Genomic DNA, 144,179 nt, shown 5'->3' with positions numbered 1-144,179 from the left:
AAAATCATGATGAGCTATATATGTCGCCAGTGTAAGGTAGCCCTAGTGAACCTCTTTGGTAGGGTGAATGTGATTGGGTTATGAACTACACATGGAACCTCTTCATGTGATTCTTTATTGTCAGAGACTCTATGAGAAAAAAGGCTAACACTGAGTGATTATGTTTAAATAAGTAGATCAAATTGAAAAGGAGAATAGAGTACAATGTAACTCTACTTGAGAATAAGACTAGTGTGACTAAAATCCCTTCATATTCCTTTATTATGTGCCTACATCAGATGTGTCCTAGTTTTACCCTTGGCAAGTAGAACACCCTCATCTGAGTAGGTTAGCACTCCAGTTTCCATGTCTAGCTATCATGGTCTATGTCGTTTATTGCCTATTCTCAACATATGGCATACCTACTAGCATTAGAGAAGTCCTATGAAGTTTACGTGGTGGTATGAGACGCTATCTAGCGATTGCACAATAGTCTTTGAAGGTGTTAGTTAGAGTCCCTAGGTCTTTTCCAAGACCATAGTTGACTAACCTTATGTGATGAATGAGTCTTATATGAACTGATGAATGTAATGACTTAAGTTAAGAAAGCATGTTAATGAATAAGTACTTATATAGAGTAGTTAAGGGTTGTCTAGTTAAGGTGTGAAGGGGGCATAGAAATGGTCACTTCCTATCTTACCTATATAATTTTTAAGAACGACTCTAGTTAGTGAAGATGGTTGATTATGTAGATATGATCTAAGCCTTAGGTAGTCTTTAGGATTATTTAAATATATTGAAGAGTTCAATCATGGACTTTATCTTCTTGATATATTTAAGTAAGTCGTTTGATAGCCTTTGGAAGGAGAATGTCATATCATCTATATGTTGTTGTATTAAGTTAGAAAGATTCTATCTTAGGTAGTCTATAGGATCTTTTATGTGTGTAAGGGATTGTATGTGCGGTCGCTTCACAAGTAAATTAAGTGAGACTTAGAATCACCTTTGGTAGGAGGATCTAATGTTTATGAGCTTTGTGTGTATCTCATTAAGGTGGTCTTTAGAATCATTAGATGTTTCTATAAAGGGTGTATGGGCGGTCTCTCATTTTCTTACTTAATTGAGTCTTAGGATAGCTTTTAGTGAGAGAATTTCATGCTAGGAAGAGCTCTATGTGAAGTTGATCGGATTCATTGTAACAGTGAAGGAGTTCACTATAAAGTGAACTTGCTTACTGTGAAGTTGTTCTAAAATGTTAATAACTGCTTAAACGATTTCTTATTTGTTCATAAGATGTTTAATGATGTTTTTATGCTTATAGTATTATGTTTTAATCAAAAATTCATGAAAAACACGTTATTTACTAAATGTCCCTTTTTCATGGTTTTTGCATGGCTTCCATACTTATGTGCTAACCCATTCTTTTCCCTTTTTTACTAAAGGGTAGGGAATTGGAAGTCATGATATGCCATGGAGGATGGATAGGTTTCTAAGGGTTGAAGATGAAGTATTAGTGAGTCAACATCAATTCGAGGAAAATATCCACATGTTCCTTTATATCTTAGTCATTATTTTATGTCTTGTATGGTCTTAGTCCAAAGTGTTGTCTACTCCAAAGATTAGATGGTTCAATGAGATGTTATAAAGGTTTAATGTTTTAAATAAAAGTCTTCTTCTTGCGTATTGATTATTGAAAGAGTTCTTCTTGTGTGAAAAAAGTTTTTTATTCTTACTCATTTTAGAATGTTTATTATGCAATGAATGATACGAGTTTCTTTGATGGGATTTCTTGAAGTCTCATTTTCCATGTGGAAAAATAAGGATTCTCTAACATCGAGGGTTTACTCGCGTTCAATATATATAACCTTATCTTAGGTAGTCTAATGGATCTCTTAGGTGTGTGTGAAGGGATTATATGGGTGGTCGCTTCGTAACTCACTCAACTGAGCCTTAGAGTCACCTTAGGTTAGAGGATCTCGTGTTTATCTGTTTCATTCATTCATAATGCTATATTGTGATATGTGAGTTATATATAAAGTTACTGTGAAGTTTATTGTAATGTTATAGTATGTTCCTATAAATTTAGTATAACTTGAAATATATCTTAATTGTGATGTTTGGTGTTTAAATATGATTCTTATACTTTTAACATGATGTTTTTAATCAAAAAGAGCATGTTTCTCATAAATGTTTGTTTCTCATGATTTTATGGATTATGCCATACTCGGTACATGCATTGTACTAATTCCATATATTTTGTCTATATTTAAAGGTGTAGGTGGAAGGTGAAAGACGTCTCGAAGCGAAGCATAGAAACTAGCAATCTTTCAAGAGAAGTTGAGGTATCTCCTCACTTGATTTGAAGACATTACTATATTTAGAGATCTTTTATTCAAAGTATTGTAATAGGCATTAGATTTCTATATTTCATATTGTATCGGCCGTGTCCCGGGTAATCGTGTACGTCGTGTTGCAATCCGAGAACATCATATCTTCTAAGGTGTACTCTTGAGGTGTAAACAAACTTTGTATCAGAGCATAGGTTATGAAAGTGATATTACGAATCAAAAAGTAATTTAAAGACATGTCTAGTAGAGTCTTGTTCATCGGTGTGAGTAGCAACACATCTATGGGCAAGAAACTATAAGACAATAGAGTTTCCTTTTTTTTCTCTACTCTTGTGAATGTCATATTAAATATATGTTATTGTATGAAGTGAGAATGATCTTATCCTAGGTACTGTAAAGGATCTCTTAGGTGTGTGTGAAGGGATTACATGGGCAGCCGCTTCATAAACCACTCAAGTGAGCATTTGAATCATCTTTGGTAGGAGGATATCAGCTTTCTTTTCTTTATAGGTGTTATTGATGCAATATTGTAAGGTGTGAGTTTTGTTGGGAGTTAAAGTGAAGTTCACTGTAAGTTCACTTCAAAGTTTACTAAATTATATAAGTTGGATATGACTTATATTGTGTTCTAATTGAGATGTTTGGTGCTAAAATGTGATTCTTATACTTTAATGTGATGTTTTAATCAAAAAGAGCATATTTCTCATAAATGTTTGTATCTCATGATTTTATTCATTAAGCCATACTTAGTACATGTGTTTATACTAATTTCATACTTTTGGTATATCTCTAAAGGTGTGATAAAAAGGTGAGAGGTATCTTGGAGCAAAGCTTGGGATATACTAATCGTTCATGCAAAGTTTAAGTATGTTCTCACTTGAATCGAGGGAATAACTATCTTTATATTTCATTTATTCAAGTGTTGTAATAGACTAAGTAATTCTATATTTCCCATTTATGGGTCGTGTCCCAATTTTTGTTGAGTCTAATATTGGCATATGTTGAGACTTAGTGTTTTTTATGATTTTAATATGAAAGATGTTTTAAGATATTTAATGTAAAAAGTTTTAATTCCACTATAGTGTTCATACATGTTATACAATGAATTATGTCAACGACTTGTACAAGACCTCCGAGATGTCAAGTACGCTACGCCACACTCCAAGAGTGCCATATCTTCTAGGGTGTGGTCTTGGCGTGTGACAATGTTTGTATGAGAGCATAGGTTATGAAAGTAGTTTTACAAATTTAAAAGTCTCATAAATCCACGTTTAGTAGAGTCTTGTTCATTGTTTCAGTCACGACACTTTATGGGCCAGAGGATATAGGACGATAGAGTTTCTTCTTTCTCTACTCTTGTGTATTGTCGTAGAGTAAAATGTTATGAGTGTCTTTATTTATTCTTTTCTTTGTGTTTTTAGGATGATGGCTACTAGAAGGATGGCCACTAGTAGGTTGGAAGAGGGAAGGGTGCAAGAGGAAGTTCCTCAAGGTGGATCCACAAGGAGTTCATATTTATCAAGATGCTCAAATCATTAATAAGGTGTTCAAGTCCCTATTAAATGTGAAGGTAATGAGGTTTCTGTGGTGCGCCTTGAGATGACAAATGGGGATTTTAGAGAGGATCTACTTGTTATAGCCCGAGCTATGACTACTCATGTGAATAGAGGCATTAAACCTAGAGTGAATATTATGGAGAGTACAATGACCATTATATTGAGAGACTTTCTGAGGATGAATCCTCCTATCTTTCTTTGCTCTAAGGTGGGAGATTATCCTCAAGAGTACCTAGATGGTGTGTAAAAGATGTTAAGTGACATGGGTGACTTCCAGTGAGAAGGAGGAGTTAGCTTCATACCAATTAAGGGAGGTTGATCAAGTGTGGTAAACTTAATGAAAAGATAATAGTCTTGTTGAGTGGGGTCCTATATAGTGGGAAGAATTCAAGGAGGCATTCTTAGGAATATACTTACCCCATGAGAGGAGGGAGGTGAAGGTTGAGGAGTTAATTAACCTCAACCAGAGGAATATAAGTGTTGAGGAGTATTCCTTGATGTTCACTATGTTGTCTAGGTATGCTCCATTCTTGGTGTATAACCCTAGGGATGAGATAAGTAAGTTTGTAACCGGTGTTGCCGACCTTGTGAAAGAAGAGTGTCATGCTCCATGGTGACATGTACCTGCCTAGGGTTATGTTAGATGCTCAATCCAGTGAGGATTCCAAGCTTAGTAGGATTTCTAGAAATTTGAAGAGGAGTGGAACAAGTGAGAAAAACCAACCAAGGTTCAAGAAAAAGTCTCCAATTCAAGATGAACCTAGTGATGCTAAGGTAAAACTTGAGAAGGGTAGTGGTTCTCAAGGTGATCGTCGTACTTATGTTATTCATGGGAAGAAGCACTATGGGAAATGTCTAGTTGGTACCAGGAATTTCTTTGGTTGTGGTAAGGATGGACATAAGGTGAGTTATTGTCCTAATATTATGGCTAGAGGAAAAAATGGCAAGCAACTTCCTCTAAGATTTCCGGGTGATGATGTACCAACGAAGAATCAATTCTATGCACTTCGGGATAAGGTATCAAAGTTGGATGAAGATGATGGTTGTAAGTTATAACTTCTACCTTTAGTTGTTATGATTTGATTCTAACTGGGAGAGTATGGTGATTAGTGGAGTTTTGATTTACTGTCTCTTCTATTCTATTATATTCAAGCTTTAGAGTTACAAAATCATAGTAGCATATTGGATGTTGCATTGTTCTTAGGAGTCTTTTTGAAATCGAATTTCATTGATTCTTTGTATTGTAAATTTCATGAAGTCATGATTATGTTGTAAATTAATTTTATATGGTTTTATATCTCATATTGTCATGCTTTCATCATAAATTTCTTAAGAATTGCATTTCTTAAAATTTTAGTACGTTTTACTGTAAGTTAGAAGTTCACTGTAAACAGATTCAAATTTTTGACTAAATTGTTTTTTTGTTGAAATTTGTTGTAATGTGTGTAGAATTGAGTTATATGATAATGGTAATGTGTAAATAAGGAGTTTGCTCTATTTGAAATAAAGAATGTGAGCCTTATTTACGTAATGAGTTGTAGATTGGTTTCTATCTTCTTTTTGTGTTTGAAGTCTCTTGAATATGTGAAATTGGTGTTCCGTGTAAATTTTGTATTGAGTATGGAGTAGTATGGTTATGTACTGCTAGTATTGAGTTAATTATTTGAAAGTGCCTAAAATGAAGCAAGTGATATTAGAGGATGAATGTTTCCCAAGTGGGGAAGAATGTAACACCTCTAAAATGACATAGGTATAACTAGATCCTCACACTTGTTTCTTTATGTTTTGAAGTATTAAAGTGGGTTATAATGATGTTAGGAGGCAGTGTCTAAACATTTGTGAAGTTTGGAGGTCAAACGTCCATGACATTCCAAAGGTTTGCCTTGTAACGTGCTTATGTGTCTTAATGTGTTTCATCAAGTTTTACGTATTTGTTATAAATGAAATTAATGTGAGAGGTCCTAAACATTTGTACTACTATATTTGGGATGGAAAAGTATGGGAAAAACTCCCCAAGAACCAATCAAGGGGTCCTTGAGGAGGATCCAACTTCTAGATAAAAGCTTTCAAAACCAGCCTTACCTACGGATGGAAACCGACACCCAGTAGGCTGGTCGATGCCCTGTAGGTGAAGGCGCTAATCAATACATAGGCTACGGAGATTAACTTCCCCTTTTTCTATCCTCTTATCCAAACTACAGACCAACGGGACGGTCCGTTTGTTGTGCTACATGGCGTAGGTGCTGGTTAATCGATGGCACCTATAATTTCTGCAAGTCTCGGCAAGCCCAAGGGTGTTTTGGGGTTTTCATCTAGCCTTCCTAAAATTATTTGGACGGTTTATTAAGGTTATTTTAGGTATTTAAATGGTTTCTTAAGTCTTAAACACTTAGATGAATACATTAAACAATTAGATAAAATCAAAGCATAAGTCCTTCTAGTTGATGTGTGTCTCTAGTAGGCTATAGTGAAGTCATTATGTGTACTATTTTATGTTGAAGTATGATCATTCTTAATGGACCATATGAGACTTGTTGGAACTTATATTGATGATACTATAGTAGTGAATAGGGTGACCTACATGAATGATATGCTATATCTAGCATAGTGGAAAATTAGTGTGTCTTGTTTTGGTAGACTTGTGTCCCTTACTTGATACATATACAATGTGAATATGACTTCTTGACTTAGTATGCTAAAGCTTTTTAGTATTGTATGTTAGATTGACATGTTACCTTGAACATAGTTAAGAAAGTCCTTTATATGGAACCTTCATCTTAGATGGAAGGTTATGATATCCTTGAAGTTGAAAGCCATAACGGTATCCTTCTTATGTGAATGGTGGACTTAGGGTTGTTTGGATGGAACGACATGAATCATCCTTAGGAAAATCATTGAGCTATACTCTTGACCATTGTAGGTAGCCTTAGTGGACCCTCTTTGGTAAGGTGTAATGTGATTGGGTTGTGAACTGGATATGGAACCTCTTCATATGCTCCTTTTTTGAAATACTGTTTGAGAACAAAGTCTAAAACTAACTGAGTATGCTTCAGAAGTTTCTCTAGTTCAGATGACATTAGAGAACAAAGAAACCCTCAATATTCTTTAACCGTGTGCCTACATGGGATATGTCCTACTTCTACCACTGGCAAGCAGAACACTCTCCATCGGAGTAGACTTATCACTCTGTATTCCATGCATAACTAGTATGGTCTATGTCAATTATTGTCTATTCTCATCATATGAGATACCTAATAGTGTTGGATAAGTTCTATAAAGTTTAGGTAGTGGTATGGAAAGGTATCTAGACATTGCACGATTAAACTTTGAAGATGTTAGTGCGTGAGTCCCTAGGTATTACCAAGACCATTACTTGAATGTCCTTAACTGTTGAATGTCTCCTAATTAACTAATGACGATAATGACTTAAGTTAAAAACATGTTAATGAATAAGTACTTATCTAGAGTAGCTTTAAGGATTTCCTAGTTAAGGTGAGGAGGGGGCATAGGAATGGTCTCTTCATGTCTTACCTGGGGAAGTCTTAAGAATAACTCTAGATAGGAAAAGTTGTTCAATGAAATGGGAATAACCTTATCTTAGATAGTCTAAAGGATCTCTTAGGGGTGTGTGAGGGAATCTATAGGCGGTCTCTTCAAAACTCACTCAAAGTGATCCTTATAATCACCTTTAGTAGAGGTATATCATGTTTATGTGTTTCGGTGTATTATTGTTGCTATATTATGATACATGAGTTATATGTAAAGTATTGTGAAGTTCACTGTAATGTTATTGTAAGTTCCTATAAATTTAGTATAACTTGGAAACCGTCTTAATTAAGATGTTTGGTGTTTAAGTGTTATTCTTATACTTTTAATATGAAGTTTTAATCAAAAAGAGCATGTTTCTCATAATTGTCCATTTCTCATTATTTTATGATTTATGCCATAATTAGTACATGCATTGTACTAATTCCTTACATTTTGTCAATAACTAAAGGTGTAGGTGGAAGGTGAAAGACGTCTTCAAGAAAAGCTTTGAAACTAGAACTTTTTCAAGAAAAGTTGGGGTATGTCCTCACTTGATTTGAGGGCATTAATATCTTTAGAATTCTTTTATTCAAGGTATTGTAATAGACATTATATTTCTATATTTCGAATTGTATTGGTCGTGTCCCAAGTATCTTGATTCTAAGATTGGCATATGTTGAGACTTACTATTTCCTATGGTTTCATATGAAAGATGTTTAAGATATTATTCGTGTGAAAAAGTTTTAATTCTTCACTACTTTCATACATGTATGCAATGAATGATGTCTAAGTACTTGTACAAAAACTCTAAGAGGTCAAGTACGTCATGTTGCAATCCAAGAACATTATATCTTCTATGGTGTAATCTCAGGGTGTGATAGTTAGTGAAAAATATGTCAATTTGTTTCCTTCTCTTAATATGTATTCCACCTACACCTAGCAACTGTTGATAATAATTAGTACATGTCTAATATCTAGTGATATTGACCACAAAACTTCCTATACTCTATTTATCACCGTTTCTACTATGATGGAATTTGTGTCTACACTTAGTATGAGTAGATTATGTTGTTGGCAATATACAAGCCCTATTTTAATAGACTTAATATCAGCTTTAATAAAAATATACCTTTCTAGTATCCTTGACTCAACAAACACCAAATCTCCAAACTCATTTTTAACAAAAACTACCATAGAACGAGGTCCAGGATTTCCTCTACAAGATCCATCGGTGTTACATTTATAACTTTTGGACGGTGACTCCACTAAACCTTCTTATGCCTTACAAGAGGTAGTTACTCCTCCGTGTAATCAGGGGTCAATTGTTAAGGACACCCTTCAACCACGCATATTTACACTTGGTATACAAGTATAGAATTCTATTAGTTTGTGCCATCATGGATTGCCTGCTCATCTTTCACCCATGTATAAAAACATTTCTTCTCTTCCTAATTTTAAATATAATAAAGGGAACTGTTTTTAAAAATGGGTTTTAGTTTAGCAACAAAATCAACACTCAATCATTCTTCATGTCCTTGATTAATTTGTATTTCATTAATATGTAATCTTGTAGCTTCTAGGAAATATTCTTATATTGCCTTAGTATCTATGTATTCAGTGAGTAAGTAATTAAAAGTTTAATGTACCTCAGCATGGCAGCAACAACATTAACAAAATCCGCATTTTTCTTTCTGATGAGGACTTCTCCAATAGGAATACTACCATCCCACAAAACTACCATACCACATCTTCTGCAATAGAAAAGACACCTTTAAAGGCAATCCTTTCTCCTAAATGTTCATTATATTGATTAAAGGATTTTTTCTGTATGTACATAACTACCACGTTGATCGTATTTTAATCCTTCCGAGATATTGTCCATCTACCAAGCTTTATCATTTTCTCTAGTAGTTATTATATTCCTTATTATAGTATGTGATTTCAAACTTCTTCATTAAGATTCCCATTTAAACCTCAGTATTCCACCCGTTCTCATTGAGTTGTTGTTGCACTAATTCAATCTGATGTTGTTCATGAAAAATAGATATTTATAAGTGATTGTCCCTAAGTTTCATCAAATTGTCAACCAAACACTAGAGTTTCCTCTTTTAATCTCCTAAAGATCAGCTGATCAATGAAGTCTCTAGCCTACAACATAACCTTCCATAGGTGTGAGCCTCACTTCCATTGAACGGTTACATCAGGGGAGAACCCCCTAGAAGTAATATGGAGTAATTGACCTCTCAAAGGTTTTATACAAGCCCATAATTCTCATTCATCGCATTATCATAAGTAATTTTAGCGGAAAATTTAAAAGTTTCTTAGCACATCATATGCTAGAACATTACTTCATATACATATACATATATATATATATATATATATATATATATACAAACACACACACACACACACATACTAAATATCATCATACATAGTTAAAGACTCTAGTCTCTTTTTGCCATCCTAAAATCAACATCATAAGAGTATATTTGGTACACGACCCTTCAACATATTACATAAGTATAATATTAAAGAACTTTGCAGTAAAGACATGACTTAGGAATCTTTGGACTTAAGAATTCCTTTCCTTGATCTAGGAAATACTCTATCAAGCTCTTCACCATTAAAGACATCCTTTAATAATCCATAATCTACACTTTGTGTAAAAAGTAGAGAAGAATGGAGGTAGTACAAGAATGCACTATGGCAACCATGCAAAAACATGGGTTTAAAAGGGACATTTTCTTGAAATAATAATGCATGCCTTTTTGAGAAAATCTTCATAAAATATTGATACAATAGCATCTATATCGTTCACATACTTCATGTAGACATATTTAAAGGCAAAACATGATATATAATTACACATAGAATGTAAATCACATTTGGGTTCACTTTACCGTAAGTTATTCCCACTTTATAGTATTTTTCCTCCCTTTTTTTGTTTCTTAACATCCATAGTACCCCTCTAGTGATACTTAGTTCAATGCATACCCTTAAGTCCACAAAGAAAGCATTCATACAACCTACATAATCCCACACATACCATCATAGAAGTATAGTACATCATAGACACATTTAGGTCAAGATTATAATGATTTTACAGTAAACTACACCAACTTGCACATCTATTCACTTCACTACAGATAAAGAATTATAAACTTTACTCATAATCCCAATCTAAGTCCACTAGTTCAATGTACATATGAATCCCCATAACCTCATACATACTTAGTAAGCCTATCATGAGACGACAAGCCTTAAAACTCTATTTCATACATCAACAAGGCTATAGAGACAATTTCATTTATGCCAACAAGACCTTCATTATATATTCATTAAGACCCACTCATGCACATAAGGATAAGACCACATCATATAGACTCATACGATGAACATTTTCATAAAAAGTAGACAAACTACAAAGTCTTGCATAAGGAACATATATATAGACATATGCATTAGAACACCTTCCTAGAACTCCCTAAGAAGATACTTATACAATGTCTAAGTGGCTTCATTACTTCCACCTATCCTAAATAACCTCTCTTAGGTAATCCTAGTTATGGTCCTAGTCATTTACTTCCATTATATATTTTACTTTAGGGAAACTATAGACTTAACCAGCACTAAGACCATGGGTGCTACATAGAATTTGGTGTTTTAGAGCCTTACTCCAATGAAGGTTTTCTTACCTAGCCAAGATGGAACGTTAACATAGGCTAGCATACTAGTGAATTTACTTACTAGATCCTACGTGGCAAGCATAGTTTACGAGATAAGAGATACACATGATCCTCTACATGCTCATCGGCATTGGAGCCTCATCTCATGAGAAACCATGGGTGAATCTTCCTGTGAGAAGGAACTTTCTCTATCCTATGCCCTTATCACTAACCATTCTCTATTTTCGTTGCCCCCTTTAAGCGTATGTGATATAATCATTCTTATCTCAGAAGAGAGGTATGGAAATTCAACACCTCATGTGGAACCATACGTGAATATTCATCTCAGGGAAGTTAAACCTTATGGGAACCCAATGGTGAATCTTCGTTCAAGGGAAGGCCACACTCATTGAGAAACCAACGGTGAATCTTCCTCCATGGAAGCCAACACCCTCTCATTGTCAAGTTCACTCGGTGCTAATCTAAGTTCACTTTTTATTAAAAAAACCATTATTACATTATTTCATAAAACATAGGCTTAGGATATCGACTCCTTATATGCTTATAGAATATTTAAGCACCTATCTAGTTTTTGGGTACACATGAGCACACCTTTAAGGGCCACTCTGTTGACTAGATATTCATACATGTGTGTGTCTGTACATGTATGTGAGCAAACCTTTCACAGAATACATAAATGTCACACATGTTCATATATCAATGCACAAGTCCATAGGTATAACTATATGAGCAATCCTTTTATATAAACACCCAAAGACACTATGTATATTCATATTTCCTCATATCATATACTTAACCTCATAGCATGTAAGTCATGTTCATAACATGTTCATACAATCCTATGCATATATTTGGAAGACCAACCTAGGAACTATACTATCAAGGCATACATGTGCAACGCATAGAAAAGGTTCCATACCCTTGCCCATACTAGTACACATATAAAGTCATCCTAGTGAATGATACATCACACAACATCATAAAATGGTTAGAATAGCATAAGACTCATTTATTCAAGACATACAACATTCTTACAATAAGCTCTAGTCTTGATTCATTTACTGTAGCTTTACTTTCCATATAGCATTATAGGACCTCATCATAGGCAGCAAAAATACATAAACATAACATAACCATTTACATGTTCATGACATTAGCAACACAACCTAGATCATACTTAGAATAGGAAATTAGTCATAGGCTTCACATAGGGTGATACGTCACCAACACATACTCATAGTATAATTGCCTTCAAGGCCAGGTTCACATCAAATATATGTGTTGTCAATAAAGTAAACACCGCCGCCATAAGTGTACCATACCACACAATGCCATACAAGGACAATTCTAATAACAATACTTTAGGGAAGTAGAGAAGTAGAGAAGTAGAGCAATTCTTACCCATCCTTTAGCCTTTGATCATTATTGACTATTACTACTCTTTCATCAACAATTCAAGTATAAGGTAGTAGATAAATTACAATAATCATGTATGAAGTCATGCATAAGATATTATAAGGTCATGCTACAAAGTAGTACAACACATCATTAACTTACTAGAAGGTACAAGAACATAGACCATTAACCAATTTCACTTGCATGGATCATCGATCATATTTCATCAATAGTATAAATCTAGGGAAGTATATAAATATACATTAAAATGAAAGAAATCATACTTAATTACCTAAAAGATCAAGATACCAACATAGGAACTAAACTATCAATTCAATAAAGAGTAGATGTAAACAATCTTACTAATTCCCTAAAGCCTTGATCATCAATCGTATTTTATTAATAATGCACATATTAGTCAGTATATAAAGAGATCATTATTAAAAGTAATCATGCTTCATCTATTGTAGCATTGAGATCACATCACATACATTACATTATCAACCTATAGGCTAGAAAAACCTAGATAATTTATACCAAGCCTTCTTTACTTTGATTATGCAATATTCATACCCACAATTCTTCCATAATATCAATCTAAGTCAGTAGCTACAATGATTTTTTCATAATAGAAATCCTACCACAAGTTTCACAAAGTCGAGATTACAGTGAGCATGCTATATTAGGAATCCATGGAAGATAGAAGAACATAGAACAATCAAACCTTTATACGTACGAATCACTTAGCAACAATTAATCAATACATCCAAGTAAGGAAGTATATACAATTATCCAACACAATTGAATCCAACATTCATACATGATACGGGCAAGGTTACAGTGAACACATAGAGATATAGGCTAGACTTATTCAAATCTTCATATATTAATCCACATGGATCATTAATCAACAACTAACCATAAATATACATAATAAATTGTATACATAAGCAATTCAACATAATAGAATAAAAAATCCACCAATAACAAACCACGATCACAATGCCCATGCATAGGCTAAATCAAGTTTGGGAAGGGACATGGGTTCACAATGCAATTGGATTGGAATTCGTGTTAAAGACGATACATTATCATCAATTCATCATGATTAATCCTTTGAAAATGTTTTGAGAAAGAACCCATGGCTAGACTGAAGAAGAAGAATTTTGATCATGAAATCTCTTTGAAAACTTTGAGATTAACTCTCTAGATGGAAGGATACTAGAGATAAACGATCAGCATACCTTTATTAGAATAAAAGCTATAAAAATTTATGAAAAAATCCATAATAATACAAGCTCCAAGTTGTTCTTGAGATTCACCTTCAATGGAGGTTTTTTAGAGAGAATTGGTTTTGGAGGGAAAGTCTAATTTGTGTAGAAGGGATTGGGAATGGGTTTATCACGTTTTTTATCACTTAAATACACCCAAAAATAATCAAATAAACCAAGTATGGTAATTATAGAATGTGGGGCGAATTTCTCATCCACCCCTTAAATAAGTCAATAGCTAGGCAGCCTGTTGCAGCTTGCACTAACGACCACTATCCACGCCTAGTATGTCAATCGATGGACCGTATGTGGCTTCCATTGATTGGGTCTTGGGATGATCTTTGGTTGAGACTTCCCACGATAAGGTTTGATCGATGAATTCACCACCAATGCGCTGTTTTTTAACAAACGGGGCATCATTTTGTTCAGTCGATTGATATTACCAGGGCAGTGTCTCGTACAGTCTTTGGGTCCTTCTTTGAGGGCCTCTTAAGGGGCCCTTGGGGATTCGTACCTGGGTGTTTCCAACATAAATATAGACCTTAACATGTTGAATACCTTCCATGCAATTTTCATTCAAATTTAATACGTAATACACATCCAAATATGCAAGGTACACTCAAGACACACATGAACGTTTCAAGGGCTAACTTTCGAACGTCTTAGACGTTCTTGGACATTTGACCTCCATACTTCATGAAACTCCATACACTGCTTATAAACATCATTATTACTCATTTTAAGACTTAATATGCTCATGACACACATATAAGCACATCAAAACACATAAGTCTCCTTAGGTGACTAGTCGTCAAACGTCTTGGTCGCCCCTTGACATTTGACTTCAAAAATGACATCAAATCACCCAATCATACTTTACAACACTTACTCAAAATTTTAACAAGACAATAGGAACAAGTGAGTCTCTATAAACCCTAACTCATTTCGGGGTTTTACATGTGGAATGTATTTTTCACAATATTTATTCCATAGAAGCTGAGAACATAGAGAATTAGTAGTTCAAAAGTTCCACCACTGAATAAAAAATAAGGCATTTGTAACATCATCAATATAAGGCAAATAAATATATTTCCAAGGTATCTAGTGAGTCGCTCTTCCTTCTTTTTTTCCATTCCACAAAAATTACGAAAACACACTTGTGTATGTAATGTATCACACAATAAGAAGGATTAATATCATAAAGGAGGTCATACATGATTAATCAACACAACTTTCCCCCCAAAAGATAAAAGCTTCCCTTTCCACATTTGAATCTTATTAAAAATCTTTTGAATAATGTCAAAGAAATGAAATTTCTTCATCATTGCATGAGCATAAACACCGAAAAACCCTTTTCAACTCTAGTTACCTCTTTCACCACCTGAAAGAGGTCTGACTTGCCATGTTTTATAAGTAAAAAAAACTTTTCTCTTTATTAATCAGTCTTTCTGATTATTTTTCATAATATGAATAGTTTACATAATAAGTTCCGAGGATATTTTCTCAAGTGTAGTAAAAATAATTGTATCATCTGCATAAGAAAAAAATTTAATTGTTCACTCCACTTATGGATTCCATTAACCATAAATTCATAGTTGTAGAGCAACTGATTCGAAGCACTAGTCAAGACTTCAATATATATCATAAATAAAGCAGAGGATGATGATCTCTATGTTTCACACCCTCTATAGACCGAAAGAATCCATAGTCTTGGCCATTAACCAAAATAGAGTACCACTTATTTGTAATAATCCTCCAAATCATATCCAAGAATACCTCATCAAATCCCATTTTTCCTAGGACCTTAATTAGGAACCTCCAATCACTCTATCATATGCCTTAGCAATATCTAGTTTAATGACCACATTATCTCGTTTTCCTCTTTTTATTATGTCAAACAAAGTTTCTTGAACAAGTAGCACATTATCAATAATGTCTATGTCCTTAAAAACTATTTTAATTCCGAGTAATCTTGACAGGAATCTTTCTTATCCATCATGAACGATTCTTGAAATAATTTCGAAAATTAACCAGACTAATTTGTCTAAGATCAAAAAAGTTTTGTATCACTACCTTTTTTGGTTTTAGGACCAGATTAGTATCCATAGTAAGATTTGGTAAGGTAGACCTCATTAAAAAAGCATGAATGCCTAAATGGCGTACTATATCCCAGCAAGTTTGGAAAAAACTATCTGTCAAGTCATTTGGTCAACAAGAACGATCATGATTAAACTCAAACACCACCTTTCTAATCTCCTCTTCATTTGGCAAAACCTTCACAAAAGCATTCTCTTCTTGAGTAATCTTACGTTGAATGTACTGCAACAAGGTCATAACTTCAGAATTACAACTTCAAGAGATTTATATTTTTATATAAAAAAAACCTTTCATTATCTATTTCATCATAGTTTCAGCCCAAGTTCCATCAACCTTCTTAAATCGGGTAAGTTTCAGCATACTCTTTCTACCCTTCACAAGGAAATACAATTTTTTTGTGCTTCTATCCCCTTCATTGAACCATTGAACACTAGTTTTCTGACTGCATAACTCCTCATCATGATGCAAATATAGTTTCAAGTCACCATGATCCTATTGAATAATATCTTTGTTGCTAGGATTAGGATCTTGTCCGAATATATCTACTTCAATTTTTACAATGTCTTCCGTAATAGCCAATTGTTTAAAAATATGTCCAAAATTTTATTTACTCTATATATATAGAGCCACCTTAGTTCTATTATGTTTGTCATTTAATTGGATAAAGATATAACCTTTAACTTCAATCCAGTTTTGACAACCCGCTTCCCTGCAATCTTCTCTTTCAGTCCAGATTTTTAGGAAATTCAATGGTTTTATAACATGTATAATACTAAACTCACAAAATAGTGGTAATGGATGATGATCATATCCATTCCAAGATAAGTGTTATAAGCCAATATGACCACATACATCTAGAAACGCTTCATTCACAATCACTATGTCTAGTCTTTTGAAAATGCATTTCTCATTGTCCCTACCATTCCACCATGTGAATGGGTTCCCTATAATCACAAGATCCTATACAACATGCAAAATCCTCGTACTTTTTGTGGTAAACATGATACCCTCCAATATATTCTTTAACATCTCAATATAATATTGAAATCGCCTCCCACCATATATGAAACTAAGAAGTTAGGATTTAGTGAGCATAGATCATCTGATAGAATTAATCTTCCTATATCATAGTGGAATGAATCTTTTTATATCAGAGTATTTTCCATACACCACAGTTGACAACACTTTCATGTCACCTTATAATGTTAATAATAGGGTTGATTATTGGTCTAAATCTGAGATAACACCAACTTGAATATGATGGTTCACAAAAATTTATATTTGCCCATTTGTATTAAAATTCAATATTGCATCTCCAACCTCCTTTTGAATTTTTGAATATTCCTAGTATCTTGAAAAGGTTCGATTAAAAAATGAGGACGAATTTATGGTGTCTATGTAACATTTTGAACTTTATGAAAGTTCTTAGATTTAAATAGACCTAATCGAAAAAAGGATTTGTACTCATTTAGATCCTACTTTGGCCAACGTCTTACCCTAAACCCTTCTTGATACAACACTAATGTTGTCTCCTCTTAATTTGATCGTTCTGTTCTTTGAAATCACCTTGGGAGATATAAAAACCACTTTACCAACAAGTTATAGATTTCTATCTCTTTCCCCTCCCTCTTTACCTTCTCGTACCTCTTCTTATGCTATGCTTATTTCCATATTCTCTATAGTGTACCTATTGATGTTCTTATAAGTAACCAAAGCATAAAATTCTTACATTGTTCTAGAACTTTCATGCATGATATGTATGAGTTCTGCAATATCTTGTGAAACCCTTTTTCCATCTTGTTCTGATGAGTAATCAAAGCATATAATTCTTACATTGGGCTAGAAATTCAATGCATGGTATGTATGAGTTCTCCTGCATTATATTGTGAAACCATTTTTCCATTTGTTGGTATTTATGTTGTTTATGAATGGACACTTCTTCAACATGATAGACTACTTGTAGTGGCATTTGATAAATAACATTACATAAAACCTTTGTAACATAAGAACCTTATTTTTCTGCATAGGGTCCTTAGGTCATATTGTTAGTTTTTTATTCAATGGACTCTGCTGTTCATGTTTAATATTCACTCAATTATCTACATTTATCTTTTTAAATTTGAATGATTGAATTTGATCGTTGTGAAATTTCTTGGTTGTTATTGAATTGTTGCACTTGTGTACCTGCACAATTAATAGCATATTTAGTGAAAAGATATGTCAATTGGTTGCCTTCTCTGAATATGTGCATCACCTCCTCCTGGGAACTATGGATACTCTCTTGTACATGTCTAATATCTATTGATATTGAACATGGAACCTCTAATATCCATTTATCACCATTCTACTATTAGGGAATTTGTTTATTCAATTAGTGGGAGTAGATTGTGTTGTTGGCAGTGTGAATCCCTATTCTAATAGCCTTAGTATCAGCTTCAATAATAATACATATATTCTAGTAGCCTTGACTCAGAAAACACCAAGCCTCAAAACTCATCTCTAGCACAAAAGACAATCGAATGAGGTCCACGATTTCCTCCACCATATAAATCAGTGTTAATTAAAACTTTCACTTGGAGGGTGACTCCACTCAACCATATTATGTCTTACAAGAGTTACACATTCCTCCATATATTTTAAAATCATGGGTTAATTATTAAGGATATCTTTCAACCATGGATATATACACGTGGTAAAACAAGTATAGATTTTTGTTAATTTCTGCCATCGTGGATTGCCTACTCATCTTTCCCCACTTCTAAGAACGTTTCTTGTATTCAAATATTTTCAAATAATAAAGGCATGATTTGTTTTTAAAATGGGTTTAGTTTAGAAACACAATCAACTCTCTACCATTCTTTTAGTTCTTCATCAATCTGCATTACATTAATATCTAATCATGCATCTTCTTAGAAAAATTCCTACATATCCTTAGAATCTCGGAATTCAATGAGTAAGTGATTAAAAATTTCTTTACCTTATCATAATAGCAACAACATTCAACAGAATCCTGATTTTTCCTTCTGCCGGGATTTCTTTGATAGGAATTCTACAAAACCACTTCCTTTCACAGTAGAAAAAGACACCTTAAAAGATAATTATTTTTCCCAAATGTTCATTATATTGATTAAAGGGATTTTTCCTATATCTACATAAATCCAAGGCAAATACTATTGTAATCCTTCTGAGACGTTTTCCATCACGTAGCTTTATCTTTTTTTTCAGTAGTTGTTACATACCCTAGTAAAGTATGTATGTGATTGCACACTTCTTCATTAAGATTCTCATTTAACTACTCCGTATTTCACCCATTCTCACTGAGAAGTTTCTTCAATGATTCAATGAAATTTTTTTCATCAGAAAATAAAAACTTTGTAAGTGAAGGCCCCAAGTTGGGTCCAATTGTAAAACAAAATACTAGAGTAACATCCTTTAATTTCCCATGAGATTTGTTGATCCAATGAGTCTCTAGCCTACAATGTTACCTTTCATACTTGTGAGCCTTCATTCCATTAAATAACGTGTGGCATGTATATTTTATATATTTATTCCCTAGGAACTGAGATCAAAAAGAATTATCTGTTATGAAGTTCCACCAAAACTTAAAAATAATGCATTTGTAACGTCAAATAGAGATTTGAAACCAAGACCTCCCTCCATCTTAGGCAAACAAATATCTTTCCTAGGTATCCATTGAGTGCATTTTCCTTATTCTTTATCATTCCAGAAGAATTTAGAAAAATATTATATGTATATTATGGATCATACATTTAGGAGGATTAATAGCAAAAAGAATATAGATTGGAATACTTTGTCATACATGATTAATCAACACAATTGTCCCCCAAAAAGATAAAAGCTTCTTTTCTAAATTTGAAGATTGTCAAGAATCTTTTGAATCGATTCAGAGAAATAAAATTTATTCCTCATTATATCGCCTATAGACACCTCAAATCCCTTTTCAACTCTAGTTACCTCTTGCACCACCTAGATAGGGGTGTGATCACCTTGTTGCATAAGTAGAAAAAACTCTTATCATTATTAATCAGTTGCCCTAATTGTTCTTCATACATATGAATAGTTTCCATAATAATTTACAATGATATTTATTCAGTTGTAGGAAAAATAATTGTATCATCTACATAAGTAAAGTGATTATGTTGCTCACTCCACTTATGCATTCCATAACCCTTAAATTCATAGTTGTAGAACAACTGATTCAAGCCCTAGTCAAGACTTCAAAGGATATGATAAATAAAGTAGAGGATAATGGATCACCGTGTATCGGTAAACTGAAATAATCCATGAGTTTTACCATTAATTATCAAAGAGTTTTGATTATTAGTAATAATCCTCCAGATCATATCCAAGAATACCTCATAAAATCCCATTTTTCATACGACCTTAATTAGGAATATCTGGTCCACTCTATCATATGCCTTAGTCATATCCAGTTTAATGACAACATTATTTAGTTTGCCTCTTTTTCTGATTTCAGTTACAATTTCTTGAGAAAGTAGCACATTCTCAATTATGTTTTTTCCTTACAAAAACAAGTTTGAGTAATCTTAGAAGGAACCTTTCTAAAATATCATGAACATTTCTTGAAATAATTTAGAGAAGTACCCAGACTAATTGGTCTAAGATCAAAAAGGTTTGTATCACTACCTTTTTTTGTATTAGGACCAGATTTGTATGTGTGATAGACTTTGGTAAAGTAGCCCCCAATAAAGAAGCATGAACTGCCTTAATTTTATCAGGACTAGTATATCGCAATAAGTTTGGAAAAAACAACATGTCAAGCCATTACGTCCACAAGAATCATCAAGATTAATCTCAAACACCACATTCTTAATCTTCTCCTCATTTGGCAAAATCTTTGCAAAAGCATTCTCTTCTTGAATAATTTTAGATTGAATGTACTGCAACAACGTCATATCTTCATAATTTCACCTTTAGAGAATTGTTTTAAAAAAATACCTTTTCATTGGCTTTTTTACCAATAATTTCATCCCAAATACCATCAACCTTCTAAATTTTCGTAAGTTTTCTGCTTCTTCTTTCAACCCTTCACAAGGCAGTGAAATTTTTTTGTGTTTCTATCCCCTTCATTGAACCATTCAACACTAGCTTTCTGTCTCTAAAACTCCTCTTTGATGCAGATATAGTTTCCATTCTGCAATAACCTACTACACAATAACATTGTTGCTAGGATTACAATCCTGTCAGAATATATCTAGTCTTCTGAAGATGCATTCCTCATTCACCCTACCATTCTACCATGTGAATGGGTTCCCTATAAACTATATATCACAATAATCAATACAACATGCAAAATCCTCATATTTTTGTGGTAAATATGCTAACCTTGTATCTTTTCTTCCCCGCTCAATATAACATTTAAATCGCCTCCCACCATACATAGAATTGAGAAGTTAAGGCTAAGTGAGTATAAAACATCCCATTGACTTAATCTTTCTGTATCAGAGCATTTAGCACATACCACATTTGACAGCACTTTCGTTCCATCTTCTAATGTTAATAATAGGGTTAACTGTTGGTATGAATATGAGACAACAACCGCTTCAATATGATGATTCACAAAACTCATATCTACCCTGTTGTATTAAAATTCACTTATGGCATCCCCAATCTCCTTTTGAATTTTTGAATATTCCTAGTATCTTGGAAAGGTTCCATAAAAAATCAGGAAAAATTTGTGGTGTCTATGTAATATCTACACTCTATGAAATGCCTGCTCAAATTTAATAGACCTAATATTTCATAACAAGGCTTTGTAACTCCTTTATATCTTGCTTTGACCAACCTCTTACCATAAAACCTCGTTGGTACACGACTATTATAATCCCATTTTGATTTGATGTTTCTTTTCTTTGAAATCACCTTGGTAGATATACTAACCTCTTTACAAACAATTTGCATATGGCTATCTCTTTCCCCTTTCTTTTTACTTCTTCTAATGCTAAGCCTATTTGCAATTCTCTAAAGTGTCCTGATTAATGTTCTGATGATTAACCAAAGCATGTAATGTTTATATTGGACTAAAATTTCCATGCATGGTGTGTATGAGGGATCCCGCAGTATCCCTTAAAACTATTTTCCTATCTGTTGGTATTCATTTTGTATATGAAGGAATCTTCGTTCAATTTGATGGACTACTTATAGTGGCATATGATAAATAACATTAGATAAACCATTTATAACATCATACCCTTATTTTGCTGCATAGGGTCCTCAGGAAATATTGTTAGTGCCTTATTCATTGGACTCAACTTATCATGTTCAATATTCCATTCATTCGGTAAACTTATATTTTTCTCAGCTACTTACTTCGCAATCTCTTCATTATTTGTGGCATATATTCCTTTAATGACAGGAACCTCAATCACATTTTGTTGCTTATCAGCCCCCACAACTATTGGTCCTATTTCCTTCTTCTCCCCATCTTGCTTTGTCAAGCTACTGGTCAACATTTGAGATCCATCAATAATAATGACTTTGTTCATGTCCTACTCATCATTTATGTTTAGTTCCGGTGCTATATTTTCTTGTCGTTCTTTGTCCATCCTTTTTCTATTAATTAGTATTCATAATATTTATTCGTACCTTTCTAAATGTGCTATATGCATGTAAATCTGCATTTTCTTCTTTGTTTATCAGTAGCTATAAATCTGCTGGTAGGTTGTCATATCTTGATATGTCGTCTAATCCTTATTAAATAAGCTTCCAGTTGAGAAACATTCACTTCTACTCCTTCAGAACCATCACCATCCTTAGGACCAACTGCTTCGTCAATAATTGGATTCACTTTACTAAGTTCAGGGTGAAGAACCCAACAAGTAGCTTCAATGTGTACCTACAGTTTGCATTGTTTGCAATATTTTGAGAGCATATCATACAAAAATTTTCTCCTTTCCACCTTATAGATCTTTGTAATTTCATTCGCCAGTTCCAATTCCACAAACATATGTAGTGCAGCAAGCAATTCCACTTGTACCTTGACCCTCACACAACTAGGTCGAGTTTTGTTTATAGTAGCGATATGAAGATGTAGTGATTTCCCAACTGCTCAAGTTAGAGAATATAGATTCCTTAATAAAGTATGTTGGTTTTAAATCCAGAAAGGAAATTTATGCCATCACCTATGGCTGGCATGGTACCAAAATCGGGCACCACAAGCTGGTATTGTACCGGTACTAGTAGTCGTATAAAGGAAGGAGTACCCATCCCAGTCCGCTAATGAGTCAGGATCGGACCGGACCAATTTAGCAGGACTCCAGCGGCTACTGTTTTAAAAAATATATATTAAAAAACAATTAACTATTAAAACTAAAAACAGGCTAATTTTTTTCTAAAAAAAATTATTACTCAATTAATATTAAAACTTTAATAATTTTAAAGTTAAAAATTATACATTTCAAACTTTCAAAATGTGAAATTTAATATTTTATAATTATAGTTTGAAAGTTTGAATTTAAGTTTCAAAATTTTATATTTATAGTTTTAAAGTTTGAATTGAAATTCAAAATTATATATTTATAGTTTGAAAGTTTGAATTTTACAAACTTTCAAACTTTAAACATTAATGTTTTACAATCTTTTAAACTTTAGGGTGTGTTTGGTATGAAGGAAAACATTTTTCAATTTTCTCATGTTTGGTTGGGACAAAAGTTTTGTAAAATGTTTTCCAAATGAACTCATTTTCATCAAAATTAAGTTAAATGACTTCCCTTCAAAAGTTAAGAAAAAAGTGCTCCAAAACTCTCATCCAAATTCAAATTACATTTTTTTAAAAAAAAAAAAACATACATTTCTAAAAAATATTTTCAATTTCAAAAATTTGTAATTTCACTCCCCCCCCCCCAATCCCGATCATCCCCCAACCCCAATTCCAAATGAAAAATTGTTTTTTAAAAAATATTTTCAATTTCAAAATTTTATTTTTTCACCCCGATCCCGGACCACCCAACCCCCGCACTACCCACCCCGGCAACCCCCCCCCCTAAATAAAATAGCTTTTTCTTTTAAAAAATATTTTCAACTTCAATATTTCATTTTTTCACTCCCACCCACCCACCCCCTACGACCCAACCCCCCACCAAAAAAAGTTTGTATTTTTTTTAAAAAAAAAAAAATTCAAATTCAAAAATTCATATTTCACCCCTACCTCTCGACCTCCCACCAAACACAACCCAACCCACCTCCTTAAAAAAATTATTTTTTAAAAAAAAAATATTTTCGAGTTCCAATTTTTTTTTCACCTCTACTCGACCCCCAACACCCACCACCCAAAATAAATTTACATTTTTTAAAAAAACTATTTTCAACTTCAAATTTTTGTTATTTCACACCTACCCTGTCACGACCCAAATCCGGGCCGCGACTGGAACCCACACTTACCCTCCTATGTGAGCGAACCAACCAATCTAAACCTTAACATTTCAAGGTAATATCAACATAAAGTAATGCGGAAGACTTAAACTCATTAATAAAATCAATAACTATTATTATCCCCAAAATCTGGAAGGCATCATCACAAGAACATCTACGATCAAATGACTAAACTAAGAGTATTCTAAAAGCTAAAAATACATAAGAAGCTAGTCCATCCCGGAAGTTCAAGGCATCAAGACATGAAGGAGAAGATCCAGTCCAAGCTAGAAGCATTAGCTCACCCTGAATTTCCGATATGACGAAGACTGGCTAGAGTCACTGCTGAGTTGAAGATGACGGAACGTTTGCTGCACTCCACAAATAACAAGAAGAAAACATAAAAGTAGGGGTCAGTACAAAACACGGGTACTGAGTAGATATCATCGGCCAACTCAAAATAGGGAACAGTATATATCAAATATTATCGTAAATCAACTATAAAACTCAACATGTAGCAACAACAAGTACTATAATCATCAATAAGTACCATCAAGTTCATCCATGAGGGCTCAAGCGCCAATGCCATACTCATTTGGGAATTAAGTTTATTAAGTTGAGTATATTATCATCTTTCAAGATTCATTATCTTTCTTCCTCTTGTGTCGGTACGTGACACTCCGATCCCCTAATTCTATGTGTCGGAACGTGACACTCCGATCCCCTACATGTGTCGGTACGTGACACTCCGATCCCCTAATTTTATGTGTCGGAACGTGACACTCCGATCCCCTACATGTGTCGGAACGTGACACTCCGATCCCCTACATGTGTCGGTACGTGACACTCTGATCCCCTAATTCTATGTGTCGGAACATGACACTCCGATCCACTAATACAATGTGTCGGAACGTGACACTCCGATCCACTAATACTATGTGTCGGAACGTGACACTCTGATCCACTAATATCATTCTGTAAATCATCAAGCCTTCTCTATTCCAAGGCATCATCAATCCCATTACTTTAATTCATCAAGCCTTCTTCTATACCAAGGCATCATCATTAATAATGTATATTAAAGTTTCTTTTCAAGATTTGGGATTCAATATTTTCATCATGCTTATCTTATCACAATCACATAATCATATTCATGCAAACATACCATTAAGCATATAGTAGGGTTTACAATACTACCAATACATATCATTCACTATTAAGAGTTTACTTATGAAGCATGAAAACCATAACCTACCTCCACCGAAGAATTGAAATCAAGCAAGTTAATCCTCAAAGCTTGGTGTTTTCCTCTTCTTCTCGATCGTTTCTCTCTCTCCCTTCTTGTTCTTTCTATTTTCTTTATTCAAACCCTCTTTCTTTTACCCTAATTAGTATATAATTAAGAATAAAAGATGGCAATAATACCCCACTAATTAACTTAGGGTTACCTCTTTTAACCCCCAAGAATTTGAGTTAATAATATAACCCCACGAAATCTATAATTAAGGAAAGAATAGTCCCAAAACGTCCCTCAAAACGTGTAAGGAAATCCGATTCTGCCTGGGATTTGCGCAACCTGTGACGGGCCGTCGTGCCTGCGACGGTCCGTCCTGCAGGTCGTCGCAAGGGTCAGAGAGTCAATTTCCACTGAACAATCTATGACGGTCCATCACGCCTGTGACGGTCCGTCCTGCCATTCCGTCACGAAGTTCAGAGAGTCGATTTTTAGTACCCAATTTCAGATTTTCTAAGTGTTTTGAAACGAGACCCTGCGACGGTCCGTCGTGCCCATGACGGTCCGTCGTGGGGTCCGTCGCTTCTGCCAGTTTTTCTAGAATTAGAGTCTGTTGCTCCAAACGACTAAACAGGTCGTTACATACCCCCTTGGCCAGCCCCCCAACCCCACCCAGAAAATAATTTTATTTTTAAAAAATATATTTAAACTTTAAATTTTTAATTTTCATCCCTAACCCTCCCCCCCCTACACACACACACACACACACAACCCCCTACCACCACCACCACCCCCTAAAAACTAATTTTTTAAAAAAGGACTTTTAATTTCAGAAATTATTTTCTACTCTAGTAAAAATAAAAGATATTTCTCAAAAATATTTTTCATTCATAAATCAGACATAAAATCATTTCCTAACAATATTTTCTACTCACCAACCAAACATGAGAAGATAAGTCATAAATCTACTTGTTTTCCAAGAAAATATTATTTAAAAGTATAAAAGTTCAAATTTTTTTACTTAAAAGTTAAATGTAATTCAAACATTCAAACTATAATTATAAAATTTTAAAGTTCACACTTTAAAAGTTTGAAAATTTATATTTCAAGCATTAAAAGTTTGAAAATTTAAATTTGATGTTTTAAAAGTTTGAAAATTCAAAATTCAAAATTTGAGGTTATAAAAGTTTAAATTAAACTTTAAAAACTATACAAGTTTAAATTTCACAATAATAAAATTTAAATTTAAGACAATAATGAAAAAATTAAGGTGAATCGCATACAATTTTATTAATATTAATAGAATAGTGCAATTTAATCTACAAAATATTAGAGCAGTATTAAAACATCTAATCTACACAACCACCTCTTAGGAAGGTGTAACACTCCAAAATTTCATGACTTAGTCTAAAGCCTTACATGATGAACTAAGACTTGAACCACTATTTTTAAGCCTAAAATAATGTATTGAAACTAATTAGGAAGTGTTAGAGTCAAAACGCTAAGAAACAACAATGACGTCTGGAGAATTGTGAAATGTGTGCTACTGTGCTTTGGCATAGTTCATGGGGTTTTAAGAGTCGAAATTTAACAAAATTTAGAACAAATGTGTTAAATACATAGAAGAGTGTGTTAGGGTCTAAATATCCGACTAAGAATCCCTAAGGACCACCCTAAGGGTCCTTGGACAGGACCCTTCCATTTCACCTCATAACTCTTTTGTGGACAGTGTGCAACAAAGATCCAAACAATGAGTTGTCGTTTGATCGACGCTCCATCTATGGCTTTGTAGGTTTAAACTTAGATTATTTTCCAAAAGGGTCAAAAATCACCCTTTAGATCCCAAACGACGCCCTTGCACAATGGGCCATCATTGGGACAACAGGGTGTCGACGAGGCTTGGTTGGTTGGGGGCTAAGTTGACTGCCAAGTTTTTAGTTAAGTTAGATAAATATTTGGTTAATTAAGTGAGGTTTAGGGTCCGATAAAATTAGTTTTAAGTCTACAAAAGGCTTATAACTCATTAAACTAAGCTCATACCCTCATACTTCCCAAACCCAATTTTCTCGAACTTCTCTCTCCTTTTTCTCCTAATCAAAGACTCCATTGAAGACAGCTTAAAGGATCATTAGGGATTAAAGAATTCATATTTTCTCCATCAAACACTAATGAATCTTAAGGTATGGAAGCTATTCACTCCTGCGATCTCTTTCCCGAAGAGGCTCTTCAAAATCCGTTACTAATGAAGTCTAAAAGTTGGGTTTTCTTCCAATTTCGTAATTTATATTTCAAATTGATTTGATGTTGGTTTCATTTCATTATTATTGATAAATTATAATTTTTTATGGGTTAATTATTCTAGCTCTTACTTTTCGACCTAGATCGATACAAGATTTCATGATTGTTCCCTTTTGCCCCAACTCTAGGATATTGAATTCATGTTGAATTGATTAGTAATGATACATTTGACTTAGTTCTTGTATATATTATTATTATATGATTTTATTAAGTGGACTGATGTATGAATATAGTTGTATTGATGGTAGATATTAAAGGAGGCTTATGAAGTCTTTGTGGGAAGACTTTTTAATTTGAGTTCTTTACTTCAATGATGATGGCTTTTACATGATGATGTTGTTCAATTGAAGTATTATATGTGATTAGATTAAGAAGATGATGATATGAGGATTATTATGAAATATCTTGGCTATGTGAGATGTGAGATCATGTTAAGGGTATGATGATACAAGGTTGAACATGAATCACTTGTGTGTCTTACTATGATATGACTATGATATGTTGATCTCACAAATGAATGGTTGTTATAAAAGGAAATTCTCATACAATACCTAATGAAATGATGATATGATATACAAGAACATAGTATCTTATGGGCTATACTAAGATATGATGATTAAGAAAGGCTTCAAGACATTTCAAAAAGGGACTTTAGCTTAGCACCAAGTGAACCTGACAATGAGAGGTGTTGACTCCCCAATGGAAGGGAGATTCACCAATTTTCTCATGAAAAGAGGACTCCAATGCTAATGGGCGTATAGAGGGTTCAGTACATATCTCCTAGTTCCTTAACTATGTGGCCTCCATAGGAATACTAGCTAGTAGATCCACCTAAAATGTTATGTTCCTGTTAATTTTCTACCTTGGGAAGTGGACTACCTTCTTTTGGTGTAGTTTTTCATGACACCGGATTTCATGTTTAGCTCACATGGTGTATTGTCAGTTAAGGCAATTGTTCTAAAAAATAAAATGAAATAAATAAAGTGAACACTAACTAGGGTGACTTAAGGGGTTCTCCTTAATGTAGGTAGGGGTATGGGACTCTACTTTTACATTGCACAAGTTAGCCTTAAGGGAAGTCCTAGGAAGTTGTTCTTATGCACTTAGATATGAATGAAATGTATATGATGACTTTACATGTTGATGATCCTATATGATGTTAGTTTCATTGATGAACATGCTACTGTCTAAGTTGATGCACATAATTATGAATATGCATGATATGAAGATATATGAAATAAAGACATTTCTTTTGATCCTTTGCTTGGTTTACTTGATTATGTGGGGTTATGGGGCTGCACATAAGCGTTGCACTTTTAGGCTTGGGATGGGATTGTTGGTGAGGGTCTTGTATGTTATGATGTTATGAACTCTTGTACATGAATTGTTGTTTTGACATTATTTTGGAGTAATTCATGTTCATATGATGTTAATATTGTGTCATTCATATTGATATGACCTTATGTTTATAATATCCATGTTTACTTGACTTTATGATGATGTTAGTCTTGTGTTGGATATGGACTTTTCTTAAGTGATGTTATGATTATTGGATTGTATATGCTCTTAATTGTGCATAAAGGCTTTTAAAAGTGACTTAGCGTGGTTGTGAATAATGTCCTTTTAAGCATGATTTCAATGGTTTTACATGTTTCCATACTTAGTACACGTGGTTGTACTAACCCATATTCTTTACCTTTTCCTGAACAATGTAGTTTCTTACCATTGAAGTATAGGAGGCCACTTTGGAAGAAGACTTTTACATATTACACAAGTTATTGGTAAGTCATCAATGTTTGAGGATGTTAACATTTCACTATTTTAGCTATGTTGTTATGTCAAAGACACTATTTCATTCATTTATCTTTGAGACTCTTGTTCTAAGCCTATATGTGCTCTTTTATTGAAGTATGGGCTATGCCCAAATGTTGTAATACTCCTTAGATCGTTTAATTTGAGAAAATGTTATTACACTATTTCCTATATATTGGTTATGTTGTCTAAACGAGAAGCCTATGTAAGCTTCAATAAGTGGGGATTCTATGTAAACTCTATATATGATATGTGAGAGGTATATATACACCTCACTATATAAAAGTTTTAAATTTTATGCATTTTGACCTACGATATGTTATGACAAATCATAAATGCTTTTCCAAGTCCTCTCTAAGAATGAAGACATCGATTATATCTAGGGGGTGCTCCCCGATCGTGACAAACTTTGTATTAGAGTATGAGGTTGCAGTAATCTTAGGATTGACGTCGCACTAAACCACATCTACGTAGATTCTTCTTCATGGGTGTGAATTGTGTCACACTTATGAATGAGAGGCTATGTGATGTTTATGAATTCTCACCTTTTGGTAATCTTGAAAGTCGTGCCTCAAGAGTGGTAACTCTTTGTGTCCCTTTTCTTCTAATTCTTTTTTGTGGTTATAGGTGATGACTACGAGAAGATCAACCATAAGGAGATTCAAGGAAAATTTGGCTAATACAGGAGTTCCTCCCTAACAGAACCAAATGGTAGATACTCAAGCTCAGTCATGAAGGCTCAAGAAAATCGGGAAATTGGAACCCGCGTTCAACACAATGCTAATACCATGGCTTCTCTCCTGAAGGAGGTGTTTAGAAGGGATTTTCTTTATAGGTTCTTCCCAAGGTATAAAATATAGTCTAAGGTGGAAGAGTTCATCAACCTTTGACAGGGAGGTATGAGTGTTCAATATTACTCCTTGAAGTTTACTAAATTTTCCAAGTATTCTCCTTATTTAGTATACAATCCTAGGGATGAGATGAGCTTCTTTGTGACAAGAGTGTCTAATTATCTAATTGAAGAGTGTTGTTCGGTGATGCTTTATGATAATATGGATATTTCTTGTTTGATGGTTCATGCTCAACAAGTTGAGGAGACTAGACTCAAGAGAAAGAATAAGGAGTTTAAGAAGGCCAAGTCTTATCGGGAGATACTTCCAAGGGTAGGATTGAAATTCAAGACAAGCCTAGATTAAATAAGAGGGTCTCCAACCAAGTTCTTTAAAATTTACCTAAGGCTAACAAGGATAGGATGTCAAACCCTAGGTCCCAAAAGGGAAGGATTGGAAATTCACCTAGTGATAAACTACTTGTTCCAAGTGTGGTAAACAGCATACGGGTGAATGCTTGGTCGGAACGGGTAATTGCTTTAGTTGTGGAATAGATGTCCATAAGGTAAAATATTGTCCCTATATTAAGTATAGAGGAAAAATATGGTAGCCAAGCTCAATAAAGCAGTCTTATTTCCGATGCACCAAAGAGGAACCGCTTCTCTACTCTCCGTTCTAGGGGTGATTAAGAGGAATCTCCCAATGTGGTCACCGGTATGTTACAAGTCTTCTCTATTGATGTTTATGCTTTACTTGATCCTGGTGCTACTTTATCATTTTTAACTCCTCTAGTAGCTAGAAGGTTTGATGTTCTACCCAATGTGTTTATTGAACCTTTTTCTTTTACTACCCTGGTGGGTGACTCCATTGTGGCTAGAAGAGTCTTTAGGAGTTGTCCAATATCTTTGACAAATAGAGTTACATGGGTGGATTTGGTAGAATTTGATATGGTTGATTTTGATGTCATTTTGGGAATGGATCAATGCAAGTTTCTTTTGCATCCATTGATTGTAGAACAAGGGTAGTTAGGTTCAGTTTTTCTAATAAACCCGTCTTAGAGTAGAAGGGGGGTAACTCAATCCCTAGAGGTTGAACCATTTTGTGTCTAAAATCTTGTAAAATGATTAATAAAGTGTGTCTCTACCATATTGTGAGGGTCAAAGATCTTGACTCCGACATTCCTCCTTTAGGTTGGTACCCGTAGTGAAGTATTTTCCGAAAGTCTTTCCCGATGACTTGCCCAGAATTCCTCCCGAACGGTAAATATACTTTGGTATTGACATGTTATGGATAGAAGCCTATTTTAATCCCACCTTACCAGATGACTCCATCCGAGTTGAAAGAGCTAAAGCTTCAACTCAAAGACCTATTAGATAAGGGCTTCATAAAGCCTAATATTTCTCCATGGGGAGCTCCGGTGTTGTTTGTTATGAAAAAGGGTGGGTCCCAGATATACCGTGGTTTCACAATATTATTAATACTTTTTCCTTAAGTTTAGTGTGTCCAAAAGCCTTTTGTGCAAATATTTATATAAGTTTCTCTTTATTTGCAGGAAATCTGTCTAATAGATGAATGCAGAGGTTTTTGAGCAACAAATACAGAAAAGTACCACCTAAGGAGCTTGTGACGGTCCGTCATGCTCATGACGGTCTGTAGGTTGCATCGTAGTGCAGCTGCTGAAGGAAGATGGGAAAGTTTGACCAAGTGAGGGGTTACGGAAAGCATGACGGACCATTGTAGCCATGACGGTCCGTTCTTCTGGTTCATCATGAAGATCAGAGAAGTAGTCCAGTACCCAAATTCCAAGAGTTCAAGTGTTTTGGAACGGAGACCCTCGATGGACCGTTATAGTTGTGACGATCCGTCATACATGCCGTCGAGGGTAATGAAGAGAGCAGCAGAAGAAATTGCACAAGTATGGGACGACGGAGTCCATGACGCTCCGTCATGATCATGACGATCCGTCGCGAGGTCTGTCGATCCAGCTGCATTTTGACAGACTTCCAGCAAATAGAGTCCTTATTTAATTAGGTTTTTTTTTATAAATAGTTCGAAAAACCTCATTTTTGAGGTTAGAATCTTGATTATTTTTTAGACTCTTTGTGAGATTCTTGATTATTTTGAGATTCTTGAATATTTTGAGACTTTTGTAATTGATTGTTTGTGACTTTTGCTGATTAATCAAGTGAACTTTTGGATTTTACTTTTTTCATTGAAGTAAGTGCATGAATTCTTATATCATATATTTGAAAATTGTGATTATGACTATAGGTAACTAAACTCCATAACTAGGGTTGTGGGAACCATAGGCGAATAATGAGGTAAAACCTAACTAAAATTACAGTTCTAGAATAGTGTCTTGCATGTATTGATAATTCTTTCGCTTAGAAGTCTTTTTAACGGATGGACAATGTTAGAACTCAACTTAATACTACTTGCAGGACCAAGGATGTAGATAATAGGAAAAGAATTATCAACATAGATTTAGCATATATTATCTAATAGGCTAGTACTGATTGGTACAAGGTAACGACTTAGTCAAATATCGAATATGATGCTTAATATGAGGCAAAGATAAGGGTTAGTATATAGACACATGTAGCCGGACCAAGGTGCGGAGTGAAATTTTCTAGTTGTCGGACCAAGGATTTAGAAATACATAACGTATTACTATGCATGCAAGATACTAGGAAAGAATTGTTATAGTTAGAATTATCAAGTTATGAACCTGTCGGGAACACGTAAACCCTGGTTACTTTTATTAATTGATTAAACTCCAACATTTGAAGTTGTTAGTTGTCTCCTTCAATTTTGCTAGTTATTTTCATTTATTTAGACATAGAAACCCCCCTTTTTTATCATTTTTGCTTTCCAATGAAGTAATTGACTGAACAATAGTAATAATAAATTGAAGTTAAGTCTAAACTATTTTCGTCGTGGGAATGATCTCAACCTCACTAGTTGAGTGATTTACTTGACACGACCGTTTTACTTCTTATTTGAGAAGTAAGTTTGAGCGTATCAGTCCCTTAGCATGTGTATTAATTACCATCAACTCAACAAGGTAAACATAAAGAACCAGTATCATCTCCCAAGGATTGGCGACTTGTTTGATAAACTCAAAGGGGAAAGCTACTTTTCAAAAATTGATTTGAGGTAGAGATACCACCAACTTAGGGTGATAGGTAAGTACATACCTAAAATGGAAGTCCAAACTAGGTATGGTCATTATGAGTTCCTAGTGATGACTTTTGGTCTCGCTAATGCCCTGACGGCTTTTATTGAACTCATGAATGAGTGTTCCAGAATTACCTTGACTCTTTGTAATTGTCTTCAATGATGATATCTTGGTGTATTTTAAGAGTGCAGATGATCACATGGGTCATTAGATGGTAGTATTGCAAGTCCTTAAGGAACACCAACTCCTTGCTAAGTATAGCAAGTGTGAATTTTTGTTTAGATCGGTTGTGTTGCTTGATCATATAATCTTAAGTGAGGGTATAGAGGTTAATACGAAGAATATCGAAGTAGTTAAGAATTGGCCTAGACCTTTGACTCCAATCGATATTAGAATTTCTTGGGCTTAGCTGAGTACTATAGGAAATTTGTGGATCGATCCGCATCCATTGTTTGTCCTTCAACTACCTTGACCCAAAAGAGCGTTATTTTTTAGTGGTCGAAAGCATCTGAAAAAAGTTTCCAAGTGTTGAAATATAGCTTACCTCTGCTCCGGTGTTGATCTTACTAGAGGGTACCAACGGTTTTATGTGTATTGTGATGCTTCCCAAGTATGTTTGGGTTGTTTCTTTATGCAACATGGCAAGGTTGTAGCCTATGCCTCTAGATAACTCAAGCTGCATGAGAAGAACTATCCAACTCCGGATATTGAATTAGCGGTCATAGTGTTCGCTTTGAAAATATGGAAACATTACATATATGGTGTTCATGTGGATATATTTACCGACCATAAAAGTCTTCAATATGTGTTCACTCAAAACGAGTAGAATCTCTTAAAATAAGATGGTTGGAACTCATAAATGATAAAGATATGAGTGATCTCTACCACCGTGGTAAGGCTAACGTGGTTGTGGATTCTCTAAGTCGTATGGCCAGGGGTAGAGTGTCTCATGTGGAAGAAAGTTAGAAAAACCTAGTTGAAGATGTTTATAGATTGGCACGGTTGGATTCCCGGTTAGAAGACTCTCATAAAGATGGTTTACCGGTTCACCATAACTCCAAGTAATCTTTAGTGGTTGAGGTGAAGTCTAGGTAACATCTTAATTCTCATTAGTAGAGTTGAAGGAATCGTTACTTAGTAAGTTTAATGAGTCATTCTCCTATAGGGGGATGGTTTGCTTAGGTACCAAGGTATATTATGTGTTTCGGATGTTGATAATTTGATGGGAAAATTTTGGAAGAGGTTCATGATTCTTGATATTCTATTCATCCGGGTGCCACCAAAATGTATCGTGATCTTCAAGAGGTATATTGGTGGGATGGTTTAAAAAGGGACATAGAGGAGTTTGTAGCTAAGTGTCATAGTTGCCAACAAATTAAAGTCGAGCATCAAAGACCGGGTGGTCTAACCCATGTAATGGATATTCCTACTTGGAAGTGAAACGAAATTAATATGGACTTTGTGGTTGGGTTGCCTCGAACCCGGAGGCAAAATGACTCAATTTGGATTATTATGGATAGATTGACAAATCCTCTCACTTTATCCCAGACAAGTCTACTTATTTGGCAGAGGATTATTCAAGAAAATACATTAATGAGATTGAGCTTACATGGGATCCCTTTGTTCATCATTTCAGATAGAGGTGCTCAATACACTTCTCTGTTTTGGAGATCTTTTCAAAAAGGGTTGGGTACTCAAGTGAAGTTTAGCACCGCTTTTATCCTCAAACGTATGGTCAGGCGTCGCGTACTATTCAAACCCTAAAGACATGTTAAGATCTTATGTGATAGATTTCAAGGGGAATTGGGACAATCACCTACCGTTGATTGAGTTCTCCTATAATAATAGCTACCATTCGACTATTTCCATGGCAACTTTTGAAGAACTCTATGGTAGGCGATGTAGGTCTCCGGTTGGGTGGTTTGAAGTTTGTGAGTCTTCACTCCTTGGTCCCAGAATAATCTACGAGGCTTTGGAAAATATTTGTGTAAAACTTCAAAAATCCAAGACGTGTTCTAGAGACTAACATAGGTTTCATAATATCTAGACATTGTTTTAAGGTCTATTTTAACGAATATGATTCATTTAGTACGTCTAGGAACCATAATATCCAAGAACGTCTGGAAAGTAGTTCAAGGAGGTACTAGCGTGCCTTAGCCTAATTCACTAGATTTTTCAGAAAATGATTAAAATTTGTGGAATGGTGTCTAACATGTGTTTAAGAAGATTCATGGTCAAAACGCCAGGGTAGGACTCCCCAAGGAACAAGCAAGGGCCTTTGAGGAAGACCCTTGCAAGTAGAGTCAAACATTGCCTGGGCAGTGTGCACCCACGAGAGGACATCGACGGGGCATCGATGTTGTACGAAGTGATTTGGGGGCCTTGTATGCACAATATCTGAACTCATCGATGGGAGTGCAACACGGAAGGGGGTTGGTCCGTCGATTGAGGCACGAGGTATCGACGGGGTCTCGTGGGTGAGTGACCTATTAGATGCATGTTTTTACTAGGTCGTAACTAATTATCTAATGGGTTTGGGGGTTATTTAGGGATTAAGAGAATTCTAATTAAATTAATTAATCCCCCATATAAATACCCCAACCCCATTACACTAATTACAACTCACGAAACAAAACTCTCTTCTTTCTCTCTTCTTTCTCTCTCTATTGGAAGAGACCATTGAAGACCGAGCTAGGGGAGAGTTTCAGGGGCCGTAAAGGGAAAATTTTACCATAAATTCTTCATCAAACATTAAGTTATGATATCTAATTCACCTTGGAGACCTCTTTCCTCAAAGGGTTCCTTCAAAGTATTTCAAAGAATTGAGTTTTCATGTGGATCTTTCTCAATCTCGAAAGTTATTTTATGAATTGATTTTTTTATGATTTATTTTGGATATTATGAGTATATTAGCATGTATTCTATATTAATTATGATACATATTGATGGTTTGGTCTAGTTTGTAGACGATGAGCCTTAACCTTTAACCCTAGGTCATGATCTTGATATAAATTAAGTTGTATTTGGAACAATTAACTTTGGTGTTAATTGAATTACTACTAGATGATGTTGTTATACTAATCATAAACAAAATTAGGGTGATTTGTAGTCTTTCATGCTAGTTCTTGAAAAGGTGATCTATGTTAGGAAGTATGTTGTCAATTGACCTAAGTATCTTGTCTTAAGTTATGATCTTGTTTTGAATTGTGATGTAGTGGTTCTTATAGACTTGTTAATATGTTGAATACTGAATATTGATTATGTATACCCCAATTGGGTTGAATTGAGGGCTTATTGTAAGACCTTGATGATGAACTATGAAGGAGACTTGGTAAGTTTATGATCTACCCTTCAAAAATTCAAGACGTGTCTTAAATCATAACATAAGTTTCATGAGGTCTAGACACTGTTGTAAGAGTAATTTTAATGAAAATAGGTCATTTAGGTAGTTTAGAAACCAAAACGTCCAAGAATGTTCATGACGTCCGGAAAGTAGTTCAAGGAGGTAGTAGTGGGCCTTAGCTTATTTGACTAGCTTTTAGGAGTTGAAAATCCATGAAAATTGATGGAAGGGTAGCTAACATGTGCTTAAGTCGATTAATGGTTGAAACATCTAGGTATGAATCCCTAAGGACCCACCAAGATTCCTTGAGGAGGACCCTTGCACGTTAGAGTCAACACTGTCTGGGCAATGTGTAACTATGAGATGCAATCGACGATCCATGTGTGAATCAGTTGGGCGTCGTTTCCAACCGTTTAGAAACACTTAGAAAAATTGTTGGATCCCTCGCCTGCACAAGTCTCTGAAATACCACGGTTGTGCAGCACGGAGGAGGGTTGGTCCGTCGACTAACCAACGATCCGTCAATCGTGCTTTCGTCGATGGGTCCTGTAATTCCTGCACATTTTAAGTTTGTCTTATAAAATCAATCAAGGGGTTTGTTTGTTATTTAGTTATTAAGGTAAGCCTAATTAACTTAATTACCCCCCCCCCCCCATCTAAAGACCCCAGCCCATTTAGCATAATTACAACTCTCAAAACAAAACTCTCTTCCTTCTCTCTTCTTTCTCTATCTATTGGAAGACACCATTGAAGACAAGCTAGGGGAGGTATTTGGGGGTTGTAAAGGGTTATTTCACCATCAATTCTTCATCAAACGTTGAGGTATGGGATCTAATTCACTTTTGGGACGTCTTTCCTCAAAGGGTTCCTTCAAAGTATTTTCAAAAGATGGGTTTTCATGTGGGTTATTCTCAATCTCGAAAATTATGTTATGAATTCATTTATTTATGTTTTCTATTGGATAATATGAGTAGGTTAACATAAATTATAACTTAATTTTGATATATCTTGATAGATTTTTCTAGTTTGTAGAAGATGACCCTTAACCCTTAACCCTAGGTTTGATCTTGATATGAATTAGGTTGTATTTAATTCAAATGACTTGGTTATTGGTTGAATTACTATTAGATTATGTTGTTTCACTAATAATTAACAAAATAGAGTGATTTGTAGCCTTTCATGCTAGTTCTTGAGAAGATGATCAAGGTTAGGAAGTATGTTGTGAATTGACCTAAGTATCTTGTCTTAAGCTATGATCTAGTATTCAATTGTGATGTAGTGATTATTCTAGCCATAATATCATGTTGATTATTGACTTATGATTATGTATACCCAAATTGGGTTTAATTGAGGGTTTATGGTAAGACCTTGACGATGAACTATGAAGGAGACTTAGTAAGTCGTATGATCTCTATCACTTACTTTGAATTGTGGTTAATTATGATTAAGTCATGATGTTGTATTGGAGTATGCCTTGTATTAGGATTGATAGGGTTGGTATGATGTTGTATTGAAATGTCCTGACCATGTTGTGAGGTTGATTAAGATGTATATGTTATAAGTATGGTGATGACTACCCATGTGCCTTATTATGAATGAAATATAGAAATGACCTAAACTCACTTATATGAATTGTAATGAAAGTACTATACTCATAAAATTCTTATTGAGCTATGATGATGATGATTATACAAGGGTTTGACCCTATGACCTACAATAAACTATGATGATTAATAAATACATTAACGACATTTCAATAAAGGGACTTAGCTTAGTACTAAGTGAACTTTACAATGGGAGGTGATAGATTTCCATTAAGGAAGATTCACCCTATAGTTCTACATGTGATATTGACTCCCCTAAGATGGATAATAATCCAATGGATTCCCATGAGAGGAGGACCCAATTTCCAAGTGGTATAAGTGATATATAATGGGATTATACCTATCTCTTAGTTATTGAACTATGTTTCCCCCATAGGATGACTAGTTCGTTGATCCACCTAGAAATCTACATTTATGATTGGTTTTACTTTGGCAGGTAGACCACCTTCCATCGTTGTAAGGTCTTACAACACCATATTCCACACTTTGCTCTTGTGGTCTATGTCGGTTAAGACAAGTGTTCCCTAAATTAAAATGAACAAATGAAGGATGAACTAACTAAGGTGACTTGAGAGGTTTGCCTAAGCCTAGGTAGTGGTATGGGACTCTACCTATGTCTTGCAATTGTTTGCCTTGATGGAAGTTGTAGAAGGTTGATATTATGTATGTATATGATAATGAATGCAAAAGATGATATACGATAACTTTACATGTAAATGATACCATATGGTGATTAATACTCTTATGAACATTGGTCTATGTTGTTAAAAGTATGATGTTATATGTCCTTAAAAGGTTATTGTATGTAAAGTTGAATATTAATCATGATTCTTGTTGGATCACTTGATTGAGTAAGGTTATGGAGCTTTGCTTGGTTATTGTAGTTGTTGGCTTTATGAGGATTCATGAGTAGTAGTCTTGCTTTATTAAGATATGATGAAATCTTATTCATGCTTGAGAAGTAATTACTTGATGGTAGGGTTATATTAGATTATGGGTTAACGTATGTTGATATTATTTGCTTTGACTTGATGAATATGCCTTCTTGAGTTGTAAGTTTTCCTTGATGATGCATAAGGCTTTCAAAGAATAAAATAGCATGATTTGATAAAAATGACCCTTTTAGCATGATTAGATCTTATATGTGCATATGGTCTCATAGTTAGTACAAATGGCACACTAACCCCCTTTCTTCCTTTTCCCCAATATGTTAGTTTCCAATCATTGAGGTTCTTTGAAGATGACTTGAAGAAGGCTTGGATCTCTTATTCATCCAAGCGGGGTAGGCCCTCATTTTCCGAGGGTGATGCCACTATCTAGCTTATGATGTTTGCTTTTTAGTTAAAGACTTCTATGGTTCTTTCTGTCCATTTGGTATGAAACATTGTATAGCCCATGTGAGGCATTTTACTTTGATGTATGGGTTATGACCATATTCTTACACTCTTATTAGATGGTTAGAGATGAGATGACTATTATGATTGTTATGATTATGATATATTTTGTATACTTATCTGCAATAAAAGTAGATGACTAAGTAATTTTTCTATACGTAGCGTCTATGTATACTTGGTATCTATGTATATGTGTATATAGAGGTCTATGTAAACCTCCAAGTAGAAGTAATGAAAATTTTTAAATTTTCCACTAAATTTGACCTATAAATGTAATGATGTAAACTAAGAGGCTAATATTAGTCCTCAAAGAGGACGATGACGCTGGTTACATCTAGGGGGTAAACCCGGATGTGACAGTTTGGGTGATAAGAGATAGTTTGGTAATAGTACATAGTTGGCAAAAATCCTATACCGACAATTGAAGAAGAGACCTCGAATTAGAAGTAGGTTATATGGTCTACTTGAAGATTTCACCTATGAAAGGGATGATGAGATTCAGTAAAAAACGGAAACTTAAACCTCGATATGTGGGTCCCAATGAGATATTGCAATGTGTGACACCTTAAAAATTCAAGATGTGTCGTAAAACCTAATGTAGGTGGCATAAGGTCTTAGTACAGTTTTAAGTCCATTATAAGTGAATATAGGTCATTTAGAAAGTTTAAGAACCACAACATTCAAAAACGTCCATGACGCCCGGGAAGTTGGTTCAAAGAGGTGTTGGAGTGCCTTAGCCTATTTGACTAACTTTTAGGAGTTGGAAATGTATGAAAGTGTGATAAAAAGCACTATGGTGATTGCCTTAAGGGGACAGATAATTGCATTAGTTGTGGAAAGAGTGGTCACAAGATAAGAGATTGTCCATACTTAACGAGTCAAGACAAGGGTATGGTCAAGCTTAAGCAAGTGGTTCTAGTGATGCTCCAAAAAAGAACCGCTTCTATTTTCTCCACTCTAGAGGTGAACAAGAGACTTCTTTAGATGTGGTGACCGCTATGTTGAATGTTTTCTCTATTGATGTATATGTGTTACTTGATCCCGACGCTACTTTATCATTTGTTACACCTCTACTAGCTAAAAAGTTTGATATTTGACCCGTTATTTTGCATGAACCTTTTATAGTGTCTACTACGGTGGGTAAGTCGGTTGTTGCTAAAAGGGTGTATAGAAATTGTCCAATAATGCTGCCCAATAGAGTTTCTTATGTGTATCTAGTAGAACTTGATATGCTTTATTTTGATGTTATATTAGGTATGGATTTGTTGCATGCATGTTTTAACTTCATTGATTGTAGGACAAGAGTGGTGAGGTTTAACTTCCCAAATGAACCCATTTTTTACTGGAGGGGGGGAAATTCTATCTCTAGATGTCGTATTATTTCATGTCTAAAAGCATGAAAAATGATCTCAAAAGGTTGTCCATATCATATAGTAAGAGTCCAACATCTAGACTACGAAGTTCCTCCCATTGAATCAGTCCCTGTAGTGAGTGAGTTTCTAGAGGTCTTTCCTAATGACCATCCCGGTATTCCTCCCGAATAGGAAATTGACTTTGGCATTCATTTGCTACCGGATACAAATCCCATATCAATTCCTCCTTATCAGATGGCTCCGGCTAAGTTGAAGGAGTTGAAGGCTCAACTCAAAGATTTACTAGATAAGGGATTTATAAGACCTCGTATTTCTACATGGGGTGCTCCGGTTTTGTTTGTGAAGAAGAAGTATGGGTACTTGAGAATGTATATTGATTAACGCCAACTCAACAAGGTCACCATTAAGAATAAGTACTCTCTCCCTCGAATTGACGACTTTTTTAATCTACTCAAAGGGGCGAGCTATTTTTCAAAGATAGAATTGAGGTTGGGGTATCACCAACTTAGGCTGAGAGGTGAGGATATACCAAAGACGGCTTTTCGGACTTGGTATGGGCACTATGAGTTATTGGTAATGTCTTTTGGCCTCACTAACGCACCGGCGGCGTTTAGGGACCTAATGAATATAGTGTTTCGAAACTACCTAGATTCATTTGTCATTGCCTTCATTGACGATATCTTGGTACATTCGAAGAATGAGGGTGATCATATGGGACATTTGAGGGTGTTATTGCAAACCATTAAAGAACATCAATTGTTTGCCAAATATAGCAAGTGTGAGTTTTTGTTAAGGTCGGTGAAATTTCTTGGGCACACCAACTCTGGTGAGGAAGTTGAGGTAGACTCCAGGAAAATGGAGGTGGTGAAAAATTTGCCTAGACCTTTGACTCCACCCGACATTAGGAGTTTCTTGGGTCTAGCGGGTTATTATCGGAGGTTCGTGGATGGTTTTGCGTCCATTGCATCTCCTTTGACTACTTTGACCCAAAAGAGTAAGAAGTTGAGTGGTCGGAGGCATGTGATAAAAGTTTTCAATTGTTGAAAGATAGACTCACTTCCGCTCCGGTGTTGACTTTACCGGAGGGTACAAAGGGTTTTGTTGTGCATTGTGACGCATTCGGAGTGGGTTTGGGGTGTGTGCTTATGTAACACGGAAAGGTGATAGCCTATGCCGTTAGGAAACTTAAGGTACATGAGAGAAACTATCCCCCTCATGACCTTGAATTATCTATCGTGGTGTTTACTTTGAAAATTTGGAGGCATTACTTGTATGGGATTCATGTTGATGTTTTTACCGATCATAAGAGTCTCCAAAATGTGGTTACTCAAAAAGAGTTGAACCTCCGGGAAAATAAGTGGTTAGAGTTTTTTAATGATTATGATATGAGTGTCCTTTATCACCCATTCAAAGCTAATGTGGTGGTGAATGCCCTAAGTCGTATGACTATGGGTAGTGTATCCCACATTGATGAAGCTAAGAAAGACCTAGCAAAGGAAGTTCATATATTGTCTCGGTTGGGGGTGAGGTTTGAAGGTTCTCCAATAGGGGTTCTATTGTTCATCATAACTCTGAGTCATATCTAGTGGTTGAGGTGAAGTCCAAACAACACCTTGATCTAGCCTTATAGAGTTGAAAGAATCGGTTCTCGGCAAGTTTACTAAATCATTCTCCTTAGTGGGGGGGATATTGTGTTAAGGTACCAAGATGTAGATGGGTTGAAGGACCGAATCCTAGAAGAAGCACATGGGTCGCTACTCAATTCATCCGGGTTCGACAAAAATGTACTATGACCTAAGGGAGATATATTGGTAGGAAGGCTTAAAAAGGTACATAGCGGAGTTTGTTGCTAAGTGTCCAAATTGCAAAAAAGTAAAGGCTGAACACCAAAAGTTGGGTGGCTTACTACAAGAGATCAAAATTCCTACTTGGAAGTGGGAAGACACCAATATGGACTTTGTAGTAAGTTTACCTCGGACTCAAAAAACATATGATTCCATATGGGTGGTTGTGGATCGATTGACTAAGTCCGCTTGTTTTATTCCTGTTAAGTCTACATATTCGGTGGAGAAATATGCAAGAATTTTCCTAGATGATATTGTGTGCCTCCATGGTATTTCGTTATCCATCATATCGGATAGGGGCGCACAATTTAAATCTAAATTTTGGAGTCATTCCAAAAAGGGTTGGGTACTACGCTAAAGTGGAGCACCACTTTTCATCCCCAAACGGATGGTCAAGAGAAGCGTACTATACAAACCCTTGAAGATATTCTCAGGGCATGAATTATTGATTTTAAAGGGAATTGGGATAAACATTTACCATTTCCATGGCTCCCTATGAAGCTTTGTATGATAGGACGTTTAAGTCTCCTATTCGATGGTTTGAAGTGGGTGAGCCATCGCTTCTTGGTCCCGAGTTGATTTATAAGACTTTGTAAAAGGTTCAAATCATAAGGAACAGGTTGGAAATGTCCTATAGTCGGCAAAATTCTTATGTCGGTCATAGGAGAAGGGATTTGGAGTTTGAAGAAGGTGTATTTGAAAGTTTCACCAATGAAAGGGGTAGTTGGATTTGGCAAGAAAGGGAAATTGAGTCCTCGTTATATGGGTCCCAATGAAATCTTGCAAAGGGTTGGTAATTTTGCCTATGAATTTAAACTTTCTAGTGAATTGGCTTCGGTTCATCCGGTTTTCCATTTTTCCATGTTGAAAAAGTATATCGGTGATCCCTAGTCTATTTTCCCTATTGAGGGTCTTGGTGTCAGGGATAACCTCTTTTATGAGGAAGTTCCGGTTCAAATTCTTGATAGGCTAGTCAAGAAGTTGGGTAATTGTAACATCCGTGGAGCACCCCCTAGAAGTAACATGGCGTACTTGACCTCTCGGAGGTCTTACACAAGCCCATAGTTATCATTCATCGCATCGACATAGTAAATTTAGCGGAAAATTGAAAAGTTTTCATAACACCTCATATGCTAGAAATTTTACCTCATATACGTATAAAATATAAGTCATAATACATATATAGACTCTGAGTCTCTTTACCATCTTAGATTCAACAACATTAGAATACATTATGGACACGACCATTCAAACATAAGACATAACTATACAATCTTTAAACATTTTACATTAAGACATGAGTAGGCAATCCTTGGAACTTAACGACCCCTTTCCTTGAGCCTGGGAAGCACATATCAAGCTCCTCAATTATAGACATCCTCTAAGCATCCATAACCTACACTTTGTGTAAAAAGTATAAAAGAATGTGATTAGTTCAAGAATGCACTAAGTATGGCAACCATGCAAAAACATGCATTTACAAGGGAAATTTTCTTGAAATCATACTTCATGCCTTTTTGAGTAAATCTTTACAAAACCTTAAAACAATGGCATTTATATCATTCACATACTTCATATAAACATACAAAGGCCAAACATCATAGAAAACCACATATCAAATTTGAGGACACAATAGTGAGCTCATTCTTCTTAACAGTGAACTCCTTCTTTTATTTCATTAGCCTCGCAAGTATCCCTTTAGTGATACTTGGTGATACTTGGTGCAATGCATCACCTTAGGACCACAACGAAATCCATACATACTACTTACACAAGCAAACACATATCATCATAGAAGTATAGTACAACATAGTTAAGTCAAGACCTTCATCATATAGTCTACAAGATCAACATCATGTATAAAGACTCATATCATGCACATCTTCATAAAATGTAGACAAATACTACAATATCATGCAAAAAAAACATACATAGAGACATGCATTGGAACACCTTCTTAGAACATCCTAAGGAGCTACTTGTTCACTGTCTAGATGGGTTCATTACTTCCACCTATCCTAAGTAAACACTCTTAAGTCCTAGTTAGGTCCTAGTCATTTACTTTCTTTGTCCATTTTACTTGAGGGAAACTATTGCATTAAACGACATAGACCATCTGGTGCTAAACATGGAATTTTGTGTCATACAACACCAGACTGAAAGGAGGTGGTCTAGCGGACAAAGTTGAATCAAATGTGACATAGCTTTCTAGGTGGATCCACTAGCTAGTATCATATGGTGGCAACATAGTTATGGAACTTGAAGGTACAAGTGAAAACCCTCTTTATGCCAAGATTAGGCATTGTAGTTATTCACTTATAGAAACCCTATTTATGCCCATTGAGGCATTGTGGTTATCAACCTCATGAGATTGATGGTAACCTACCTTCCTACCATAGGAAGGGACAAACACTCATATTCAATTTTACTCGGTGCTAAGATAAGTTCCCTTCATTGAAAACCTTTATTATAATTTTACTTTATAAAACATAGGTTTAGGAGAGTCATCCCCTCATATGCTTAACTTTTAGGTCATAGATGAAATATCATCAACCTAAATCATGTAAAGAATCCCTTCACAAGAACATAGCATATGTAAAGAATCATCTAGTTTATGGTACACATGAACACACCATTCAATGCCCCTATATTGACTAGGTCTTCATGCATGTATGTGTGTATACATAAATGTTATCAAACCTTTCACATTACACATTAATACACATGTTCATACATTCTTATTCATACATATAGAAACCAAAACTAGAACTATTCTATCAAGGTACACATGTGCAATGCATAGGCAAAGTCTCATACCCTTGCTGATACTAGTAAACCTATCAAGTCATCCTATCAAAGGAAACACACATCATGCTTTCATAAACATCATATTAACATGCATAGTAGTAACACTGGTGAATATGAGAACTACCTTTCATTTAGACACCATGACCTATACTACCTGTAACATGCATGTAGAGTGAGTGCGTGTACATTGGTAAACATGATCACATAATGTTTATCAATAAAATATTTAGGCAGAAACCCTCTTATATCATAAACCACAAAACAAACTATAGCATAGGAGACAAGCCAAATCCATATTACACTTAAGACTCCTAACTTGTGCTATTAATGCATTCACATAGTGGTACATTGGTAAGGTATTATTAACCATTTTTAAATCATCAATGGAAAAATCTATACTTTAACCTAACATGGATATACACATGCTCATACAATATCCTTACACCGTAGATCACAACTAGAATAGGAGAGAAGGCATAAGCTTCACATAGTATCATCATAGGCACATGTTCATATATTCATCAATTTTCCTTCAAGGACATGGTTAATACATATATAGATTGAAATTAAAGTAAACACCACCACCATAAGTGGATCATACCACCCAATGCCATACAAGGCTTCATCAACATTACTATGATATAGGAAGTAGAGGAGATAAGCATTCTTAACAATTTCTCACCCTTTGATCGTCATTGAACAATACACCTTGTTAATCAACAATCATATATAGGGCAGTAGCTATATGTATTTTAATTAAAAATAAACCATGTACAAGTCGCTTCAAGATCATATTATAACATAATACAAGGCATCTCATATGTACTAGGAACTAGAGACTCCTAGGTCATCAACTAACCTCTATAGTTTAGTTCATCAATCATCATGTACAAAAAATATACATTTAGGGCATTATCCAAATAGATATAAATAAAATCTAAATCATGTTTCATCTACCCTTGAATTAAGATCATATAATTTTCATTAAAACATTCAAATTGTAGGCTAGAAGAACCTAGATCTATTCATGCCAACATTCCTTTTCTTTGATCATCAAAAATTCATATCCACAATCCATTAATATCATCAATATATGTAAGTAGATAATGACAATATAATCTACACAAAATCCTACTATCATTGCTATAACCTTTAGATTACAATGAACATGTTATTTAAGACATCCAAGGAGAGTAGAAGTATCATAGGCTAACCAACATTGATCAATCATGAAATCACTTATTTACAGTTTATCCATAAAATCCAATTAAGACAGTAGATACAATGATCTTTACCTAATCAAAATTTCCTAACAATTACCATGAATCCGAACTTACAATGAACTAATAAAATATAGGCTAGTTTTGTTCAAATCTTCATACAAGGATTCACATGCGTAATTCATCAATGATTCACCATAAATATACATACTATACAAGCATATTAACATAATTTAATCACAAATTGATATTCATAAGATCAAGAAGCCATACATAGGCTAAAATTGAGTTTGTGAAAGATGCATGTGTTCATCATGCAATAGGATTGAAAATCATGTACAGAAAAGTAGATAATCATCAATACATTCATGTTATGATTTTGAAATCAATTCAAGAAAGAACCCGTGGCTAGAATGAAGAAGAACTTGATCATATTTTTCTCTTTGAAAACTTTGAGATTAACTCTATATATGAAAGGATAACTAGAGATGACGGATCACCATACCTTTATCTACATTAAAATCTCTAAAACTTGATGATTCATCCATGAAAGTCCATGATCCAATTTGTTCTTGAGCTTTACCAACAACAGAGGTTCAAGAGAGAATACTTTTAGAGGGAAAAGTCTAATTGGGTGTGGGGTTGATCATGTTTTTGATCACTTAAATACATCCAAAAATAACCATATAGACCTATTAGGATCAGGTTAGGACGTGGGGTGAATTCCTCATTCACCCCTTAATTAAAACAGATGCAGGAAGCAGTTGACAGACCACCATCAACGGAACCATGTACTGGTCGTTGATCAGTTGACGGGCCGTGCATTGGCTTCCGGTCCTTGGCCAATTTTTTTCTTAAGACCTGGCCAAGATAAGTACCAATCGATTATACCTCACATACGGACCGTTAGTTGACCAACGTACCGCCGTTTTTTCCATTGATGGACACTGACAAGGCAGTGTCTCGACCATTCTTGTGGGGCCCTTTAGAAGTCGTACCCAAACGTTTCTAACATAAATAAAACCCTTAACGATTTTTAGAACTTCCACATAATTTTCACCCAAATCAAATACCTGCAACTCGTCCAAATAGGCTAGGCCCCATCAAGACACACATTGAGCATCTTAAGGACTATCTTTTGAATGCCTTGGACGTTCTTGGTCGTTTGACCTCCAAACTGCTCGAAACATCATATACCATGTTTAAAAATCATTATAACCAATTTTATGACTTAATAAGCTCATGAAACATAGTATTTCAACACACATGGACACATGAGACACATAGGTAACTAGTCGTCAAACGTTTTGGTCGTCCCTTGACGTTCAACTTTCAAATCATTTCAAACTTTACACACTTCCTATAAACCATATTATAAGTAATTTAAGGACATTATACGAATATGTTAGTCTCTATTACCCGATCTCACTTAGGGGTCTTATAGGAATAAAGAGGTGGTTTCCGTAAAGCTATTATGGAAGAATCACCTAGTTAAGGGTGCAACATGGGAGGCCAAGGAAGACATGAAGTCATGTTACCATCATATTTTTTATAATTAAAGTTATTCATTATTTATAATAAAATAAATATGACTAGAAATTGCAGTTTCTTTATTTTTGGGTAAAGTTTTGCAAAATGTGCGTTTTTGAATACTTCACAGTGAAGTTACAGTGAAATTGGTGCCTTAAAACTTGAATTTTGCCTTTTTTGTTTATCTGAGTTAAGTTGTGAATTTTTGTATGGTGAGTCTTTATTAAATAGTATATGTCTTGTTGTTAAGTTTAACTTTGTGCTAATTGACTCATGTAATGTAATGTTGAACTCATATATGTTGTGAGAAGGAGATACCTCATGATGAAGTGTTTTGAGCCTTATGTGTGAAAATCTCAGTTTTGATATTTTCCTTGTTGAAATGACATATTTTTTGTTGATTTGATATTTTTGATTGGTTGGACTGCTAGTATTTAGTCTGTTCCTTCCTTCAAAAGACTTTTGGTTTCACTCGGGAATGAATGCTTCTAAAGGGGGATAATGTAACACCTTGAAAATTCAAAACGTGTCGTAAAGCCTAACATAGGTTTCATAAGGTCTAAGTACTGTTTTTAAGTCCATTATAAATGAATATAGGTCATTTAGAAAGTATAATAACCAAAACGTCCATGACATTTGGGAAGTTGGTTCAAAGGGGTGTCAGCGTGTCTTAGCCTATTTGACTAATTTTAGAAGTCGGAAAAGTACAAAAATTGGTTCAAGGGTATATAATAGGTGTTTGATTTGATCCATGGTCAAAACGTCCGGGTACGATTCCCCATAGACCAATTACGAACCCTTGAAGAGGACCCCTACAGGTTGAGGCAACACTGCCTGAAGCAGTGTGCATCGACGAGGCAGTCAACGGCCCATGTGTGGACCAATGGGGCGTTGATGCCACCGTTTTCCCACACTTAGGCTTGTTGAGAAGGTCCCTTCACCCACACAGCCTCTGAACTCATCGATGGAGTGTAGAGAGGTGTAGGCTATGGTCCATTTGTGGATCGACGGGGCGTCGGTGCCACCATCGTCCCACACTTAGCCAAATTATGCAATCCCCTTGCCTGCACAGTCTCTGAACTCATCGACGAGTGCAGGATGAGATGGGGGTAGGTTTGTACACTCACAAATGGCCCATCGGCGGGGCTCCCTCTATGAGGGGGTGATTTTCCTACACATTTTATTGTTAAGTCATTTAATTAATTAGGAAGTTTTGGTGTTATTTAGGGATTAAGGAGAGACTAATTAACTAACTTAAAACCAAAATAAAGGACCCAACCCCATCAACGTAATTATAACTCACAAAACAAATTCTCTTCCTTCTCTCTTCTTTCTCTCTCTACTTGAACTCACCATTGAAGACTAGCAAGGATAACGGTTTGGGGATGGAAAGGGATGAATTCACCATCAAATTTTTATCAAACGTTATAGTATGGGATCTAATTCACCTTTGAGACTCTTTCCTCAAAGGGTTCCTTCAAAATGGATTTCAAAAGTTGAGTTTTCATATGGGTTTCATGCAATTACAAAATTAAAGTTATGGATTGAGTTGTTGATGATTTCATTAGGTTATATTGAATAGATTTAACATGAATTTTAACTTTATTATGGTAATTGTTGATGGTTTGGTCTAAATTGAAGAACATGATCCTCAATACCTAACCCTAGATTGTGATCTTGACCTATATTGTATTATGATCATTCAATTGATTTGGTTGTTGATAAGATTACTATATTATGGTGTTATTATTATTAAATTAAGATGAATTATAGGCCTATCATGTTAGTTCTTGAGATGTGATTTAGGTTATGAAGTATATTGTGAAATTAGCCTATGTATCTTGTCTTAATCTATAGTTTAATGTTGAATTATGTTATAGAGATGCAATTGACCTTGTTATCTTATTGGTTATCATTGTGTGATGATGTTACTCCACAAATTGGGTTGAGTTATGGGTTGATGGTAAGACTTTGATGATGAACTATGAGGAAGACTTGGTAAGTCTTAGAATATCTATCTTTACTTCCAATTGTGATTAATTTTGTTTAAGTCATGATGTTACATTGGAGTATTCCTTATACTAGGATGATAGGGTGGTATTATGGTGAATTGAAATATGTTGACTATGTTGTGAGGTTGATTAAGGTATATGTGATATAAGTATGGTGAGAATTATCAATGTGCCTTGATATGCTATGAAATGCTAATGTGTTAAACCTCACTTATATGAATTGTGATGAATGAACTTATACTCATAAAATTATTATTGAGCTATTGATGATGATGATTATACAAGGGGTATACCCTATGACCTAAACTAAGCTATGATTGATAAGTAAAGGCTTAAAGACATTTCAAAAAGGGACTTCAGCTTAGCATCAAGCGAACTAGATTGAGGAGTGTCCTTTCCCACCTAAGGAAGTTAGGAGCACTACATTACTCTTGAGATTGGAGACTATCATTCATGGCGCATAAAGAGGGTCCCAACAATATCTCTTAATTCTTGAACTATGTTGCCCCCATAGGAACACTATCTAGTGGATCCACGTAGTTGCTATGTTTCATGTTTTGGTACTACCTTGGCAAGTAGTCCGCCTTCTTTCAGTGTAGGATTTTATGACATCGGATTCCACGCTAGCTCATATGGTCTATGTTGGTTAGGGCAAGATGTTCCTAAAAGGTAAAATGAATTAAAGTACTTGAACTCTAACTTGGATAACCTAAGAGGTGTAGCTTAGTCTAGGTAGGGGTATGGCACTCTACCTAAACATTGCACTAGTAAGACTTGAGGGGATTCTTAAGAAGATATTCTTATATATGTTTATGTCATGATAATATATGATATGTACATGATGACCTTGGCACATTATTGATACTATCTGTTGATTAGTTCACTTATGAGAATGCCTTGGGTTATAATGTTAATTTATGATTAAATGTAAATCTATATGTTATGGTATGTGAAGTTGAACATTGGTTATGGTTTCTTGTTAAGGCTACTTGATTGAGTGAGTTTATGGGGATTTGCTTTTTGGTCATTGAACTTGTTGACTTGATAAGGATTCATGAGTAGTTATCTTGCTTATTATGATATAATTGACTCTTATTCATTCTTGTGATGTAATACCTTAATGATAGGGTTGTAGTAAATCATTGTTTCAAGTATGTTAGAATATGTATTACTTGTTGATATAGTAAGCATGTTTGGTTGGTTGATATGACTTTCTTGGCTTTGCATTAGGTTCCTAAAAGGGTTAAAATGGCATGTTTTGAATAAATGTCCTTTTTAGCATGTTTTGCTTGTATGTGTGCATAAGGTATCATACTTAGTACATGTGGAGTACTAACCCCAATTTTTTTCCCTTTTTCCCAAACATTTGAGGTTCCAGTCGTTGAAGAGTTTGGACGGCGACATTGTTGAAGGCTTGGATTTTTCCTTTCATCCAAGTAGGGTAGGTCCTCAACTTCCAAGGGAAATGCCACTATCTAGCTTAAGGACTTGTAATGATATTAAAGACTCTTTCATTACTTTCCTTTTCAATTGAGTATTATACTTTTGTATGACCTACATGTGGTCTTGTTGGATTGATGTAAGGGTTATGCCCATATTGTGATAATTGCTTAGATGCTATGAGATGATACCATCGTTTAGAATATTTTTTTATTTTATATATATGTATGTGCAATAAAAGTAGAAGTCTATGTATCCATCATATATGAAGGGTCTATGTATACTTGATATGACTATATATTAAGTGTATATAGAGGTCTATGTAAACCTCCAAGTAGTTGCAATGAAAATTTCAAATTTTTCCACATTTTTCAACCCATGAATGTAATGACATGACACTAAGAGGCTAGTCTTAGTCCTTGAAAAGGACGACGACGCCGGTTGCATCTAGGGGTAAACCCAAATGTGACACAACGGGTCAGAAAAGAATCATATGAGTTGAAATTACCTAGTGAACTAGTTTGGTTCATGCTATATTTAATGTCTCCGTGCTTAAGAAGTGTATTAGCGACCCCATGTCTATCCTCCCTATTGAAGTGTTAGGTGTGGATTATAACCTTTATTATGAAGAGGTTCTGGTGGAAATTCTAGATCGCCAAGTCAAGAAGTTGAGGAAAAAAGAGGTGGCCTCCTTAAAAGTCCTATGGAGAAACCACCTAATCGAGAGAACAACATAAGAGGCCGAGGCTGACATAAAGTCCCGTTATCCTCATCTTTTTTCCTCAAAATTCTAGAAAAAGTTGAGGTTAGTAATAATGTCCATGGGTAAGAGAACACGGATTCCCTCGGAGAAGGCTCGCACAACAAAGTGACCTACAGACTTTGAAGCAAATGAAACAACAGGTTGGACAGGGAAAAGAGGTTCTGGTAGCAGATCTGGTGTAACTAAAATAGAGGAAATAGTAAAGAACTCAAATGTTGTAGCAAAGGTGTCGATGAAGCAAACCAGTACTAGCACAACTATGGGATTTAACGTTATGCAGGAATGGGAAGAAGGAATGCACAACGCACCAAAATCGCAATCATGGGCAGAGGAGGTGGAGGAATCCACTGAATTGAATTGAAAAGGGTCAGTCTGGGATAATTTTGACTTAACAAAGCTAGCTAAAGCGGGCTTTAAACTTGAATTCGTTACTCCGGAGAAAAAAGGTGAATCCTCAATTTGTGATATATACATTGATGATATAAGCAGTGAGATTGCTTACTGGAAAAATGTTGTAGTCTGCTATGTTTTGGGGGCACATCCCCATTTCTCTATGATAAATGGTTACATACAACGATTGTGGGGGAAGTATGGTATAGATAAAGTCTCAATATTGAAAAATGGAATAGTGCTGGTACGATTTGATTTTGGAATTGGGAAGGAGGAGGTGTTGCAAGGTGTGATACACCAATTTGACAATAAACCATTGATAGTTAAAGCTTGGTGTTCATACATGGAGTTTACTCGAGAAGAGTTGTATACTGTTCCTATATAGGTGAAATTACCAGGATTAGATTTCAAATAGTGGAGCGCCAAAGGATTGAGTAAAATTGGAAGTTCAATAGGGAATCCACTAATGGTGGACCAAAACACAGAAAAGAAATTAGGACACAGTTTTGTCAGGCTACTGATAGAAGTGGAATAAAAGCAGAACTACCGGATAAAGTTTTCTTCAAAAATAAGAGAGGAGAGCTGATTGAACAAAAAGTGCAGTACGATTGGAAGCCCATACTGTGTAATTTTTGAAAAAAGTATGGACATGATGAAGGGATTTGCACGAAGAAAAACCCACCTCCGGATCAAAGGAAAGGAGAAGAGTAACAACCAAACATAGTGAAAGACAAAGGGAAGCAAAAATAAAGAGGGACATACAATCAATACAGAGGAAGACAAACTGAAATGATAAACCATAGGGTCATTGATGGAGCCGAAAAAACTGGAACAGATACAACTGTACAAGGAGGAAGGACAGCAGGGTGGATCACTCCAATGACTAAGTCATTAAGTCCAAATAGGCAGAAGAAGCATGTTCATCAGGGAGAGGTGGATCGTAAGAACACGTTTCAGGTTCTACATACAGAAGAAGTGAAAGAACAACCTTCAACGGCCACAACTATAAATGGGGGAGGGACAGCGACTCCCAGCATGAATGGATAGCATGATGTGATGGAACTATAGGGGTTTAACCACTCTTAACAAACAAAAGGAGATAAAACTCCTTTGTAGTAAAGAAAGTACTGGATTTGTGGATTTGATAGAGACTAAGATCAAAATGAGTAATATTGACAGGGTGGATAGAAGCTCGTTTGGAGGATTGGACTATGTTACTAATCTTGTCGACAATTATAACAGTGGGGTATTGATAACATGGAGGCCAGATTACTTTCAAGTGCTAATGGTTGCAAGTTGCGCCTAGGCGATAACCTGTAAAATACAAAATCAAAGCCTCAATTTGGAGTATATTGTAACTGTCGTATATGCTTTCAACACACGAGAGGAAAGGAAAGAGTTGTGAAAATATTTAGATGATATGAACGCAGGTAACATGCTTCCATGGATAATAATGGAGGACTTCAATTCTATTTTAAATGTTGAGGATAGCATAGGGGGATATCCTATGAATATGGTAGAAATAAGTGACTTTCATGTTTGTATTGAGGGTTGTGCACTTCTAGAACTACCTAAAAAAGGTAAGATATATACATGGAATGATAAAAGGGATACTAGGGTGTTTACAAACTTAGACTGGGTTTTAATTAATCCAAAATGGCTAATGAAGATGCCAGCTTTTACTGCAAATTGTTATCAGAAAGAGTGAGCGATCATTATCCTATTGTAATTTCGCTGTTTGATGGACCAATAAGAGTGAAACCAGCTTTTAAATATTGTAATGTGTGGGCTAGTCATTCAGAATTTTTAAACATTGTGAAAGAGACATGGGACCAGAATACTGAAGGCTACTAAATGTTTAGAGTTGTGAAGAGACTTAAGGATTTGAAGAGAACACTGAGAAATCTAAATAGCCAGCATTTCAAAATATCATCAAAGTAGCTGACGAGGATAGAACTGAACTAGAAAAAGCACAAAAGAGCTACATCTCCAAACCGGATAATTCTTGAATTTATGGAGACGAGTGAGCTCCTAACACAATTAAACTCCACAGTAATCTCCTTCATTCCAAAAGTAGATGCACTAGTGATGGCAATTCAATTTATCCCCATATCATGTTGCAATGTTTTGTATAAGTGCATTTCAAAGATTATCTGTCAGAGATTGAAGGGCGCGATAAAAGTGGTAGTGGCAAGTAATCAAGCAGCGTTTGTTAAAGGAAGATCTTTGATTCATAATGTATTAATTTGTCATGACTTGTTGAGGCATTATAATTGGAAAACTACTCCATGATTTATGATGAAGATAGATCAACAGAAGGCATATGATATGGTAAATTTGGACTTTATAGAGGAATCTTTAAAGGGTTATAATTTTCCAAGAACCTTTGTGCAGTTGGTAATGACATGTGTGACCATTACGAGGTTCACAGTTAAAGTGAATGGAGAAGGCTATGGATATTTTGACGGCAAAAGGGGGATTCGACAAGGGGACCCTATTTTCCCTCTGTTATTTATGTAAGTTATGGAGTATCTTACGAGAATTCTTAGGAGGATGAGTGATTTGGCTGATTTCAAATACCACCCAATGTGCAAAGCAGCGAAACTTACACACTTAATATTTGTAGATGATTTAATGGTGTTCTACAAAGGAGACACAAAATCTATTAAAAGGGTGTTGGAGGCTTTGAAAAATTTTAGTGTTGTGACTAGCTTGGAAGCAAATTTGTAGAAATGTAACATATTTCTTGCTGGAATGACTGAGAAAGCAAAGTTTAGAATTTTGAGTAGTGCAGGGTTCTCAATGGATTTACTACCTATACGGTATCTGGGATTGCCACTATCCTCAAAAAAATGGAACAAGGTGGATTGTTACCAATTGGTGGAGAAGATTACAAAGAAAATCACAATAGGTTATTCAAGGCAACTTTCATATGTAGGGAGGCTACATATAGTTAATGTTGTTTTGTTCTCGATATATAATTTTTAGGGGACAGTGTTTATCCTCCCACAAAGTGTGTTGCAGGAAGTAGATAAAAATGCAGAGGATTCTTGTGGGGAAGCTCGGAAGGGCACAAGAAAAATAGCCTTGGTGTCATGGGATAAGGTATGTGTACCAAAAACATATGGAGGATTAAATATCAAGAGATACAATTATGGAATATAGCTGTTGTCGGGAAGCTTTTATGGCAGTTTCCAAACAAGAAAGATGTATTATGGGTAAAATGGGTACATGGGATCTATATGAAGGATACCGATAACATTTGGGAACACATACCTTCCCAAGATTGTAGTTGGTATTGAAAAAAAATGAATGTTTTGAAGACGAAAATGCTCCAATGGTATCGAGGGGACAATATGTTTTGACATCAATGATGTAAAATCCATGACCAGTAACTACAAAGCCAGGCTAAGTGTGCTACATAAATGCCCAAAAGCAGACTTACTTTGGAGCTCTATTATGCAGCCTAGATACAGATTTATCTTATGGCTTGTACACCAAGGAAGATTGCTTACTAAAGATAAACTAAAACATATGCATATAGAAGTTGAAGATGTAACATGTGGTTTCTGTGAGCAAGAGAGTGATGAAACACATCAACATTTGTTTACTTATTGTCATTGGGGTAATTCAGTGAGGATGTAGTTGGCTAATTTGATGGGTGTGGCAATGCTAAGAGGCACAATACAACAAATAGTGGCGTGGATTAAAAGAAGATGTTGGAAACAATTGAAGAAGGAAGCAGTAGCTGCTTGCATGGAGCAACAATTTATTATACATGGCAAGCGAGGAATTGGAGGCAATTTAGGCAGGAACATGTAAATACAAATTTTATCATCGTATAAATGAAGAAGAAGTTATTAGTTATATTAGAAAGAGTAAAGGAGTCTAGAAAAGCAAGAAAGTGTCAAGATTTAATTCACAGGTTGTGTGGTAGATAGTTAATACCTAGATGTTATAGTTGTGTTTACTCTCCGAAATTGTAATACTTTGTTGTTATTTTTTTGGTATGGTAATATTCACATTTTATTACCCAAAAAAATGTTGAATTTGGCTTGATTTGCTAAAATGTGCATGTTTATGATAAAAGTTTCATGCTAAAATGAGTTTTCATGGAAAATGCTCATTTGCTTAACTTGCATTTATTTGTGTTTAGTGTATAGTTGCCTGCATGGAATGAAAGTGAGCATGTTAATTTGTTCTGAAAGAAGGTTGGCATGTTGATATTGAGAAGGTAGTTCCTCATGTTGTAATGTGGAGCTCTTATCTATGGTAAATTGTAATTTGAGTTGCTATGTGTAAATGTCATGTTTATGTGTTGGATGGTGTTGTGAATTACTCCTATGATTTGTGAATCATTGTCGCGACCCGAAAGCACCCCCTAGAGGCTAGGGCGAACCCTCAGTTCCTGACGGGGCGTACTTGACCCTTTGGGGTCTTGTACAAGCCCATCAACTATCGTTGATTGCATGAGACATGAAAAGTAGTGCGGAATTAAAACTTTTCACGAATAATTTAATAAAAAGGGAATCTTTCATATATATTTAAGAAATCTCATCTTCACAAGCCAAACTTAAGACAGAACATAATATCTTAGAGATACGACCCTTTACATTAAAAGAGAAATACATAATAAGTCTTAATAATAAAACTAGGAAACAAAAGACTATTTCCTCGAATATGTCATACCAATTCTTGAGAGAGTGAATTTCCCAAGCTTTGCCTTCCAATATTCCAAAAAATCTTCAACCTATACTTATAGAGTATAGAAAAGTATGGAGTTAGTACAAATAATGTACTAAGTATGGCATATGCAAAAATATGCAAAAAGGGACATTTTTGTAAATAACATTTCATGCTACTTATGTAAAATATTCATGATTTAAGAAGTAGAACAACATAAGAAACATACACTTAATAGAAAAATCTCAACATGTTAGAATTTATAGAACACATTACAATAAAAGCATAGTGCAGGTTATGTGAACCCTTTTTCCCTTGAAGTTTCCCTAACCCAAGTTATCCTAAGATTTCCTAAAGTAAGGCAAGAAGGGGCGTCTGATACACCCTCCTTCATGTCACACCAAAAGGATCCTTATGACCACAAACAATAGCCTTACTTCGTAAGAGAATCAACTCCACACTCCTAGCTAAACAAGTACCACACACACATTCATACGAGTTTCATTCAAGTGCCCTCATCCAATAGTACTTATAGGTCACACAAAGTGCAATGTGAGAGTAGCATCCCATAATACTACTCCCACTTAGTGCTCCTAATGGATTCCCTTGAATTTGAACACTTTACAATGACTTAATCAAATTTTCAGCAAACTAGACCAAACATTACGGTGAACTAACGAGACTATAAAGATAGCGAACTTCCAAAGTATTGCCAATAAGGATAAGCATAATTTCCGTTGGAGATTCCCTTCAAAGATCATCCTAAGATTCACTAAGGTAAGACATGAAAAAAGTACTCACATACCTCCTTCAATACACACCAAAGCGAACCTCAAGACTTCCTCCCTTTCGGCAAACAATAATATGATGTCAAACCTCCCAGAGTCTAACCGTCTAAGAGTCTCACTATCCGCAGTTCTTCGAACTATTTATAAAAAATAAGAACCTAATTAAACAAGGGATCTATTTGCTGGAAATCTGCCAAAACGCGGCTGGGTCGACGGACTTCGTGACGGATCGTCATGGTCACGACGGACCGTCATGGACTCCGCCAACCCATACTTGTGCAATTTCTTCAGCTGCTCTTCTTCATTACCCTCGACGGCAAGTATGACGGACCGTCATAGGCATAACGGTCCGTCGAGGGACTTCGTTTCAAAACACTTCAACTCTTGAAATATGGGTACTGGATCACTTCTCTGAACTTCATGACGAACCTGCAGGACGGGCAGTCATAGACACGACGGACCGTCACAAGCTTCGTAACCCCACACTTGGTCACACTTCCCCATCTTCCTTCAGAAGCTGCACTACGCTGCCACCTACGGACCGTCACAAGCACGACGGACCGTCATAAGCTCCGTAGGTGGTCTCTTCTGCATTTTTTCGCTCAAAATCTCTGTATTCAGTTTTGGACAGATTTCTTACAAAATAAAAAGAAAATTATATAAAAATAAGCATAAAAAGGATTTTGGACACACTAAACTTATGGGAAAAGTATTAGTAATACCGTGAAACCACGCTATATCAACACCCTCAACTTAAATTCGTTGTTTGTCCTCAAGCGACGCATTATGACTCAATACAACATCTTGTACAATAGTATCCATGTTTCATCCTTTTCAATCATTTGGCTATCAATCCCGATTAATCTCATCAAATTTGTGCATGCTATCACTATTAAGCTTGAACTCTATGGGATCAGAACATGACACAGACTCATCTTGCACTAACAGCTATCCTCTTTAATTTCTCACTGAGGTGCTAACAATTCCGGTATTGCAACTAGTGTCCTCACTTCAAAACAAAATCCTCATTTTTCACATAATGATTTCAATTTGAGTATAAGGATTACTTTTCAACACTCGCTCTGAGAACAAAGTCACACTCATTCATACCTATTTCCATAAGCTTGCCCTTATTTTTACTGCCTTAAGTTCGCTATACAACCCTTAGCATCACGATAGGACTTTCTTGGCTTGTAACATAGGCTCAGGGTCAGGTAGGGTCTATTTAGGCATACTTTAGTTAATTTTTGCCCTCCTTGACATATCGGCTAAACCTTCCACTTTCTAGCATTTTATCTTGCCCAATTTCTCATATTCTTTTACCTTGCTATTTTCTCTTCTTTCTTCATTTGTGTAAGTGACTCTCTTCTTTTCTTGCTTGTATTTCTTGTATATTTTTCTTTTTTGTTACTTTTCTTTCAACTAATTCTTGAGTCACTTTACTTTTGTCCTTTCTCTCTCTTTGTTCTTTCAACCCCACTTTCCAAAGCATTCCTCATAATAGCCACTCTCAACTCAGGGCTTTGCCATGAGTCAAGGTACACAATACCCAAAGTTGGGTCAGGGCCATACGAAGGTTGTTTACTGCATTAGCCACCCTCAACTTATGCTTTTGGCATAACCTGAGGTGCACATGTCCAAGGAGGGACCAAGGCCAACACATTGTTTCCAGAAAAGATCGGTTGGGGTGAAAAAGAAAGGTCTATTTTTAAGCTCAGTTCATTTGGATCAAAGAAGGATAAATTTCATTTGGGTTTCTTCTATTTAGGCTAAAGATGGACTATATTGAATAAGGGCCTATGATCCTTTCCTAATTGTCTACTACAGCTAACTTTTAGCAGGACTAACCAGGCAAGTTCTAGCTCAGTACAAATAGTGGACTTGATTGAATTTTCCTCACACTCACTTTACATCTCATCACTATACCAGATTATCAGACACCTAGTTCGAATTTAAGACTTAGGGTAATGCAATGGTGTAACTCTATGTTATGTTTAGAGACACACAATTATCAGTTACTATGCCTAGTCATGCATCATTTTTTCCGGTTTATCGGGATATCAATTTAGCCATCAAGCTCCAGAATTAAACTATAAACAAAAGATATAAACATGCCGGTTCAACAAAAAAAGTAATCAGTCTTTTGGGGAAAAAGAACACAAGCAAGAAAATCTCAAAAGAGGATAGTGAATTGAGCAACTCAGACTTCACCTTAACACTCAATTTCCATTTACCCCACCCCCCAAAAAAAAGCATGCAATTGTCCCCAATGCATAAAAATTTAAATACTAGAGTGGTAGGTGAAGCAAACCTATGGCTCAAAGCGACGTCGATCAGCAAGTTGGTGGGTTCGGTTCCCCGGAACCCACGTCCTCTACAATCTGGACACCCTCAGTAGTGTCCTCAGCAACAACCGCACTATCAGTAGTGCCTCATTCTATCTCCACAGTACGGGAGCTAGACGCCCCAGTCGCTAACTATGATGCTCGCATCTGGTGCGCCTCCTCCTCAGCAAGTGAGGCTCTCCTCGCAGCCTCCATCTCTCAGCGCTCCTTCTTCTGTGCTCGCGCCTCGTCCTCTAATCGACCCCTACGCCTCTTGGAATTCTCTCGAGGGGGAGGTGGTGGAATCTCTGAGGTGGCAAATAGGGCCGCTAGCACTGTGTCCTCAGCAGGCTCAACAAAAAGGGCCTCAGACTCCGACACTCTAGCCTCTAAGATCGTGTCGATATCTGCACGAAGACTGTCAACTGCAGCCTGAAGAGTTGACACATCCACCAGAGGGGCTAGTCGGGCTAGAACCCTCAACTCGAAGGCGTCCAAAAGCTGGTTAACCTCAGTGATCTTCCGCTCTGTATACTGTACCATTTTCCGCTCTAGACGCTCTTCGGACTCAGTAATCGACTTCTGAATCCACGGTTGGATATGATGCAGAAGTGTAGCCATTTGTGCCTCCAATTTTTGGACCCTAGCAAGCGGGACCAGTGCCGGTAGAGGGGTTGTGCGAGAGGAGCTCGGGGCAGTGCTACTACCCGGGATAGACTCGACCGGGGTAGTGTCAGTGGACGCGCCTGTGTAGCCGTGCGGGCCTGGGCTACCGTATCAGCAAGATCATCAGCAAGTGGGGGCAGCTCTGGACGGGGCCCTCTGCGTGGGGCCAACTCATTGGCCTCGTCTCTGATGAGGCCGACGTCAACAGTGCCTTGCGGGGTCTTGAGCTAATCTACATGCCATATAGGCACACCTGCGGACCTACAGAGAGCAAAAATCATGCACGGGAAAGGGTAAGTAGTAGTGACCTTGAATGCCCTCTCGTGCATGACTGCCTGTAGAAGCCACGCGAAGTCCACCTCGAACCCGGCTATCGTCGCCGCCATCAACAGTACTCGATCCCATGTAACGATATTATCAGCAGCTGTGGGGGAAGGCAGTGACAGACAAGCAGCCACAAGAACTTCTCCGTGAAAGTGAGGCTGGCCTTCTTGATGGCCCCATTTGGCTCAGTTACCCAGTCGGCTCCCTCTCCATCTACTGACAGGTGCAGGGCCATCCACCTCTTGGTGGTCTCTCTCAGTGATGGCTCTCCATCTACTGACAGGTGCAGGGCCATCCACCTCTTTGTGGTCTCTCTCAGTGATGGCTCGCGCAGGAACTGGCCATCTTTAACTATCTGTCAGCGGTAGTCGAACTCGGCAGTGAGAGGGGTCCGAGTAGCATCAACACCCTCGCCGTATAGAAACCGGTGAATGGCGGTCAGGGAAATGTCAACCTGTACGCCCCGTACTTGGACCTGCTCCAGTGGGGCTTGTTTAGCGGGGGCAGCCCGCCTATCTATCTGCGATCAGAGAGTCGCTACGTAGCCTGCGTAGAACTCTCGGACCATTTCTTCACTGTAACGTCCCAACGGACGTGCTGTCCACTCCAAGAGATGCCTGGTGAAGAGATTATGGATCTCAGGCATCATCGGGAGGCTCCCTATAAGGACCCGCCGCTCCAAGGTGAGTGTTCGATTCATCACTCCTTTATCAGTCAGGAACTTGGCATCAGAGTAGACTTGAAATTTCCCGTCGACACACCGCCGGTTGGGCTGGTCAGTGGCTGTGGTGGGGACCTGAGCTGGTGAGCCTGATGTAGATTCTGAACTGTCAGCCTCATCAAACGAGGCTGACGTTGCAGCGGTGGCGGGTGTGGGAACCTCAGCAGAGCCGGAGGCTTCCTCGGACCATGATACTCCTAAGGAGCCGGATGCTCCTTCTTCATTTGTGGCTGACCCAGAGGGTGTGCCGGTCAGTGTGCACTCCTCATCAGACTGGGAGACAGTGACTACGCCAGACGCCACCTTTTTGGGTGTGGCTCTAGGAGCACGTGCAGCATGGCAAGGGGTGGAAGTGCCTGGGGGCACACACTCAGGGTCACGCTCATCATCAGAGTCAATGACCATGCGGGCAGACGGGGCGACAAACTTAGATCGCCCGTGTGCGTAGATTCGGTTTTGCTTGGGTGCATCGTAGATAGTACCTATAAAGGATCCATATTAGTACGAGTAGTGGCAAACAAGTCAAGCAAAACCATACCAAACAAAATATTGAAAATAGTATGTCATTGCTATAGAAACAGACACACGATGGGCCCGGTGATGGCTCGTCGTGACGAAGACGGATCGTCATGGGGTTTGTCGTGTATTACTTAGACTATGTATATATGGAGAACCCTGAAGGAGAGTCTCTGACTAGTATGACGATATGTGCGGGACGGACCGTCACAGGTACGAAGGTCCATCGTAGGTGTCCGTCGTAGGATCTAACCCACAATACTATCAATATTAAAAACAGTATCATTAACATGTGTATAATCATCCATATTCGTTCCAAATACACTAGTTTTTTTATTTTTAAATTTTGAAAAACTACCAATTTTTTTATTGGTGGTGGATTTCAAGTTTAACAAACTCTTAACCGACTCAACTATGTTTTTTTAAAAAAATATTTTTCTAACAATTTTTTTACTAGAATTCATATTCAAATATGAAAGTGAGTAAATTATATATAATATGAAAATTTAATGCAAGAAAATAATTACTCACAAAATAAATAAATAATTATTGCAAATAAATAAATAACTAAATGAAAAAAAGTGAGATGAAAGTTGGAACGAAACTACCAAACATCTATTTAAAAAAGTAGACGTGTAAGACTGACAACCAAATATTTAAAGTTGAATTTTGAAGCTCCAAATTCAATTTTCAAAGGCCAAATTCGTAATTTCAATGATAATAAGAGATTAGAGAGTTGTGAGAATAGAAGATAATTTTTTTTGTGTGAAAAGAATGAAAGTATTGGGGTATTTATAGGTAAAAAAAATAGATGAAAATGTAGTTTTTCAAAGATTGGGGTATTAAAAAAAAGTTAGGGGGTAGGGGGATGTAAAGGGGAGTAATAAGGGTGAAAAAGTCATTGAGGGACCCACAACCCGTTGCCCAATGACTATTTCATTTTTTTTAAAAACAAAAATAAATTAAACTGGATCGAGACGAAATGGGCCTAAATCGATATTTACCGGTCAGGGGCCAATTGATAAATTTTGACTTCTGTCCCTTTACCTCTCTCGGACCCTTTACTAACCGATCCTTATCGGGATAAGTCAAAATCGGATCGGACTAGGATGAAACAGTATCGAAACTGGCACCTCCTGGTTTCGTTTCCAGCCATACCATCACCTATGTTATCTCTTCTTCTGTGTTGAATTTTGCATCATAGATGAGAGGTCTTGTCATATAAGAATAACCATCCTTAGCCCCTAACAATAAGTAGGTTTTAACATCCTTAGAATATGTTTGCTTCTTAACAATCTAATTTGACATTATCTTTTAATATTGCACTGTTTTGGGATTTGAATTCTCGATTATTCTATTCAGACCACCCATAGAAGAATTTCCCCATAACAATGTATTGAAAGTTTTCCGTAATATTCATTTTAACCAGCTTCTCTTCAGTCACATCACTCTAAGGATTGCTTCTTTGTACCAAATTTTTTTTATAGGATCGATTTAACAAAACTCTGAAACTTTTCTACATCATTTTTAAATTTTAGAATATTAGAAAATTGCTCTCTTTTTTGTGCCAAATTTCCTTACCTATAAAATTGATAGCCAAATTAGTTAGGACGATTTGATGACTTAGTGTATTAGAATATTTAAGACTGTGAGGGGAAGTATTGGAATGTAATGCCTGACCAGCGCTAGAAGAAGGCTGATCGGCAGCCATATATATTGGCTATTCCAATTATAATTTGTTCAGAATTGCCTTTAAATCCTTGACGACGGCCTAGAGTTTTCTTTCTTTAAGAGGTGTATCAAGTTAAACAATCATATATTATTATAAGTGGGAACCTTCTAACCTCAAAGTTGAATTACCATTTTACCTCTAAAATAAATTAATATTAATATCTATTTAATTAATTAAATATTAAGTAAAAGTTATATTTAAATTCATGCATCAAATAAGATCTTAATGCATCGTATGTTCATGTACTAATTAAATGTAAATAATGAAGAGTCTAATAACCTTTCAACTTTAATTTGTAAGATAAGTGGGGTAATGAAGAGTCTATCAAACATACTCACACCACATTATATATATTCCTTGTTTTATTTAAGTTTGTAATCATCTTGCATACTACAGTAGATTAGTCTACATCCCTTGTAAAATTTTTATTACCAGTTTGTAATTATAAGAATTCTTACTATTTTAGTTAATTGTATTCTATAAAATTCCATGCATATTGATCCTCTTTTTGTTGAGAAGTATGTAAATTATGATAGTTACATGATGAATATTCTCCAATATGAAGTTGTAAGTAAATATTTATTTTTCACATTTCCATCGTTTTGAGTTTTTAAATATAACTTTGTAGTTGATTATTGTATTTTTGTATTCATCCTTTCTTCTATTTTTAGGATATATATAGTAAAGCTAATCACATTTTGTATATATAATTAATTATTTTGAGGGTAAACATGTTAAATCCCATAGAATAATAATTATGTCTTTTTCATTGTTTGATAATCATTTATCTTTTTAAACCAACATATTTGTACTTTTTCCTTTTTATATGTATCTCAAATGTTCAAAAAATTCATGTACTTAACTGTTATAAAGAGGTACAAAATAAGTGCAAAAGTAAAAATAAAAAAAAATAATGTATAGTAAAAAAAATTAACTAAATGATACATTGAATAATATTATTTTAAAATTTATTTTATATATATGTATATATATATATGTATGTATATATATATATATATATATATATAGACACACACACACACTTTAATATATAGATCAAGAAATATAGTTTATCTTTATTCTTAACATATTCATGCCTTCTTTTTTGTTTGTCTTATTTATTATTAATATATGATTATAGTTTTTTATACATACGATATGTTTCGTCTAAAGTAAGTCATGTTTTATATAGAATAAGTCTACTTTTAATAAAATGTAATTCAATTAGTATGAAAGTATTTTTGTCTATATATTTTAATGTGATGTCTTTTTTTATGGATGCCATGTCTTCATTTACTTTTTTTTTCGTTTGAAATTGTAATTTTTTCTATAAATTTGATGGTATATCGCCCAAACATTTTGTAATATTTTTCTTTATACGTATCTTTTTTTATAGATAATTTCTTTTTTTTATTATTAAAACTTATGTTTAGTAATTAAAATATATTAATTCCTCTGATAAAATAAATGTTTATTTTTCATGAAGTATTTAATATATCAAACCTCAAACATCTAACACAAGATTTTCATGTTATATTTTGTGCAGTGTTATATTCTTATGTTAAACTTTCATATGAAAGGACTTAGATTTGATCTAAGCTATATAAATTAAAATTTTCTAATATCAATTAGGGAACAAATGTGCGATGCAGGCTCTGAGAACTAGTGAAAAAATAAATATGAACGGTGTTATAAATATATTGTGTTATGTGGATGATCCATTAGAGTTATCCAACAATTAATTGAATTCATGTATTAGTGTTTCCAATGTGATAAGATTCCAAGGTAATATGAACCTTGATGATAACTATGTATAATTTCAAGGTGACCTTTGATTATGATATCTCAACACTATAAATAGAGATATCATTCACCATTGTATATACTTGAATATGAAGAAAATTCTTCTTCTTCTATCTACTTCTCTTGTCTTCTTCTCTTTATGATTATATTTCTTATGAGCTTGATTTTATAACACGTTATCAGCACGAGTTTCTATCTAATTGAGAGTGAGTTCTTGTTTTTCTTTAGCTCATATTTTGGTTGATCTCGTTATGATGATCAAAGTATTATATGCATAAAACCAGGTATGTATTTTCTAAAATATTTTATGATTTAGAATAAAATAGTGTTCAGTCACTAACAATTATAAGGAACTGAAGACATATACTACTATTGGTTGAATATGACATGCTATACAAAACTTCTTAAATGGAAGAAGGTATAAAATTTTAATAGCATGAGTTTGAATATTATTTTGATTATTTTGAAAGACTCAAAGAATTAATCACGTTGTACTTCGATTTATTATACCGTTGGTTTAGGGTAAGACGATGGATTCAAGTTTCATCGCACCAAAAGGGTAAGACATCAGGTTAAAGTCTGGATGCACCATAATGAAAAATATTTGAGGATAAGACGATAGATTCAAGTTCTATGCACCAAAAGGGTAAGACATCTATTAGAATTTTGATGCACCGTGATTGGGTTCTAGTCCCATAGAATTATGGCGTAACACGCCTTGTATGGGTAAGACATTGAGTTTGAGCCAATGCACCATAGAGATGATAAAATGATGACTAAGAAAAATAATATATTTTTGATGAAATATCTTGAAATTCATCATATTGAATTTGCTCCATTCCTTGAAATGAATGTGGTAGCAACATGTGATAACTCTGAAATCCGCCTGTTGACTTGCTCCATTCAATCATATGAATGTGGTAGCAGTGAATGATTAGTCTGAAAGATGACAAATAATTAATGATATGAATAAGGGCGTGGATGGACAAAATTATAATAGTCATCATTGTGGTAATGATAAAAGGAAGAACACTATAAGTTCTTCAAATAGTCCCTCAAAATGTGAAGACAATTTTTATTATCAAAATGGTACGAAAGGTCATTAACTTGTGAATGTTGTCAACCCAATAATTTGACAAGTTTATAAATCCTCTATCATGATACAAGAAGATAAAGTGTTGGTACAGTTAATCTTTCAAAGTGATGTTGAGGTGTGTCATGAAAATATGATGAATTTTAAAGCCATTACAATGTGCTTATAATGCAAAATTTATGAAGTACATATAAATAATTAGTCCATTCCTTGAAGAGAATGTGACTTGTGATGAGTATCGTGAATGCTCGACCATTCTATAAGAGAATGGGTCCATATATGATAAAATCATTATGAGTTGGATATATGCCACAACTCACCTCTATGGAAAGTTTGAGAAAAAATGATACATATCACTTCTCATCTCTAAGGAAGATTTGAGAGGAAATAAATTTTATTTGGCAGAAATGGCTAATTGTATTGTACGTTTTATACGTCACTATGGTATGAACTACCGAAAGGGCAAAAGAAAGAAATAGTTCTTGCCTATAAGGGTTGTGGTCATTATTGTGTGGAATACAAATTTGTCATTGGTTGTGTACCTATGGTACAACAAAAGTAAAGCAAGAAAGACGGCTTGCTCGTAATGATTTTGACCATGACAATAATAATATAATTTCCTCCTTGAAGGAGATGCTCACCATAGGGATGGTGTCATGCAAAATGTGATAGTACACAAAATTAATTGCAAGCTCTAACGAGTTGTACTATTATCAGAGGAATAATATTGGGGTTATAGTAAGTCTCAAAAGAAACTTTTTAAGTTTCGGATGAATTGAAAATAAATATTGAGACTATAAATCACTACAACCGAAGAGGGTTATAAATGTTTATGTAAAAGATTACCCACTTTTCCTCTTGTTTGTTCCATACAAACATGTACATGCTGATGAAATCACATGTAAAAGTAATTATAAGTGTACTAAAATAAAGATCAGTTGGCATGACTGGTTGACATTCCGATTAAATGTGATGCAAACGTAATTGAGAATTCAGGTGATTTATATGATGAAGAAATAAAGATTCTTTAAGAATTCTCTTGTGTTGCTTGTTCTCTTGATAAAATGATCATTGTACCAACTAAGGTTGATATTGTAATCCCCTAAAATTTTTGGACCATATAAAAGGCTGAATATGTGCCCGTTCACCTGTCATGTGGATCATTTGCAACTATATGATTGATGCATCTATGCGATGGTCACATGTATTTTGTTGTCAACTTACAAATTTGTTTTTGTAAGGTTGTTTGCTCGAATTGTTAAAATTAAGAGCACAGTTTCAAACTATGAAATTATATTGATAATGCTGGTTGATTTAGCAGAAATTGTATGCCTCCAATTATACCTAAATCATGGTTATGAGAACAAAACTCCCAAATAAGATTTGGTATGAGATAATTTTATTTAACATGTAGCAACACATGTATGCATCAAACCAACAAGGTTTCCCCATCAAAATTGGTTCTGGGTCAGGAACCATATAATTTTCATCTAAAATTTTGAATGTGCGGTTATGATTTTAATTGCTCCACCACGCACAAAGATGAACTTCCAAATAAGGTTTGAATGAATGTTAGATTTTCTAACATTAGGGGGAGAGATGATTGACAGCTGAAAATTATGTGTGAGGTTAATTATGAATTATCTAGATCATCGTTAAATAAATATGTGAACTTAAAGTTCAAAGGATAATTCAGTTGCATAATGTTGCAAATCAGTTGCCAGATGAATGCACTGACCCTATGATATAATTCAGCTGCAAATGCTCCAATGTGAAGTCCTTGAAGGACAAAGTCTATGATACGCCCGAAACGTAATAGACCAATCGATTCCAAATATAAAATTCCTTGAATAAGGACGGAGCAAATGATCAATATGATCATGATAATGAGGCAAGTGCTATAAAGGAGCACATTGACATAACACTTCATAAAATCTTGAAAAAGGTTCAGGTACCTGAAATAATGAAAAATGAAGAGATCTCGATAAGTTATGTCTTGTTGGAATCGATATCAAATAACCGTCGACGTTGATATGAGGTAGCGCTCAATGATATAAATTGTGACGAGGATCTTGAATTCAAATCTGTCATATAGTGTGGACAGATAAATGGTTGGCCAAGTAAAATGCAGAATTCAAGTATATTTTGTTTCACTTAGAAAAGTGACATTTCGGACTGGTAGTCCATAAATCAAGGTATAATGTCAGTGGGGTACAAATAAATTATTATGTGATAGTATAACCCTAAGATATCAAATACGGTTTGTGCCTTAGTGCATAAAGGTTTATCGCAAAAATTCTGACATTATTGGAGATGTTTTCTCCTTTGGTGGATGCAATGAGGTTTGTTTTGATCTGGCAACATATGAAAACTTGAATGCGTGTAATGAATAATTGTAATGTCTAGCTAGACAATGAAGGTTATATGAAAATCCTTGAAACAATCGAGGTGTCTGAAGCATATAGGAGTTTGAAAGAAACTTTTCCAATAAAGCTTCAAGAATCCTTATATGGATTGAAATAGTCAAGGAAGAAAAAGGGTACAAAAGAATGACCCTAATTGTCCTTGTATTTTTATGAAAAGGTCTTGGTAAGACAAAATTTTGTCTTCACCTACAGATTGATAATTTGACAACTGAAATATTTGTCTAACAGTGCACATACACTGAAATGTTTTGATGCAATTTTATATGGATAAATCGCATTCATTGAGTACCCAATGATTATGAGATCACTTGACATAAATGATGATTCAGTTTGATCTCAAAAGAAGGATGAAGAGTTTCTTGGTGATGAACTCTATCTTGGTGCAATCAGGGCACTAGTGCGTCTTACTAACAATATTTGACCAGATATTTGTTTTGCAGTAAATTTACTGACAAGATTCAGTTTCTCCCCTATAAAAGGACATTGAAATGGTGTTTAGCACATGATTGAATATCCTCGAAGGACCATAGTTATGGGTTTATTCTATCCCGAGGAATCCAAGACAAAATTGATTAGTTACGCAGATGCAGAATATTTATCTGATCCGCATAAAGATCTATCTCAAGCACGCTATGTGTTTGCATGTGGAGGCACAATAATATCCTGGCGAACAATGAAGAAAATGTTGCTATGCAGAAATAAAATTCCTCCATGAAGCAAGTCAAAAGTGGGTCTGGTTGAGATAAATGACACACCGTATTCAAGAAATGTGTGATTTTTCTTTGAAAAAGAATATACCAACCACAATACACGAAGATTGGAGACATCATCACAAGAAATTAAGTAATGTTTTAATCAGGGGAGTATAATACGCGTTGCACTCTTTTTCCCTTGACTGAGGTTTTTTCCCGCTGGGTTTTCCTGACAACGTTTTTAATGAGGCAACAAATAGTACGTATCAAAAGATATGTGTACTCTTTTTCCTTCACTAGAATTTTTTCCCACACGATTTTTTCTAGTAAGGTTTTAACGAGGCACATTATCTATGGACATCCAAGGGGGATTGTTATAAATCTATTGTGTTATGTGGATGATCCATTAGAGTTATCCAACAATTAATTGGATTCATGTATTAGTGTTTCCAATGTGATAAGATTCCAAGGTGATATGAACCTTGATGATAACTATGTATAATTTGAAGGTGACCTTTGACTATGATATCTCAACACTATAAATAGAGATATCATTTATCATTGTATATACTTGAATATGAAGAACATTTTCTTCTATCTACTTCTCTTGTCTTCTTCTCTTTATGATTATATTTCTTATGAGTTTGATTTTATAACAAACGGTATTTATTTGAGGTTTTTTTTATTTCCTCATTTTTGTTTAAAATAAAATAAAATAAAATAAAAATAAACTGGGGGTGTTATCCATTAAAATGTTCCATTCCATGGCGTCTTATCTCCCAATTTCAAATTGAATTCAATTAGCATCGAGTAAACTTGATGAGGTCGTTTACATTGATGAACGTGGCAAAGCCATTTCTACTTGCTTGTAATGAACCAAGTAGATGTTTTCCGAATATTCGAACAATTCTTGCTACTACTTTGAATAAAAATAAGAAGAGGGTTTTGCCGTTAAGATGTAAAAGCTTGTGCTTGCCTTCAAATGGGGATTGGTTGGAAGTTCCTAAAGAAGTTGAGAATGAGGAAGAGTTTATAGTGGTAAATTTCTACCGCTTTGTTTTTATTGAAGACCCAGAAGAGGAGGTCAGCAAACACCTTTCCTTTTTGGAGGTAACTGTTTATACTTGAATTCTTATAATTTGAAGGTTTTTAACTTCTACACACTTTAGCATGTATATCAGCAAGAAGCCTATATATATGCTCTTTCAGTCAGATATTGCCCTTTGATTGCAGGGAAGAGATATCCATGGTCGCATTTATTTGAACAAACAGGGAATTAATGCACAGGTAGGACTATTTGTTTTTTTTCTTTTTGATATCCCATTGTTGCTACCCTTTTCTTTTGTGCTTTGAGCATTTCCATTGTTGAATCATAAAATTGAGTTTCATGGTTCTACTTGATATTACTATTCAGTTGAGAGTTCAAAATATTGGTTGTTTAATGTTTGGTGGGAGGGAACATGTGGAGTAGTATTTTAAATTTCTTTCTTCTAGTTATAATTTAGGCTTAGACAGAAAAGGAAACCTAGACATTCTAGATAGAGAGATTTATATGAAACAATATAATGCATACCTGTGGGCTGTGGTAAAGAAATATTACAAAGCTACCATAGTACCATGTAATCCACCCAAGAGATGGTGCTTTTTTCCCTTAAATGAGCACAGAAATGACGGGTGAATGATTAGATTAGCATGCTCATGGTCCTCAATTTATATCTTTTCCTAAGATAACATATTGCAGTGGCCCTAATCTAAAATTTCTTTAGATTACCAGCTCAGTTTTGCTACATGCCATAGTAAATAATCCCTGCCAGCTATGAGATAAAACAAAGTTATTCTGTCTTCTGATATTTCCTGTTGGTGCAGTACAGTGGACCAAACAAAGATGCCCTTGCTTATGTTAAGTGGGTAAGGGAGGACTGCAGATTTTCTGATGTTCTTGTCCAGATCTCACCATCATCTAATGCGCATGCGTTTCCAAGATTAAAGCTGCGTTATAAGCCCTCTCTTGTACAGGCAAGTCATGTTCATCATGCATTATGTTGCGTGCTTGTCTGGCTCACCAGCTATTTCATGGATAGTTACTCAAAGGGATAATTTTTTTCTTCAGGACATGTGAATTTATCTAGTTTTATTTTTCATTTTATTACTCCCAACCAATAATCAAAATTATCATATTATGTATAGTAAGGACATGCTTATTACTTAAATTTGAACTTTGCGCTTTGATATAGCAGCCTCTTAGGCCCAGGATTATGCCTTCTTGCAGGCAGACATGAAACTCATTGGCTTGTGGATGTTTTTTCACGACAATTACAAGACTAATGCAAATATGAGTATTTGGTCAAAACCACTGCCTGTTTATCACTGCTTCTTTGTTACTTCTCCCTAAAATTTACGCTAGGTATTTTTCAATTGCTTAAATACTAGAGAAACAACAACAACAACAACACACCCAGTGTAGTCCCACACAGTGGGGTCTGGGGAGGGTAGTATGTAAGCATACCTTACCTCTACCTGAGAGGTGATGCAGAGAGACTCTTTCCAATAGACCCCCGGCTCAAGACAAAAACATTCTAGGAAAAGACATCATGAAAGTACAATAGACGATTAATAGTAACAAAACAACAGGTAGCAAGATAACTGTACTATGAAAAAATAAATAGTCTAGGAAAAGACATCATGAAAGTACAATAGACAATAGACAGTAGCAAAACAACAGATAGCAACATAACCATACTACGGCAAAATACTACTATAAACAAACTGCCTGAAATAATAGATAGTCGCAGAAATTGAAGAACAAGAAACTAGAGCAGGGGAATGGCTTTGACTTTAATTATCAATGAAGATCCAATTAGTCACGTGGAATGTGAGGGGATTAAATAACATAAATAAAAAGGGGCCGGTGAAGAGTTCTCTATTTGATTGGGGTCAAATGTTGTATGTTTGAAGGAATTGTTAAGATGTCCCACATCAGTAGAGGGATGAGAATTTGGTCTCCTTATATGGACTTGGAAAAACCTCCCCTCAAGAGCTAGCTTTTGGGATTGAGTTACACCTAGGTGACATATCTTTATATGGTATGAGTGCTAGGCCCCTCCCAGTTTGTTGTTCACGATGGTGGGTTCCATTTAGAAGTGTTCACGCTCTAGTTGAGGTTTGAGCGTGTGGGGGAGTGTTAAGATGTCCCACATTGGTAGAAGGATGGGAATTTGATCTCCTTATATGGACAAAACTCCCCCCAAGAGCTAATTGTTGGGTTTAGTTAGGCCCAGGTACCATATTTTTACAGAAACAAGATGAGAAAGCTATGCCTGTCTAGAGGCCAGTTGAACCAGAGAGGGGATCTTGGTGATATGGGATAGGAGGGTATGGAACGGGGAGGCTCTTCAAATTGGGATGCATACTCTGACCTGCAGATTTGAAGGTCAGTTGCAGGAATGTGATTGCCACATTACAGTAGTATATGCTCCAAACTGGACAATGAAAAAAGAGAGGTATTGAGAGGAAATAAGTGCTATAAGGGGTCCAATGGAGGGCCCATGGGCAATCTGTTGGGACTTCAATATAATTAGATTTCCTAGAAGAAAAAAATATTGCAAGAGAAGTACCGCAGTTATGGTGGAATTCTCAGACTTCATAAAGGACATGAATCTTATTGATCTTCAGCTAGAGGAAGGTGCTTATACTTGGTACCAAGGGGATACATATATTACTGCCTTAAGAACTGCCAGAATCTTGATTTCTGAAGAGTGGGATAATTGCTTTAGCAACATCAACCAATCTCTCCTTCAAGGAATGACGTCTGATCATTTATTTGTTGTATTGCATTGTGGTCATATTTCAAGTTTGACAATCGTATAGATTAATGTACATTTGCTTGATGTAGGTGGACGTCATTTTATTTCTTAGGTGAACCTGGTTACATAGCTGTAAAATAATAGCTTGGAAAGGTAAACTATGGTGTGGAATAAAAGCGGCCAAGGCTACTTGAAGGTAAAAAATTCTAACTTGCTAATCCAGCTAGAGTGTTGGACAGAGTACTGGAAGACAAAACTCTAACTGAGGGGAAATTGTGGGGAGGGCATCCTTACTGATGAAGTATGAAGAACTGCTGAAACATGAAGATGTGGCATGGTTGCAGATATCCAAGTCCATCTGGCTGAAGAAAGTAGATGGAAATACTAAGTTCTTTCATAAAACTGCGAATTGCTATAAAAGTTGCATACATTTATTATTTTTTGATCCAGGATGAATTGATCTCAGAGCCTCTGAGAATTAATGATGAGATGATGGATTTTTACAAAAAAAATCTATACTGAGACTTTAGAATGGAGACCAACAACCAATTTTAGAACTCTTCAACAGTTTCTATGGAAGGAAAGGATCTTTTGCAAAACAGATTCCAAGAACAAGAAGTTTTGGGGTGTTTGAAAATGTGTGCTATGGATAAGGCTCAAGGTCTGATGATTTTACAATGAAATTCTTTATCAGATGTTGGGAGGTGCTCAAGCAGGACATTATTGGGTGTTTGACAACTTCCACTCTCATTAACCTCACAGGCATAGGCCATAGCATGGACAATGCCCAGAAAGATTACTGAAACTCTCTTTAGTTGGGAAGTAGCTGGAGCTGGATAAGAGGGAGGATGGTCCCTGCATTTATTTGGTGGGCAATATAGAGAGAAAGGAATTCTAGCTGTTTTGTAAACAGCAGCAATAGAATACATCAGATCAAACTCAACTGTACTATATTTTTCTGTTTTTGGTGCAGCCAAATCTACCCGGAAGATAAGTTAATCATTTTCAAAAAAGTAAAACAGAAAATCTAAGATAAATATCTAATGTTGATACATTTGGTTCTTCGGAGGAAGTTATATTTTTGCTTACTTTTGGTCACTCTTATGTAAGGTTTCAGTCTACTCATGTACTTTTTTGTGCTTATATATACAAATGTTACCTTACCCAAAAAATAAATAAGTTTACAGTAGGAAGCATATAGCCTCAAAAGTCTTCTGGTTTGATGTTCCTTTGAGGGCTTCATTAGTTATAGACAGTTCAAACCTTGTGAAATGTGCAACATTAGTTGGATTTGAGTTTGGTTTTCTGGATTTAAATGAGTCCTCAGGGCTTCGTGAGTGGAATGATGTGCTTGGAAATTTTAGAAACATCTTTTGGTTAATAGAATTCATATGATTTTATACCCTTAGGTCAGCTGAAGGAAATTATATTTTTTTTTGAAGAAAGAGCAAAATGAAGTGATGAACTTAGTAGTCTATCTGCTAAAGCTTACCCAAAATGTTGTTTTCTCAAGTGATCATTACAAACTTGAAGTAGCTCAGCCGAACAAGCCACTTTAAGGCTGATCATGTAGGAGGTTAGCTCCGCAGAGTATTTCAATTTAAGATTGACTGTAGAGGAGGTAGATATTGGACACAGTATATATTCAGATCGGTCTCCTAGAGGTTTGCACGGGCAATTAGTAATTCAACTGTTCTTAAAACCTGTGCATTTGTATCTTTCAAATTATTTACACATCTTTCTTAATTTTTGGTGAATCTTAGATGTTAAATGAAACCTGAAGGTCAGCAAAGGTACGTAGTGAAAGGAAAATAATTGGGGTTGATGGTTTCATATGGGCATATCTTAGCATTTTTTAAGTAGTGGTTTGATGAGGTTTGAGGGACTTTTCACTATATCTTGGGAGTTGACGAAAGTTTATCCACTTATAGAGAACCAGCATATATACCTAATGAATATCTTTTTCTCTCACTTTTAAAGCATATAATGATATTTTAACATTTGGTTAACAGTTGGAAGGAGGAATTTCTGACCTTCCTTTGCTTGATCCATCAATGAGAGCAGCTCCTTTGGCACCATCTGAATGGAGGAAGAGATTGGAAGCTGTAAATAACACTAATAATTCATCACATGGAAATTTCAATTCCAGTTTTATACTTCTTGACGTGAGAAACGGTAAGTATCCTTCTTTCAGTTTCCTGTTACATTTCTGGTCTTGTTTTTGGGGTTGGCCTGATTAAGTAATCTGCCCAACTCTTGATGCTGCTCGTTCAAAGTTTCACCCTGCTCAAAGAAAATAAATCTGTTTTTCAAGTAAAATTACAAATATTTCCACCCTCCCCCATGGGATTATTTATCCCACTGGTGAGGGATATTCTTTTGGGGAGAAGGGACCGTGTGAAATAAGAGAAGCTGAGAGATGTTTGAAGGACATGGGATGCAAAGCACACTTATAATAGGTGTGACACTCGATCAACTTCTTACATTTAACCTATGAGGACCTAATTATACAACATTTAACTCTAACTTCCTAGTGTACTAATATTACATCAGATGCAATGTGGGAAAACCACCCTATGACCCTAAGTTCTCTTATTTGAAAAGGCGAAATGATCTAATGTACTTATATGCGTTTGTATTGTAAATTCTTTTCCTTAGCGCTTTATCAACTAAACCGTTAAACTTAATCTATAGATGATTTTTGAACCCCTCCTATCATTTGTGTAGCCCACTCTTCCTCAAATAAATGACATGTCAAATCCATGTCACATAATTTAATACCACGCCATAATTATCTTTATGCACTAATTTAAAAATTATTAATCAAAATATCAAATAAAAGGAAAATAATTCTTTAAAATAAAATTCTTGTTTCTCTCACCTTCCTCCAACTTCCGTCCACCTCTCCCAACCAACAATCACCATCACCTCCACCCTCTTAGTTTCTTGTTCTTCCATTTAAACTTGTCTTCGTACGAAGAAAAGAGGGTTATCGAAAATGGATGTCTTGAAAAGAAAATCTTGAATCCTAAATTAGATCTAAATTAATCTTCCTTTGTTTCCTTTTCTTATCTTTTTTTGTAAGCCTTTTGTATTTGAAAACTTTATTCTTTAATAGTGGTATTTGATGAAACTAAAACCGAAACAAAAAAAAAAAAGAAAAAGAAATGGGTCTACTAATAGAGTGGGATTGTTGAGGCAAAGATGGGGGTAGGGTGCAACTAAAGTCTGAAAGCGGAGGTTGGGGTGGATATGGGATTTGGGATGGCTGAAAAAGTGTTTGGGGGGGGGGGAGCGGATCGGGGGGTGGGGGGGTGGGGCAAATATGTGGGTGCTAGTAGGCTGAAAAGGGGGATTAGGGTGGGGCGTGGGCTGAAAAGGAAGGTTGGGGCGTGAATGATGGTGGGGGATGATCGAAAAAGGTGAGGTGTAGGGAAGAAGATGACTTTTTTTAAAAATTTATTATTTTATATTTTGTAAATTTAAATATGGTATTCGCTTGCCTTTACATGCATGTGGTTACACTATCTCGCCAGCTCATCCATATTAATGCCACATAAGCATGATCAATGGTTAGATGTGTTTAATGTGTTTTAATGAGTTAAAGGGTTTAGTTGATAAAAGGTTAAAGGGTTAAGTAGACGAGTTCATAATACAAACTCATACAAGTATAAGGGTCCATCAGATCATTTTGTCATTTGAAACATAGATAACTTAATAGTTGCTAATAACTTGTAGGGAAGTCACCAGACTCTTATTATAAAAGTTGCTGTCAAAATAATGGTATGCGTAGTGGTTGGAAAGAGGCTTTTTTTGTTAATATGGTCACTGGGTTATGTTATGTTTCCATAACAGTCACCAAGAAGAGAGAAGAGGTGTGATGTGCTCAAAATAGTCACTTGAAACAGATGTCCTGCCCTAGAGTTGTCTATTCCGAAATAGCTGCAGCGTCACCATAAGAGTTCTTGGAAATAGGCGTGTGCTACTATAATCATCATCTAAAAGAAGAAATAATTAGAAGAAACTTCACCTCATAAGAAAGAAAGAGGGATGAACAAAAATTATAGAAAGTGAAAATTGCGAACCAATTGCGTACATAAACCAAGTCCACTATTAAGAAATAGTAATAAGCTTTCAAAATTGTTCATTCTTTAACATGGTACTAGAGCCAGGCCAATCTCAATTTATTGTATGGACCTCCCGTCTTTTATTGTGCATACTCTAGATGTCCAGTCCTGGACTTGCAAGGATTGGAGTCCCACATCTGTGGGATAAGTTGTTGTTGGACTCTTTATATGGTCTTGGACAATCCTTTTCTCATGGGCTAGCTTTCGAGATTGAGTTAGGCCCAATGTCCATTTATTTAACAAAAATGATAGTCTTTAAATCATAAAATGAAATTAATTTTGATACTGTGGAAAAAGCAAAATAAACAAGCAAGTGCTTCTAATCCCAATGGTGACAAAAAAAACTAGGTGAATCATCCCATCTATCTTAATTCCTACCCTTGGTGGACAGAGTTACCTGGTATCTGTTGGCGGCTGTTGCTGGTGGGAGATGGAAGGTATACCATGGAACGGGTCGAGGTGTGCGAAAGCTGGTTCGGACACCATGGTCATTAAAAAAAGAAGAAAGAATAAATACACAAGTCTCAGAGTAACACTGTCTGAATTGAAATAGAACAATAGTAAACGAGATGGAAGGAGTACACGGTGCTGCAAGCTAACCGATCATCTCACTATGAAATCTCCAAGTCTTCCTCCAAGTCTGGTTCTACTGTTATCCACACTCTCTGCTAGCACAGGGATCAACACCTGCATAAAATGTGCAATAAATGTAGTATGAGTACAGTAAACCAGGTGACCAATAAGTGACAAGAACCAACTTCAATAAGAGCTTTAAAATACCCATTATAACGTGTGCAGTCAATAGATAGATAACTCAACAGAAGTAAACAAAATATGACAAACAAATTTGTACAAATGAGGCATAATGATATATGCATCAAATCCAACATAAGAGGTATGCAACATATACAACATATAAAGATATACAATGATAGGAGTCATTAATTAGGCTAAGGTATAATAACTAACATCGGCGCTCCGAATACAAAAAACTTGCGTGTATACTATTCTGGATGACCTAGTGATACATTATTCATGATGAACTAATCCATGCCCACATGCTTCATGGAAAACTCACATGCTAACCATACCTCCTACGGACAACTCACGTGTCATATCCAAATCGAGATATTTCTATATATACCGTATCCATTTACAAAGAATACAAACAAAATATGACTATCAACTAACATGTAACATAATGTGCAGATAACTCATAACGAGAAAGTTAGCATGTAAACAATGCCTATACCATCATCACTAGCATTGAGTGTGATCTGATAGTCACGCAATAAATAAGGCATGGAAAGTGGGCATGAAATGACATAATATCTCCACAAATAGCCAAGTGACCGTATAAGTGCTTGTTACCTTGCGTATATGACACCCCATATGCATAATATATCAGTCAAGTTAATTTGGGAATAATTCTCTCGTTGAAGTAAAATCCTTAACTTACCTCATTCCAAAGTTCCCTAGTCTTTAGGAATAACTTTCCCTTCTTAAAGCCTCTGAATACTCCTAATCTATTCAAAAGATTACTCTATTGGGTTAAATGAGTTCAACGATGTCCATATTTTAATATAAAACAAATTTGAAGTCAAAGTCAATAAGAAAGTCAAACTCTAGCATTAGGGTCAAATTCTAACATGATCATAATTTTCACTTCACCCATAATCCCATGAGTTCAAAACTATTTTCAAATTTTAAATCTGATATCAATTCGACCTTCAAATAAATATTTATCCTCAAAGAACTAGTCTGTCACTGAAAATCCTTAATTTCACACCTGTAGTCTCATCATTTAGGCTTAAAATCAAGTGGATAATCCTGCTAAATCAATTAGTACCGTGATAAAGTCACTTGTCCAATGTTTGTTGATTAAACCATCACTTAGATGCATGTTCTGTTGAATTCCCAATTCCTAAAAATGGTGAAACAACTCAAAAATCCCGTTGTATTCAATATATACATGAAGGTCTAATGTTTTGGACGACGAAAAGCGACAAGGGTCTGTTTGCGGCGTGGTGCTCACCTTTTTGGAGCGAGGCGTCAATTATTAACAAAAACTTAAAATATTAATCGCATTGGCGGAATGACCTGAGAGACCTTGTAGTTGGCTCCGTTTGTCTCCTGGACCCTTCTACTCGACTTGGTCAACTGAACGCTTAAAGTGATTAAAATGCGTTATTTTAAACCCCTCTAGCTTTTGACCAAACTTACGTGACATCTTATTTGCTGAATAGGATGAAATGTGTCGCTACACATTTAAAAGCAAATGAAAACAAAAGTTCAATTAAAAAAACATTGAAATTTAAAAAAATTATATAATGAAAAGAAATAAGAAAAGATCCTCTTCTTGGTTTCTTCCCCATTTCTTTACTGTCACTCTACTTCTTCTTCCTCATAAGTTACCATTGCCGCCATCATTGTTGCCCCTCTCCCCTCCTCTCTCCCCCACTTCATTTATCTTTCTCCATCCCTTTTCTATGATACTTGTTTTTTGTTTTCCTCTTTTAACACAAGATTCAGTGAAAAAAAGGGTAAGAAACAAATAAGAGAAAACAAGATTGAAATAACAAATAGATGAAAACGTTTAGAAGAGAGAAAAAAGTAAAAACTCTAGAACGATTAAATTCTCTTCACTTCCAATTTTGATGGATCTTTCTGCCAAACAACTCATTGGCGTTGATTTCTTTGCAATGACTCCCTCAACGCTGGCCAGAGACATTTTTTCCATTAAATCAATTTCAAAAGGCTGATTCTAAAGATAAATATGAGATTTTTTTTAAAAATAATTAATGTAATGATAAAAATAACATGGCAATTTTTGTCTACGTGACAATTTTTATCATATGTGGATAATATGTGTCATCCACATCAGCGTGATTGAGAGATACTCATACTCAGAGGGGTTTAAAATAATGTGTTTTAATAACATTAGGTGTTTGATTGACTAAGTGGTGAATAGAAGGGTCTAGGTGACAAATTGAGCCAAGTACGAGGGTCTCACAGGTTATTCCGCCAATTGCATATATAAATAACAAAAATCTTAATCTCAATAGCAACAACATATTAACTCCAAGATCCATTTCATTATATAGCTCCATATCTAAGGACGGAGCTACAACCCAATAAGGGTGGTTAGCCATCCAAACACCCTTTGCTGGAAAATTACACGAAAGGCAAAATGTTCTTCATTATTTAAACGTATAGATAAATAAACTCACTTGTACATAAGGAGAGGTGTTGGTTTAGCAGTAAGCTTGCTCATGTTAGCGTTTGACCTCCAGAGTTCGGTTCCAGTTTGTAGCACATAATTCAATTTTTTTTTAAAAAAGAAACAAACAAAAATTTCTATTTCTAGCCTTGAATTAATAGTACTAAGAAATTACATCTTTCTGTTTCTAGCTTTGAATTAATAGTACTAAGAAATTACATTTAAAGATATACTTAAAGGTCAATTTTTTTTGTATTCTTTCGATTATTCTAATTTATTTTTTAATATAGTTAAGAATCTCAATAAAATAAAAGGTAAATATGGAAAAAAAAGTCTAAACAATGCTCTTGAACTACAAAAAATTCACGAAAAAAGTCCCAAAAATTTATTTGTTATGGACCAAAGGGAGTGTAACAAATAAAATTCTTTTTCTGAAGTAGTTTTGATTTATACTATTGATTGTTTTATAATTTAAATTTAATTTTCGTATGATTAAGTTAAATGATATCTTATTTAATTTTGAATTTGGAAGCACGCGCTATTTGGGTTGAGGTCCAATTCATCTTGTAGAAATCCGCACAACACTCCCTATCTACCCTTGAATGATTTAGTCGCACACTTGAAAGATATCGCTTAATGTCACGGGAATGGTTGGATAATTTGGTTTATATGGATCTTTATTGTGTGAAAGTACATAGAAAAATCACCTGGCTCAATTTTTTTCCCACTCTTTTAAAGTTTGAACCCTTGACAAAATTCCTGGCTCTGCCATTACCCATATCTCTTTCCTCATATTCTTCATCAATTAGGGTTTGAGTCTGATTAGAGCTTGTAGTATGTTCTTTTTTGCCCTAGTCAAGTGATCTTGAACTTGAAGAACATCTCCTTAGACCATAGATATTTTTGTCATCTCCAACTGTTGTAGCAACAGTTATCCAATCAAGATCACCTCCCTCATATACTAGTTCATTTCTTGATCTCGGGTTATCCAACTAATCGTTCATTTGCCTCATTAATATTGTCCAATGCGATTGCATCAATGGTATCACCAGCGTCATAACGTCGTTTCAATGTTCTATTGTACTTAATGTGCACTAGATCATTGTGACAATTCTATTCTACTTAATGTACACTAGATCATTGTGACAAAATACGCAAGCCTATTCATCTTCTTGGAATGCATCTAAACACAATGTTTAGAGATATTATTGTTTATCAAAAAGACGGTTTAATGAAACTTTTCTTTTTTGTATTAAAATGACTTTTGATACCACTATTGGTTTTTTCAAAAGATGGGCCGGTGAAACAAAATATTGAAATTTGATTTCAATAGTTTATAGCAAAATAAGTTTTTAGTTTAAATCTTTAAGATGAATTTAAAATTTGAATTTTTGTTAGGTTGTTTTAGTTGAAGATATTTTGGGAATTTTTTTAAATTTTTTAAATTATACAAATTATGATGCATTGTACATTGGCTATTTAAAGCCCCTCAATGCTTGATAAAACTATTGAAAGCCATTTCAATCCAAAAAGAGACATTGTCAGCCATTTTTGCTGCATCGTCTTTTAAAAAAGCTAACAGTGGTATCAGGGCTTTATTGGTCTTACTATATTTGTGTGTTCTTCGATAGAACCATTTTAATCCATTTTTAACTCATCAAGGATACTTTTAATTGGCAAGAGCTTTTTTTTCAACCCATTTTAACCTGTCAAGGCTATTTTAAACCCGTGGTTTTATCAAAGCACATGCTATTTCAACCAATCGTCTCTCTCTACTTGAATGCTCCAAAAATTTTGAAATTATATTTTATAATTTATGTCATGTACTGTTGTGATGGTAGAAAAATATTTACAACAACACTTCACAATTCCTACTATTTGTCCAAATAAAAGCATTGTCCAAATAAAAGCATTGTCAAATGAACTACATAAGACAATGTCATGGGAGGTGTCTTTTAAGCACAACATCGAAAGAAGGAAAAGAAAGAAAAAGAGAGAACAATATCCAAAATATGTGCAAGTTAAAAAATATTCAATAGCGAAAGCAAGGGGCTTGCCTTCTGGGTCGAGCTCGTCGCCTAGTGCGAATTAGCTCTCCTATGTGGTCTGCGAGCTATTGCATTGGAGTAGGGTTTTACCCTGTGCGGCACCCAAAGGGTAGCGGCTGTGGGTTTTCCTTGTCACAAAAAATAATCAAGAAAAAATTTGGCATTAACCGCTAGAGCAAAATTTGAGGTGAAGCAGATTTTAAAATTGTAGTTACTAAAGCAAAGGAGGGGTGTCGAAATTTGCTTTTAGTTACTGCATTAGTTTTTTGCAAAACAAGTTGTTTAGTGTAAGATAAATTGAAATTTGAATTTAAGTTAGGTTGTTTTAGTTGTTGAGATGTTTTAGGTTTTTTTAATTTTAAATTATGCATATTATCTATTATATATTGGTTATTTAAAGCCCCTCAATGCTTAAGAAAATGAGTGAAATCAATCAAAAGCCATTTCAATCCAAGTAGAGACATATTCAATCATTTTTTGCAGCTCCATCTTTTAAGAAAATCAATAGATAATCAATAGATGCTACTAATAATATAATATATAAATTAGGATATAATATATCTTCTTCTCACATGTTCAACCACGCTCCAGTTTTGCTCATATCTGGATGAGCTACAAGTTAGACTTAATGCTTTCATGGCAAACATCAAAAGATGTGACCATACCGAGATTGGAAAGTTGTTAGTGGAATGTTACACTCTCTATCATTTAATTGATGTTACCCCTCTAAGATCAATCTTAGGGAAACAAGAGGCATCGTAAAACTTGTTGAACAAGTTATCAATTATGGGAAAGGGATACTTATTCTTAATTGCGACTTTATTTAACTAGCGGCAGTCAATACTCATTCTTAGAGAACCATCTTTCTTATGCACAACAAGGATTAGAGCACTCCTATGAGGAAACTCTAGGTCTAATGAATTCCTTATCTAAAAGGTCTTTTAACATGGTTGGAGCCATTCTATATGGAAGAATAGAGATATGTTGTGTATTAGGAAGTGTGTCTATACCAAAGTCTATCTACCTATCTGGAGGGACTCCAAGAAGATTGCCGGGAAAGACTTTTGAAAACTCACACACTACATGAATTGACTAAGAGGCGGGGTCTCAAGGTTGGAATCCTTAACCCTAACTAGATAGTGGAAAAAATCCTTAGAGATCATCTTTTTAGCCTTAAGATATGAAATTAAATGGCCCTCTGGCATGGTAGAACTACCCTTCCACTCTAAGATCGGCTTATCAGGAAACTAAAACTTAACAACATTAGTTCTACAGTCAACTAAGGCATAACAAGAATACAACATGCCATGCCTAGAATGATATCAAAGTTTACCATATCTAACTCTATTAGATTAGTTGTTGTATCCTTATGAAGGACTAAGTCACTAAGACAATGCAATTTCTATAAATTTGTTTAGCCAAAACTGACTCTCCGACGGGAGCATAAAAGGGTTCTAAGAGTTGTTCGGGACTGAATCCAAACTTTATGACAATATAAGGGGTTACAAAGGACAAGGTAGCATTGGGAGTCTAACAAAGCATAAACGTCAACAGAGAACTTTTAACATACTAGTCACGACATTCGGGGAGTTGTCTAGGTCCTGACGAGAAGACAAGGTATCGAATCGATTATGACTACCATTTGCACCATAATTTGCGTCGTCAGTATTTCGGCTTGTTACCCTCATTTTCCTGCCTCCTAGATGGACAATTCTTGAGCACATGTCCTGACTACATCTGTTGCACCCACACCTACCATAAAGACACTCACCAAAATGGTTTTTACCACACTTGTTGCAAACAGAGTAAGGTCAGTACCCCTTGGCAATAATGGCCTGAGATTGAGAGCCGAACTCTCTTCCCCTCTAATCATTTCTAGGTCTGGGTGCTGATGCACTAGCTGATATGGAGCCGGTCCATGCTCGATTCCGTTTTCTTATCTTCTACTGACTTGACTAATGGCTTGATGTTATGGTCTTCTTGTTACAAATTTTTTTTCTATCCTTCAATTTATCCTTCTTCATCTGCTACACATAGATCATTAGCTTGGTTATGTACATATCCAATCAACATAGCTGCCTTACCAACCTTGTTCGAGAGATGGGAGATTCCAAATCTATACAAGCTGATCATGTTCCTTATATCAGACTCCATCTGCATAACAGAGTGAGACAACTAAATGAACTTAAGGTTGTACTCCTGCGTGCTCATAAAATCCTACTTTAGGTTGAGGAACTCTAGGGTCTTAGCCTCCATCAACTCTCGAGGAAAAAAACGTCTCAAGAAGGTAGTCTCAAAGACAACCCAACCTAGATATGGTGTATTTTCATTGTTTATAGGCGTTTGGACATGCGATTTCATATCAGTCATGATATGAAATCAACGTTTGGACCTGCGATCTCACTTTTATTTCATCTCATGAGATGAAATTTGAAATTCTCCAAAAACATGATTTGAGATTTTTCAAATAAAATAATGAATAGACAAGTTTATATTTTGTTAAAATAACCATTTATTTCATATGTAAATAAAATTTATTATGCATATCATTACTTTTTAAATGATTTATATCACATATAACGATTATTATCACCAACATAAGATTTATTATTACTTCAAATTAATTTCAACTTTACCATTTATATTGTCACGACCCAAAACGAGCCGCGAGTGACACCCACACTTATCCTACTATGTGAGCGAACCAACCAATCTAAACCCCAACATTTCAACCATAATAAACAGAATATAATGCGGAAGACTTAAAACTCAATAATATAACCAATAAACAACTTCTAAAATTTATCAATTACTATCCCCAAAATCTGGAAGTCATCATCACAAGAACATCTATCCTCAAATTACTAAATCTAAGAGTATCTAAGAAGCTAAAATAAGTAAAATAGATGGTCCATGTCCGAACTTCAAGACATCAAGACGCGAAGGAAAGAATCCAGTCCGAGCTAGGAACAATAGCTCACCCTGAAGTCTGATTATGCTGAAGTCTGGCTAGAGTTGCGGTTGAGTTGAAGAGATGGTACATTTGCTGCACTCCACAAATAACAAAGAAAGAAACATACAAGTAGGGGTCAGTACAAAACACAAGTACTGAGTAGATATCATCGGCCAACTCAAAATAGAAAGCAATATATATCAGATAATAACATAAAAATCGACTACCATACTTAACAGATAACAACAACAAGTACCATAACCATTGGCCACAACTCAAGCACATCTATGAGGACTCACGCCTCCACACTATACTCGTTTGGGAAATAGTTCTTTAAATTGAGTATATTAACATAATTCAAGATTCATTCTTTTGGGACCCCATGCAATCGAACAATCTCTGAGATATAAAGTTTGGCTAACTTCTCTGCATTGTAAGTCACCTTAACCGGAATGAAGTGAGCAGACTTAGTTAACCTATCAACAATTACCCAAATGGAGTCATACTTACCCATTGTCTTTGGAAGACCAACCACGAAGTCCATTGCAATTCTCTCCCACTTCCATTCAGGAATGGGCATTCTCTGAAGTGTCCCTCCAGGCCTCTGGTGTTCATACTTTACCTGCTGACAATTCGGGCATTGAGCAACAAAATCAACAATGTCACGCTTCATCCTACTCCACCAAAAATGTTGCTTTAGGTCACGATACATCTTGGTTGCTCCGGGATGTATAGAATACCTTGAACTATGAGCCTCTGTAAGAATAGTGTGAATCAAATTATCGATGCGGGGTACACATACCCTTCCCTTAATCCTCAAAACACCTTTCTCATCGATTTTTGCTTCTTTAGCCTCTCCTCGCAACACCTTATCTCGAATTCGGATCAGTTTTTCATCAGTAAACTGCTTTCCCTTAATCTTGTCAAGAAAGGAAGATCTTGCTTCCACACAGGCCAAAAATCCTTCCTTCTCATTTACTTCTAGCCTCATAAGGTCATTAGCCAGAGTCTGAACCTCTCTAGCCAATGGGCGTCTGGAAACCTGTAAGTGAGCTAGGCTTCCCATTTCTAAGATAACCAAGTCTACATGAGTATTGCTCCCCACAAAAGTCACAAGACAAGACCTATACACCTTTTCAACTATCACAGACTCACCCACCGGAATAGAAACACGAATAGGTATGTCAAGCAATTCACAATGTAAATCAAAACAGTAGCAAATGAGGAAGATACATAAGAAAATGTGGATCCAGGATCAAACAATATAGAAGCCATGCAATCACAAACCAAAAGATTACTTGTGATGACAGCATCAGATGTCTCCGCTTCAGATCTCCCAGGGAAAGAATAACAATGGGCCCTATCACCTGTCTGTCCGTTGCCTCTGCCATGTTGTGCTGCAGAAGTTCCAGTTTGCCCGCCACCCCGGTTGATTTGGTGACCACCATTACCTCGGCCACCACGTTCTCCAGAATAGCGGCCTCTTCCATGACCACCTCTACCTCTGACTATTGGGGGTCTGTAACTCTGTTTTGGACAATATCTCTTAATATGTCCAGTCTCCCCACATCCATAACACTCTCTAGAGTCAAGCATAGGCCTCTGTGAGAACGACGAAGTCTGGGAATAACCTCCAAACTCAAAGAAATGTTGACCGGTTTGCGGTGGACCCCCAGCTACAGTCTGCAGTGAAGACTGAATAGGTCGGGCTGGGTAACCTCTTGCACCCTGTCCTCTGGAGTAAGAACCATTAAACTCACATCCCTTACGAAACTTCTTAGTTGCTGATGCCGTGGTGAAGTCATCTGACATCACTCCCTCCACCTCTATCACAAAGTCTACCACTTCCTGAAAGGATTTTGCTGCAGTAGATACCTCTCTTGTGGACTGAAGCAAAGCTGGGTGGCATACCTAGATAATGCACGAAACTTAGCCTTATGCAGTAACCGACATCCTGCCTTGCTCTAGGCTCAGGAACTCATCTCTCCTCTTATCCCTCAAAGTTCGGGGTATATACTTCTCCATAAACAAGCTAGAGAATGATGCCCAAGGCATAGGTGGTGCTTGTGCTGGTTGACACTCAACATACGATCGCCACCACATTTTGGCGTTCCCTTGAAATTGATAGGTCACAAACTCGACGCCAAATCGTTCTACTATACCCATCTTATGCAGTAGCTCATGACAGTCAACCAGAAAATCATAGGCATCCTCAGATTCAGCACCCTTGAAGACTGGAGGTTTCAATTTCAAGAACTTACTGAAAAGTTCATGCTGATCACTTGTCATTATAGGCCCAGTAGTCAACCGGGGGAACGTGCCTATTTCCAATGAGACATCCATGCGGGGTGCCACAGCAGCTGCATGCTGTACTCCCGAAACCTGAGATGCTGGTGCAGAAAACACTGGAGGTGTCTGGCCCTGATCAGATAACCCGCTAAGATAAGCAAGAACCTGATTAATCATCTCTGGGGTAGATTGGGGTGGTAATTCCTCATTCTGCACTTGTTCATTTTCCCCTTCTTCATCCTCTCTTAATACTTCCTCAGTCGGTGGAGGAGTCACCGCCCTAGTACTAGCTGGGCCAAGTGCTTGTCCTCTTCCTCTAGAGGACGTCCTCCCGTGACCTCTACCACGGCCTCTTGCCACTGCTCCTCTTCGAGCTACAGCCTCAGTGGCTGGTTCAGACGCATCTTGTCTTGCTGGTGTTGGTGTTGGCGTAGTTGTTGCTCTAGTTCTAACCATCTGCGAAATAGAGTGAAGATGGTCAGATACCAATTTGTATCACCTAGATACCAATTGGATCCAAGTAATAGCACGAAAGAAAGAAAGAATGAAATTTTCCTAAAGTCTTGTAGCTTCTCAAAGAAAAGTAAATGCGTCCCCCTACCGTTCCTCAAAACTCTACTAGACTTGTTCTTGTGTGATGAGACCAACGAACCTAATGCTCTGGTACCAAGTTTGTCACGACCCAAAACGAGCCGCGAGTGGCACCCACACTTGTCCTACTATGTGAGCGAACCAACCAATCTAAACCCCAACATTTCAACCATAATAAACAGAATATAATGCGGAAGACTTAAAACTATAATATAACCAATAAACAATTTCTAAAATTTATCAATTACTATCCCCAAAATCTGGAAGTCATCATCACAAGAACATCTAACCTCAAATTACTAAATCGAAGAGTATCTAAGAAGCTAAAATATGTAAAAGAGATGGTCCATGTCCGAACTTCAAGACATCAAGACGCGAAGGAAAGAATCCAGTTCGAGCTAGGAACAATAGCTCACTCTGAAGTCTGATTATGCTGAAGTCTGGCTAGAGTTGCGGTTGAGTTGAAGACGATGGTACGTTTGCTGCACTCCACAAATAACAAAGAAAGAAACATACAAGTAGGGGTCAGTATAAAACACAAGTACTGAGTAGATATCATCGACCAACTCAAAATAGAAAGCAATATATATCGGATAATAACATAAAATCGACTACCATACTTAACAGATAACAACAACAAGTACCATAACCATTGGCCACAACTCAAGCACATCTATGAGGACTCACGCCTCCACACTATAATCGTTTGGGAAATAGGTTCTTTAAATTGAGTATATTAACATAATTCAAGATTCATTCTTTTTACTATCCTGGTGTCGGAACGTGACACCCGATTCACTACTACTATCCTGGTGTCAGAACGTGACACCCGATCCATTAATATTATCCTGGTGTCGGAACGTGACACCCGATCCATTAATACTATCCTGGTGTCGGAACGTGACACCCGATCCATTAATACTATTCTGGTGTCGGAACGTGACACCCGATCCTCTAATACTATCCGGGTGTCGGAACGTGACACCCGATCCACTAATACTATCCTGGTGCCGGAACGTGACACCCGATCCATTAACCTCATTCTTTTAGTTCATCAAGCCTTTTTTTATATCAAGGCATCATCATTAACAGAGAGGGTTTTAGTTTTAAGCTTCACAACCTCATCTTTCCAACCATTACAATTACACAATCACATCATGCAAGCATACAATTAAGCATATAGAAGACTTTACAATACTACCAATACATATCATTCGCTATTAAGAGTTTACTATGAAATAGCATAAACCATAACCTACCTCCACCGAAGAATTGGCGATCAAGCAAGCTATCCCCCAAAACCTTTGCTTTCCTCTTCGTTTCTCTCTTCTCTCGATCGTTCTCCCTCTCTTTCTGTCTCTTTCTTCTTTTTCCTTATTCAAACTCTTTTTGTTTTACCCTAATTACCATATAATTAAGTATAAAAGATGGTAAAAGTAACCCATTATTTATTCCAAGGTTGTCTCCTTTAACCCCCAAGTAATTGAATTGTTAACATTCAACCACTAACTTTATAATTATAAGCAGGAATAGTCCAAAACGCCCCTTAAAACATTTAATAGAAATTCGACCCAGTCAGGTTTACGCAGCCTGTGACGGCTCGTCGTGCCTGCGACGGTCCGTCCTGCTGCTTCCGTCACAAGGTTCAGAGACTAAATTTCACTAAAGGGTCTGGGACGGTCCGTCGTGCCCACGACGGTCCGTCCTATCATGTCGTCGCGAAGTTCAGAGAGTTGTTCTCAATACCCAAATTTTTAGAATCTAAGTGTTTTGGAACGAGACCCCCTCGACGGTCCGTCGTGCCCATGACGGTCCGTCGTAGGATCCGTCGACTCAGACAGTTATTACCAGAAATAAACTCTACTGCTCAAAACGACTAACAGGTCGTTACATATATTCACCAATTATTATTATTTTTTTTATCAAATTTATTTACCAACCAATTATGGTTAAAAGTGACGATATTGGTTCGACTTTTCAGTCGTATGATCGAGAAATGCAAGTCAATGTGAGAAGTTGTTTGTATCATGTGGGGAGCATTATATTAAAGACTAGTACATTACAACTTATGTTTAATTTTATTTTTTATTCAATTAAAGTTGATCCATAAATGTTGTGTTTTTTTATGAATAGTTTTATGATAGTGTATCGTGCGATTTTACAAAATTTTTGCTTATTTGGTACGTTGTAGAATGAATTGGGACAATTGTGATAGTTTTTTACTACTTATAAGGTTCTTATGTTTACGAGAAAACATACGACAAAAAAGGTCCAAATTGCATTTCGAAACAAAACTTCAACTTCCTCTCATGATTTCATATTGAATGTCCAAACATGCCCTTAGTCTCCTTCCATTGATCAAACCATATCCTTGCAACATCCATAAGTTGGTAAGAAGCCAGCTCAGCACTCTCCTAATCAACAAAACAAGACTTGTTCTATTCATTAATCTTAAGTCTTAGCAAAAATAAGTGCAGACCGCCCAAATTACTGAAAGTTGTCCACCAATTTCTGTCCAATTCCTCATCTCACGTGCTCCAACCATGTATTTTCAAATCAGAATAAGGGGCCTTTCTAGACCAATGGCCATAATCTAGGATTTGTCGACAGAGATCCAGATGATACAAGGAGTTTAAATTGTTTGATTGCACCAAATAGATTGTTCCACTCAGAAGAACACAATAATCTGTCAATCCCATAGTTGGAACTATTTCTTGACCAAGTATAATTTTCCAGCTTGCATATAGACAAGACAACCGTTTAAGGTGAAACATCTTATTATACTCTGTAAACATTGTTTTGGGAAGCGAGAAGCGGAAAAAAGCGACGAGGGCTTGCTTCACAAAAGCGATAAGCATGAAGCGAAGCGCGCACTTTTTTTTTTAAAAAAGCGACATTTAGTATAAAAAAATATTAAATAACTAAATAGAGGTAATATAGTCTTAGACTGAAAGAAATTACATAGGCAAAAATACTCACAAGTCATAACATATAAAGCAAAAAATCAAAAACATAATTAAATCACAAAGATTCAAACTCCTATTCTTCAACAAGATCCTCAAACTCTTCAAGTGCCATAACCAAGGGTTCTACTTGGTCATCATCTTCTTCATCATCAGAAGGCTCATCAACAAGGTTCGACTTGAACTAGAACCTCCAACTTCTCTTTCCTTGCCCCTTAATGTACTCCCCCTAAAACTATAAATATTCTCCTCAACACCACTTGCCATAGAAACATCACCATAAGTGAGACTTTCTCCTTCATACACTTCTTCATCTTGGTGATCTTGTGGTGCTCCAGTTAACCATTCATTTGCCTCATCAATACTATCCAACAAAATTGGATCAATGGTATTACGAGCCTTATAAAGACGCGCCAATGTTCTATTATATTTGATGAACACTAGATCATTGAGGCGTGTCAATTCCAGCCTATTTCTCTTTTTACTATGAATCTGCACATAGTAGAAAGTAATTAGTAGGAGGACTTGGGATGATTAAGATATCAATTAAATTAGTAATAATGTATTAATGTAATGTAGTTTCTCACATGTTCATACACGCTCCAATTTCTCTCACAACCGGATGTGCTACAAGTTAAACTTTGTACTTTTATAGCAAATTGTTGCAAGTTTGAGACATTATGACCTTATTGCATCCACCATTCAATTGTAGAAGAGTTATTTCAAAAGATGTGTAATAACTTAAAAGTCGAAATTGTAAACAGTTAAAAGATGAAATTCTCAACTAGTGACCTCAAGGTTCTAGCTCTAATGGCTGATTCAATTCCAAGTAGGCCATCCGCTTTCATGTACACACCAAGCTCCTCCCCTATTTTGTCTTGCAAAGTTTTATCTGGGATCATCCTCTCAACACATTTATGATATCCCTGCCACACTTCTTCAGTTAAAGTCTTCATGTCATTATTTTTATAGTAGAGCCCTGGGTTCAAAATGTGTCCCGCTGCATGCAAAGGCTGATGAAGTTGATCTGTCCACCTTGCATCAATGATTTCAAAAACACTTTGATATTTCCTTGTATCATAATTGAATGGCTTTTAAATACTTTCTTTGGCTCTATCCATGGCTTCGTAAATGTAACCCATTGGTGATTTTTTCTCCCCATCTACCATACGAAGTACATGAATTAAAGGACCACCAACTCTGAGTGCTTGAACAACGTCATTCCAAAAAAATGGACTAATGATATGTCTCGCAACTTCTTTACCAAGAGGTTCCTTTGAATAAATACTCTCATTCCATTCAATTGACATAAACAAATTTCTCAAATTTTTCTTTTGCTTATAAAAACTATACAAAGTGAAAAAAGCTGTTGTGAATCTTGTCTTGGCGGGTTTTACCAAATTTGTTTGCTTTGTATATCTTCTCATCATATTCAACAACAATGCCCTTTGATTGATTTAAGCATGTATCTTAACAGCCTTGCCAAAATCTGTCAAAAAAATGACAGTTAAAATGTAAACAAATCTAACATGAAGTTTAAAAAAGCAGATTAAATATCAAGACTCAAGTTCACCTGTAGAATACGGGGCTTGTTTGAAAATATCACCAAACATCAAGTTGATACAGTGAGCAACACAAGGAGTCCAGAAAATATGTGGGAACACTCCCTTCAACATGTTACCTGCTTTTTGGTTCTCACTTGCATTATCAGTCACAACTTGTACCACATTTTCCTGCCCTACTTTCATGATAGTCTTCTCAAACAAATTAAACATCTTATTAGAGTCGGTAGAAGAATTACTAGCATCATAAGATTCAAGAAATACACTCCCTCTTGGAGAGTTCACCAAAACATTAATGACCATTTTTCCATACCTTGCTGTCCATTTATCCATCATAATGGAACAACCATACATTTTTCATTGAACCTTATGTTATTCTACTGTCCTCTCCACCTCCTTTTTTAGAAAAGGAACTCTTACCTCATGATAGGTGGGAGGCTTCATTCCAGGGCCATATTGGCCGACTGCCTCAATGAATTCACCAAAACTATCTGTGTAGTTAACACAATTGAAAGGAAGTCCTGCATCATACATCCACCTAGCAAAAGCAAATACAACACGATCCCTCAAAATCTTTCTAGAAGATTCTAAGTCAAAAGGTTCACCTTTTCTCTTTTCGTTTGATTTTTGCGAGAAATAGAGATTCAAAGGACCCTTGACGGTGCTATTGATGGAAGACCCACTCCCACTACATGAAGGCATCCTTTGTTGCTTTGAGGGATGCCCCATTGGCATTGGCATATTCACTTCAAATTCATCATCATCCATTTCATCATTATCAACAAGATTAACCATGGATGCTTCATGGTTTAATTTAGTTTTAAACTCATTTTTCTTCAACATATATTCTTTGATCTCTTCCCTTACTTTATTCGGGACTTTCGGACATACTTTTACATCTCTATAGCCACCTATGAGATGCCTTTTGTGACGAAAGATTCCGCCATTTTATGTCACAACACAAAAGATACATTTGACTTTTGTGTTACTACTCATAGGAGTTCCATATGCCCAAGCCGGATTCCTCTTTAGTGACATCTTGAATGAGAAAATACAAGTTCACTAAATACTACAAACAAAAAGGAAGTTCCAAAAAATAACAAAAAAAAAGCTGCTAGCATACACACTGATCACAATAAAAAAAAGCAAAAGAATTGAAAAAAAAAACAGAGGAGGCAGCAGTCAGTTAGAAGAAAAGAGCAGGCAGCAGAGATGAAGAAAAGAAGAGAAGAAGAAAAAGGAGATGAACAAAACAAACATTAGCTAAAAAAGAGATGAACAAAAAGTTACCTGCAGTGGGTCGAGGTTGAAGAGAGAGGTAGCCAGCAGCCTCAGTCGAGATCTTGAGGAGAGAAAGAAGGGAGGTAGCCAGCAACCTCAGTCGAGATCTTCACGAGAGAAAGAAGGGCGACAGCCAGCAGCCTCAGTCGAGATCTTCAGGAGAGAGAAGGGAAAGAAGAGTTTGCGAGGAGAGAAGGGAAAGAAGAGTTGTGAGGAGAGAGAAGGTTATATTTCAGTTTTTTTTTTAAAAACCCTAATTGTCGCTTTTTTTTTTATAAAGAGCGCGCTTTTTGACGCTTTTGCCTTAGGGTCGCTTCTCGCTTCTTCCTCTGAAGCGAGAGCTTTTTTCAAATCGCCTCGCCTCAAGTTAAAAAAGCGCACAAGGGTCGCCTCGCTTTGAAGCGTGCTTTTCTGCGCTTTTCACAACACTGTCTGTAAATGTCAACTTTTGCGTTGCTATCTCTTTTTTCATAATTGAATATTTCAATTGCCTATTCTGCTAATATAGTGTAGTTTGATTTTCTGGAAGGTTATGAATGGGATGTTGGCCATTTTCAAGGCGCTCAGCGGCCGGATGTTGATTGTTTTCGGGCCACTTCATTTGGGCAATCTGAGTCAGAGGTTTTAGTAGTTCATAGCTCAATTTTCTATCTTCTCGTCCAGGCTAATCTAGTTGATGTCATTTTTGTATTTTTACAATATTTGAAGTGTTTTCTTTCTTTCTAACCCATTACTTGACCAATCTATAAGTATTCTGTTGGGTTCTTAGCAAAGAAATTGAAAAATATTAGAAAGAATAACGAGAGAAGCATTGCAATGAGGTCAGTGAGAATTTTTTTTATTTTACCTTGTTGAACTCTACATTTATAAGAACAAAAGCAGTCAAAAGATAATGGTAAACTAGCCCAGAGTATTCCTGGAGAATATATATTAACAAACTAATACTAATTAATTATATCTTATTATAAGAGCGAACAAAAAAAGTTAAAAGTTGAATTACAATTTACCCTTACTATAAATTAAAATGTTATAAAAGCATTTAATTATTTAGTTTAAATGTTAAATTGTATCGTTTTAATAAAAATGTAGATGACTTTTGCATTTCTTTAAATTAAATCTTAATTAAAATATAAGCAAATAATTAAATGTTTGGAATGTGAAAAGATATATTTTAATATTACATGTATATCCTAGAATAATTACTGGCATATGAAAAGAGTGACCCCCCAGTTATCCGATTAATGCAACTGATTTTATTTTATTTGATTTATTATTACTAAGATATTAAAAGTGTGTTATTATATATAAATGAATTAGTAATAAATTATTGAGATGACTTGTAATTGCCTCATTTATTACTAATTACAATGATTTGTGTTTTTCATCTTTTTAATTATTCATTCAAACTAGACCAGATTCTAAGTTCAAAGCAATAATTATTAATGGTAATGTTAATTCTCTTATTAAGTCTAACTATGACTTGTATTTTTCATCTTTCCATCTATCTGTATTTTAAAGACTATTATTTAGAACTGAAAAATATAGAATTTAAACAAACATTTTTACTACTATTTAAGAACTAGATGATAACCATTGATAAATGAAAGAAATTGTCATTCAACTGATTATCAAAAAACTATTCCATCTATGATAGGCAAAAAAGACATGAAAAAATAGAATACATGAGGTGGGAGAAGAACTTTCTTTTTAGACATGCCTAAGTCCTCATTTCTCTTTCGATATATATTCTCCAACACGAAGATAATTGTTGTTTGTAATTTCTTTTGCGTTTCTAATAAACTCATTTTGGTGTTGTAATCTTTTAGCTATTATTATGAGCTTTTGATATAGATGTATGTATGAAGGTCAGTGTTTAAATTATATATTTGTTAGTTTTATATTTTAAATGTAATTGTTTTTAATTTTGTATAATTTTGATAGTACTGTCTTTTAATTTTAGAACCTTAAATAATACAAATATTTCACTCTATCGTTTCTCATTAAAATAATATAGGCAATCTTATCAATAAGTGTGCATGTATTTTTAATATTTATTTATGGCTATAAAAGGTTATCACTGATATATAGATCATAAAAAAGACTTATACAAAGTTAAAGGAGACTATATTAATTGAAGGTTATCACTGATATATGCCAAATGCACAATTCCTTTTTATTTATTTTTGTTGATACATGAAATATAATTGATAAAATTAACGTGCAACACACGTTGTCAGAAACTAGTAGGAAAAAACTAGCTAACCAGATTTATTGAATAAACTAAAGCAGTAAAATTAAGGTACTACCACTCAAAAGCATAATTTTTACTGTATCACAAGTCTTTCTCTGAAACATGTGGGATAAATTTACAACCATATATTTGTTTTATTTATATATCTTAGTTTTGCAAGTCAATCATAGTATTACATCCTTTCTACTTTATATATATTTGCTTCCCGTTGAAATGCTATTTGTTGGAGCTGATTTCAGTGGCCACATCCGATATTCTTTATGGGTTATAACAATGTGCATAGAAGTTTTGGTTTTGGGGATTTAATTGAAGGATTTGCACTTTTGGACCTAGTGTATATCTTTGCATGTATTACATCTTTCTACTTTAGTGGCTTTGGTTGGCGATTGTAGAGTAGGGTCATGTTGTTGATTGGGCATGGAGGTGACGGTTTAGAAAAAAATATGTACATTATTTTCCAGCTAAAATATAGATCTACCTCTTCTTCGAAGAAGCCTTTTTAATACTAGCTGAACATAAAGTAAGCAATAAGTGGGTTCAGAGAGCGTCTAGATTGAGATTAGGGTTGTGCAACATAAGGTCATTGTCCTTAATCCATAAAGCGAGTAAAGATCCTTGGGTTGAGGAAGATTAGTATAACTTGTGTCTAGGAAACTAAGGGGGTTGGGACTAAGGCTCAGGATGTGGATGGGTTGAAGTTGTGGTACTTGGGAGAGGTTAGCAATAGTAGTGAATTAGGCATTTCAGTTGATTGGTAATTTAGGGAGCAAGTGGTGGAGGTCAGGAGGGTTAATGATATGATTATGTCGGCTTAGTTAGTCGTGGGAGGGCTTAAGTGGAACATTATTAGCATTTACACGCCTCATGAGGGCTTGGAGGAGGAAGTCAAAAGCGTTTTTAGGAGGATTTGGATGAGGTTTTGTGAAGAATCCTTCCCATTGAAATGCTATTTGTTGGAGCTGATTTCAGTGGCCACATCCAATATTCTTTAGGGGTTATAACAATGTGCATAGAAGTTTTGGTTTTGGGGATTTAATTGAAGGAGTTGCACTTTTGGATTTCGCTATAGCTTTTGAGTTGGTGGTAGCAAATTCAAGTTTTCCCAAGGAGAACCACTTGGTTACCTTTCGTAGCATAGTGGCTAAGACTCAAATTGATTACTTATTCATTAGGAAGGATGATGGAGGCCTTTGCAAGGGCTACAATGTTATTTCGGGCAAATATCTTATAACTCAACATAAGCTCTTAACTATGGATTTGGAGATTAATTTGAAGGTTGTGAGGGAAAAATTAGTGTCATTGGGAGCTCGGACAAGCAGTGGGATGCAACCTGTATGTGGGATATGATTTCTTGGTTGATCAAGCAAGTGGTTTGAAAGGTGTTGGGGCTTTCAAAGGGTAACTCTGCTAGACACCAAGGAGATTGGTGGTGTAATGAGGAAGTCCCAACGAAAGGTAGAGGCAAAAAAGGTAGTTGATGTGAAATTGGGGAGAGCAAGGACAAGGAGGATAAAAGAACAAAGAGAGAAGTGTACAAAGTGGTGAGAAAGGAGGTAAGGTTGGCGATTACAACGCCAAATTTGCATCCTTTTGTATGCTTGTACGTGGAACTTGGGGACAAAAGTGGAGTTTAGAAGTTGTTGGATGACACTCCTTGTGATAGAGGCAGATGATGGTGGATTGATGTGACATTTTGGTATAGCTAATACCTTGGGTATTATTGAAGAGCCATATATAGGCCCAAAATACAATCCAACCCCTCTAGATTTGTAGCCAATGTGTAAAGTGCAAAGGTGCAAAGTATAAAGCTCCTTCCCCAAGGTTTATACACCCTCTCCCCCACCCATCATGGACCTTGAGTTGGTATTTCCATGAAATTTGTATAGGTTTATCAAGGACTGATTGAGGGAAGAATATCATTTTTGTTGTAGTTGTTAGTCTCTTTAAAATGACTTATTTTGTTGCATGTAGCTAATGAGACATCTAATGTTGCATCATTATTTGTTGAGAACATGGTCAAATTGCATGCTATTCCCAAGAGCATTGTAAGTGATAGGGATTCCAAATTCCTTACTCACATTTAGAAGGCTTTTTGGGGCTGTTTGGGGATGAGATTATTGTTTTCCGCATCTTGTCATCCCCAAACCAATAGTCAAACAAAGATGGTGAATAGAACCTTGGGTCTATGCTTTTAGCCATGGTGAAAGGGAGGTTGACATCTTGTGAAAGAGCACTTGTGATAGCATCCACATAGGTATACCTCCATTAAAATTGACGGGCTTCAACGAAAAATCAAGAAAATGTTTATCATGGAAGAAGTGTCCAACTTCAAGCCAAAAAGGAAGAATGTTGGCCACATGAAGCCCAAAAGAGAGTCCAAAAAGGTGAACGTTTAAATCCAATATTTTCTAGTTTAAAAGCTTTCTATTTTAAAATTTCCTACTTTAGAAATTCTCTATTTAAAGTTTCTTAGTTTTAAAGTCTCCTAGTCTAAAAGTTTCCTAGTTTAAAGTTTCCTAGGTCAAAACTTTCCTTGTTTAAAGTTTTCTAGTTATTATTTCATATAGATAGGACTTGAAGCCCATTCTATTGGGGATATAAGTTTTCCTATATATAGGGGTGAATTTTGTTATTTTCAAAAGACATGATTAATATTATTTGAGAGATTTCTCTTTTTTACACCTATATGTATGGTGACAATAGATTTATCTTACAAATTTATAAGAACAATTCTTAAGATGTAAGATTGATTTTTAACTTGATATCTTTGGTTCTTTCGTAAAGTGAAGAAGGTAACTAGTCTTATACTAAATGTTGTTTCAAATTTCTTTGAAATAGAGGTCTAGAACACTTTATTGATCTAAGTTCTTCAATTAACTCATTAGTATCATAATTAGTTTTAATTTGCTAATTTTGAATACTAAGATCAATTAGCTTTCTTAGCACTATATTCTGTAATTTTAGGGATTAAATTCTCAAATTCCACATATCTTTTAAAAATTTCATCTTTAATCTTTGTATTTTTGCTTCCACATTATTTTCTTGTTTATTCAAGTAACCCGATTCGTATCAACTTGCCTTTTAGTTTAGTTTGCATACAATAGAGTTATTCATAGTTCTATTGGCATGACTTCATTCGAAATTGTCCATGACTTTAATCCACTAACCCCGTTAGATCTCACCCCTTTGTCCCAAGATATTGTAAATCTAGATTGTGCAAAGTGAGCTGAGGCCATGAATAAAAATGCATAAGAAGGTGAGGCTCCAACAAACAAAGGAAGGGGGATTATTCAAGGCTTATAAGGACTCCACCCATCTTATTAACCACCAATGTGGGACTTATTGACATTCTTTGACACCCCACCTCACGCCCAGTGTTTAGCAGCCGGTGCATGGACAATTTTGATTTTGGGGACACCAACATTGGGTGAGAAGAACCCTGCTCTAGTACCATATTAAATTAGGTGTTAGGCCTAACTCACACACCAAAAGCTAATTCAAAGGGAGGAAGATTGTCTAAACCTTATAAGGAGTCCACCTATCACATTAATCACCAATATGGGACCTTTTGTCATTCTCTTATAGGATTGCTACTAAAGGTGTCAGTCCTCAAATAACGGGTGAGCCTTCATTTCTGGGTCCACCTTGTGCTAAGTAAACTCCCCATGAAAACATGTAATAAAACTGTAAACAGTAATAATTTGATAATACTTAATATTACCAATTATAAGTGAATAGTTCATGAATTTTGATAGCTCATATATACCAACTGATTCTTTATCCGAAAGCATCCTTAATTTTGAAAACTAATAATTTGAGACATGCATGATCTAAAATAACATGGTTTTGAGCCATAAAAATATCTATTGTTTTGAGGGTTCATGAAAACACCATTTAGAGATACTAAATCATAGTTTGCAAAACACATACTTGAACAATTTATGAAGATGAATGTGAATTAAAGTAGAAATCATACTTATCATAAACCCTAACTGCTATAGAAAATCATGAACTGAAAAGCTACATTTTCTTTGGGACTCAATGGGTGGAAAGATACTCATTGATGAAATCCCACATACCTAGAATAGAAGCTCTAGCTCAAATTCTTGAATAGAAGCTTTGGAATCCTTGTTCTTGCTTGAGAGGAACATTGAGAGTACTGCTCTTTGGTTTTTGGTGGTATGCGTGAGAGGGGTGATCGACTAATTAATTTTAATCCCACTTAGAATAGGCCAAAACGACTTAGTTTAGGGATTAAAAGAGTACTAAAAGACTGAAATTTTCCTGACTAAAAAATTGATTTCGGTAGGTTCGACGAGGTCATCTATGGTTCGTGATTCGATCTACGAACTGTAGATCCCTGTCCGTAGAACTTAGGCTGAAATACTGACTATCTGAAGTTTCATCTATTAGAGGCATCTACGACCCCTAGTCCCTTTTACGAGCCATAAAATCCCTTCTAAAAATCATGCTGATATCCATGTTTTAGGACTTTGATCTACAAACCAATCCATGACCTGTAAAAGCAATTATACCCATGGTTTGAGTCTGTAAATCTCAGTCCAGAATTCCTACTTCTGATTTGATCCACGAGCCCCATCTACGGTCTGTAGATGCTGCTCGTAACTCTCTTAAAATTCAGCAGTCTTTTCTGATTTCCCGTGATTTGATCTGAATTTATGAAATTTTGAGGTGTTACAATATCTTCCCCTTGAGAACATTCGTCCCCTAATGGAGCCTAAATAAATTTGAAAGAGGAGGGAAGATCTGCAATCCCAAGACTGCAAACTAAACATTGAAAACTGATGGAGTGACTGACTGTGAACATAAACATGAAGACTGATCTGATCTCATGAACATGCAGGCATACTAAGATATGGGAATAGCTGAAAGATATGTATCTAATATGGAGGAGCTATTACCTCACGTTGGGGCTGAACTGGAAGGAAAGAGGTAGGGGTACTTGGCCATCATATTTGCCTCTGCTTGCCAAGTTGCTCCATAACTAACTGGTTCCTCCAAAGAACCTTTACTGAAGCGACTTCCTTGTTCCTCAATTTATGAACCTAACGATCAAGAGTATCACCTGGGACCTCTTTGTAAGAGAGATTATCCTTTACGTCAACACTTCTTAAAGACAGTATTCTAGTTGGATCAATGCACTTTTTCAACAAGGACACATGAAACACTGGATGCACCTATGCTAACTCTACAAGTAGATCCAACTCATAGGCCACATTACCAAAACGCCTCATAATTTGATAAGGACCAACATTATAAGGACTGATTTTTCATTCTTACCAGACCTCTCACCCCTTTCATCAGTGAATTTTTTCAGATATACCTAATCATGAATAGCAAACTCGTGCGCTCTTCTCCTCACACCTGCATAAAGTTTCTGTCTGCACTGAGCCGTTCCCAGTCTTTTTCTAATAAGTTGAACCTTCTTCATAGCCTCATGAATTGATTTAGGCCCTATCAAGGCCACTTCACCAACTTCAAACCACCCTATCACAGGGTCATATGAATACTGGAGTAGTAACTGTTGTTATAAGCAGACTCAATCAAAAGCAAGTGATCAACCTTATTACCTTTAAAGTTGATCACACAAGCTCTTACCATATCCTCTAATGTTGTAATAGTTTGTTCGGTCTTGTCATCTGTCTGCGGATGAAAAGTTGTGTTTACCTTTTTAACACAGATCCTTGTCGGTAGAACTCAAGTTGAAATAGTGAGTCTCTAAAGTTTCATTTATGGGGTGCATCTATGGCCCTAGTCCTTATTACGAGCCGTAAAACTCCTTAGTAAAAATTAGTCTGAAATCCATGTTTTAGGAGTTTGATCTACGAACCAATCCATGATCCATAAAAGCAATTAAAACCCATGGTCTGTTACTTCATTTTCTGGATTGTTTTGGACTCGTTCTCTTGAGCCAAGTGTCTATCAAAAACAGTTTCTGTACCTGAGGTTGAGCTAAGGTCTTCGTACACTGTACCTTCCAAGGCCCTACTTTGTTGCATTTTATTGGGTATGTTGTATTTTTGAATAATGTATCTGGCTAAAATCGACATATTGGGATGACATATGAAATTCAGTAGTTGCCAGGATCATATTCACTGTACCTTTTTATATTCTTATTCATACTTGCACCGCTGCATGGTGCTATTTTACTTTGTTGTATGTCCATTGATATGCTTAAACATAAACATAGAAACTGACATTTCCTGCACAAGAGAACATCCAGGAATATGTTTTTTTCTGTAAATATGACTTATTTCTTGTTATCCTGTTTTGCAGGTGATTGCCTCAGATCCTTTAGCAGCTGTTGATAAGGAGAGAACTGATATATTAATGTACTGCACTGGAGGTATCCGCTGTGATGTATATTCTGCTATACTACGGTAAGCTGTAGATTTTTTGTATGCGTTGTGTTCTCTCTTTCTCCTATGTGCTAGAGCATAAATGTGAGATATTGGAACTTTGACGTGTCTCTTCAGTGACACCATAAGAATATCCAGTTTTCAGCTTTTCCTAGTTAAAGTACTTGGAATGTAAAATTTCTTGTCATCCTCCATTCACAAAAAGCAGTTACCTTCCAATAGTTTCTTTGCTATGATGGAATTATCTTGAGGCTGAGTATAAAGGAGATGAGAGAATTCGAGGGATGCAAGTGCTGAATTTAGTACGTGAGTTTGAGTTGCAAAAGATGAAGGACAGTGAAACCATAAAGGAATACACTAACCAACATGTCAGATTGTTGGGTTCCACTTTTAACGAATCAAGGATTTTTGAGAAAATCCTTGTAATGGTACCTGAAAGATTTGAGGCAACCATTACAACCTTAGAAAATACTAAGGACTTATCCAGTATTACACTAACAGAGCTCTTAAGTGCCTTTCAAGCACAAGACAACGACGTGTTATGAGATGATGGACGATATAAGAAAAAGAAGAAAAAGAAATACAAACCAACAGATGGAGAAGGTGCAGCACGCAACAACAAAAACAAAACAGGTAGCTTCAAAGGAAACTACCCTCCTTGTAAGCATTGCGGCAAGATCGGACATGCACCTTTCAAGTGTTGGAGAAGGCCTGAAGCTAAGTACAGTAAGTGCAATCAGTTTGGGCATGAAACAATCATTTGTCAGAACAAAACTCAGCAGCAAGATGAAGATGCTTGAGTTGTAAATGAACAAGAGGAGGATCAACTATTTGTTGCATCATGTTTTGCAAGCAATGTTTCTAGCGAGTCGTGGTTGATTGATAGCGGATGCACAAATCATATTACTCATGATTGAGAACTCTTCAAAGAATTGAAGCCTACTGGAGTTGCAAATGTTCGAATAGGCCATGGTGGTCAAATTCCAGTAAAAGGAATGGGAAACTATTGCAGTTGAGACACAAGCAGGTACAAAAACAATAACAGATGTTCTTTATGTACCAGAACTTGTTAAGTGTTGGTCAATTGTTAGAAAAAGGTTTCAAACTTTATTTTGAAGATAAATATTGCTTGATCAAGGATGCCTGGGACAGGACCTGTTTAAAGTCAAAATGGAAGGAAAAAGTTTCTCATTAGATCCATTTGAGAAAGAGCAAATGTTGTATTCAACTAAAGAAAATGTCACTAAGTTATGGCATAAGAGACTCGGGCACTATCATTATCAAGGGCTTGTCAAGATGCAAAAGTTGAAGATGGTGGAGAGCTTACCTGATTTGGCAACAAATTCCGCTGAATGTCATGCCTGCCGATTTGGTAAACAACACAGAAAGCCATTTCCAAAATCAACCTGGAGAGCCTCACAAAAGCTACAACTAGTTCACACTGATGTCGCAGAGCCTCAAAGAACTCCATCACTACAAGGTAGCATCTATTACTTTCTTTTCATTGACGATTTTACAAGAATGTGTTGGATTTTTTTCTTGAAATACAAGTCAGAAGTTGCTGGCATATTCAGGAAATTCAAGAAATTGGTGGAAAATCAAAATAATTGTAAGATTCAAGCATTGAGGTCTGATAATGGGAATGAATACACTTCAACGAAATTTGATTCATTCTGTGAGGAAGCCGGCATTGTGCATCAGCTTACAACACCATACACATCAGAACAAAGTGGTGTTAGTGAAAGAAGAAATAGATGGATAATGGAGATGGCCAGATGTATGTTGCATGAGAAGGAGTTACCCAAGATATTCTGGGCAGAGGCAACAAATACCACAGTTTTTATGCAAAATCGACCTCCAACGAAAGCTTTGAAGGATAAAACACCATTTGAAGCTTGGTATTGGTTTAAGCCTTCACTAAGTTTTCTTAAGTGTTTGGTTGTGTCTGTTTTGTTCATGTTCCTCATGTTAGACGTGACAAACTTGACAAGAAGGCAATCGGCAATCATAGGCATCCATGTGGCTTACAGTGAAGTTTCTAAAGCCTACAAGGTCTATCATCCTCAGACAAAGAAGATGACAATTACAAGAGATGTTCATTTTAGTGAGAATGAATAGTGGGACTGGAAGAACTCTCATAAATCAGGAAGTCGCTCTCTAGAAGCAAACATCAGTCCTCCTGAAGAGCAAAAAACAGAACACTGGCAGCAAGAACTAGAAGATGATCATCCAGTCAAGGGGAGGAGGTTGTTGTCAGATATCTATCAGAGGTGTAATGTCGCCATCTATGAACCTGCTGGTCCCGTAGAAGCTTTGCAAGACCCAAAATGGAAGAAAGCAATGGAGGAGGAGATCTCCATGATTGAGAAAAATAAAACTTGGGTGCTGGTAAACAAACCTGAAGATAGAAAAGTCATTGGTGTGAGATGGGTCTTCAGAACAAAGTTAAATGCAGATAGTTCCATCAACAAATACAAGGCGAGGCTTGTAGTTAAAGGGTATGCACAAATTTATGGTATTGATTACTCTGACACTCCTGTTGCAAGATTAGACACAATCAGATTGCTACTCGCAATAGCAGCAAAAATGGAATGGAAAGTGTTCCAACTTGATGTCAAATCAGCTTTCTTAAATGGCATACTGGAGGACGAAATATATGTTGAACAACCATCAGAATTTGTGAAACACGGTGATGAAGACTATCTATCTGCTAAAAAAGGCTTTGTATGGCCTAAAACAAGCACCAAAAGCTTGGTATAGTAGGATAGATGATCATTTGTTAAGTTTGGGCTTCAAAAAAGCTTGTCTGAATCAACTCTATATGTAAAACATAAAGACGCTGATATCCTTATTATGTCGCTTTATGTTGATGATCTTCTGGTAACAGGAAGTAATAATAGAAGGGTGGTTGAGGAGTTTAAAGAAAAAATGATGCAAGTTTTTGAAATGACATATCTTGGTCTTATGACCTATTTTTTTGGAATGGAGATCAAGCAAAGCAAAAGTGAAGTGTTCATTTGCCAGAAGAAATACGCAAAAGAAATTCTGAAGAAATTTCAAATGGAGTAATGCAAGTCAATGAAGATGGAGCCGACAAAGTTGATAAAGGTTATTATAGAAGCTTGATTGGATGCTTTATGTATCTCACTGCAACAAGACCTGATATTTTATTTGTTGTAAGTCTCTTATCTCGTTTTATGTACTGTACAAGTGAAATGCATTTAAGAGCAGCAAAAAGAATATTAAGATATATCAAAGGTACTATTGAGTATGGTGTAAAGTTTGAGAAGTGTCCAAGCTTCAAGTTACTTGGATTCTCTGATAGTGATTGGGCTGGATCCGCAGATGATATGAGAAGTACCTCTGGCCATTGTTTCAGCCTAGGTTCAGGAATATTCTCATGGTCATCTAAAAACAGGAAATTTGTTGCACAATCAACTGCAGAAGCTGAATTCATAGCAGCAACAGGAGCAGTAAACCAAGTCTTGTGGCTTAGAAAGATCATGTATGATTTACATTTGGAACAGAAGGAAAGTACTACATTCTTGTCGACAACTAGGCAGCTATTGCAATCTCAAACAATCCGGTGTTTCACAAGAAGACCAAGCATTTCAGCATCAAGTTCTATTTCCTGAGAGAAATGCAACAAAGGGGAGAAGTGACTCTAGTCTACTGCAAGTCTGAAAACCAGCTAGCAGGTCAATTTACTAAGCCTTTACCGATCAGCAAATTCGAGCTTCTTAGACAGAAAATTAGAGTTTGCAGTATCTAAAGCAAGGAGGAGTGTTAGGAATCTGCTTTTGAACTGCAGTTAATTTAATTTCGCTGCCTATGTTTTAAGTAAGATTTAGTCAATTAGTTGTTAGTCATGCTTTCCTATTATTTAGGAGTTGTTTAGTGACTGCTAGATCATGTGTTATTTTTTCTTATTCTAGGCTTTTATATATCTAATCTGAAGCATTAATAAAAACGCTGTTCTTCTGCTTCAATTTTGTTCTCTTCCGTCTTTATGTTTTAGGTGCATACTTTGATTTCCCTGTGTTATTTAGCTTAAGTAGATTTTAAAGACCATCATCATCACTAGAGTTGGTCTCTTCATTTATGTGTTGCACCATCTGGTGTTAACGTTTACCTTTGCATTTTACGTGAAAATGTCGTGTTAGTTCGTAGCTGACAACTTATTTTTGTTTTTACTACAGTAAGCAAGGTTTTAAGCGATTATATACCTTGAAGGGGGGTGTCTCTCACTATCTTGAGAGTGAAGGTTCTGTAGGATGGGTTGGAAATCTATTTGTATTTGATGCCCGCCTTTCTCTGCTACCTTCTACCTACAAGCCTGCGGTGGAGATCGAAGCAAGCACAATGCTAGAATGCTCCCTGGATGACTCATTTGCGAAATGCCACATCTGTGGTTCACAAGTCTCTGAGCTGAGGCACCGCAACTGTGCAAACCTTGATTGCAACCTACTATTCCTGTAAGGCTAATCATCAATATGCATATGGATGGATGCTACTTTATTCACTTATATTTGCACTCTCAAGCCTGTGTAGTGGATATATGTTTTATTCTCCTTCCTAAATTCAGTTAATGAGAGACATTTTGTGTTATAGCTTTACATTTCTTAAAATTGCATATCCCATATATTAATTGTAAAGATATAACACTTGGGCTCAACTCAACCCCAAAAGCTAGATCATGAGAGGAGTATTCCCCAAGTCCATATAAGCAAACCACCAGTCATTCCCCAACAAGTATGAGACTTTACCCACTCTTAGCACCCCCTTTCACGCCTACGCCCGATTGTAGCATGGTTGGAGATGGACCTAACTGTGATACAATGTAAAGATATGGTGCCCGAGCCTAACTCAACCCCAAAAGTTAGCTCATGAGGGGAGGATTTCCAAGTCCATATAAGCGAACCACCAGTCCCCCAACCAATGTGAAACTTTTATCCACTCTAACATTAATATTTTAAGAACAATATTACAACAAAAAAGAAGAGCTAAGCTGCGACTCTCCTTACAACCCTTTGATGGATGGACATACCCATTCAATTTACAAAATTTATTTACATTCATCAATCTACCCATTTTGCAAAAACAATGGAGCTCCTCCTCCCTTACCAGAAGGTTCCAAAATCTATACAAAGTGAGGAGGAGCAAGATATTTCACAAAATATAATTTCCCAGTGGCCATGTGAATACATTCATCTGTTTGTGTCTATTGGAAGGCTTTTGAATTTTGTTCAACCGTAAGGGCCTATCTTTTCCTTCGGCAGATCCTTGGGGTGATGGAATACACACTCCTCAGTTCTAGAGCTCCCCTTAACTAAAATTTTCTTTCCTTCTCTGAAACAGTACCGAGTCAATATTGTCATCTGACTTTTTATCTATCATGCTTCCTCAATTATCTGCTGCAAGTGCCATGATGAATTTAAGTTCCTTTCAGCATTTCAATGAATCACATTGCAGAATAACCTGATAAAATCCATTCTCCTTATACGGCTTCAGCCTAGTTAATACTGTCATACTCAAAAACACAGGCAAAAGCCATCACCATATACCTTTGTGACACCACCAGTAACCATATGTGTGTGTACATTCGTTTGTGTTTGTTTCAGCCCAGTTGAGCTCAGGTATTTCTCACTTCACAACCACAAATGACACTTTGAGATATCACCATTTGTCTTTCACAGGTCACATATCAGGATTCAGGGGACACTCCAGTTAATCCCATTTCCACTTTACACTAATACCTAATTTATATGATGAATCGGAAAGACTAAGCTATTGGTATGAACTTTCCTCCAAGTCAATAGGAGAGTGAGCTTGATGGCTCTCGACAAGGATTCTTTACTGTAAAACTTTCCTCTCTCCATCTCAAGTCATAGTGTAGGTAGCTGCTGTTCTTCTATATGTTCTTTGTTTTAGTTGTTTAAACACTAAAGCATACATTAAATGAAAGTGAGTACTTAAATTTGATCTATTACTTGATTGGTTTTCTGCAGATGTTGTGCAGGCTGTGTAAAACATTTAAGGGGATGCTGCTGTATTCAATGCACATCCGCTAGTCGACTTAGGCCGTTGCTGACAGGTCATCAAAGATACCAAAAATGGCATAAATATCGTGATTTTGAGTAGCATAGCCGGTGACATCTTTGATCTGTGATTGGTGTCCAAATTTTTGAAAGTGTCGTTCTGGCGATGAAAATGTTGATCTCCAGTACAGTAAATTGCTAGTGAGACTTAATGGCAAATCAAGGGAAAAAGTTACTCTATTCTTTACCTACTACAAATTCAATGTTACCTGAAGCCTAAGGGATCAACTGAAGGTTCCATAAAGACTAATGTTCACTTGTACGGTTTGAGTTGTGTTTATGCTTTTAAGAGAAAACTACAGCTCCAATATCTTTGGGTTATCTAGTTATAAAACATGTACAGGTAGTATATAAATTTATACGAATATGCATAAAATATACATACCGAGTGTATACTTGAGCGATTATGTTATACTAGAAGGCCAAATGGTAAATATTGGCAACTATCCCTTTCTTTAATGAGGGATAAATGTCCATCAGACTGAAATTGGGTTGATAAGCCTCTCTTTAAGTAGAAAATATTAGGAACGTACAGTTTTGGAAGTTTGTCTGTCTTTTCACTGGTAATTAGATATTGGAAGTTTCATTTCGTTGGGAAGGTAGTGTCACATTGTTTGCAAATACAGATGAGTTTGCAGTGTTTTAGGGGAAAAGAAAAGTTGGATGTTGTGCATTTGTAAAATGCCTTTGTTATGAGTATGCGTGGAATAGATGTTGTAAATATAATACACATGAGTTAGGACTAATTAAATTGATTTTATTCCGTGACGTACAATTATAGGGATAATTTTCTATTCTAAACTGAAAATTATGCTATTAAATCATCAATAAAGTTCAAATAAAAAGAACTAACTCCTAAATTCAAGTCATATAGGACTTAAATAACATAATTTAAAAACTCTAAAAATAGCTAATTATTTTGTTTTTGCAATAGTTAGACATGTTCTTGTCACGACCCAAATCCGGGCCGCGACTGGCACCCACACTTACCCTCCTATGTGAGCGAACCAACCAATCTAAACCTTAATATTTCAAGGTAATATCAACATAAAGTAATGCGGAAGACTTAAACTCATTAATAAAATCAGTAACTATTATTGTTCCCAAAATCTGGAAGTCATCATCACAAGAACATCTATAATCAAATTATTAAACTAAGAATATTCTAAGAAGCTAAAAATACATAAGAAGCTAGTCCATGCCGGAAGTTCAAGGCATCGAGACTCGAAGAAAAAGATCCAGTCCAAGCTAGAAGCATTAGCTCACCCTGAATTTCCGATGTAGTAAGACTGGCTTGAGTTATTGTTGAGTCGAAGATGACAGCACGTTTGCTGCACTCCACAAATAAACAAGAAGAAACAATAAAAGTAGGGGTCAGTACAAAACACGGGTACTGAGTAGATATCATCGGCCAGCTCAAAATAGAAAACAGTATGTATTAAGCAATATCATAAAATCAACTAATATCCTTAGCATGCAGCATTTACAGTTACCATAATCCTTGGTTACAACACCAAGCACATCAATGAGGACTCACACCTCCTCATCATACTCATTTGGGAATTTAGTTCATTAGATTGGATATATTAACATATTTCAAGATTCATTATCTTTATTCCCCTCGTGTCGGTACGTGACACTCCGCTCCTCAATATACTATCCTGGTGTCGGAACGTGACACTCCGATCCTCATATACTATCCTGGTACCGGAACGTGGCACCCGATCCATATTCTATCCTGGTATCGGAACGTGACACCCGATCCATATTCTATCCTGGTACCGGAACGTGGCACCCGATCCATATTCTATCCTGGTGTCGGAACGTGACACCCGATCCATATTCTATCCTGGTGTCGGAACGTGACACCCGATCCATATTCTATCCTGGTACCGAAACGTGGCACCCGATCCCCTAATCTCACCGCTTTCGTTCATCAAGCTTTCTTTTATACCAAGGCATCATTATTAACAAAGTAGATTAGGGTTTCTTTTCAAGATTTGGGATTCAATAGCTTCATCATGCTTATTTATTCACAATTACATAATCACATCATTAATGCAAGCATACAATTAAGCATATAGAAGGTTTACAATACTACTAACACATATCATTCGCTATTAAGAGTTTACTACGAATAGCATGAAAACCATAACCTACCTCCACCGAAGAATTGAATCAAGCAAGAATTTTCCCAAAGCTTTGTTTCTCCCTTCTCGTTCGATTCTCTCTCTCTCTCTTGTTCTTTCTATTTTCTTTATTCAAACCCTCTTTCTTTTACCCTAATTAGTATATGATTAAGAATAAAAGATGACAATAATACCCCACTAATTAACTTAGGGTTACCTCTTTTAACCCCTCAAGAATTTTAGTTATTATATAACCCCACGAAATCTATAATTAAGGAAAGAATAGTCCAAAAACGTCCCTTAAAACTTCACCAGAAATCCGACTCTGCCTGGGATTTGCGCAACCTGTGACGGGCCGTCGTGCCTGCGACGGTCCGTCCTGCAGGTCGTCGCAAAGTTCAGAGAATGGATTTTCACTGAAGTCTCCGTGACGGTCCGTCACGCCTGTGACGGTCCGTCACGCCTGTGACGGTCCGTCCTGCCATTCCGTCACGAAGTTCAGAGAGTCGATTTTCAGTACCCAATTTCAGATTTTCTAAGTGTTTTGAAACGAGACCCTGCGACGGTCCGTCGTGCCCTTGACGGTCCGTCGTGGGGTCCGTCGCTTCTGCCAGTTTTTCCATAATTGAAGTCTGTTGCTCAAAACAACTAAACAGGTTGTTACAATAGATACCAATTTACCCATCGTTCGTCCCCGAACGATCAAAAGAAGGAAAACAAGGGCGAAAAGGAGTACCTGAATCTGTAAACAGATGTGGGTATTTTTCTCGCATATCCGCCTCCTTCTCCCAAGTGGCTTCTTCAACGGATCGATTCTTCCATTGCACCTTGATGGATGCAATCTCTCTTGACCTCAACTTGCGAACTTCTCTATCTAAAATAGCAACAGGCTCCTCCTCATAAGACAAGTTCTCATCAAGCAAAATTGAATCCCAACGGATGATGTAGTTTCCATCCCCATGGTATCTTTTCAACATCGACACATGGAATACCGGATGCACTCCGGACAGCCCTGGAGGCAAGGCTAACTCATAAGCCACCTCTCCTACTCGCTTAAGTACTTCAAATGGTCTAATGTACCTTGGACTTAGTTTACCCCTTTTACCAAACCGCATCACCCCTTTCAGTGGTGAAACTTTCAACAAGACTTGTTCACCCTCCATGAACTCTAAGTCTATAACCTTTCGATCTGCATATTCTTTTTGTATACTTTGCGCCGCTAGAAGCTTTTCTTGAATAAACTTCACTTTTTCTATCGAATCCCTCAAAAGGTCAGTACCCCAAGGCCTAACCTCAAATGCGTCAAACCAACCAATGGGAGACCTACATCTCCTACCATACAATGCTTCGAATGGAGCCATATTAATGCTTGAGTGATAGCTATTATTGTATGAAAACTCCACTAAGGGTAGGAAGCTATCCCAATGACCACCAAACTCTATCACACACGCACGAAGCATATCCTCCAACACTTGAATCGTTCGCTCAGATTGACCATCGGTCTGAGGATGGAACATAGTACTAAGGTCCAACCTAGTACCCAATCCCGCATGCAATGTTTTCCAAAACTTAGAAGTAAACTGCGTACCTCTATCTGATATGATGGATAGTGGAACCCCATGTAATCGCACCACTTCCGAGATGTAAAGTTTGACTAACTTTTCTGCATTGTAAGTCACCTTGACCGGAATGAAATGAGCAGATTTAGTTAACCTATCAACAATCACCCAAATGGAGTCATACTTACCCATTGTCTTCGGAAGACCAACCACAAAATCCATTGCAATTCTTTCCCACTTCCATTCCGGAATGGGCATTCTCTGAAGTGTTCCTCCGGGCCTTTGGTGTTCATACTTTACTTGTTGACAGTTTGGACATTTGGCAATAAAATCCACAATGTCACGCTTCCTTCTACTCCACCAAAAGTGTTGCTTTAGGTCACGATACATCTTGGTTGCGCCCGGATGTATAGAATACCTTGAACTATGAGCATCTGTCAGAATAGTGTTGATCAAACCATCGATGCGGGGTACACATACCCTTCCCTTGATCCTCAAAACACCTTCCTCATCAATTTGTGCTTCCTTACCCTCTCCTCGCAATACCTTATCTTGAATTCTGCGCAGTTTCTCATCATCAGACTGTCTTCCCTTAATCTTGTCAAGAAAGGAAGATCTTGCTTCCACAGAAGCCAACAACCCTCCCTTCTCATTTACTTCAAATCTCATCAAGTCATTAGTTAGAGTCTGAACCTCTCTAGCCAATGGGCGTCTAGAAGCTTGCAAGTGAGCTAGACTTCCCATGCTTCCTGCCTTTCTACTTAAAGCATCCGCTACAACATTCGTCTTTCCCGGATGATACAAGATAGTGATATCGTAGTCCTTTAGTAACTCCATCCATCTCCTCTGTCTTAAGTTCAAATCTTTCTGAGTAAAGACATACTGTAGGCTACGATGATCCGTATAGATCTCACACTTAACCCCATATAAATAGTGTCTCCATTGCTCTAATGCAAACACCACCGCAGCCAATTCCAAATCGTGGGTCGGATAGTTACGTTCATGCACCTTTAGTTGCCTTGAAGCATAAGCAATCACACTCTTCTCTTGCATTAGTACTGCACCCAAACCAGAATAGGATGCATCACAATAAACAATGAAGTTCTTACCCTCTACTGGCAAGGTAAGGATAGGTGCGGTAGTCAACAAAGTCTTGAGCTTCTAAAAGCTTTCCTCACACTCATCCGACCATACAAATGGAACATTTTGCTTAGTCAAGTTCGTCAGTTGGGAAGCAATAGAAGAGAATCCCTTGACAAATCGACGGTAGTAGTTGGCTAATCCAACAAAGCTCCTTATTTCTGACACATTAGTAGGTCTTACCCAATTCTTCACTGTCTCAATCTTAGAAGGATCCACCATCACTCCATCCTTGGAAACCACGTGCCCCAAGAAGGACACTGCATCTAACCAAAACTCACACTTAGAGAACTTGGCATAAAGCTTTTTCTCCCTCAACATTTCCAATACCATTCTCAAATGCTCTTCATGTTCCTTCTTGTTCTTTGAGTATACCAATATATCATCAATAAATACGATCACGAAAAGGTCCAAATATGGCTTAAAAATCCCGTTCATCAAGCTCATGAACGCAGCAGGGGCATTCATAAGACCAAAAGACATCACTACAAATTCGTAATGCCCATACCTCGTTCGAAAAGCAGTCTTTGGCACATCCGTTGCCCGTATTTTCAATTGATGATAACCAGATCTCAAGTCAATCTTAGAAAAGATACAAGCACCTTGTAACTGATCGAACAAGTCATCAATGCGGGGAAGAGGATACTTGTTCTTTATGGTTACCTTGTTTAGTTGTCTGTAATCTATACACATTCGAAAACTCCCATCCTTCTTCTTCACAAACAAAACCGGAGCACCCCAAGGAGATGCACTTGGTCTAATAAAGCCTTTGTTCAATAACTCTTGAAGTTGTGCCTTTAACTCTCTTAACTCCGCGGAAGCCATTCTATAAGGGGGTATAGAAATGGGGCGTGTGCCCGGTATGAGATCAATACAGAAGTCAATATCCCTATCCGGTGGCATACCAGGAAGATCTGCAGGGAACACATCCAGAAACTCACGAACTACTGAAACTGACTCAATCGAAGGTACTTGGGTAGTGTCATCCTTGAGATGTGCCAAGAAAGCTAAACACCCTTTACTAACCATTTTCTTAGCACGAAGAAAGGAGACGATACGTACCGGATTGAAAGTGTAGTCACCCTCCCACACTAACGGGTCTGTCTCAGGCTTGGCTAACGTCACCGTTTTAGCATTACAATCCAAGATATCAAATTGCGAAGAAAGCCAAGTCATACCCAGAATCACATCAAAATCATCCATTTCTAAGATAACCAAATCTACATAAGTGTTGCTCCCCACAAAGTTTACCAAACAAGACCTATATACCTTTTCAACTACCACAGTCTCACCCACCAGAGTAGAGACACGAATAGGCATATCAAGTAATTCACAATGTAAATTTAGACCATTAGCAAATGAGGAAGATACATAAGAAAATGTGGATCCAGGATCAAACAATACAGAAGCCATGCAATCACAAACCAAAAGATTACCTGTGATGACAGCATCAGATGCCTCCGCTTCAGACCGCCCAGGGAAAGCGTAACAATGGGCCCTATCGTTCATTTGTCCGTTGCCCCTACCTTGTGGTGATGTAGTGGCTCCAGTTTGCCCATCACCCCGGCCGTTTTGGTGACCACCATTTCCTCGACCACCACGTCCTCCAGAATAACGGCCTCTGCCATGACCACCTCTACCTCTAACATTTGGAGGTCTGTAACTCTGTTTTGGACAATATCTCTTAATATGTCCAATCTCCCCACATCCATAGCACTCTCTGGGTTCATGCATAGGTCTCTCAGAGAAGTGTTGACCGGTCGGAGGTTGACCACCAACTACAGTCTGTAGTGGCGACTGAATGGGTCGAACTGCGTAACTTCCCGAACCCTGTCCTTTAGTGTAAGAACCATTAAACTCACCTCCCTTTCGAAACCTTTTTGATGTCGATGTTGTGGTGAAGTCGTCTGGCTTCACTCCTTCCACTTCTATCACAAAGTCTACCACTTCTTGGAAGGATTTTGCCGTTGCCGCTATCTGTAAGGCCGAAATCCGCAATTCTGACCTCAACCCCTTCACAAACCGGCGAATTCGCTCTTGAGGACTGAAACAGAGTTGAGTGGCATATCTGGATAGTGCACGAAACTTAGCCTCATAAGCATTAACCGACATCCTACCTTGCTCTAGGCTCAAGAACTCATCCCTTTTCCTATCCCTCAAAGTCCGGGGGATATACTTCTCCATAAACAAACTAGAGAATGAGGCCCAAGTCATAGGTGGTGCCTCTATTGGTTGACACTCGATATGTGACCGCCACCACATTTTGGCGTTCCCTTGAAACTGATAAGTCACAAACTCCACACCAAACCGTTCTACTATACCCATCTTGTGTAGTAGCTCGTGACAGTCAACCAGAAAATCATAAGCATCCTCCGATTCAGCACCCTTGAAGACCGGAGGTTTCAATTTCAAGAACTTACTGAAAAGTTCATGCTGATCATTTATCATTATAGGCCCAGTAGTCAGACGTGGAAATGTGCCTATGTCCAATGGAACGTCCATGCGGGGAGCCATAGTAGCCGCATGTTGTACTTCTGAAACCGGAGGTGTTGGCGCAGAAAACACTGGAGGTTCCTGACCTTGATCAAATAACCCGCTAAGATAAGCCAGAACCTGATTGATCGTCTCTGGGGTAGGTTGGGGTGGCATTTCCTCATTTTGCACTTGTTCAGTTTCCCCATCCTCCCCTTCTCTTATTACTTCCTCAGTCGGTGGAGGAGTCACTGCCCTAGTATCAGATGGGCTAGGTGTTCGTCCTCTTCCCCTAGAGGACGTCCTCCCACGACCTTTTCCACTGCCCCTCGCCGCTGTTCTTCTTCGAGCCACAGCCCCAGTGGCTGGCTCAGTTGTTTCTTGTCTGGCCGGTGTTGGTGTTGACGTAGTCGTTGCTCTAGTTCTAACCATTTACGAAAGAGAGTGAAGATGGTAAGATACCAATTCGTATCGCCTAGATACCAATTGGACTCAAGTAGTAGCACGAAAGAAAGAATGAAAGAGTGAAATTTTCCTAAAGTCTTATAGCCTCTCAAGGAAAAGTAAAGGCGTCCCCCTACCATTCCTTAAGACTCTACTGGACCTGTTCTTGTGTGATGAGACCAACGAACCTAATGATCTGACACCAAGTTTTGCCACGACCCAAATCCGGGCCGCGACTGGCACCCACACTTACCCTCCTATGTGAGCGAACCAACCAATCTAAACCTTAACATTTCAAGGTAATATCAACATAAAGTAATGCGGAAGACTTAAACTCATTAATAAAATCAATAACTATTATTGTTCCCAAAATCTGGAAGTCATCATCACAAGAACATCTATAATCAAATTATTAAACTAAGAGTATTCTAAGAAGCTAAAAATACATAAGAAGCTAGTCCATGCCGGAAGTTCAAGGCATCGAGACTCGAAGAAGAAGATCCAGTCCAAGCTAGAAGCATTAGCTCACCCTGAATTTCCGATGTAGTAAGACTGGCTTGAGTTACTGTTGAGTCGAAGATGACGACACGTTTGCTGCACTCCACAAATAAACAAGAAGAAACAATAAAAGTAGGGGTCAGTACAAAACACGGGTACTGAGTAGATATCATCGGCCAACTCAAAATAGAAAACAGTATGTATTAAGCAATATCATAAAATCAACTAATATCCTTAGCATGCAGCATTTACAGTTACCATAACCCTTGGTTACAACACCAAGCACATCAATGAGGACTCACACCTCCTCATCATACTCATTTGGGAATTTAGTTCATTAGATTGGATATATTAACATATTTCAAGATTCATTATCTTTATTCCCCTCGTGTTGGTACGTGACACTCCGCTCCTCAATATACTATCCTGGTGTCGAAACGTGACATCCGATCCTCATATACTATCCTGGTACCGGAACGTGGCACCCGATCCATATTCTATCCTGGTGTCGGAACGTGACACCCGATCCATATTCTATCCTGGTACCGGAACGTGGCACCCGATCCATATTCTATCCTGGTGTCGGAACGTGACACCCGATCCATATTCTATCCTGGTGTCGGAACGTGACACCCGATCCATATTCTATCCTGGTACCGGAACGTGGCACCCGATCCCCTAATCTCACCGCTTTCGTTCATCAAACCTTCTTTTATACCAAGGCATCATTATTAACAAAGTAGATTAGGGTTTCTTTTCAAGATTTGGGATTCAATAGCTTCATCATGCTTATTTATTCACAATTACATAATCACATCATTCATGCAAGCATACAATTAAGCATATAGAAGGTTTACAATACTACTAACACATATCATTCGCTATTAAGAGTTTACTACGAATAGCATGAAAACCATAACCTACCTCCACCGAAGAATTGAATCAAGCAAGAATTTTCCCAAAGCTTTGTTTCTCCCTTCTCGTTCGATTCTCTCTCTCTCTCTTGTTCTTTCTATTTTCTTTACTCAAACCCTCTTTCTTTTACCCTAATTAGTATATAATTAAGAATAAAAGATGGCAATAATACCCACTAATTAACTTAGGGTTACCTCTTTTAACCCCTCAAGAATTTTAGTTATTAATATAACCCCACGAAATCTATAATTAAGGAAAGAATAGTCCAAAAACGTCCCTTAAAACTTCATCAGAAATCCGACTCTTCCTGGGATTTGCGCAACCTGTGACGGGCCGTCGTGCCTGCGACGGTCCGTCCTGCAGGTCGTCGCAAAGTTTAGAGAATGGATTTTCACTGAAGTCTCCGTGACGGTCCGTCCTGCCATTCCGTCACGAAGTTCAGAGAGTCGATTTTCAGTACCCAATTTCAGATTTTCTAAGTGTTTTGAAACGAGACCCTGTGACGGTCCGTCGTGCCCTTGACGGTCCGTCGTGGGGTCCGTCGCTTCTGCCAGTTTTTCCAGAATTGAAGTCTGTTGCTCAAAACGACTAAACAGGTCGTTACAGTTCTCAACACTCTTCCTTGGATCTTGAATTATAGATTGTTGTTTCACTTGAAATTGACAGTGTACAAATCTGCCAATTCATCTTTAGTCTTGCAAGACTTGAGGCATCTTTTGTTTGATTAAATGAGAAACTCTTACCTGTCATTTCAACTTGTAAGATCTCTTGCTTATAGAAATTAGAAGTATACAATATTTATTTCCCAATAGTAATTTGAATCTTGTTTCTATTAGATGAGCAACACCAAACAAGCCTTTATCAATATAAGATACATAATGAACATCTGAAAGTATTTTTGTACTTGAATTTGTTTTAATTGTAAAGACTGTTTTCCTTTTTAATAGGAATGCAATTATCATTGTCAATATTGACTCTTTTTTTCATATAAATGAACTCTTTAAAAAGGTTTCTTTCCTATGTCATGTGGTTTGTACAACTTCTATCAATCATCAAAAATCAGATTTTAGGTTTGAAAACAAAGTTGCCACATATAAGTGGTCTTCTTCTTTTTCAATGGTGACTTAGACAATTGTTTGATCTTTTTGAAATTTTCAGTTGCAAATCGCATTTTTATGACCAAGTTTGTATATCTTGCATTGTGGATCTAGTTTATTTCAACATTTATATAGAGTGGGTAATTCTTCAAGAAGTTACCCTTGATCTGAGTTTTGTGACAGGATATTATTGCTCCTTCAACAATACCATTATGCCACATAAGCCTCCTTTCTTCTTGTGCCTACAAAAAATTTAACAATACATGCTTCATATCTTTAAAGCATTGCAACTAAATTTTTTTTCAACATCTTTTGTATCTTTAAATTTAGCGCCTAGTAACATTATTTTGTTGACAATACCAACTATCTATTAGAGTATTCCTTTACTATTTCTATGTCTTTCATTTCTGCAATTCGAATTTTCTCATTAAATTAATACCTTTCATTTTTTGTATTCTTTCATCTTCTCCAACATATGATTTTTTAGATATTTTTAAATTTATTTTGGTGATAGAGAGTCATTATTTTTGTGAAAATAGTTGTTGAAATAACAATAAACAAAGTTGATTTTTCCTTCCACTTAATGGTATTATGTTCCATGCGACTCTTGATTCGGTCCACAATGGAATTATTTGATAGCAGATTACATCTTCCACGGCTTCCCAAAGATCAAGAGCCTCCAAGTAGGTTTCCATTCTCACAACTTATAATTGATTATTCTCACCATACAAAATTGGAGGAGTAATTCATGAAAAACTATTTTTTGGAATTCATTTTTTTTACTCACAGATCCCTTAATAAGAAGGCTCTAGATAACAATTGTTTGTTTTTCTAATAAGGAAATTAAGAAAACAACAAAGAAACACTTGAGAGAAAAAATATTGCAATATTATCAAAGAGAATTATTTTATCATATAATTCGGAGACATATTTATTGATATAATTCCTAACTAAATATAAAAAAATATGTTACTAACTTATAAGTAAAAAATAAATAAAAAGAACTAACTACTAAATTCAAATCATATAGGGCTCTAATAACATAATTTTAAAACCTTAAAGTAGCTAGCTTTTTTATTTCTGTAATATTAAACTACATCAACGCTCTTTTTCTCTAAGGTCTATTGTAGTGACCCTCATAATGAAATAGTTATAACTAGAGCTTCACATGTGTTTCATGAGTTAATAATGTACTAAAAAGATGAATTTTAGCATTTGAGGTTAGTTTGGTAAGCTTAAAAATCAAACGTCAAGGGACGACCAAGATGTTCAGAAACTAGCTTTGTGTGGGTGCTAGTGTGTTCTTGTTTGTTGTGCATGTTTTTAGTTGTTTTTTGGAGTCTCAAACCAGTTGGGGATGACCCTAGAACTTAGAGGGACATACCAAGGGGCAAAAATTTTGAGTACGACTCCCTGGGGACCACCTTAAGGGTCCCCAAGGAGAATCCAAACGTTGGCCAAGGAAGCTGTCGGGCAGCCGTGATTTGGGGTCAAGGGCGCGTCACGCCTGTAGCACATAAAGGGAAAATTTTTCCCTGAGATGTGGGTCCAACACAAACCATTTTGTCCCAAAATAAATTCCAGAACCAAGATGAGGAGGTGTCCCCGCGATGAACAACGATGTTCCAGATTTGGTCGCGTCGTTTTAAGTTAAATTACACTTTGGCAAAGGGTCCAATTAGTGTAGGGGTCTTTTGGAACTTTTGGGCTTATTTATGGATGGTTTTTAGGTCACTTTAAACCCCAACATACCCGTCAAATCAAAACCCTTACCTTTAAAACAAAAGCTCTCCAAAACCCTTTATCCAAAATATCCATTTTCATGAAGTTTTGAAGCTCCACGAAAGAAGGTCAAATTCTTCAAGTTTCTTCATCAAATCTCGTGGGTATTATCCTATTGAAGAATATTAATTCATCCTTGATTCTTCTGTCATTCAAAGAGCCATTCCAAAAACTTTTCAAAAAGGTTTCAAATTCCAAATTCTTCTATTTTTGATTCTAACCATGGGTCTTTGCAAGAAAATGTTTTAATGAATGAAATACGATGTTTTCAATGTTAGTTGATGATTTTAAGGTCAAACCCCCAATGAACCCATGCTCATACATATTGTCCACTTTTGACTTATGAAGTGGGTTTATTGTATATGATTAGATGATGTTGAAGTTGTGTTTCTTATGTAGTATTTTGGATTACCTACTACCTTATTATGCTTTACTATGATGATTTGGTGAAATATTGAGAAAATATGGTCAAGGCTTAGATGGAGGGTAAGTTGATCTATCTTGCTTGGTTGTTATTGAATTAATCTTGAGTGGTATGGTCCACCTTTCGTGGCGGTGTTCACTTGAAGTATAGGAATATGTATATATGTGTGTATTGTGATTATGATCTTGAAGGCATAGAATGTGAAGTAAAGTGATGATTATGATGTAAATGCATGTTGTGTCTTGTGGAGTTGTTAATGTGTGTCTTGAAGATATGTGAAGTACATGTATATGTGAAGCATGATAATGTGTGAATAATGATGGATGTGTGTAAGAACATGTTAAGTCAATGTTATGAATATGGTGATTATGTTGAAAGGTGTTCTGAATGTACTCGCATACACACACACACACACACTTAGAATGTATGAATGAAGTTAATGAATGAAAATGGGGAATTGTAGGGTAGACACTCTTCGTGAGTAGAGATAAAGTGTCTATACCATTCCTTACTATTCCTAAAGAACTCGAGTAATGAAAAGGTAGATTTTGGGGTGAACACTCTTCGTGAGTTGAGATGAAGTCTTTAGTATCAACCTCACTATTTTATGAACCTCACTATTTCCAAGAGCTTTCTAAGATAGATTAGAGGTAGGATACGGTTCGTGAGTTGAGATGTGGTATTCAAAAGTAATATTTAGGGATAAGTACTCTTCGATAGGTGAGATGTGGTACTGCATAGTTATCCCTTAACCAATAATCAATGAATGTTAAGACTCCGTGGGGGAGTTATGCTTAGCATCGAGAGGATCTAAAGAAGGGATGGATACTCTTCGTGAGTAGAGATGTTGTATCCAATGTACCTCTTGAGATGAGCGCTCTTTGTGAGTAGAGATGAGTTACTTAGAAGCGATCTCTTTATCCCTTAACTACGCGCCCGCGTAGGTGTAGCTATTGGAGAATCCATGTAAAGGCTAAGAGTATGAACCTACCTTCGCTACCTTAGTCAAGTGGGTATCCTTTATCCGGTAGGGTTTAATACCGGGATTTCATGTCTAGCTCTCATGGTCTAGTCGGTTAAAGCTAGCTGTAAGACCCCCAAAATGAATTCGGGTGTCTAGAGCCTCACATGTTCCTATAAGATTGTTAGTATGTTATCTAATTGTTTTAAAGCATGTATGATTGATTTCATGTCATTTAAAAGTCAAACGTTCAAAAACGTCCAAGACGTTTGAAAGTTAGCCCGTGAGACGTGCATGTGTCTCTTGCTATGTTTTACGTATTTGTTTTGGGTGAAACTGATATGGAAGGTTCCTAACATATTAATGTGTGTATTTACGTTGGAAACATCTGGGTACGACTCCCCAAGGGACTGCAAAAGGATCTCAAGGAGGACCCAAAGACTGCCTAGACACTACCTTAGCAGTGTCTACCTACGCCTGCAAACGACGGTCAGTAGGCTGACCTAGGCCTCGTCAGTGGGGAGGCGTCGTCCAAGACATAGCTTGGTGAAGGATCAAGCCAATGGACAAGCCTCATAACCTAATGACGTCCAACAGTACGGTCCGTTGTTGGACCTACAGGGCGTCGATACAAACCGTTGGTGCAGCCTGCAACAAGCTTCCACGCGTGCTGTCTCATTAAGGGGTGAATGTGAAATTCACCCCACGTCCTAACCTGAAACTAGGTGGTTTATTTATATATTTTTGTGTATTCTAAGTTAGTTTAAAACATGAAAACCCCATTCCCAATTTTACAATTCAAAATTAGACTTCCCTCTCCCAAAATATCCTCTTTAAAAACCTCCATTGGAGAGGAAACTCAAGAACAACTTGGAGCTTGGATTCCCATGGATTATTCAAGAAGATTTCTTGGTTCTGTCCTAAAATAAGGTATGGTGATCCTTTATCTTTATATATACATTCATCTAGAAAGCTCCTTCAAAGCTTTTCAAAGAGAAATTGTGATCAAATTGTCTATCTTCCAATCTAGCCGTGGGTTTCTTCTCAAAACCATTTCAAAAGAATAAATTTAATGAATTGATAATTATCTACTTTTTTGAATGTGACTTTCAATCCAATTCCATGATGAACCCATGAGCCCTCCCAATCTCAATTTAGCCTATAATGTAGTATCTTGTGATCTTGATGCCAGAATGGTTGTTATGAGATTCAATTGTGATAAATTGACTTAGATACTACCTATAATTTAATTTGATGATTAATTAGGTATAATTTATCCAATAAGAATATATGATTGATGAATTGGTAAGGATTTAATCTAGGTTCTTCTAGACTTTATAGATTGATAATGTAAGATACATGATGTGATCTCAATTCTAGGGTATATAAAGCATGATTTTGTTTAGGTTGTGATATTTTTAGATACTGTCTCATATTGATATTATTGATGAATTGTTTTTATTGATCAGTGATGATCAATCATGGGATATTGTTAAGTGATCCACACGTGTTTACTCTCTATCGAATTGCTACTGTTGTGTACATGTTAGTATCATGATCTTGTTGTGGTTTATGGATGATTTTTCCCATGTTAATATACATTTAGCTACTGAACTATATTTGTAATATTTGTGGATTGTCAGCATTGATCAATGATGATCAAAGGTTAATGAATTGGTAAGGTTTACTCTATTCCTCTACTTTTTATGTAATATCTAGTTGAATTGTCCTTGTATGCCATTGTGTGGTATGTTCCACTTATGGTGGCAGTTTTTGCTTCATGTAAATTGATATATGTGATGTGATAATGGCCTTAAAGGCAATTGTATTATGAATATGTGGTGGTGATGATCACCCAATGTGAAGTCTCATGCATAGTTTCCTTTCTAGTTTATGTCCTAGGTTGTATTACCAATATTACGAGTATGTGGGTGTTTATGTTAACTATGGTCTATATGCTTCCAATTATGAAGTATAAATGATGAATGACCCCTTACCTACAAACCCCTACATGAATGTGTAATTAGCTATGGTTATGATGCTTGAATGCAAGCATTGAAGTTATATTGTCTCCTATGCTAGTATGTGTTGTGTGGTCTATGCTTGAAGGTGCATTTTGGTACTAATAGGGTGGCTGCCTCAAATTGTTGATATCCATTAGGTGATCATGTTGACCAATGTACACACTGTCACACTTCATTCATGCTTACAAATAGTATAGGTTCATGGTGTCTAATGAAAAGGTATTCTCATATGCACTTGTGTCTACTAATATGCATGTAATGTATATGTCCATGAAGTATGAGTACGTATCCTTAAATAGGATTACTTGATAGGTGTACTAGTATGAGAAAAGGTGTGGGACCTTGTCTATACATTGCACATGTGTGCCTTGATAGGATAATTCCTAGGTTTGGTTTTCTATGTACATGAATATGAATGCATAATTATGTTAATATATGATCATGTGTGGTCTTAATGTGTTATGTGAAAGGATTTCTTACATATATGTATACACACACATATGTATGATGATCTAGTCAATAGAAGGACACTTGGAAGGTGTTCCCAAGAGTACCCTAAACTAGATGGTGCTTTACACATGCTATGTCCATGTGAAAGGACTTCTCACATAGTTTAGGTTGATATACTCTCATCTATGACCTATTATCTAAGCATATGAGGGGATAACTCTCATAAGCCTATATTTTATAAAGTAAAGATAATAATGACTTTTCAATAAAGGGAAATTAACTTAGCATTGAGTGAAATTAGATGAGGGGTGCCCCTACCAATGTGGGAAGGCTTATTCACCATAGTCCTCAAGAGGTGGATAACAACAATGCCTCAATAGGAATAAAGAGAGTTTCCATAAGTGGATAACTACTATGGCCCATTTTGGCATAAAGAGGGTTTCCACATATACCTCCAAGTTCCATAAACTATGTTTTCCACATAGGATCTAGCAAGTGATATCACATAATATGCTAGCATGTGTTGATGTTCTCCTTGGATAGGTAGAGAACCTTCCATTGGTATAAGTCTCTACAACACCAAATTCCATGTAGTACCCATGGTATTAGTGTTTGTTAAGTCTATAGTTTCCCTAAAGTGAAATGGACAATGGAAGTAAAGTAGAACCCTAACTAGGAAGCCTAAGGGAAGTTACTAGGTGTAGGTGAGTGTATGGAAATTCACCTATGCATTGCACAAGTAGTTCTTAAAGGGAGTTCTAATAAGGTGTTCTAATGTATATGACTATGTTTATGTTCCTTATGCATGACATTAAAGTGTAGTCTACTTGTTGTGATCATGTGTATGGTATGAATCATAATGAGTCTATACGAAGTGTTCTTACTGTAACACTTCAAAAATCCAAGACGTGTTCTAGAGCCTAACATAAGTTTCAGAAGGTTTAGACACTGTTTTAAGTTCCACTTAAATGAATATAAGTCATTTAGGTAGTCTAGGAACCAAAACGTCCAAGAACGTCCATGACATTCGGAAAGTAGTTCAAACAGGTACTAGCATGCCTTAGCCTATTTGACTAGGTTTTAGGAGTCGGAATATGATGAAAATTGGTGGAAGGGTGTATAACATGTGTTTAAGTTTATTCAAAGTCGAAAGGTTCGGGCACAACTCTGCAAGGACTAACCAAGGGCCGTTGAAGAGGACCATTGCGTTTGGAGTCAAACACTGCCTGGGCATTGTGCACCCACGAAAGGGCACATACAGAACATGTGTGGATCGACGGGGCGTCGATGCCAACTGTAGACAAAAAATTATACAATTTGTTGGATTCCCTCACCTTCACAGCCTCTGACCAAATCGACGAGTGTGCAGCATGCAAGAGGGACTAGTCATCGACTCACAGACGGACTGTTTGTCGAGGTCTCGTCCGTGAGGGTATAATTTTCCTGCATGTTTTAACCTTGTCATAACTAATTATTTAAGGGGTTTGGTGGTTATTTAGGTATTAAGGAAAGTCTAATTAACTTAATTGACCCCTCATTTAAATAACAGTTTACTATCTAAATTTTTAATAGATGGTAAATGCAATGAAAGACTTGTTAGACAGCATGTTCCACCTTTGATGGTACCAAATATCCTTCGGACAACTTTCAAATATCATGAAATAATGAAAGATAAGGCTATATGGATACCTGAAGAGAATGGTAACTTCACTATTGCTTCAGCATGGGAGATTATTAGAAAGAAAAGACATACAGACCCTATTAATAATATAGTTTGGCATAAAAATATTCCCTTCAAAATAGCCTTCTTTACTTGAAGAGCTTTGAGGGGTAAGTTGCCAACTAATGACAGTCTTCAGAAATTTGGCAAGGATGATTCAGATTGCTATTGCTGTTACAAGAAAGGCAAGGATGACATCAATCATATTTTGATTAATGGAAGCTTTGCCAACTATATCTGGAGATATTATGCAACAAAGTTTGGAGTAGTAAATGTAAATACAAATCTGAGGAGTCAGCTACTGCAATGGAGAACTCTGTAAATATAGAATGAGGTACACAAATTACTTATCCAAATCTTACCTAATTTTATTTGTTGGAATCTTTGGAAAAACAGGTGTGCAATAAAATATGGTGGAAAGCACTCAAGTATTCAGAGAGTACAATATGGTATCTTTAAAGATATTATGCAGGTCACTAAGCTGGTGTTTCCTAGCATACCATGGCAACAAAATTGGGAAAGTTTGATTAATCTTGTGGATCAATGCAAACAGCAGTATAAAATAACAATGGTAAGATGGAATACACCAAATGAAGGCAAGTATAAACTCAACACAGATGGCAGTGCATTACAAGAGTCTGGAAAAATTGGTGGAGGAGGAATTCTAAGGGATCAACAAGGTAAACTAATATATGCTTTTTCAGTACCCTTTGGTTTTGGAACTAACAATATTGTAGAGCTAAAGGCTGCATTATATGGTTTGGAATGGTGTGAACAGCATGGGTATAAATGTATTGAATTGGAAGTTGATTCAGAGCTTGTTTGTAAATGGATCAACAAAATCATAAACACTCCTTGGAGATGTCAACAATTGGTTCAAGATATTCTGCATATAGGGAGCAAAATGAAAGATTTTCAATGCCAGCACATATATAGAGAAGCAAATACTATTGCAGATTTGCTAGCAAAATTCAGCCATACTTTGTACATCACACATCATTTCTATACTATACAACAACTAAAGGGAACAATTCGAGGAAGTTACATCTTGGAAAAGTTAGGTATACAAAGTTTCATAAGAAGAAAAACCAAGAAAATCAAACATCCTCCTTAGTAATGAAGATGATTCAAAGGAATGTGCATACAAATGACATCCAAATCATTCATTAACTGTTGATAGTTAATATAGGTTTGATCTTTTTTTTTAACTTTTGTAAAGGGAGAGTCTCCCTAATTCATACATTTATAGAAACTTGTATTAAGAGAGGAGTCCTCTCTAGGTATTAATTTTCATATTAAGTGCATCTTATTGTAAAAGGTAGAATTGAATCATCTTAGTAGATAATTCAATTGCATACCTATAAATTTTAGAAGGTAAGGTTTATGTCCCCCTTCATGTAAACTTTGTTTTTATGAATGTTAAGGCTTGGGGGTGGTGCTAAGCCCCTGACCCACCTCAAGGGTCGTTCCAATAAAAAAACAAAAACCCCCATTAGTCTAATGACAACTCTCAAAACAAAACTCTCTTCCTTCTCTCTTCTTTCTCTCTCTATTGGAAGACACCATTGAAGACCAATCCAGGGGAGAATTTTGGGGGATGTAAAGGGACGATTTAACCATAAATTCTTCACCAAAAATTGAGGTATGGGATCTAATTCACCTTTGACACTTCTTTCCTCAAAGGGTTCCTTCAAAGTACTTTCAAAAGTTGAGTTTTCATGTGGGTCTTTCTAAATCTCAAAAATTATGTTATGAATTAAATTGTTTATGATTTATTTTGGATATTATGAGTATATTAACATGTATTCTAACTTAATTATGATATATCTTGATAGTTTGGTCTAGTTTGTAGAAGATGACCCTTAACCCTTAACCCTAGGTTTGATCTTGATACGAATTAGGTTGCATTTGGTTCTATTAACTTGGTTATTAGTATCGGAGCATGAGGTTGAATTATTTTCAAGTCAATTTCTATCTCAACCACGTCTATGTAAGTTCATATTCATAATTAGGAAGCGCGTCATATTGATGGATACGAACCTATGTGATGCCGAGGAAACTCACTTTCTTGGAAATCCAATATCACATTAGAGTATTCTTATAGTGTGCTTTTGCATCTAATCCTATTTTTGTGATTATAGGAAATGAACACTTGAAGGAATGCAACACAAATGCTTGAATAAGAGACTGCCAATGCGGGAGCTCCTCCCCACAAATGTCAAGTTCCTCCTCTCGAGGAAGGTGAGAATGGTGACCACGCCCTGGTGATTCCTCCTCCTTTGACGGATGAGAATATAAGGTCCACTCTTCGTCAGATGACCCAAGACATCACTACCCATGCACAAGCCGCCAATGCTCAAGCTCAAGACATGACAACCTAAGCTAATCGGGAGGTTGTTCCCCGAGCTCATCAACAAGTTGCTACCATGGTCTCCCATTTAATGGATTTAACTCGGATGAATCATCCTACTTTCTATGGGTCCAAGGTTGAAGAATACCCCGGGAGTTAGTCGATGATGTCTACACGATACTCTTAGCTATGGGGTTGTCTACTAGTGAGAAGGCCGAATTAGCCACTTATCAACTCAAGTATGTTGATCAAGCATGGTATGTCCAATGGAGGGATAATATGCCATTAACAGGCGGTCCAGTGACTTGAGAGATCTTCACAAAGGCTTTTCTTGTTTGGTTATTTCCTAGGGATATGATGGAAGCTAAAGTGGTGGAGTTCATCAACCTTCACCAAGGAGATATGTGTGTTCATAAATACTCCTTAAAATTCACTAATTTTTCAAAATATGCTCCTTCTTTGGTTTCGGATCCTAGAGATGAAATGAGCCGCTTTATGACGGGGTGTCGGATGATTTGCAAGAGTAGTGTCATTCCTCTATGCTACATGACAACATGAAAATTTCCTATCTTATTGTTCATGCCAAACATGTGGAAGAGGCAAGGGCTAAGAGGAAGAGTAGAGATGCTAAGAGGGCAATATCTTATGATGGAGGTTCTTCAAAGAATAGGTTTGAGATACAAGACAAGCCTAGATTTGAGAAATGAGTTTCTAATCAAGTTCCTTCAAAGTTCCCTAAGGCTAGTGGTGATAGGGTTTCTAACCCTAAGACTAAGAAGGGAAAAGGTACTAGTTCAATCGAGAAGTAACCTTGTGGAAAGTGTGGCAATAAGCACTATGGTGATTGTCTTAAAGGGACGGATGATTGTTTTCGTTGTGGTAAAAGTGGGCCCAAGGTTAGGTATTGCCCTAATGTGAGGGGTCAAGAGAAGGATAGTTATCAAGAACAAGCAAGTGGTTCAAATGAGGCTCCAAAGAAGAACCTCTTCTATGCTCTCCGCTCTAGGTATGAGCAAGAGACTTCTCCCGACGTGGTGACCGTTATGTTGAAAGTCTTCTCTATTAATGTATATGACTTGCTTGATCCCGGTGCTACTTTATCATTTTTTACCCCTTTAGTAGCCAAAAAGTTTAACATTTTTCCCAATATTTTACATGAACCATTTATAGTGTCTACCTAGATGGGTGAGTCGGTTGTTGCAAAAAGGATGTATAGATTGGATGCATGCTTTCTTTGCCTCTATTTATTGTAGAATGAAGGTGGTGAAGTTTAACTTTCCAAATGAGCCCGCTATAGAGTGGAAAGGGGTAAATTAAATTCTTAGAGGTCGTATCATCTCTTGTTTGAAAGAATATAAAATTATCTCCAAAGGGTGTTTATACCATATAGTAAGGGTCCAATATTTAGACTCTGAAAGTCCTCCCATTCTGTCGGTCTCCGTAGTGAGTGAATTTCCGAAAGTCTTTCCTAATGATTTTCCGGTATTCCTCCCAAACGGGAAATTGATTTTGGTATCGACTTATTATCGTATACAAATCCCATTTCAATTTCTCCTTATCAGATGGCTCTGGCCGAATTGAAAGAGTTAAAGTCTCAACTCAAAGATTTACTAGACAAAGGCTTCATTAAACCTAGTATTTGTCCATGGGATGCTCCATTTTAGTTTGTGAAGAAGAAGTATGAGTCTTTAAGAATGTGTATTGATTATCGCCAATTCAATAAAGTCACAATAAAAAACAAGTATCCTCTCCCTCGGATTGACAACTTGTTTGATCAACTCCAAGAGGAAATCTACTTTTCTAAGATTGACTTGAGATCAGGGTATCACCAACTTAGGGTGAGAGGTGAGGATATACCAAAGATGGCATTTCGGACTATATATGGTTAATATGAGTTCTTAGTAATGTTATTTGGTCTCACAAATGCCCCATTGACATTTATGGATCTCATGAATAGGGTGTTTCGAAATTACCTAGATTCATTTGTCATTATATTCATTGATGACATCTTGGTATATCCAGAAAATGAGGGTGATCTCATGAACCATTTGAGGGTGGTGTTATAGCAAATGCGAGTTTTGGTTGATGTCGATGACATTTCTTGGTCATATCATCTCTAATGAGGGAGTTGAGATTGATCCAAGGAAAATAGAGGCGGTGAAAAATTGGCCTAAACTATTGACTCCAATTAACATTAGGAGTTTCTTGGGTTTAGCAGGTTATTATTGGAGGTTTTTGGATGGTTTTGCGTCCATTGCATCTCTCTTGACTACTTTGACCCGAAAATGTAAGAAATTTGAGTGGTCGGAAGCATGTGAGAGAAGTTTTCAAATGTTGAAAAATAGGCTTAAGTTTAATCTAGTGTTGACTTTACCGGCGGGTACAAAGGGTTTTGTTGTGTATTGTAATGCATCCCTAGTGGCTTTAGGGTGTGTTCTTATGCAACATGGGAAGGTGCCTATGCTTCTAGGTACTTAAGGTGCATGAGAGAAACAATCCAACTCATGAACATGAGTTAGTGGCCGTGGTATTTGCCTTGAAAATATGGATGCAATACTTGTATGTTGTCCATGTTGATGTGCATACCGACATAAGAGTCTCCAATATATTTTTACCCAGAAAGAGTTGAATCTCCGACAAAGAAGGAGGTTAGAATTTTTGAGAGATTACGACATGAGTGTCCTCTATCACCCCGGCATGGCCAATGTGGTTGTAGATGCTCTAAGTCGGATGACTATGGGTAGTGTTTCTCACATAGATGAAGCCAAGAATGACCTAGTGAAGGATGTTCATAGGTTGTCTAGGTTGGGTGTGTCGTTGGAAGATTCTCCGAATGGTGTTATCATGATCCATCATAAATCCAAGTAATCGTTGGTAGTTGAGGTAAAGTACATACAACACCTTGATAAATCATTGATGGAGTTGAAGGAATTGGTACTTGGCAAGCTTAATGAGGCATTCTCCTCGGGGGGGGGGGGGATTGTGTTTTGAGGTACCAAGGAAGATTGTGTGTGCCCAAGGTAGATGAGTTGAGGAACCTGATCCTTGAGGAAGGCCATGAGTCCCGGTACTCCATTTATCTGGGTTCGACTAAAATGTACTATGACCTTAGAGAAGTGTCCGAATTGCCAACAAGCGAAAGTCGAACATCAAATCCAGGTGGCTTACTTCAAGAAATCCAAGTTCCTACTTGATTGAGTAAGATTATGGGGCTTTACTTGGTTATTGCACTTGTTGACTTGATAGCGGTTCATGGGTAATTGTCTTGATTTGGTTATGTTGAAATGTAATCTTATACATACTTGTTGCTAATATGACTTGATGATAGAGTTACTTGAATATGTATTTGATTATATGATAAGCATGTTGACTTGACTAGTTTTGATGTTATTAGTCTTGTGATCTACATTCCTATGACTTACTGAACATGCATTATTGATTAGTATGGTCTTGTTGAATGTGCATAAAGGTTTTAACTGAAAAATGCATACTTTACAAAATGTCCCTCTTTTCTTAGCATGTTTTCGAAGTATGTTTGCATATGGTCTCATACTTAGTACAAGTGGTATACTAACCTTATTTTTTCCTTCTCCCCAACATTTTAGGTTTTGGTCAGTGAAGTGCTTTGAGGGAGACTTGAAGAAGGTTTGGATCTCATATTCATCCAAGTAGGGTAGGTCCATAATTTTCAAGGGCGATGCCACTATCTAACTTGGACTTATGTGGTTCTTCCTTTCCATTTAGTATGAAACATTATATAGACCACGTGAGGCATTTTAACTTGAAGTATGGGTTATGCCTAAGTTCTTACAATCTTATTAGATGGTTATGACATGAGACGACTATTATGACTATTATGTATATGTTATATTTTATATACTTACGTGCAATAAAAGTTAAAGACTATGTAATCTTCCTATTCGAAGGGTCCATGTATACTCAATACGAATATACTATGTGTATGTAGAGGTTTATGTAAACTCAATGTAGAAGTTAACAAAAAGTTTTAAATTTTCTGCATTTTAACCTATGATATGTAATGATGTAAGCTAAGAGGCTAGTCTTAGTCCTTAAAGAGGGAAATGACACTGGTTATGTCTAGAGGGTGCTCCCCCGATGTGACAGTACTCATACATATAATTTTCCTAACGCAACACATACATTTCATAGAAGTATAGTACATCATAGACACATTTAGGTCAAAACCCTAATGATATTACAGTCAGTCCTAGTCAATTTGCACACATACTAACTTTACTTCACGTTATATATATATATATATATATATATATATATATATATATATATATATATATATATTCATAAAAAGTCTGAATCCGTCCAATATTAAACAATCTAAGTGAAATAGAACATCTTGGGTTCAGCCCATACTTCATTACAATAAATGCCTTATATAGGCATATAAAAAGTTAACAAGGAAAGAGAATGAACTAAATAGTCTTTGAGAGTAAAAAATATCAAATAGAAAGTGACATCGTCCTCGGAAGGTGAGGACCTATTGAACATTCTGGGAATATCGAAGTAGTCTTCAATGGCCTTCAACTAATCTCAACGGCCTGCAATTTGTAGTAAACATAAACATGGGGTTAGTACACACTTGTACTAAGTATGAGTATATGCACATAAACAAGTCAAATCATGCTGAAGAGGACATTTGTTAACATCCATGCCAAAGTATTTTGAAAAGCTTTATGCACAATCAAGAGCTCATATAAGCCAATACTTACATAATCCATAATCCCAAACCATGTACAACACAATACCAACATTAAAAAGTATAGTCAACTCAACATGTATATCCACATGATTGAGTACATAATCAAGACAACTCCAACATCAAGTTATAACATCAACAAGCATGTATAAGAGTTTATAAAATCATATAACATAAGCAAGACCCTTACCCATAACCCATCATTAAGCCAACAAGTGAAATGACCAAGTAATGCCCATAACTTTACTAAATCAAGTAAACCAAATAAAGGATCATAAGTAAAGTCCAAGTCATTATAACACAACATCAATAATAGTCATCATCACATTTAGCAACATAGACCAGTAGCATGTTCATAAATGAAACTAATAATATATAGGATCATCAACATGTAAAGTCATCATATTTATAACATATATATTATAAGAACACAATAAAAACCTCCTAAGGATTTACTCAAGGCAAACTAGTTCAATGCTTCGGTAGAATCCCATAACCCTACCTAGGCTAAGTCAAACCTCTCCATTCACCCTAGTTAGTGTATAGTTCATTACTTCATTTTTTTAACTTTCGGGAATACTTGACTTAACCGACATAAACCACAAGATATAAGTGTGGAATACGGTGTTGTAAAAGCTTACACTGGTGGAAGGTGGTCTATCGGCAAAAGTAGAACAAAACATAAACATAGCTTTCTAGGTGGATCCACTAGCTAGTCTTCCTATGGGGGAAACATAGTTCAAGAACTAGGAGATATGTATTGAACCCTGTACATGCCTATTGGCATTGGAGCTTCTTCTCTTGAGAATCCATTGGGTGAGTTTTGCTCATAGGGGAGTCAACACCTTATGTTGAACTATAAGGTGAATCTTCCTCCAACGAAATCCAACACCTCTCGATCAAGTTCACTCGGTGCTAAGCTAAGTCCATTTTAAAATGTATTTCTTTATTAATCATCACTTAGTGTAGGTCATAGGGTATAATCCTTTGTATAGTCATTTTCATTAGCTCATTAGAATTGCATGATAATATCCTTTCATGGCAACCCTCATATGTGAGATTAACATAACATCATCATCATCATGTCATAATAAAGAATATTAGGTACTTCATAACCAAACTTATATCATTTTATCTTAAACAATATCTCACAATCATATAGTCAAGACATTTCAATTTAAGATCATAGCAACACCTACTTAAGCTAATCACAAGTTATGCTTCAATTGAACTACATCATCAATCACAAGACATCATAATTGAAGTAAAGGTTAGGATCATAAAGACTTACTCAATATACTTCAATAACCATAATAATGGTATTACTATCAACCAACCAATCACATCCAATAATAGGTGTAATAACATCAATCAATAGTAAATAACATAAGAACTAGGTCAATTGCATCATTACTATTCCAATTAACCTCAATTCATAACCTAAGGCTAAGGGAATTAGGGTTCATCATGAATTCATCAAGAATTATATCCAATCCCAACCATACATTACCCTATTCAATCCATACATGAATTAGAATAAATAAAATAAGTCTACTAATCAATTCATTCTTCAATTTCCATCAATTCATGACCGAGATCAAATATTTAGAGAAATTGAGAATCGAACATGATCAACATGAAATTGCATCAATTAACATAAATTAATGAACAATCTATACAAAATTAGACATAGGAAATCACAATTTATCATCAAATTAAAGTTTAGAAGAAAACCCATTAGAATCGGAAAACCCCATGGAATTGGGTATTTTAGAAATCAAATTTGAAAGGACCTCTTGGGGAAAGGAATCCCAACAGTGAAGAACTTATAGCGTAATGAATTTAAATCCATGAAATTGAAGTGAAATCCTAGAGAAATTGACCTTCTTCTTGAAGCTTTGTACCTTCTTCAATGGAGGAATTTGAGGAAACAAAAAGTAGAGACAGGTGAGAGCTTTTGGGTTTGTTTTGGGAATTTGGTTTGGAGTGATTTAAAATGGCTTAAAAATTATCCTAAGTCAATATATATCCACTCCCTAAATTACCCAAAACACCCCTCACTTAAATGAGTCCTTTTGTGAAGTCAAAATGTCAAAAAATACGATTGTACCGAATCTGGAAAATGACTCCATGTCGCGAGGACAACACACATTTTTTTGAAAAATGAATTGAGGCAGTAGTGTCCGTGTGGTCTTCTCTTCGAAAAGCAGCCCAGTGATTCTTGATGCACGCAGGATGCTTTGGCAGTCTACCCACCCATAGTGGGGTCCTCCTCAAGGACCCTTCGGGTGGTCCTTGGGGCATCGTTATTAGACATGTAGAACCTCTATACTTCACTCTATCTATAAAAATTATTTTTACAAGTTTTAGAATTCATTTGAACCTCCTAAACCTTCACCAAACTTAGCGACGTCAACTAGTTCAATTTAAGCTAGTTTCCGGACGTCATGGACGTTCCTTCACATCTTGACTCTAAAACTTCTTGGATGACTTACAAACATTATTTTAGGTTTTATAACATTATATAAACCTTTAGAAACTCATTTTAGGATCTATATTAGGTCTCAACTTTTCCGAATGTTACAAGTACTTTGTGGCCTTAAGGTGATGCATTGCACCAAGTATCACTAGAGGGTTACTTGGGAAATTAAAAAATTATAGAATTAAGAATAAAAAGGGTTCAGTGTAAAATGAGATAAGTTCACTGAAAGGAAAAAGGAGCTTACAATGTAGTGGTGACTAAAATGACTTAAATGCAATGTATAGTTTTATGTAGTGTTGTCACCATTTAATATGTCTAAATTAAATATATAAATGGTGTAATGCTTAATGTATAAATCATTATTAAGTTTTAACAAAAAGGAATAATGCATGGTTTCAAAGCAAAATGTCCCTTTTAAACGCAAGTAGTTGCATGGTTGCCATACTTAGTACATTTTTTAGTAACACCATTCTTTTCTACCTTTTTACACAAAGTGTTGGTTATGGATGCTTAAAGAATGTACTTAATTGTGAGGATCTTGATATGAGAATCCTTAAGTCCAAGGATTTCCTAAGTCTGTCTTATTGTAAAGTTTAGTGATAAATGTACTTATGATTTATGTTGTATGGGTCGTATCCTTAATGTACTCTAATAATGTTTAGTCTAGGATGGAAAAAAGAGTTTAGAGTCTTTAACTATGTATTATTATGTTTTGTATATAATGGAAATGATGTTCTAGCATATGATGTGCTAAGAAAGTTTTAAATTTTCTGCTAAAGTTACCTATGAAAATGCGATGAATGATAGCTATGGGCTTGTACAAGACCTCCACAAGGTCAATTATTCCATGTAACTTCTAGGGGTGTTCCCCTGTCGTGTCATACATTGTATCATAGATTGAGGTTTATGAAAGTGGTTTTAGGGTCCAAAGTCTCATATTGCCACGTCTAGTATAGTCTTGATCATCGGTGGTGAGTGGCGACACCTTATCAGCGAGAGGCTATAGGTCGATAGTGTTTCCGTTCTTCATCATTCTTATGTCGTGCCATAGAACTTAACTTTATAAGATATCTCTCTTATTTTTTCTAGTCCGGTGGTCTTTTAGATTTGATTGCTTAGATGAGATGGTATCTTTATGCATGAGGGTTAAAAGGTTATTTTTGATGTTCATAATTGTTTTATGACCCTTGATGTTCATTGTGTTGTGGAGACCTTATGTGTAAGGGTTGTATGACCTACCTTAAATGTTTTGGATTTACTTTGGGTGTTAGGCCTAGGGAAATGATGATAGTTTAGTTAAGTTGCTCTTAATGGCTTTACCCTAAGTGGGGGATGGTGATGTGACTAGTAAGGTGGTTGATATTTATATCTTGTCATTGTATTCTTACTTGTGCTTGAAATAAAGAGTTTCTAATGGCTTGTCTATGATGGGAGTCTTGCAGGAAAGTATGGGTTGCATGTTCTGCATATGTTATGTATGTCTTAAATGACACTATGTTATGAATGTTTTGGAGGTTCTAAATTACATGAAAGGGGATTTTCGATCAAATTCATGATTGCTCATTTTGATTGTGCATCTTGCTGTGTTAGTTGTGCATTTAATTTCATGAGTTAATGTAAGAAGCATGTTAATGTCACTTATAATGTGTGGTGTTTTAAGCCATTAATGAAAAAAATTAGTCTACTTAAAATGAAAAATGATGAGTATCTTGAAAATTATGTGACTTTATGATTTGGGAAGTATAATTGTACGTTCACTCTTGCAAAATGAAGGCATGTCTAGCTAGTGTCTTTGTGTGCGCCTATAAATTATGAGATTTTTTCCAAACTAATGGTTGCTTATGAAGACTAGTGTTATGCTAAAAATTATAATTTTGTGCAATGACTTCCTATTGTTGTGATGTGTGTGATGTGAATTACCATTTTGACTTAATTAGGAAGAAAGTATGAGGATGCTTTGATTAAAAAGTTGACAAATTCTCATTTAAAATAAATTGACCTTTGTTCCTCGCTTGGGTATATACTCATGAGACATGTAAGTGTGTTGAGGGGAAGGACATTCCTCCGTAAACAAGCATGGTATGGTTGAGTATGGCCCTCACGATACTATGCCTAACTAATAAAAATCCATTGTTAATCTACTTGACTCAAGTTTATGTGCATTGAAGTATGAGTGCTTACTTGAATCTTGAGTAATGTGGAATCTGACTATGTATGATTATATAAGATGAGAGCTCAATAAGATGAAATGTAATAACATGTTATGATTAGGAGAAGGATGTTCCTCCTATGAACATGACAACAGTTTATGTGTTTGATGCACTTTGAAAATGGGTGAATAAAGGTTTTCCTTGCTTGTGTTACATTGAGTGCTAAATGGTTTGAAGTTTGTGTTCCTTTTAAGTTTGGTGCATTGAATTCCATGTGAAGATTTTATGGATTTTGTGGTCTTCACTATGATTTATTGAAGTCCTTGATGTGATTAAAGTGTTCCAAGTGTCTTTCGAGTACGAATTTTCGTAAGTGAGGAATATTATAAGACGCCTAAAATGAGTTAGGGTGTCTAGAGACTCACCATGCGCCTATAAGATTTTTAGCATGTTAATTAGGTGTTTTAAAGCATGTATGATTGATTTAAGGTCATTTTGGAAGTCAAACATCCAAGAAAGTCCACGACATTCAAAAGTTAGCCCTTAGGACGTGCATGTGTGTCTTGACATGTTTTACGTGTTTGTTGTGGGTTAAACTGATATGGAAGGTCCCTAACATGTTAATGTGTTATTTAAGTTGGAAATGTACGGGTACGATTCCCCAAGGGCGCAACAAAAGGCCCTCTAGGAGGACCCAAAGACTGCCTAGACAGTGCCTTTAGTAGTGTCTACCTACGCCTGCAAACGACGGTCAGTAGGCTGACCTATGCCCCATCGATGGGGAGGAATTGTCCAAGACTTATCCTGGTGAAGGCTTAAGCCTATGTACAAGCCTCATACCCAAACTATGTCCAACAGTACGGTCCGTCATAGGACCTACTGGGCGTCGATGCAAACCGTCGATGTAGCCTGTAACAAGCTGCCAGACGTGCTGTCTCATTAAAGGGTGAATGGGAAATTCACTCAACATCCTAACCTGACCTTAGGTGGGTTATTTAGATATTTTGGGTATAATTTTAGTTAAAAACATTAAAACTCCATTCCAAATTTCACATTTCAAAATTAGACTTCCCTCTCCCAAAATATCCTCTCTAGAAACCTCCATTGCAGATGAAGCTCAAGAACAACTTGGAGCTTGTATTCCCATGGATAATTCATGAAGATTTCTCCTACAATAAGGTATGATGATTCTTCATCTTCAAATATCCATTAGAGAGATCCTTCAAATCTTTTCAAAGAAAAATTGTGATCAAATTGTCTCTATCTTCCAATCTAGCCATGGGTTCCTTCTCAAAACGATTTCAAAATAATAATGTTAATAAATTAATGATTAGATACTGTTTTTAATGTTATTAAATATAATTCTATGATGGACCCATGACCCCTCCCAATCTCAATTTAGCCTACAATGTAGTATATTGTAATCCTGATGCTAGAATTATTATTATGAGATTCAATTGTGATAAATTGACATAGCTACTGCCTATAATATAATGTGGTGATGAATCTGGTATAAGTTATCCTATGTTAATAGATGATTGATGAATTGGTAAGGATTTGAATAGATTGATAATGTAAGGTACATGATGTGATCTCAATTCTAAGGTAGATGAAACATGCTTTCGTTTAGGTTATAATCTCTTTATATACTAACTCATATTGATATTATTTATCAATTGTGTGCATTGATTTATTAATTATAAATCATGAGATATTAATAAGTGATCGATACCTCTCTATTGAATTGGTGATGTAGTGTACATGTTACTATCATGATCTTGTTGAGGTTTATGCATGATTTTGTCAATGTTAAGATAAATTTAGCTACTACACTATATAAATAATATTTATTGATTGTGATTATTTATCAATGATGATAAAAGGTTTATGAATTGGTATGGTCTACTCTATTCCTCTACTTTTTATGTACTGGCTAGTTGAATTGTCCATGTATGACATTGTGTGGCATGGTACTCTTATGGTGGCGGTGTTTAATTCATGTCAATCTATATTTGTGATGTGATCATAGCCTTAAAGGCGATTTATTTTGAATGTTTGGTGCTGATGATCACCCAATGTGAAGTCTCATGCCTAGTTTATGGCCTAGGTTGTATAACCAATATTATGAGTATGTGGGTGTCTATGTTAGGTATGGTCTATATGCTGCCAATGATAAAGTATAAATGATGACTTAATCCTTACCTACATGCCCCTACATGAATGTGTGATTATATATGGTTAGGAGTCCTGAATGCAAGTATTGAAGTTAAATTGTCTCCTATGCTAGTATGTTTTGTGTGTATATGGTTGAAGGTGCATTGTAGTCCTAAGAGAGTGGATGTCTCAGTGTGTTTTTGGTAGCCATTTGGTTATCATGTTGATCAATGTACACAAACTCACATTTCATGCATGCTTACAAGTAGTATAGGTTCATGGTGTCTAATGAAAGAGTATTCTCATATGCACTTGTGTCTACTACTATCATGTAATGTTTATTTCCACGAAGTATGACTATGTGTCCCTTAATTAGGATGACTTGATAGGTGTACTAGTATGGGAAAGGGTATGCGACTTTGTCTATGAATTGCACATGTGTGCCTTGATAGGATAGCTCCAAGGTATGATTCTCTATGTACATTAATATGAATGTATGATTATGTTGATGTATGAACCTGTGTGGTCTTAATTTTTTATGTGAAAGATTTTTCACATGTATGTGTATACAGACATGTATGATGATCTAGTCAATATAGGGGCGCTTGGAAGGTGTTCCCAAGAGTACCCTAAACTAGATGGTGCTTTACATATGCTTTGTCCATGTGAAAGGACTTGTCACATGATTTAGGTTGATGAACTATAATCTATGACCTATAAGATAAGCATATGAAAGGTAACTCTTCTAAGCCTATATTTTATGAAGTAAAGATAAAAATGACTTTTCAATAAAGGGAACTTAGCTTAGCAACGAGTGAACTTATATGAGTAGTGCCCCTTCCGAATCTGGGAAGGCTTATTCCCCATAGTCCTCACGATATGGATAACTACAATGCCTCAATAGGCATAAATAGGATTTCCAGAAGTGGATAACTATAATGCCCCATTTTGGCATAAAGAGGGTTTTCACATATACCTCTAAGTTCCATAAACTATGTTTGCCACATAGGAACTAGCAAGTGGTATCACCTTAGATGCTAGCATGTATTAATGTTCTACCTTGGATAGGTAGAGCACCTTCCATTACTGTAAGGATGTACAACACCAAATTTCATGTATCACAATGGTCTTAGTGTCGGTTAAGGCTATAATTATCCTAAAGTAAAATGGACAATGAAAGTAAAGTAGGACCCTAACTAGGATAACGTAATGGAATTTACTTAGTGTAGGTGAAGGTATGGGACTTAACCTATGCATTGCACAATCAGATCTTAAAGGGATTTTAGAGAAGTTTTTCTAATGTATATGACTATGTTTATGTTCCTTATGCATGACATTGTAGTGTAGTCTCGTTGTGTCTTAATGAGTCTATATGAAGTGTTCTTACATCGTATGCACTATGTAGGTCTTATTGACTATGTGATGAAGGTCTTGCTTGGTTTTTATAAAGAGTCTATACTTGCCATGTTGATGTATTAAGTGAATGTTAAGGCTTGTGGTCTCATGATTGGTTTACTTAGTACGTGTAATGTTATGGGGATTACTATGTACATTGCACTAGTAGATTTAGATTGGGTTTTTGAGTAAGGTCTTATAATTTTCTATTAGAAGTAAAATAAGTATGTGTGCAAATTGACTAGGGCTTACTGTAATGTCATTAGGATCTTGACCTAAATGTGTCCATGATGTATTATACTTCTATGAATGTTATGTTGAGTTAGGAAAGTTATATGCATGAGTACTTTGTGGCCTTAAGGTGATGCATTGCACCAAGTATCACTAGAGGGTTACTTGGGAATAAGAATTTGAAAGAATTAAGAATAAAAAGAATTCACTGTAAAATGAGATAAGTTCACTTAAGGAAAAAGGAGCTTACTACAAAGTGCTGACTAAAATGCCTTAAATGAAATGTATGGTTTTACGTAATGTTGTTTCAATTGAATATGTCTGAATTAAGTATGTATATGGTATAATTCTTAATGTGTCAATTTTTATGAAGTTTTCAAAATAGGCATAGTGCATTGTTTTAAAG

The 144,179-nt window shown here is 36.1% G+C and overlaps 1 protein-coding gene across 2 annotated transcripts; it reads left to right on the top strand.

The window, feature by feature from the left end:
• Nucleotides 1-71,826: 71,826 nt before the first annotated feature.
• LOC101261494 (rhodanese-like domain-containing protein 8, chloroplastic) lies at nucleotides 71,827-111,148 on the top strand. Of its 2 annotated transcripts, none has more exons than XM_004252149.5 (8): nucleotides 71,827-72,205; nucleotides 72,329-72,382; nucleotides 72,962-73,111; nucleotides 76,911-77,073; nucleotides 96,462-96,553; nucleotides 104,481-104,584; nucleotides 108,763-109,038; nucleotides 110,572-111,148. In XM_004252149.5, the coding sequence occupies exons 1-8, from the start codon at nucleotides 71,915-71,917 to the stop codon at nucleotides 110,702-110,704; spliced, it is 1,263 nt and encodes a 420-aa protein (XP_004252197.1). In that variant the 5' UTR covers nucleotides 71,827-71,914; the 3' UTR covers nucleotides 110,705-111,148. The 2 variants fall into 2 exon arrangements, with proteins under 2 accessions (XP_004252197.1, XP_010314131.1); XM_010315829.4 differs by having other exon boundaries at nucleotides 71,829-72,205; nucleotides 72,967-73,111.
• The last annotated feature ends 33,031 nt before the right edge of the window (nucleotides 111,149-144,179 follow it).

The sequence above is a fragment of the Solanum lycopersicum genome, chromosome 12 (assembly GCF_036512215.1).
Source record: "Solanum lycopersicum chromosome 12, SLM_r2.1".
Taxonomy (NCBI): Eukaryota; Viridiplantae; Streptophyta; class Magnoliopsida; order Solanales; family Solanaceae; genus Solanum; species Solanum lycopersicum.
The sequence above is the reverse complement of the archived record's forward strand: the minus strand, read 5'-3'. Positions and strand labels throughout refer to the sequence as shown.

Excerpts from the sequence above, each read along its gene's own strand:
- LOC101261494 (XM_004252149.5), top strand. The coding sequence starts at position 71,915 with ATGAGGTCGTTTACATTGATGAACGTGGCAAAGCCATTTCTACTTGCT. Across the intron at positions 72,206-72,328 it reads AACACCTTTCCTTTTTGGAG|GGAAGAGATATCCATGGTCG; the intron begins GTAACTGTTTAT and ends CTTTGATTGCAG. Across the intron at positions 72,383-72,961 it reads AACAGGGAATTAATGCACAG|TACAGTGGACCAAACAAAGA; the intron begins GTAGGACTATTT and ends CTGTTGGTGCAG.